The sequence below is a fragment of the Strix uralensis genome, chromosome 24 (genome assembly GCF_047716275.1).
Source record: "Strix uralensis isolate ZFMK-TIS-50842 chromosome 24, bStrUra1, whole genome shotgun sequence".
NCBI lineage: Eukaryota > Metazoa > Chordata > Aves > Strigiformes > Strigidae > Strix > Strix uralensis.
Genome location: NC_133995.1, coordinates 4,725,958 through 4,837,207, shown reverse-complemented (window position 1 = coordinate 4,837,207; position 111,250 = coordinate 4,725,958). Strand labels below are relative to the sequence as shown.

The 111,250-nt window shown below is 48.4% G+C and overlaps 4 protein-coding genes and 2 long non-coding RNA genes across 17 annotated transcripts; 3 read left to right on the top strand and 3 right to left on the bottom strand.

Moving 5' to 3' along the window:
- Positions 1-5,139: 5,139 nt before the first annotated feature.
- MAPK14 (mitogen-activated protein kinase 14) lies at positions 5,140-31,767 on the top strand. 2 transcript variants are annotated; one of them, XM_074893518.1, is made up of 12 exons: positions 5,140-5,786; positions 12,893-13,022; positions 16,524-16,582; positions 16,955-17,066; positions 17,602-17,631; positions 18,097-18,144; positions 18,598-18,712; positions 19,751-19,822; positions 27,686-27,765; positions 28,311-28,389; positions 28,698-28,871; positions 29,339-31,767. In XM_074893518.1, exons 1-12 carry the CDS (start codon positions 5,671-5,673, stop codon positions 29,404-29,406), a joined length of 1,083 nt encoding a protein of 360 aa, XP_074749619.1. In that variant the 5' UTR covers positions 5,140-5,670; the 3' UTR covers positions 29,407-31,767. The 2 variants fall into 2 exon arrangements, with proteins under 2 accessions (XP_074749619.1, XP_074749620.1); XM_074893519.1 differs by lacking the exon at positions 27,686-27,765 and adding an exon at positions 25,490-25,569 and having other exon boundaries at positions 5,489-5,786.
- A 2,468-nt stretch (positions 31,768-34,235) lies between these two features.
- On the top strand, positions 34,236-45,785 carry MAPK13 (mitogen-activated protein kinase 13). 2 transcript variants are annotated; one of them, XM_074893516.1, is made up of 12 exons: positions 34,236-34,354; positions 37,801-37,930; positions 38,310-38,368; positions 39,433-39,541; positions 40,581-40,610; positions 41,039-41,086; positions 42,017-42,131; positions 42,478-42,549; positions 43,039-43,118; positions 43,599-43,677; positions 44,966-45,142; positions 45,485-45,785. In XM_074893516.1, exons 1-12 carry the CDS (start codon positions 34,236-34,238, stop codon positions 45,562-45,564), a joined length of 1,098 nt encoding a protein of 365 aa, XP_074749617.1. In that variant the 3' UTR covers positions 45,565-45,785. The 2 variants fall into 2 exon arrangements, with proteins under 2 accessions (XP_074749617.1, XP_074749618.1); XM_074893517.1 differs by having other exon boundaries at positions 34,268-36,024.
- On the bottom strand, positions 40,135-42,159 carry LOC141954220 (uncharacterized). Its single transcript, XR_012632128.1, has 2 exons — positions 41,247-42,159; positions 40,135-40,644 (listed from the first exon to the last, which is right to left on the bottom strand). It is a non-coding gene; the product is annotated as an uncharacterized LOC141954220 (long non-coding RNA).
- LOC141954217 (uncharacterized) lies at positions 43,659-55,449 on the bottom strand. 2 transcript variants are annotated; one of them, XR_012632126.1, is made up of 3 exons: positions 49,181-55,226; positions 44,650-45,105; positions 43,659-44,465 (listed from the first exon to the last, which is right to left on the bottom strand). It is a non-coding gene; the product is annotated as an uncharacterized LOC141954217 (long non-coding RNA). The 2 variants fall into 2 exon arrangements; XR_012632125.1 differs by lacking the exon at positions 43,659-44,465 and adding an exon at positions 55,347-55,449 and having other exon boundaries at positions 45,034-45,105; positions 49,181-54,504.
- BRPF3 (bromodomain and PHD finger containing 3) lies at positions 55,286-84,039 on the top strand. Of its 7 annotated transcripts, XM_074893485.1 has the most exons (14): positions 57,293-57,415; positions 57,934-58,332; positions 60,892-62,294; positions 63,429-63,585; positions 65,056-65,187; positions 67,204-67,332; positions 67,708-68,020; positions 69,154-69,420; positions 70,102-70,605; positions 72,929-73,022; positions 75,370-75,467; positions 78,122-78,219; positions 80,303-80,457; positions 83,142-84,039. In XM_074893485.1, exons 3-14 carry the CDS (start codon positions 60,910-60,912, stop codon positions 83,323-83,325), a joined length of 3,516 nt encoding a protein of 1,171 aa, XP_074749586.1. In that variant the 5' UTR covers positions 57,293-57,415; positions 57,934-58,332; positions 60,892-60,909; the 3' UTR covers positions 83,326-84,039. The 7 variants fall into 7 exon arrangements, with proteins under 7 accessions (XP_074749584.1, XP_074749590.1, XP_074749588.1 ...); XM_074893483.1 differs by lacking the exons at positions 57,293-57,415; positions 57,934-58,332 and adding an exon at positions 55,286-55,472; XM_074893487.1 differs by lacking the exons at positions 57,293-57,415; positions 57,934-58,332 and adding an exon at positions 55,364-55,637 and having other exon boundaries at positions 65,059-65,187.
- Positions 84,040-89,194: 5,155 nt separating this feature from the next.
- Positions 89,195-108,669, bottom strand: TBC1D22B (TBC1 domain family member 22B). Of its 3 annotated transcripts, none has more exons than XM_074893502.1 (13): positions 108,448-108,669; positions 103,837-103,893; positions 102,589-102,902; positions 101,510-101,689; positions 100,956-101,026; positions 100,393-100,521; positions 99,870-99,935; positions 98,847-98,961; positions 91,377-91,483; positions 90,969-91,044; positions 90,520-90,647; positions 90,181-90,276; positions 89,195-89,715 (listed from the first exon to the last, which is right to left on the bottom strand). In XM_074893502.1, exons 1-13 carry the CDS (start codon positions 108,501-108,503, stop codon positions 89,587-89,589), a joined length of 1,524 nt encoding a protein of 507 aa, XP_074749603.1. In that variant the 5' UTR covers positions 108,504-108,669; the 3' UTR covers positions 89,195-89,586. The 3 variants fall into 3 exon arrangements, with proteins under 3 accessions (XP_074749603.1, XP_074749605.1, XP_074749604.1); XM_074893504.1 differs by lacking the exon at positions 108,448-108,669 and adding an exon at positions 103,989-108,209; XM_074893503.1 differs by lacking the exons at positions 103,837-103,893; positions 108,448-108,669 and adding an exon at positions 103,252-103,753.
- Positions 108,670-111,250: the final 2,581 nt, after the last annotated feature.

Below are 111,250 nucleotides of genomic sequence, written 5' to 3'. Positions count from 1 at the left end.
ATAGACAAACCTATCCCACTTCCCGCAAAACAGTCAAATGTTTCCTGTATTACGTTATTTAATAAGGGGACGCAAGCAGGACTTGACCTACATGATTTATTTTGCGTGTATGTTTTTGAATCAGAATTTCCAGTAGGTAAACTCTGACTAACCCCACGGCCCTGTGCTCCTTCTTCCCCTTTTTAATCCCCTGGCAAAGTTGGTGATTTTCTACTTACAAACCAAATGTAAGTGCTGTAGTGTCTACCCGAGGCTTCTGGCAGCCCTGAACAGTGGCTGTGGGAACTGACCCCAGTTAACATCACAGAGCTGAGTCCCCTTCCATCATTTTATTGTCCCAGGTGATTACACACTGGGCTGTCAAGTGGAAAAAAATGGGGAAGAGAGAAAACATGAGATAGGGAAGTGGAAAAGAAACAGAGAAAAGAGTATGAGGAATCAAGGCAGAGATGGTTCTTAAATGGTGAGCTGGGGGAGGAAATAAAGAGATATTCTTATTAAGCATCAAGTGCAATAATAAAGTTTCCAATAATATTAGCTATGACTTTACAGCAAAATTCTCCCTTTGATCTCTGGGCAAGAGTTATTTTATTGCACCAGGTGTTTCTGGGTGGACAGACTGTTAACTCTAGATCACATGTCATAATTACACACAATTCAACCCTTTCCATCAAGTAATTTTGTTTTGCTGACTCCAGAACTTCATCCAATCCCCTTCTTACATTTTATTTTCTTTTAATATATAAAAAGACAGCGCTGGAACAGAGGCTATTGCACAATCTAAAGGATCTCACTATTACAGAAATTAATCTTGATGACAGGTCTTCATGGTGAATGAAAACTAGAAAACACAATAGCAACTCAAATAGCAAATATGGCTCCACTTGCCTTCACTTATCACCAGGAAATTACTTTAGAGCAGCGTAAGTTAGACATGACCTATAGTTTTAGGCTGCAGTCCCACACATAGCTGAGCTGATGTAAGACGTAGTTATACAGAAAGAGAGAGGTCTGGCTCCCCTCCTTTCCTTTCCCTGTGTGGTCCTGTCCCTTCTGGCAGCAGCAAGCTGTTAGATTAGCTCACCACACCTTGTGGAACCTCACCCATAGCTAGACTTGAGTCTCAAGTCCTGCCATGGTCTCAAAACAAGAGTTTAAGTTTCAGTAGACATTCAGTATACATGCTGAAACAAAGCCCAGATAAATTATGAATCAGAGATTTTGTATTTACTTTTTTAGGAGACCTTTGTAGAGTAGACACGGCCATGACCATTGACAGTCCACTCCAGATCCAAAAAGAGATTCAGAAAGAAAACTGAGATATTCATAAGTCAAACAAAACTAAAAGGGGAGCTGATGAACTGGCTTCCTATTTTTTATTATATTTGCCTTGCTGGAAGGACACCAGAAGTCATCCTACTGCCAAAAAAGACTGCCTTCTGGTATGCCTGCAGGGCTCCTCTGGCAGGAGACATGCTTCTACTCTTAGTATAAGGCCCAAAAGATAATTCTGGCACATGGGAAAATGAGGCTGTGGAAGCATTAATGCCTTATCACTACCCTAGCCTCACCCATTCTCCTCAAAGAACGTCGGAACATAGCTCCAAAATAATGCCAAGGCAGTTTGGTCACACCATTGTGCAACTTCCCACGTCCTCAGCTAAGAGGGAACAGAAAAAGGCTCTTGAAATTTAAGAAATAAAAGTAGCAAAAGGCACAAATCAGAAAAAAGCAAATGAAAGCCTGTGTCTGACAGCTGGGCTGAGGGAGGCTCTGAAGGGAACTACAACTATTGACAGTTTCTCGTTACAGGGCATATATCCCTCACACGCTCATAGTCCTGAAGTGAACAGACACTTCTGCAGATTGCAAACAGCAACTTTGATAGTGCAGTGCTGAACTGACCTTGCACGCTTCAGGTGAGTTGTTGTAACTGGGTGTTCTGCTTTGGTTACCAATCAGTGCAGATCAGCATTTTAATTACCAGCTGTGGAAGAGTTAGCACTTTTTTTTTTACACGGGCTTGAAGAGTCTCCTTAGTTTCTTTACACCTGATAAATTCCTGGCATAGAACTCACCTGTATTGTAGCTGTCTGTTCTCTTGGTGGATCTGTGGTTCTCCACCCAAGGTGGAGGACAGTTTTCTTTCAAAATATGCCTGGAAGTGCTCCTCAGTCTGCATTTTTCTTTGGACCTTGTAAGCTGCTGGTTGCCTGTAATTCCAACAGTATCATCGTGGAGCACCATATTTTCCTTTTGACTACAGTCAGTCAAAAACAAAGGAACAGCAAATGCTGGAGACCACGATGAACACTCTCTTTCTCACTGGAAGAAACAAACACGGTCACAGAAGTATCTACTAAAACCAAAACAAAACATATGATACGTGATCAGTCCATCCCAACATCACTCCTGTGAAGCCAGTAGTTACACTGGGGATAAGCAAGGCTCTGGAGAATGAAATCCATAGAAGACATGCTGCTCTTAGATCAAACAAATCAACTACCAAATCAGTTGCAGGAACACTGGGTCCTTCTGGAACTTGCCTTGTTCCTACTCTGTAGGAAAGACCAGCCTGGATCCCCTCCATTTTGTGATCCCAAAAGCAGGCTGGTGTTCAGGGAACTAAATACAGTCCTTCTCCATAAACCTGCCACAGCTGAGGAAACAGTTTGAATTCTCCTTGTTTCCAATCCTGGAGGAAAAAGGCTTAGTTTGAATCATGCAGAGAGGAGCTACATCGGAGGCTGTACAAATGCCACAACTTGCTGTATAAAATTGGTATCTGATACCATTCAGGTTTTCAAATCCCCAAAATGTCTGACTCTGGTTCCTCAGAATTTTAATATCAGGAAGGAGATCTGAATTCAATCACTATCACTCAGAGTAAGTGAGATATGAGTTCTCAAAGTAAATACTAAGTAAAGGTCCAGTGGAAGAGCAGATCTAAGGCAAAGTTCTCATACTGACAGCTGAGGCAAAAAAAAAAAAAATATCAAATCCAGAGCTACCAAGTGAAAGTACATGTAAGAAGGGTGGTGACATGTAGTAAGATTTTTTTTTTTGCTATGGGCAGAACAAAGAAAAGAGGAACTATAAAAAAGTTGCAAATGAGCAGTGGAGAACCTAATCAGAATGCAATTTAAGTTTAAAATACCAAAACCTGCAAAAAATTAATTGGGATTAAGTTTTCTCCTCATATTTCATTTCCTGAACCATCACGATCAGTTTGTGCCAGTCTAGTGTTTTGCATCACTGAGATCTGCTACTTCTGATACAGCATCAGGGACTCCAGCACAGTATTTACTGTCTTGTGAGACATTACCTACCAACACGCACACGCATCCCAGTCATTCTAAACCAGAGAGAGCTAGTAGCAGGCAAGTCTCAAACACACTCCATCCCTAGGGCACAGTTTCTCCCTTTTTTTAAGGAGGAGATAAATCAAGGTCTTCCACAGATGACCTTCAGAGCCATTTTGGTCATTAGCTTTTCACACCCAGTACAAGCTTTTGAAGCCTTAGCTGTTTCTAACACCTGTGAGCACCATCACCTCTTTTCAAGGCAAGGTGACACAACAAGCAAAACTAACAAGCAGCTAGAGTTTGCAAATTAAAGGCATTCAAAACCCCAGCACATCAAGTAGTTACTTTTTAGATGCAAGCAATGGTAACTTTCAGCTGTTCCCTCCTCTTATTTGGACTTCAATGACTCACAGCCACAGAGGACAGGGTCCTACTCAAATCTTACTCTGTGTAGAGAAAGAGAAGGGTTTTGACATGGGAAGCCAGATGTTTTAAAAGCAGGCTTCCATATCCCATTCAGAACATGTCTGTCTTGCACAGTACTGCTAACAAGACTTATCTTCCTCAAGCTTGAGATCAAAACCTAAGCGGCCTTGAACACAAATCCCTAACGCTATTTACTTGCTGTGACATTCTGTACTTACTACCTGGTGAAGACACTGTGAGCTCCACTCCAAAATGTGCTCAACCTGCAGCACTTAATGACTTCACTGAGTCTTAGGCATGCACTTGAAAGCAAGCACATACGTATCCTTGATACTGCAAGGCCTGTTACGGTATTGAGAAATAGTTTATTCTCCAAACACACACAGAAGGACCAGGACACTGGGAAATCTGGGCTTCGCTCTCACCATCGCTCCTGGCTTGAAGCCATTTAGGGAACAGACTGTCCTTAGGAAGTTTACAAGAGCAGTTAATACTGGCTTGTAAGGCTTCAGAAGCTTTGGTTACCCCCAGATACACCGTGTCAGGCTGTTACTGGTGACCCTGGGCCTGCAGAAGTGCTGCCTCAGGCAAGTTTTTTCATCTATTTTCCTTTTCACAGAACCATCTGGGTTGGAAAAGCCCTTGAAGCTCCTCCAGCCCAACCATGAACCTCACCCTGACCGTTCCCAACTCCACCAGATCCCTCAGCGCTGGGTCAACCCGACTCTTCAACCCCTCCAGGGATGGGGACTCCCCCCCTGCCCTGGGCAGCCCATTCCAACGCCCAACAACCCCTTCTGCAAAGAAATCCTTCCTAAGAGCCAGTCTGACCCTGCCCTGGCGCAGCTTGAGGCCATTCCCTCTTGTCCTGGCGCTGGTTCCTTGGCTCAAGAGACTCATCCCCCCTCTCTGCACCCTCCTTTCAGGGAGTTGCAGAGGGCCATGAGGTCTCCCCTCAGCCTCCTCTTCTCCAGACTAAACCCCCCCAGTTCCCTCAGCCGCTCCCCATCAGACCTGTGCTCCAGACCCTGCACCAGCTCCGTTGCCTTCTTTGGACACACTTTCTTTTTTACTTTAAGCACACCCTAAGGGGGACCGCGCAGGAAAACCAAGCAGGACTCATGAAAAGGCGAAAGAAGGGCAACAATTCCCCAATTTCAGCTGCTTTAGCCCGCAGGTGGTTTGGAGCGGGACCCTCCAGCCCTGAGGCGCCCCCGAGGCTCCGCCCCGTCCCCGCGGGGCCGCTCTCGCGAGAGGCCGCCGAGCTGGTTCCATATTGGGTCATCTCAGCCCTCGGCGCCTCAACTCTCGCGAGAGCGGCCGCGAGGAGCCATTGGGCTCCGCCAGGGCGGAGGTGGGGGGGTGTGTGAGGGAGGGGGGGGGCGGCCATTGCCCCGGCCCAGCCCGGGCTGTGCCGCTCGGAGCGGGGCGGGGGCAGCGGCTGTGGCGCCGTCCTACCTGCGCCGGGAGTGTGTCCCCACACGGCCGCCCCGCCCGCCAGCCCCTCCGCCGCCGGTGGGACCGTCCCCGCCGCGCCTCGCTTCACCTCCCCTCACCTCTCACGGGGGTTTATCCCGCGATCCGCGGGAGGGAAGGTGGGGGGGGAAAGGCAGTGACAGGGGCCCCGGCGCCCACCGCGCCCGCCCCCTGAGCTGAGGTGAAGGCGGGGCGGGGGGAGCGCAATCGGCCGCGCGGGGCGGGGCGGCGGCGGCCAACGGTCGGCGGCGTGAGGGGACGGCGGTGGGGAGGGCGTTGCTGTTGCAGGGCCGCCCCCGCCCGCGGGAGAAGCGAGGCGGGGAGGGGAGAGGAGAGAAGAGGAGGAAGGAAGAAGCAGCCGCTGCTGGAGGAGGAGGAGGTGGTGGTGCTGCTGCAGCAGCAGCAGCCGCGGGTAGAGCCTCCCCCTCCCGCCGGGCCGGGCGGGGCGGGCTCCGGGGCCGAGATGTCTCAGGAGCGGCCCAAGTTTTACCGGCAGGAGCTGAACAAGACCGTGTGGGAGGTGCCCGAGCGCTACCAGAACCTCTCCCCGGTCGGCTCCGGGGCCTACGGCTCCGTCTGGTGAGTGCGGGGAGGGGACCGGGACCGGGGGGGGGGGGTTGTCCCTCCACCATGGCCCCTGCCCGGGCTTTGCGCCTGGAAACCTGCCCCGGCTTGTCGGGCCCGGGGGGAGAGGAGAGCGGGGCTTGCTTGTCCTCCGGGGGTTCCTCTCCCGCAGCTTTTCACCGGTCTCCTGCAATAAACACTTTTTCCTCCTCCCGGTTGAAGAGCGGTACCGCCGGGAAGCCGCAGTCTTGTCTTTGGAATGCGTCGGGGATTGCACCACATGGCAGGTGGCACTAAAACATTTTTGCAAGGGAAGATAATCATGTCCCAACCCCCCCCACCCCCCCGAATGAGCTCATATAGACATATTTCACTGTGCCTTCTTGCAGTTAGTAGGTGGGGGGTGGAGAGGGATGGAGGCTGGCAAGTCCCCCGTAGCTGGCTTTGCAGAGCTGAGGGCCTGGCAGCTCTTGCCCCGGCTTCTTTCTGGACCTGAAGGATAGCTTATATTTGAGAGAGAGAGATTTAAGAGATAGATATTTGAAGCAATTATATTTTTAGCTGGAATTGTTGATAGGCAGGGAGGGCAGAGGGAAGGCTGTGAGGGCTGTTTTTGCATCCCTGACTTGTAACAGTGGGTTTGCAAGTGTCGGTATTTTCTTGGCAATACTAGATCAACACAGGAAAGCTTGTTTTATTGCTGTAGAATGTCAGAATTACTGCAGTATGCGCTGCCTGGGAGAGTAAAGCCTTGGTATGAGACCTGCAGAAATACAGAGAGCTTGAAGATAAGAGTTTAGTTTTTAATGCTTAATAGGAACAAAACGTATGACAGGTTACACGTGCAAAATACAGTACTTCCTTAATTTGTAGTTTCTCTGCTGAAGGATGGTGGATCATTAAACATAAATTAACTGGGTTGCATGCATTGGTTAATCTTAAAGACAAGGTTGTATTTGAATCGGTTTGATGTCTAGACTTTAGCAGCCATATAGTAAAGCCGCATAAAAGCGTTCACAGATTACTGTGTCCTTTTTATTAGGAAATGTCTTCCACATGAACATTCTGGGTTTTGATTTCTGTTCTTTGGCTCTGTCAAAGTGTGAGCAGAATTTTCAAATATGGGTGCATAATGATTACACATCTGCTCTGCTGCTGTATTTGAGCAGGCATGCATATTTTTTCATTAACACAATATGCAAATTTATACCATGAATATCATGTTATATCATAAGGAAGGATGCATGCTGCACTCATAAAGAAAAGATGTTTTGCATGTGCTGCAGTTTTAAAGAAATAAAGTTTTCAGCTGTTCTTAACCTACTGTTACAAAATTGTTGGTAAGTTCAGCTTAACTAGCATGCATTTCTTAAAACTGCTGCGCCTTAAGTATGCAAATGCTTATATTTAATAAAAGGCAAGGGCTGGTCAATTCTAGCAGTGAGATTAACCAGTGTGCTTGCTGAGTTTTTTTAAAATAGACGGGTATAGTTCTGGCCTTGCTGCTGTAGCTGATAAATACCCCTGCAAGTGCCACAGAGTTACATAACTCCCCAAATGTAATAGGAAATGAATTTGCTCGGTGCCTTGTCCATTGTATTTTTAAGGTTGACTCTACACCATCTAGCCCATTCCTCTTCTGTTTTCCTCCTCCCCACACTCTCCATTGTGCATGTAATGCTTCCAAAGTTTGTTTTCACAACCGATAACTAAAGAGTTTGCATCATGAATTTCCTGTTTTGCTGTGTCAAAACTTTCGAAGATTGTGCAACTGTGTTCAGACCAGATGAAACAATTTTGTATTGGAAGCAATTTCAGACATGTGGCACATGAGTCTTAGTGCAGTCCATGTTAATAGTTTTCTGTATGTTCTTCTAAAAGTATGTTTCAGAAAAGATACAGTTCAGAAACACTAGTGGTGTGGAAAGTATGTCAGAATTTTTTTAAAAACAAAACAACAAACAAATCCCCTTGCACATACATGTAATTTTATTAAGCTGCAAATGGTGATGCATAGTACTCAGAATGTTCCTGCAATGACTTGTTCCGCTCTGTCCCTTTAGAGATTTTTTTCTCCTCAGTAAAAAGTTACCAGGTTTCTTTAGAGACTTTGAATTTGGTGTACGTCTGTGTTGGGATAGTAAATTGTGGGGCTGTAACCACCCTTAAACTGAATGGTTAAATATACTTCTGTGTGTGTCTACTGCAATATTTTATTAGAATGTAATAAAATACTCTTTTATTTAGTTGTCAACATGAGGCATTTAAAAATGAGCAATTTCTGGAAATTGGGGGGAAAATTAATAAAGCAGCCAGCAGATGAATCATTTAGGCTATGGAGCTGTCTGCTGTAGGCTGCTTTAAACGTCTAATGTGAGTATGACTCGGAACACCCTAATGCAAGAACCTGACTTTATGTTGTAGTCAGCGGATGGAGAGAGAGAGGCTTTTTCTGCAGGCAGCTTAAGGCACCCGAGGCACGTGCTTAAAGTTAGAGCAAGTAGTCCAGTGTTTTCTGAAGTGTTGTGTGCAGTGTTGGGTGAATGACGTTCAAATGGCCAACTCGGGTCTTTTTCAGGATCCGTTTTTCAAAAACTGGAAGATACAAGTAAGGATTCAGTTCCAGAACTTTGAGAAACATCGATCCGTACCCTCGGATTGTTCATTACCGAGTCATGTAACAATTGCTGTGACATCTGCTGTGTGAAATGCTATTCCATTTATCCTTGCAACTCTTTTGTATGTTCACACAACACAGTCTTTTGCATGACAAGGATTTTGTAACCAGGTCCACACTAAAACACGTGTGGGTTCCTGAAGTATCAGTCCGTAATACTTCATGTGAGGAGGAGAGGGGCCTGGATAATGCAGCATCTTGCAGTGGGAAGTTGCTGAATGGAGATGGGATCGATCGGTGACTCACAGTTTAGCTGGAGGATTGCTTCATTTCTTGTGTGTGCTGAAGGGAAATTTCAGCAAACAGCATTAGTTCAGCCAGCTCTAAGCTAAGCAAAGAGGTGTTTAGACGATCTTTGCCATCATTTTCTAAAATGCTGTGAAGGCTGACTCTGTATACTCTTGGGAGTTTATTATTGTATTTTTTGCAGCAGTTCTGTGTGTGCTGTATTAATACTTTGTAAAAGAAGGGCTTTGGTTTAACTGCTTTGCAGGCTATCTGCATTGCCTTATTTAATTTGGAAAGGAATTGAACAGCCAAGACTTACTCTTCCTCGGAATATTGCATAAGAATTTTTTTCTTTTTTTTTTTTGTGGATGGTCAGGTTATATAGCTCTTCCAGAACCTTTGATTTCTTCCCATTTCGACCCAGAGTTGTATCACCAATGACTGACTGAATTTCCTGAGTATTATGAAGATACTGAGATAATTCTCCTCTTTTTTAAACTAACAGAGAAACACTATGGATTTAAGAAATTTTAAAACATTAGGCTCCAGAGGAAATGAAGTAACAACTCTAAATATCACCTTTGTAGTTACAATTCCTCCGTGGATTTTTTTGTTACCAATGTGTGTCTTCAGGCTTACTAATCCCTTATCAAAGCGTGCAAGTGCCTCCAAAGTATGTGTGCACTTGGAGGGACAGGTGCCTGTTCCCCATAAGGTGTGGTAGATACACGAGGAGTGATATGAAGAGAACTATAAAGCTGAGTGGGATGAAGCAGCCGTACAGGTAGGATTAGCAGAACACGTGTGAGGAAGGGGCATCGAGTAGGAGGTGGGCACACACAGAAAAGCCATGAGCAGAGCTCTGAAAGCAAAGGCGAGTAGTTTGAAGTTCATGGGAACTTTGTGTATTAAGAAATGAAATTAGTGTGAGCACATCTGTCCTGTAGGGAGATTTTTATTGCAGCTTTCTTAGAAGCAGAATCCAACATAGCAGAGAAGTAAGATTTACAACTTCTTATAGTGTGTTGGGAGGGTAAGTGAAACACATGTACAGACTGAACTCAGAAGTGACGGGTGTTAATGATAAACTCTCGGGTACTAAGAACTGTGTTTTTTCTGTCTATAACTAGGGATGCATAAATTAACTCCAGAGGTACCACCAAAGAGATGCAGCTAGCTTGGATATTTGCATAGGCGCTAGCGATGAGCAGCATACTATTTAGCAGAATAGTCTTTGCACAAAAATTAGCGTTCTGATGATATAGTTTTTAAATAAATTGCACTCCTGAGTAATTTTGTATGTACTTCAGTTCCTCAGACTACTTCAAATCTTACTTCTAAGAAGATATGAGTTGAATTGGTGGATAGGTTCCCTAAAACAGTTGTTTTATTCTAGCTCTTACGTTCTGGATTCAGTTCAGATTAACTCAGGATTGTAGTTTTAGCTCACTTAGGGCGAGGTGGCTGCAGTTCATGTGCCATAGCATGATACTATGTAAGAGGTTAAAAAACGTGGAAGCTGTGAGAAATTCTGAATTTGTGCTGATCTTGTTTTAAAAGGGATTTAAAAGTGTGGATCATGCAATTTTTTCCTAGTTAGGCTTTTTTAGATGAAATATGATCAGTGTAATGCAGCTGTTTTAAGTCTGTGATGCAAGCCAGCTTAGTGTTCTTTAAAACGTGCTCCAGCATGACAGCTGGTCTGTGCTCTCTGTGCTGTGCTCTGAAAACCATTAGGCAGTTATCTATTGGCAGAAATTACTCAGCATGCCTTTATCGGTAGGGAAATAGTCTTTAGGCCTCAGATATGACCGAACTTAGAAGTCTTCTGACTTCAAAAGTAACTTGATTGCAAATGTGCAGTAATAGAAAATTTTCTTTCCTGGGCTTGTGCACCATTGTGCTGGTTAAACGGTTTCTCAGTGCTGCTGATTGCAGTTCTCCTTGGAGGTTGTACATCTCCTGCAGCAGAAAGGTAACTTGATACAACCCCAGAAATGTAATTAAAAAGATGGTGAAATTGAATTTCCTTTGGACTCTGAAATAGCTTATGGTGGCTCTGAAATCTCTAAAGAGAATCTCGTGGAAATCAAGAGAGAAGCCTGGCTGGGTAGCTGTGAAGATGATTAATATGCAGGGGATCCCCTTCTTCTCAGGATGAAAGCGATACTGGTATATGCTGCCTTTTGTACCCAAAATATTTGAAAGCCGGTAAAGATTCATGATTAATTCACAACAGCAGGTGTTGAATTATGATGACTAATCTTACTTTTGCTCTAAGTCCTAGAAAACACCTTGAGTATCATTAAAATATTGTCATATAATTACAGTCTGAATTACGTATGTTTGTATATCGCAAAATGGTGTACACGAACCTTAAAAAAAATTGAATTCTATGTTCCATGAAGCGTTGCAGCTTAAATATTGATACTCCAGTGGTGTGTGAAAACTTGGTAATTTGAAATCAAGATTAAAAATGAATGCTTCATGGCTTGTCTGCCCAGGCTGAGTGAGGTGTAAAGGGCAACTCATGTGTGGAAGTGGTTGATAACAGGCATGCTTTGAGGCAGTGTGGTATAGCTTGAGGATTTCAACTGTGGCAGTTTGCTCCAGTGATCTTCTGTCCAGCTGCGGTTTTGTATCTTTTCCAGAGAGCTCTGTCCACGGTGTTTTTGCAGGGGCCCCTTTGTAGAAAAGGAGATACTCCTCTTCCATGGGGCACAGTGGGTCTTTCCATCCTCTTGCAGGACCTGGATGAGGATCACTGACTGTAGAAACAAGCTTGTATTTTGTTTTCTATTTCTCATAAACCTCATATAGCATTTTCCTTGAAAACTGAGCAACTTTGAGATAAGGAGTCTTTTTTTTGCAAGTTAATTCCAGTTAGTTGTTTTAAAAATAAATGACAACTACATTTATTTTGGAGAGCTTCTTTGGCAGGGGTGGGGGATGAGTCTAGGACTACTTTTATGAACTTTGTTAAGCTACTTCACACTTTACATTTATAAATGTATAGTCTTCCTTTTCACTTGATGTTTGTCAAGAGCTAGTGCATACTCACTTTTAAATGGAATCAGGAGCCCTGATTCAAAGTGCAGCAGGAAAATTAAAAAATACTGGCCTCTGACTTTCTCCATTCCATCTTTCCCCCTTGTTTGTTATCTTGAATCAAGTGTAACCTTGATTTCACATCCTCTCTTTCTCCTCCTCCTTCCTTTTTGACAAACCAGAGCTGTTTTAGATAAGAACATCAAAGAAGAGAAGGAAGAGGAGTAATTCAGTTCACAGCTAAATACCTATATTTCTTTAGTTCCTCACATATAAACCCTAAGCTCCAGAAGATTTTATGCAGTGTATCAGAAATTTAAAATAGTTCTTCATGTGTTAAACTTTTGGTTGTTTCAAAAGTGTCAGGTTTTGCTGCTTAATATTATAAATAGGCTTTGATAGGGCTTACTTCAAAAGACGATTTTAGAGTACAAAATATCAACTATATATATATATATGAAGTTACCAAATAGGATGGAGTTAGTCTTCATGGGTTCTAAGAAGAAACATCATTTATATGTACAGGTTTTATGTATAAGTTTCTGTTAAAGGGACACGTTTAAGTAATGAACAGCTAAATATCACTTATTCACATGCATTTTTTGTATAACAGGATTAGATGTGATTTACCAAAGAGGTTTGATTTTGGCTTCAGTTGTGATTAAGAACCTTCATAGTTGATTTTATTGGGCATAGGCCTTGGATTTTTGTAGCGACTGAAACCATAAAAGATAGTATCTTGAGCACAGTGTTTTGTAATGAAGTGTGATATATGAAAATATGTTTAGGAATACAGATAATATTTACGAGTACTCTACCTCTCTCCAGACTTTTATTGCCATATTTGTGTTTAAGAGCGCAATTTTTTTTAGACAGAAGAATCATACGTATTTCTTTGTTTCTCCAAAATTTCTCTTTACTGTGTGAACAAGACTCATCTTTTAAACATTTTCTGTAGAAACCAACAGTTGTGTACCTGTGTGGGGATTTTGGGTGGGGGTGCAGGTTGTGGACCAGGATACCTAGAAGTTATTTTCATTGCAGAAATGGAGAAATGACGTTGACTGTGACTCGGTGTCCAGGTAGCAGCTATCTGGAGTTGCTAAGTGTGGATTTGAAGGTGTTGGTAAATAATTAATTTTGATAATATGATTGCTTTTTATTGTAGTTCTGCGTTTGACACAAAAACTGGGTTGCGTGTGGCCGTAAAGAAGCTGTCCCGACCATTTCAGTCTATCATCCATGCCAAAAGGACTTACCGAGAGCTGCGGCTACTTAAGCACATGAAACATGAAAACGTAAGTTGAAGGAGATGGTATCAAAAGTTGGTCTGAAGTTGGACTATGCCTGGAGGGTCCCTCATGATTGCATTTAAGGATCTTGTTGCATATGCTCTTTTCTGATACTAAATAAAAGCTTGCAGTAGTACAAGGGATTATATTTGTAGAAAAGCAGACAAATAAAAAAACCCCACATAGCCAACTCTGTATTAAAAAATCTTAATATTTCCTAGAGTAATCTGGAAATTACTGCTTAGCAGGTTCATATTGGTTTAAGGATTTAGGACACAGGTGGTGTCACTTACATCCTCCTGCTCGCTTGCTGTAGTAAGCTGTACCTTTTGTTAAGAATTTATTTTAAAAAAGAAACTCTCAAAGTTTGTGTTCAGTGTCTTCTGGAGGGTTTTTCATGTTTGATTGTTTTGGCTGGCCTGTGTCAGAAGGGCGTAGAGTAGATGTTCGCTAGATTCCTGTAGGTAAAATAGGGAGGGGAAAAAAGGGGGTGGTGAGGGGGTGGAAATCAGATGGCTTTTCATACAAGCCATCCACTTAAATCATCAACAGGGAATCAGAATAGGATGTGACAAATGTGATGTTGAACTATTTTTTTGCTGTAACCTCCATTTGGTATAGAAAATGGTTGGTTGACCAGTTCTGTGTGTTTGTGGCATTAACACACCAATATAACTTATTTTGCATGCTGTTTGGAGCAAATATTACATGAAGTGGAGCAAAAAGCCTTGTAACCTGTAGAGCTGTCAGAAGGTCAAGAGGAAGGGCAGGCTCTTGATTTCTTCTGTCCAAGCAAACTCCAACTTAGCAGAAGAGAAGTAGTGTTCTGGAAATGAGCTGAGCAAACCCAGGACCCTTGCTTAGCACAAAAAGCCAAACAAGCCTTATTTTGTTGGAGGTTCTCCATGGATGGTCTGTGCAGAACTTCTTCTGTTGTGGCAGTGGTGGTTGTGTATTGTGGCTTCTGACCACCACAGTCAGCAGCTGGTATCCCCTAAATCTTCTTGACATTTTTAGTGTGGCCAACTTAATTGGAACTTTTGATGCATGTATGTGCTATTGTCTATAGTTCTTCCTCAGCGCCTCTGTACGATACTGCTGTCTCAACAGTAGAGGTTGAATTTGATCCTGCTCAATGTCCATCCCCTGGAGTTTTTTCTGACCTTTTCTCATAGCTGAGATGTTCTCCAAACAGGGAAGCTTTGAATATCTGTTCAAAAAGAAAAATAAAATCAGCATATCGATCCATTTTGTCTAGTAGGGTTAAACAATGAAGGTTAGATTGCGACTGGTGCTACAACAGTTCTGTGTCTGGCATTCATTAATATTTCTGGATTATACTGGAAAGAGCGTATGTAGCTTTAAGAGTAAGGGATAAAAGGATGTTAAGTTGTTTATATATAGAAATATTTATTATCAGTTCATCATACCGTTATCTATCTGTGGGAAGTTTATCTAGGTTGTGGTTTAAAAATCCTGCAGATGCAGAAATGTTCAGAGCTGGTTCAGGCAGGCTTATTAGTGCTAGCATCTGGGTTATTCAGATCTCAGTTCGGAATTAAAGCACTGGGTTTTATGTGGCATAGAAGACACCAGCAAATCTAGAAGGTATGGTGGTTTTAGGGGCTTGAGCATAGGATGGTTTTCTACATCCTGTATCTAATCTGGCTCATGATGCCCTTGAGCAAATAAATGGACCTGCAGAGCATGAGTGTGTCTGCGTTATATTTTCAAGTTCCAGGAGGCCTTGTTAGCTTGCATAAAGCATAACACTGAGCAGATGGGAGAGCAAATGGGTTTGTTGTCATATGAAGAAATTAATAAGTTCTGTGACATCCTAAAATGCTGGGAGGGGAAAGCAAAAGGTTAGGAGTTGGATTCTGCATCTACTGGTGTTCACACTTAGAAGTGAGTCAGTGACGCGCTGCAGAATAACTGTATTTAAGTGTTTGTGAAGCTCGATGAAAGATAAGGGTAGTTTGATGCTGTGCTTTACAGTGTACCGAGACAGAAGTGATAAATGAAGGAAAATCTGAAGTCTAGATAGCAAAGTCAGCTTTTGTCTTTCCATGCTAAACTGGGTGGATAATGTTGATTTTTTTTTTTCTGTAAAAACTGGTACGAAAGAATCCACTGGAGAAAGAAACTGTAAGCACGAGAACTATTGTACAGGATGGATGTGAATGTTACAGTTTGAAGATGCCTGTCTAGAAATGGAATTGCTGTGATGTAAATCGAGAGAGGCAGGGAAGTGTTTTTTCTCTTCAATTTCCTCAATAAAATCTAATCTATAATGTATAATATAGATTAGACAGAGGCTTTTATTTCCTACCCACTTGCTCTCTTTTCCAAAACCATAGTCAAGGTTCCCCAAAGATTTTCTTTAATTCTCTGCTTAAAAGTGACTCGACTGATTCTGACATCCTTGACAAGGGTAAACAATGGGATAAAAAGGATGGTGCCGAAGGGAACACGGGAATCCAACTCTTGGTTTCGTACGCACGCTTGAACCATTACTGAAGTTGCTGAAATGTGTGTGATGCTTCTGTACCCGAGACAAGTGACATACTGACTTGAAAAGGGAAGAGGAGTTTTCTGAAGGTGGATGAAGAGAACCTGTCTGTTTATCTCATGTTTTCATAAAATATTATTTGCTGTTAAGGGAAGGAAGATGAAGGTTGAAAGCATGTTTCAGTGAAAAATGGAATAAACTTTATTGAACAGATGGATTTAATTTTTTTATAATGCTGTAGATGACCTAGAAGGTAATTATGGGATAATAAGGTATAGTTCTTTTCCACAAAGTAACACATGCATGTCCTTTTACTCTCTACTGAGAGAACAGTTTAGCTGTAAAATGAAAGGTGGAGTAGCTGCACTTTGGGCAGAAAATACAAGTGACAGTGTGAAGCCGTCAGCTGTGTGTGAAAATTGGGTCCTCATTGCACTGCACTGTTTTGCTGACTTATTTTCTAGTGTAGTCATTATTATTCATAGCTTGCCTTACAGATCCTTGAATTTTTCTAGCCATTACTCAGTACAAGTGAAACAAATATAGTCTCCCAATTCTGATTTTAGTTTGTAGTCAACAGTATAACTGAGAATCGAGCAGGAAGCAGTTTTGTCTGTGGTTGGTTTTTTTTGTTTGTTTTTCTCATCCGTTTATTTCCTGAACAAACTTTAGTTGGTTTTTGAAATAAGGTATTCTAAACCAGGGTTTACACCTGCCTTTCGTCATGGCTCCTGTTTGATGCTTTAAGTGGTTGGCTGGTGGGAAAAGACAGCTGTGTATTTTTAACCTTAATTTTTTTTTTTACACAAGTATTGAACGTTTGTTTCTGATCTTGTATGAATACTAATTTGTCTACATCTGAATCATTCATGTAGTTGGAAATGAAACATCTACTGGAATGAGTGGTTTCTATTCCACAAAGGATCTTAGTAACTGTATCATATTATACTACGAAGGTATTTCACAGCTTTTTCACTTTACTGTTTTCTTTCTAGGTGATTGGCTTGTTGGATGTGTTCACCCCTGCCAAGTCACTAGAAGAATTCAATGATGTGTAGGTAACTTCTCTGAAGACTGCAACAGAACATCTTTGGTATCTTCCTTGCATCTCCCAGATTATTATAGAAATATTTGCCACCTTAATTTGTCTGCCATCATTCTCAAACAATTCTGAATTCCAACACAAAAGATACTAGGACACCCTAAACTATTGGACCCATCAAACTTGTTCACTTGTGTTTTATTGACCGGTGCTGTAGGAACCAGTGTAGTAATCTGTTATGTTATTTAAAATGTTGTGGACTAGGTTTCATTCAGCAACACGCTTTGGACAGTCAGCCCTGCTACTGGAGCTTCATAGGGCATTTTTATCCTAATGCTGTGGAAGGGATTGCTTCACAGCCGATGTGTTTCCTTTTGTTCGTAGGTACTTGGTGACACACCTCATGGGAGCAGATCTGAACAACATTGTGAAATGCCAGAAACTCACCGATGACCATGTGCAGTTCCTCATATACCAGATTCTTCGGGGACTGAAGGTACTTGCACCCGTCCTACCTGAATGTTGGTAGCTCATCCATGGGAGGTGGAACTTGTTGATGAATGTCATATCCTCAGAGATTCGTATGAGGACATAGGGAAGTTACAGAAGCCCCACTAACGTACCGTAGGATAACCTATTAGTATTGTTCTTTCACTTCATACCTCTTTGGAGCTCTGTATTAGTAAAGTTAGGTATCATTTAAGAAGATATTTTTATACATTCCTATGGGCAGAGTATGGAAAATGATGAACGGTGCTGTCCTCTAATCTGCTCCGGCCAGGAATCTTCCACTTCTTCAGTTCTACTTGCCTGTGTTGTTCCACTCGCGGTGGCGGTGCTCCTGGGTGTTCCTGAGGAGAGACAGAGTGAAACACCTGCCAGCTTGGAACACACAGACACACACTCGGTTCCTTCTGCAGACAAGCTGTAGCATTTGAATTGTGTGGGATGGGGTAGGGCAGTATTGTCTAGTGAAGAAATGAGGAGGAGGCTACTTGACAAATTTTATAACAGTCCATCTTGCTTTACAGTACATCCATTCAGCTGACATAATACACAGGGTGAGTATTTATCCTAAGATTGCTTCCTGTACTGAACCAATGTCTTTAAAAAAATGTAGTACAGAATCTTGCAATGTAGCACCTATAGAAACAAGAAGAAATTTTCTGAGAATTATTTTGATTAGGCAGTCAAAAAGTTAAACATGGGAAGTGGTTGTCGAGATCCTTAGTTTCTGTTCCTGCCTTTGGCTTGTATCTGTGTGAAAGAGGCTCTCTATTTGTTAAATATATGTCTACAGCACTGGTGTTGCAATAAGCCTTTATGCATTTTTACTTACATGTGACACCTCTGAGGACCACAGAAGAGATAGCTGACTCTGGGATTAAATAATTTTTCTGAGTATGGAGAGTTGGTGTTTACAGCCAGTTAGAATCTATTTTCTTCTGCGTTTACATTTTTTTATCTGCTTTAGACTTGTGAAACAACATATATAGCACTGTTAATGCTGATGTTTAATTTTTTAGGATTTAAAACCTAGTAACCTAGCTGTAAATGAAGACTGCGAGCTGAAGGTAATGTAAGCCCAAGGTCTGATTGCTTTGACTGCGATTTGAGTGAACGCCTTATGGATGTCCCTTGGAATTGAAGGGACAAGATAATTCCTTATGGAAATAATTTTGTGGTCCAAAGTAATAATGTCCTTCCCAGCTGTAAAGGGTTGTAAGGACGTTTTTTCTGTATCTGTTCCTGTGTTTTTAATGGATCATCACGAAGGGGAAGAGTTAACAGCTTTCGTTTGAGTTCAGTTGTTTTAGAGACAAGATATCCAGACGTAATTCTGATTGAGTCTTAACGCTGTTCTAGGCCTAGTGTCTTTTAACAGGTTGTGAAATTTAGTTTCATAATCTGCTTTCGCAGTTGCACCACCTCTCCTCCACCCATTCCAATAACTGCCTAGTTATTTGCTCTAACTAGTTTGCATTGTTCCACTGCAGTAGTTGGTGGATGTCTGTTCTGTTCTGTAGATCCTGGATTTTGGCTTGGCCCGACACACGGACGATGAGATGACCGGGTATGTGGCTACCCGGTGGTACAGGGCTCCTGAGATCATGCTGAACTGGATGCATTACAACCAGACAGGTGATGCATTTCACTAACACAAAGCTTTTCAGTTCCTGAGTTGTGGGGAAGAAGGAGTTGTTCTTTGTACGTGCTCCTTTCCATTTGATCACATAAGTTGGCAGTCGGGGTGATTACGCTTCAGTAAGGGTGATTAAAAGAAGACAGGTATAGAATTAGTATTTGAGCCGCAGTCAACCAGATGTGAGTTAAGAATCGTGATGGGATTCACAAGACTTCTTTAAACTTAAATCTGAAATTGCAATCAGTGAAGTATTGTCAGCACTTATCCCTTTTCCTAGCACGGTGATTTTTAAAGTAAGTGAATGGAATGTATCTGGATGAGGAGAAGGTGTGTTTCCAGGAAGCTGCTGGGAATATGCTGAAAAATATCTGGAGTTATGGTGTGAAGAAATGCTAAAAAGTATATAAATCTCCCTTCCTTTCCTCTCTTCTTAGCCAATTCTTCACAGTTACATCTTCCTCACAGTTTCCAGTATCTTCTCAGCAACACACCGTGCTTCCCTACAGTACTTCCAGATCAGGCACAGAGCGGAAAAGCAAATGCTGAGAATAGTTGTGCAGGAGAACATGTGGGTCAAAGAAGATAATGTGCTACTCTGATTTCATACTTCACTACTTTTTCTTCTTTTCTCTTTTCCTCTTACATGTATATAGACTTGTCTTGTATCTGTAGTGTAATAGTTGGTGGTTGTTTGGGTAGAATTTATGTGAAGGCCATATGCAAATTAATTCCTCAGAGTTGTTTTGAATAGGTTTCTTCCTCTTCGATTGCGTAGATTCCTCCCCAGCTCTTTGGAGTTCAATGCACGTTATGTTCTGGAAAGGAAATTTGTCTGATCTAGTATTCTGTTACTCGGACAAGTCTTAGATGACGTAGTTCCTGAAGAGTATCAGTTAGCTTGCAATGTCTCTCAGATTGTTTCAACGCTGTAAGACTGCTTAAGGATTAAGTTGTTTGTACTTTTGTTGGATAGGGTGATTCTACTGAGACTGTATTTTTCTGCATTACGTTGTTTTTTATTTTATTTTGTTCAGTTGATATTTGGTCAGTGGGATGCATTATGGCTGAACTGTTGACTGGAAGAACGTTGTTTCCTGGTACAGACCGTATCCTTTAAAAGTAATATATTTTTTGAAATGGAAGTTAGAGATCCTTACTTTGACATACTTCACAAGAAAAGGAGTTCTGGGTTTGGTTGTGGGGTTTTTTGTTTGTTTTTAAGTTAATGGCTTCTTTTACTCACAGTACAATGAGGTGAGTTCTTGGTTTTGCTGCACATGAAACAATCACAGTGTGCAAGATGGCAAATCTATTCCTCTTTATTGTCTGTTGGCATCGCTAGAATTACTCACGTGTTGTTTGTTTCTGGGAGTTACTTTCCTTTAAGTTTATTTAAATTCATTGCTCTTTGAGTTTGTAGAAATAACTGCATGGAGTAGGCTGTCTGCTAAGAATCCTCTCACGCTGCAGGTTTCTAGCAAATGTGAAGCATCCTTCTGGCCTCTGTTCTGTATCCTGGGGGTATGCTGTGAAAGCAGCAGGTTTGCAGATTCTTCAGTGCCAAGGATCTCGTTCCAAATTGCTCTGAAATGTTTAGGTTCCGCTTCCATGCTTGAGTGTAAACAGATTGTGAGCCTTCTTCCACTGTATGCTTGTATTGATGTCAAAAATCAAGCCTGAATAACTTCTTTTCAAACTGATTTTTTTTTTTTTCCCCTGCACCAAAGTGGCCTGGGTAGGACACTTTGGCAAATTTATGAGAGAGCACTATCTTTTTCCCCAGGAAATTAGAACTGAGACTTGATGCAAATTGTTATACTTACAGCTTTTGCGTGTTCACCCATGCAACACATAGGAGTAATTTACTACTGGCAAGATTTTTCATTGCCTAGAAATTGGACTTTATTTGCCAGAGAAAATTACATTGCCCACCTTTTACCAAAGTTTATTCTTTCATCACTAGTTTGTTTATTTTAATAACTTCTATTAATTTATTAGTATTTATAGCTATTAATTCAAATTTGTTAGCATTTGATGAAAAGAAAACTACTGTTGGAAGTGCTGGCCTTCTGTGTACTATGTTCCTTCTGGAAAGCATCTAGATTCCAAAACTCTTTGGCAGAAGGGAAAGCTTTTTCATTCCAGTTTTGACAGAGTTTCATTTCCCTTTTCAATGTGCTTTAACTTTACTCTTCTTTTCCTCTTTTTCTGCCTAACTCCATCTCATAATCTCTCTCTGAATTTGTTGAACTTGCTGTACTCTACTGTTTAGTCATCTCTGCTGTATTCTTCTGTTGTCAGAGACAGAAGCAGAACTAACACAAAAGCGGTTTAGAAGCTAGAAAAAAGTTGCCATATTTCTCTCCATTCATTGAGCACATATAATTTGGTTTGGGCAGATTTTTTTTGTTTTTTTTCAAGAATTGTTGATTCAAAGCAAAAGTCTTTAACCTGTTGCCGATATTTGACCCTAGTAACAGTGACACTTTAGATTTTAAAAATCTTGGTGCTTGAAAATAAAATATTTGCTCACAGGATTTGCAATACATAAGAAATGCTTCACGATGTGTCCTTTATGAATTGAACAAAACAGTTCTCTTCCAAGCCCGAGAAGTTTTTTCTCCAACTGTGTTCTTAGCTGTGAATTATAACCAATAATAGCTGCAATGCAAAATAAAGTTTGTTTTTAGGATCTAAATTGTTTGTCATATTAAGGTATTTTATTAATATACATCTCCCAGCAGATGCTTGTGACTCTTTACCTTAAATGCTCAATTTCTTTTGCAAATGGTAGTAATGCTTTTGAATTAAACACGTTTTCTCTTCCCAGTTGGTTAGATTTTAAGAAACATAAGGTCAAATCCTTTCCCATTGTAGATAAAACTTTGTAGTACTGTAGTTGTTACAGTTTGTGTGTGTGGTTCCCCACTTTAACATATATGCTGTTTGATCATGAGGTTAGAACTCTAAGGGGAGCGGGGTCTGTGGTTGTGGATCTTGTTTGTGCACATAACACGTGACCAAGGATCTCGAAGGGCACCAAGCTGTCTGCTTTCACTCTGGTTTTGCTGACGTCTAAAGACAGCAAGCAGAAGTAAGATAATGATGGGTTCTAGCTTCTCCCTGTCTCAGAAGGCTCTTTGAGATCTTTATATATGCATGAGAGAAAGTTTTAGGAATTTTCCAGGTGTAGATCCTCTTGGGTACTTCTGGGCTCTTAATTTCTTTGTACCCACAGATTTGCTGAGGCCCGTGTTCCTCCCGCAGTGTCACAATGCAATTGCTGATTTACTGACTTTGCAATTAATGTGCTTAATTCAAGATACATTGACCATGCTTCTAGTAGCCAAGGATAGATTATGTCCAAATCCACTGCAGTTCTAAGGAATTCCCTTTGCAGTTGGAGGCAATGTGACTATGTACTCTGTGTGTACTGGAAGCTGGAAACTGCTTCTGTTTGACAACTGAAAATTTGACATTCTTGCTTTTTGGCCTCAGGATGTTAATTTTCTCAACTGCATAGCTTCACATTTCCAAAATTAAATAGATAGTGGCAGAATAGGTAATGACATCTCAGGAATATCATCCTCCTGCTCAGGTGGTTCTCTTATTTGAAATATTGGTTCCTTTCACCAAGGTTTAACAGAAATGGTGTGATGTTATTTACAGTCTATCAGATATTTCTTTATACGGCCCAGAGTCACAGATATTACTTGTAAGGGGCTTCAGTACAGGCAAGCTGTACAGTTAATTTAATCTGGTAAGTAATAAAGTGGTGTTCTGAGTTGATGATCTTCAATGCTGTCTATGATGATGATGCCACTGATAAACTAATGCTGAATTTAGTTTTAAGTTCTGAAGGACCTAATCTGGCTGTCATTGACTTAAAGCAAGAATTGGAGATACTCTTAGAAAAAAACTGCTGAGATTAATAGGGGCTTAGCTCTGCAGGATTGTTACAGTATTCCTAATTTAAAACTGAGTGTAAGCGAATTGAATTGTTCCTATTGTAATCTATGTGTGGAAATATTTGAGTGAAAGATGGATTTCTGATATTGGTAAAATCTCTGCCAGGAGGTGGAGAAGGGGAGCAGGACTGTGGAAAGACTAGTCAGGGATGAAAAAAATTGAGGTAATGAAAATCAGAGTCCTTCAGGCTTTTAATGTGAGGCATAGCTAGAGGTTTTCCTTTTGTTATTATCGTATCTGTCTTATGTCAAGATCAGTTTCTTTTAAACATGTATATTCCTAATTTTTTTTTTACAGCTTTTGTAATGTGAATGATTCATACAAATAAGTAGAAAAGTTGACTTTTAAGTTTGACAATTTGATTTGCATAAAATTATATAAAGTACAAATAGGAATAGCTTGACTGTTTTGTACTAGTTTAGCCAATTTTCTATATGTTTTAAGTTGACTGTATTCCCTTTAAACTCTGAAGAGTATTTTTATTACTATTTTTATTCAGTAGTGTGAGACTTCCATGGTAACTAACCAGTCTGAGATTACATATTCTTCTGATACATCTTGTTCTTGCTTGTGGTGGCAGCTAAAACAACTTCTGAACTTTGCTTTGCCTGGATGAGCTCTTACAATCTTGCGATGCCGGCTGCTGATGGTGATGGCAGGTTGCTTTCTGAACTTTAGAACCACCGAGACTCATGAGTCGTTGGGGGTACCTTGGTGATGGCATTTGGGGTTTGCATGCTGCGCTTTCCTTCTCCATGCACATGTGTTGTTTTTTTTTTTTTTTTTTTTTGCTTTGTATTTACTAAGTCTTTTTCCTGTCTTTAACTGCTTATGGCTCATTTCTCTGGGACGTGGTAGGCCCTGTAGTTAAATGAATGCTGCAGTTCAGCGGGTTATAGATGGCAGGCCTAAAACTAGAAGCAGGGGTTGGGTTTTGGCGTGCCTGTGGCAGGGCCAGTTACACATTCTGTGTTTTCTCTTGTGTATCTGAGAAGTCACTGAAGTGTATTACACGAGTATCATCCAATAGCAGTTTTCCCTGGGAAAAGAGCTGACAGCAAACTGGGCAGCAATATTGTTGGCACACCTGGTGCACATGATTTTAAATGCCTTTAAAAGAATTTAACTATTCCAGCTGAGGTATGGCATGTGACTTCTGAGGCATGTTAGCAGTCTGAAATTTGCCCAACTGTTTCTTGCACAAGAATGAGTGGAAGATGTAAGGGCTGTTTTAAATAGCACTGAAGAAGAGCCAATTTAAATGAGCTAATTGTGGTTAGTATAGCACCCTCTGCTAATTCTCCTACACCAGTGGATATACTGATTTCATTTTAAGCATTAACAATTAAGAGCTGGCAATTCAGCAGCTAAACTAAATCCAACTAGATGCATTGGATTTACTTTTAGGTTTGCAGTGTTTAAGTGGGTGGGAGTTGGCCAAGCAACTTGAGAAGTGAGAAATTAGTTCAGCTGTTCTGACAAAGTACTATTTCCAGGACTTTTAATTCATTTCACATGTAAAACTTTGTCTAAAGTTTGCATCAAAAGTTAACAGTTTTAGCAAAGTATTGGTGATTTCCTTCATACACAGTCTGCCAGTATTACAGGAACTCTGAGGCTTTTTTAAAAAAACTGGAGGCAGTTTTTTAAGTTTTTGTAGTACTCTAATTAAAAGATATTCTAACAAGGAATTGTAATTGTATCTTAAAACATCAGGAGGGCAGTGATCCCAGAAATTGTCTAGTAAGTAGACTACTTTTATTGAAAGGAAAATGTGTAACTAGTTTGATATAATTTTAAGGGCAAATATAAACATTACAAACACAGTCTGAAATGACGAGTAGGTTTTGAAGGGCAGCGTGGAGGATAATTCAGAAGGGAGATTATTCTTTTAATGGTTTTAAAAAGACGCCTTGTGTCTCCTGACTGTCTTGAGTTTTAGACATAAGACTGTAGGTTTAGTGGATTTTTTCCCTCAAGTGTATGTTTTGTCACTTAAGCCAAATATTTAATTTTTCTGCCGTGTTAAAGAGGACAGCTCGGGTTGGTACGTGGCCTGGTGGAAGCTCTGTTGTGGATAAAGCATCCTTTGCATCTGCAGTGTTACATCTCGAGAGCTTTCCACGTAGAGATTTTTAACCCTGAGCCCACGTTCTGTTTCTCTCTGCTGCTCCGGGGGGTCCTGCCCTGCTGGTCCCGGGGAGCTGGGGGGCGAGTACCCGCTGCCAGCTGCAGCACCCCCGCTGCTCCGGGCCTGGGAAAGGTGCACCCCGTGTTCAGGTGGAGGGATGCTGTAGGTTGTGAGCAGGGGCCAGTCATTTTCTTAAATTTTAAGTTTTAGGAGTGGCTGAATTGCCTTGGAAGGTGTTCACAAAAGGCCTTGACTTTTTTTAATATTGGAGCCTACACTTTTCAGCCTTCTGCTTTACTTCATCCGTCACTAACACAACCTAATCCTCCTGACTGCTTCTACTCTGGTGCGGGGCCTGAGAGGGTGAAGTGAGCATGTAAACTGATCCTCCGCCCGTGGGGCCAGAGCTCTGACTTCTGCTGCAGTAGTTAAGGGTGCGGTGACTGATTCAATGCATGTGGTGTATTTGTAGACAAGTTGTTCGATCTGATGCAGACAGAGCTGTGTTATACGGGGGTATTCAATTGTAAATGAGAGGAATGAATACAGTTTGCTTAAAATAGCTTTTCAGTGGAGGCCTTGGCAGGTGTTAACTTTCAACATTAATAGGCTGATATGTTGCGCTTTTTCATTTTGATTTGTCCCAGCATTTTCCTTTATGGTCCATCATTAGATATTGATCAGTTGAAGCTCATTTTGAGACTCGTTGGAACCCCAGGGCCTGAGCTTTTGAAGAAAATCTCCTCAGAGTCTGTGAGTTTACACTTTGATTGTAATATCTGCCCTTTCGGAAGTCCCAAGTTTGTGTGTTGCCCTCCTGTAGTCTATCTGTAGTATGTGTTGGGATTTATTTTCTTTTATTTTTTCTTCCTTTGTCATTCTTCGCTCTTGGATGGCTTTGAGTTCTCATGCTATGTGTATCTGATCTTTATTCCTCTTACCTCTGCCTGTGGTATGATTTCTTCCTTCCATATTCTCATTTTACTGCTTCGTGACTTTTCTTTCAGTTTGTGGGTTTATACTTCGTGATACATTGTATGATCAGATGCTGCTGGGGAAGTATTTTTCACAGCTAAGAGTTTGAGGCTCATCTCAATTATTATTTCTCCAGATTGCCTACCCAGGGATCTTTCTTAACAGGAGCAAGTGTGTTATCCTCTAAACACACCCAGTCCCTTCTGTAGCACGATTAATTTCTGAAATACTACTGCCACCATCTTTGTTCTCGTAGCATAAAATCCAAACTGCCTTTTAGGTGCTTTTCTGTGGCAGCTGTTTCCAGGGCACACAGTATATAGTCCGCTGAGAATATAACTCATTGTGGTGTGTGTTTAAAGGGTATTGCTGTATGGGGCCCTTCTGTCAACCTAGTCCACAAAGCTTTCTGCAGTCTGTTTTAAAGGGTGATCTCCATTTTCAACCATAATGCCATTTCTGTTTTGTTCTAATCTTGAATTGAGAACTTCTGCAAAGACAGTTATTAAATGGCATTTAGTTTTACCTGTTTCTGAAGGTGAAGCGTGGAAAAGTTAGAGCAAGAGATGCTGTAACAGGACGGGTTAACCAGTTCATGCATAGTGGGCAGTGAGCTTGCGTAGAGGTAACTAGCAGCATACTTGAGCAAGTCACTCTGCTGTTTCTGATACGTCATCGAGGATCAGGGCGGTGGAGAGCGATGACAAGATTATTTTGTACTGCAGCTTGTGTTCTTTTTCATGTAACAGTGACGAAAAATGCAAAATGTGAGGTTAGCCTTGAATTACACTTGATGAAAGTAGACTTGCGGTGCAAGTTGGGATCAGTGGGTCAGCTTGCTGAAGACAACACCAGTTTAAAAAACCCTGGGATGTTCTGCCCTTGGAAAGGTTAGAACTGGATACCACAGGTTGCTTTGGGTGCCCGGTGAGCTGACCTTAAGGGTAGTCTGGTATTTGAAGTACAGGGATTAGCGAGAGAGAGAAGCTTAAAGGGTGACTAGGTTAAGCAAAAGATTAGTTTGCATACATAAGGTTGGAGCGAGGTTTTTTTTTTTTAACATTGCACAGAGAAAACAATAATTGCTCTTAGCCAGGTCCAGATCAAGAGTCTAAAAAAAAAATGCAGTAAAGTACTGGTTTTACTAATTTTTTTCCCACTGTATGGGGATAGCAAAACTATTAAGTGGTTGAGGGTCTTTAGTGTGTCACTGTAACGAATTCTGGTTTTCTGCTGCATTACTTCACTTGCTCTTACTTTCTCTGTCTGTTCACTGGCATCAGCTAACTCTGTCTTATGCAATGCTAATGTTTTGCTAATTTTGCATTTATTGCCTTCTGTCACCTCGCCCACATCTCAAAGTGCATTCAAAGCTGTTTAGAAGGAGGTGTCAGTTGTGAGCCGATTTCACTTTGCACCACAAGGAACTTAAGTACTTTCTATGCGGCAAGAAAAAAAGCTGGTAACCAGTGCAGGGGATACAATTTTTGTTTCTGTTTTAATTTTTGTTCATTTTTCTGAGGCTGCATGTAGCTGCAGCAGCCTAGGAAAATTTTTGAGGAGTAGCTTCAGCCAAAGGAAATGTCTACTTTTGTGGCTTAAAACTGTTGGGAAACATGAACGCAACCGTGTTGTAGTGTGGTGCTACTCGTGGCAGACAGAAATACTTTCTGTACTGACGCTGTTACCAACTGATCAGTAACTCTCCATCGTTTTAAGTGTTCACTAGTGCAATTGCTAAACTTTTCACAAGTATTGGAAAAAATTAGCGGACCCTGCCTGTATGGCTTTTGCCTTGTGGTTTGCAGAAGAGATGCTTTGTATGCAGCTGTTTTTTTCTGTTTAAAATGGTTTTTGCACTGTTTTTAACAAAGCCCTTGACTAGGCACTTAAGATATTAACCAGCTTCAGCAGATCATGCGTCTGACGGGAACACCCCCTGCATATCTCATTAACAGGATGCCCAGCCACGAGGTGAGCCCTGAGCAGATGAGGGGGGTTCGCAGGGCAGGTCTTCACTGCAGTGTTTGCTGCTTCTCAAAGTGATACACTCGCATGTGGCATGGGGTGGGCAACTAACGACCTGCTCTTCAGCAACGTTTTTGTACTAAATAAAGACTTGAGATTTGGACAGTGTGTACCGAAACACTGATTTTTTTTTTTTTAATTATTTTTTTTTATTTTTTTTTGAGACTTGGGAGAGCCTGGATGTGAGTTGGTTTTGCACTGTGAGCCGCGTTGTGCGGCTTCACCAGCAGCCACCGCGCGGCACGCCCAGGCACCTCTCTGCTCTGCAGTCTTGCATGAACCCCCAGTAATGTCAGCTCTTCCTCCACTGTCTTGAGTGGCCTCTAGCTGGGAAGGGATAATGCTGATGGGCTTAATAAGTATCAGAATAAGTAAAGAGAAAGCAAAGCAAGGAGACAAACCGTAATAACTGGTGCTTCAGGGTGACTGAAATGTACTTTGTTTTGGTGGCTGGCTTGTGTTGTACTTCAACAGAGCATTTATTTCCACAGGCAAGAAACTACATTCAGTCTTTGTCTTACATGCCGAAAATGAACTTTGAAAATGTGTTTATTGGTGCCAATCCGCTAGGTAAGGCTTGCTTTTTAAATGCTGTGCTCTTCCTGAAGCTGAAGCTAGTGTGTCCTGGGACACCCAGGAGCTTCCCCCGGTTTTGTTTTGACTGCAGAAGTAGTTCAGAACAGAGCTACGCACCGTTTTCAAAGTTTACAAAGTATGTGTAGGCTGAGGGTGTAAGAGGAGAGGAATTGTGGGTGAGGGGTGGGTCCTGAGAAACTACAGATTCCTCGTATATGTTGGGCTTTTATGAGCTTACGTTTCAGAGTACAGTGTCACACACTCACTGTGTAAAACCCTTTTCTATTTTGATGCGATTGCAGCTGTGGACTTGCTAGAGAAGATGTTGGTACTGGATACAGACAAGCGAATCACTGCGGCAGAAGCGCTGGCTCACGCCTACTTTGCTCAGTATCACGACCCAGACGATGAACCAGTGGCAGATCCCTACGACCAGTCTTTTGAAAGCAGAGAACTTGAGATTGAAGAATGGAAAAGTGAGTTTTGGGGATGGGAGAGAGCACCAAGCTGCTTCCCTCGCGGTCCCTTCCACAGCTGCTGTGCAGCTGAGCCACGGGACTTGGAGGCACAAAAGAAACTGAGAAAAACGTGGGCGCCCTGTTCCCTCCGAGGTCCTTATGCTGAGTGAACCCGTAACGTGCTGTGCGCATATCAGCATCGTCCCTGGGAACTAATTCTTACTATGAGTGTACAAACATGCAGGCGACGTAGTTGCTCGTGCCTTTATGTTTCCAAACTTACACCTCCTCAACACTCAGGAAGTATCTTCTATTGTGTGTGTTAGTCTGTGAGAATGGTGTAACCATTCTTTTCTTTTTCTTCTTAATTAAACCATGTTTTTCACTTAAAATAGCGTTAGAACCTTTAAGACTGTTGCGGGTTTTCTTGCGTGAGGGATGTTTTTAGTACTGCCTATTGAGTTTCTGTCCTGCTTTTCCACCAGGCCTGACTTATGATGAAGTAATCAGCTTTGTGCCGCCGCCGCTTGACCAAGAGGAGATGGAGTCCTGAGAAGCTGCTCTCTTCTGTTTGTCCCACTTCACTGTGAGGGGAAGGCCTTTTCATAGGGACTCTCCGATTATCGTTCAAGTGCCTCGTCACAACAATATTCTCCTTGGTGGAGGGGTTTTGTGTGTGTTGAATTGGGGAGGGGGGGGCGGGCGGGGGGAAGAAAGCTGAGTCTATGTAAACATGCTGCATGCTCTCTTGTATTCTGTGTACAGCCTGGGGCAAGCTCGGAGGACCTGTTCTGACTCTCTCCAGTCCTTCCAGAGTAGCAGTGCTCAACCAGTTCGCACTGCTGGGGCAAGGTGGGGAAGCTGACCTTTACAGTTGGGTTACAATCATTGCCGTTTATCAATTCTTCTACAATTAAGTAACCTCAGAAGAATGGAAGTTGGTTTATAGGCTTAGAGAGTCCTCTGTTCTCTTCAAGACTGAAGGTGGGGTTGAGGGATGTCCTTGTTCAATGCCAGATGGCTCATTTACGTCCAGATCTTCCTGGTACAGCGGAACATCCAGGCCTTCTAATGTCTGATTCTTGGAACGTGAAAAGGTTTCGTTTGAAATTGTAAATATGTTTGTGCCTTAAATGAATGGGGAGAGAGGGGAAAGGAAGTCTGGAGTGGAAATCTCCGACCCACTGTTTTTTCAGGGGTGAAGGCTCCCGGATAGCCAGGCATGAACTCGATGTAATCAGGAAATAACTTTCTGAGGCAACAGCCTCTACCCCTGCATTGGGTATTCCTGTACTTCTCCCTTTTCCCCTCCTCTCGTTCTGAGGCTTCCCAGCGTTAGCTCCCAGGAGACAGAGGCTGGAGAAGATTCTTGCTAGCCACACGTTTGTGTATGTTGTTCCTTAAAAGGTGGGGTGTTTTTGCATGTCGTAGCTGTATGTGCATGTAGAGCTGCTTGATTTGTGTCGTTACTTTTCTGGGGATGGCACTGGGGCAGTTAAATCGTCAGTGAACTGTTTTTACCGAGTACCTCAGCCAGTGCCGTGAAATCACAGCATCCTTCCTCTTGTGCTGCAGCTCCTTGTGAAATACCTGCCCTTCTGGAGGCTTTGACGAGGACAGGATAAAATATACGGCATAGAAACGTGCACCTTTTTCTTTGTGTTCTGATCTTCTGGTTTCGGAGAAGGAGAGCTCGGGACGGAGGGTTTCTTGTGAGATCAAATGTAAAAAATGTTCTTTAAAGAAACAACTATGGCATCTTGTGCCAGAACTTAAGTTATTTCCTGAAAAGATTTTTTTTAGAAGTATTGGAATCCAAAGCAAAGAAATAAGCATGCATAAAACCACAATCTCCCTTTCACTGTCTATATCTATAAATATAAATATTTATATATATATAAAACTAACATTTAGTAGAGGTTTTTTTACCCTCTCAGATAAGAGCTGCTTGGCTGTTTTTTAGCAGGTTGATCTCTGCCTGAGGAAACATGAAAAGGGAGTATGTTTGAACGCAAACACGGTTCAAATATTTTGTATTTTACAGGACTCTGCGTGAGTGAAATACCCAGAGTTCGAGACTGGCAGGAGGGAGGTTTCTCAGCATGTTTGTGTGCTAGAGCTGTGCCTGGGGAGCTCAGGAGCCCGGTTGTAGGATTTGTGGAGGAGAAGTCTTTAGACGTTTATTTGTTGCAGGCATCCTGTGTGGACAACGTACCTGTGTATGTGAGGAGAAAGGCTTTTGCAGTATTTTGTGTTCTTGTTACCTACGGGATGGAGAGGAACCGTTTGTAGTGTTTTTACCCTGTGTTTGAAGAGGCAGCACAAAGGGATGGGACACGGATGACAAAGCCATTGATTCTTCCTAGGCTACTTTCCAGTGATCTCTTCAGGTCAAACACTTAACAAAGGTCTGGGGTGAGATGAAGAGAGCAGCTATTTCATGCTCTGGGATAAAACTCTCCTCAGCCCAACAAATTCAAGAAAGAAAACCTCCCTTTTCTGCTGGACCAGCAGTCCAGGTATTCAGATGAAAATGTAGATATACTATGTAAACCTACAGCAAGATTATTTTTATCAGCCATTTTATGTGTAGATGCTACAGTGTGATTTCATGCGGAAATATTGCTAAAGATTTTTAAAAATATAGACGTCGTGTGTGCGTGGGTGTGTGTGTCTGTGCGTGAGTGGGAATGTTTCATTCGGAGTCTGTAGGGACGGGAGCCCGCGTGGCCCCGTGCTCCCTGCCCGCCCCCGGCGTGGGGCTGCTCAGCTGCCCGCAGGCTGAGCCCGAGGACGCGCTTCGGAGAAGAGATCGGCTATTTTGTTTCTATCCATGAATTTTGCTGTAATTGGTTATGCCAGATAAGATGTCACAATACCACTGGTTAAAAATAAAACCTATTTTTCAGATTTACTGCGCTGATGGTACTTCTAAACCTTTTGCACTAAAGGGTTGCCTTTAGCACGGTGTGAATTTCTCTGTCGTGTCCTGCCTGGGGCGGGGGCCGAGGCCACACACTGTCTGTCTGACTGTCTGTCTGCTGACACTGCGCTTGTGTCCCTATTTGTCCCAAGTGGATTCTTTGCTACCAAACTAGCCTAGAGTCTGACCCCGAGCACTGCACACAGAAAAAAATACTTTATTTTTCTGTTTAGTGTAGGGAAGTGCTTAGTCAACGCAATAGACCAGCGTTTCGCTGCTTGCCCGGACCTGGGACCCTTCCCAGTAGTACCGGTTTGTGTGTGTTTGCTATTTAAAAGTGATTTTTTTTTTTTTTTCCCCCTCTTCAGCTGCCATCTAGTTGGTGGTGGAAGGGTGTTTGTGGGAGCAGGAGCATCGTGGCTCCCCATAGTGGAGATTTTCCAATGTCTGTTGTGTGTCAGTGCCGTTCACTCGGAGCAGTGATTGACCAGAGCCGTGTTCTGTGCGAGTTCCCAGGCCTGGATAACCCAGGGTGGGTGCGTTGGTCCAGGCCAGGGAGCTGCTCCCCGTCAGAGCTACTCATGGGAGTAAGGACAGAGGAGAGCGTGGGGGTGCTCTCGGCTGTAGGGAAGCTGCCCTCCTGCTTGTTTTCACCTTCTGCTTGCCTGGGTGCAGACTGAGAGCAGAGGGGAGAAAAGCCTAAACAGGACCTGTCATTTAGTGTTTTCTGGGAGGGGAAAAAAAAAAAATGCCTAAAACTCAAGGTACACAATTGCAGAATGAGCTGGGTTACAATATATCCTGGTTAGCAAAAAACCAAAAAGCCCAAAACTAAACTCAGTGAGAATTGAGCTGGGGAAAAGAATAAACTACACCGACAAAATCCAATTACTCAAGGTTTCCTATTCGATTTGAATCGGTCACTTGAATTAATTCATCTTTCTACAGCCAAGACATGCCTTAGATATTAGAACTCCCTAATTGTGCACTGATTACCTGCGTGTGCACGCGTAGTTGAGCAAGAGTTGTGCTCATGAAATAACAAATGAGTTACACGTTTGCTTATGTACCAGGAGTTTTTGCTGTAACACCTCTTGCTCACAGGTGTATTTATAGAACCAAGCCGATTGTCAGTTTATTTCCTGACTCTGCTCCTGCTGTAGCCAGGGCTTATTTACACACGTGTGTGTGTGCAAGGTTAAAAAATCTGCCATAACACCTTGTCCCTCGTTTGTGTTTTATAAAAGAGCAGACCTGTTCTTTGAAGAACACGGGCTGAGGCTAATGAGTGTTGCAGCAGCTGCCTGTAAGCAGGTAAAACGAATCTTTCCTAAACCCCTGATGGTGCTTTTTCTGTAAGTCCCGTTTATCAGGGGGCTCTGACCCGCTGCGCAGGCGTGCGCAGAGCAGGGGCTCCCACGCGGGTGATGTGTGTGGAAGGAGCGGAGGCTGTGGGCAGGTTGAGGGCTGGCGGGGTCCAGCACGGTGTAGGCAGCTGGGCTGGCTCAGTAAGGCGCGGCTTAGTCACTTCCTTTGGGAAGTCTGTAGGATGCACCAGCCTCCGGTGTGGGAGCCCCACCTGAGCCTCGTGGAGTTGGAGCAAAATGTCGAGGTGTTCTCTGCTTACCGGGACCAGACCTTCCCGCGGGCTGGGTTTGCTGCTCTGGCCTGTCACGGGGGGCGCGGCAGTGACCTTGGCCTCTGCGCTGGCCAGGAAGACCCGAGAAGGGGTTAGACCCGCTGTGGGAGATGAAACCAGACCCAGCAAAGCCTGGGGCACCAACACTTCTCGGAATGGTCCCATCTCATGGCGGTTCCTGAACCTCCTCGCTGCAGTCACCTGGCCGAAGGTGGAGAACCTCAGCCCGCTCTGGCCGCGTCCCTGCTCTGCCGGGAGACCAGGCTTGGGAGAAAACCGCCATCGCTTCGTGCTCCTCTGCGGCTGTAACGCCCTGCTGTCCTTCGTCACGAGCCTGGAGCCGTCCTCCATCAGCTGGAACAAAGAATGTCCCCGCGTGTCTGACGAGGCGCTGTGGCTTGTCCCCCAGATTCCCCGGCTCGACAAGTCCTTACTCACCCGCTTGTTCAGGGCTTTCATGAGACCCCCCCCTGCCAGCCCCACGAGGACATTTCTGGGCCGGTGGCCCGGTGGGAGAGCGCGAGCCGGGGCTGAGGCGTTGCCTGCCGCGGGGCTGCCTGCCCGGCTGCCGGCACAGAGGCACCTGTACAAGATCAAGGCGTGTCGGGAAATCTGATGCCTCACCTCCGCCGATGTGGAGGCGGAGGGAGGAGGGCCCAAAGACATGTCCCTTCACGCTCGCAACAGCTGAAAACGGAGAAGGAAACTCGCTAGAGCCTTTTTTTACCAGCGCAGGAGGCCTCGCTGTCCTGCTCTCACCCCGGAAGCCCTCCCGTACTCCAGTACTCTGGGGGGGTGGCAGTCCCGCACCCGCCAGGCGATGAACATCGCAAGGAGAAGAGGCTTCTACAGACAGGAGGTGAACAAAACCCTCTGGGAGCTGCCCAGGAGATACACGTCCCTCCACCCCGTGGGGTCGGGAGCCTACGGCTCGGTGTGGTGAGTGGGGTCCTGCCTGCAGCGCGGGCAGCAGCGCGCGGCGAGCTGGGGGCGCTTAAAGTACCGCGCCGGGGGGGAAATGAGGAGGCGCTTGTCAGCACCCCTCCATTAGGAAGGACGTTTGCACGTGTGATGGAGGCAGTTTGCCTCCCGCTCCGGCGCGGGCAGCGGGTTGGGGACTCAGTTGCTTGGTGAAACAGAGATGGCTTCTCCTGTGGTCGCCCTGGGTGGGCAGAGGGGAGCGTTTCCCACCCAAGCTCGGGTGGGTACTGGAGCGGGGGTGGCTGCAGCGTGTCCCCTGCAGCGTGTCCACGCTGCTTTAGTCCAAGGCGGCTCATCTGGGGCTGCCTGCAGAAAGGAGCTGGGCAATACGACCCCCGCCTTGATACTGCTTCCAGCTTGAAATCGTAAAATAGATAGAAGTGATTGTAAACTGGGATCAGTGACACACTGGGATGGGACTTCCTTCCTGGTGGATGATAATCCTCAAGCTCCAGGAGAGCGGCCTGAGCTGCTGTTGATTAATCAGTTGGGCAAAGGTGCCCGCAGCGAGAGCGAGCAGAAGTCAGATCTTGCTTTGTTTACGTTGGCAAACCAGAGGAGATGGGTGACTTTTTGAAAGGTTAAATATGAAGCAGCCCATTGATAGGATCTGAAGGCAGCCCTTGTTTCATAACACGCTGAGCTAAAAAAAAAAAAAAAAAAAAAAAAAAGGTGTGTCCCCTTTTGTAGGTGTTGGGCAAAGTCTCTCTGGCGCTGTCACGGCTCCAGTCCTGAAACCCTGGGGCCCAGGTTCTGTCCTTGACCCCTGGCTGCCTGTTTACAAAGGCTGCCTCTCCCCATGTTGCTGTCCAGGTGCAATTAAGCTTCTGAGATGCTTAAATGAGTCCTGCAAAGTCAGGCAAGAGTAAACTTGACTTTTTCTTATATTGCTACAGTGTTTTCTGGTTTTTGTCATAAAAGAAAGCAGGAAGATTAAAAGAAAATAAAGGCAGGACAAAAAAGGGAAGAGGGAAATCCTTATAAAGTTTCCTTGCCCACCAGAAAAAACCCAAACAACAATAAGATGAATCTTTTACTGATCCCTGTGATCTTGGCTGCTCTGGAGGTGTCGGGGAGGGAGGGGTGTTAAAACAGCCCCCGGGTCCGGGAGGGTGGTGGTATCGCGGGGGCAGTGCCCAGCGGGAGGGTTTGGTGCCGATTCCTGTACAAAGCAGAGGGGGAAGCGTTAGGATTTGCTGTCCTCTGCTGGGAATTGCTGGGAAGCTTTTCTATGGCAGCATCATGCGGAGCTGCTGACTTTTACACCTCCTTGAGCAGCTGAGAAACTAACTCAGGAAAACCAGCAAAGACGTGTTTCTTCCCTCATTAATTCTGCTGAAATCTGTAGTGATTTGGCTTCCAGCTGGAGGTAATTGTGGAAAAAGAGTCTCCTGCCCCCTCCAGTGCTGGTCTTGCCGCGGAGGCAGGGACACAGCTCTGCCTGCCCGGTGTTGTTAAACCTGTGCTGGGCAATCCCGACCCCATCAGCTGGATTAACTCTCCGTCGTGGCTTGCAGCGGGGTGAAAGCGGCGCTGCCTGCGCTGGCCCGGCTCAACCTCCATCACCCAACTCTGCTGGGCTGGGTGGTGGGGTGAGACGCTCCGTCGGCCAGCGGCTGGGAAGGCAGGTAAGAACGTGCACCCTCAGGTGAGGAAATCTGCCTTGAATTCTGCAGCTGTTTGATTATCTGGTCCGAGTCCCTTCCTCTAACTTCCCTGGCTCCTTGGGTTTGCGCTGTGCTGTCCCCTCTGCCGACACCTGCTGAATTCCTGAACTGAGACAACCCTTCACTGTCCTCCTAAGACATCCTGTGGCATCTCCAGCGCTGAAGCTGCCTCGTGTAGCTGTTCCTGTGCTTCCTTTGCTTTTCCCAGCTGAATGCATTGATGAAATCACCGTCATACCGAAGCTCCCAAAGGATTTATTTTTGCTCTCATCATGCACAACTTGGAGCACCTTGGAAGGGACCTTAGTGGCCAAGAGCAGGGAGATTGCCTGATGGTATCGGGGAGGTTGAGCAGAGCTGCTGATAGCCCAGACTGCCGGCGGACACACCACGACTGATTGCTTGTGGCTGACAGTCAGAGAAAACTCTGCGAGAGACTTCCAAGATTTGCAGTAAGGAACTGACAACCCCTCCTCAGCGCTGAACCAAAGGGACGGCCACACAGAGCGGGGTACTCCCACCGCAATCAGCCCTAAACCCAGGAAAATGCACCATTTCATTGCATCTCCCATCTATAGATATCCCTTCATCCCATAGATGAAGTTTTGCCTCTGAGCGAGGGCCCTGGAGGTCACGGTAGCTTTATGGTACCTGCCCTTCCCTGTCTTGGGTCCTCTAAGAGCCTTGAGGAAGGAGCAGAGCCTGGCGATCAGGGACTGTGGTGGGGTGAATCACGAGTCCCTTCAGAGAAGGAAGCCGGGGAAACGCGTCTGTGCAAGGCTGGAGGTGGTGATTTATAGCCCTTCCGTCTCCCCAGGAGATGAGATAAGGATTTACAAAGCGGTGGGAACTGCTCTGGAAACCCACAGCGTGATTTGGAAGAGAAACCCCTTTTTTCATCTGTTTGCCTCTTGGAGGGGTCAAGGAGGGGCTGATGTACCACCGAGAGTCCCGAATTGCAGCGCTTTCTGGCTGAGGACCTCCCTCCACGCTTCTCGTCTGGTGAAATCCGGGGGCACCTTTGCAACCCGATCAAAGAGCCTCCAGAAGCAGAGAAAGTGTCGCAGGATCGCCCTGTCCAGCCACAAACAGCAGACGTGGCCAGAGGGAATAACAGGTCCCGTCCCCAGCAGTGGCTGTTGTACCATGTCTTCATTAGCTTTATAACAGACTCATTTTCAGCCAGACCTGCTTTTACACAGAAACATTCATATAGTGTCAAAGATCCCGAATGCAGGAGAATTAACTCAGCGACCTGTATTTTCAGCGCGTGACATCCACTGTCTTTGCCCCAGAATACAGCGAAGGCGGCTGATGTACCTTAAAAGACAACAACCTCCAAGCAGATGATTGTTTTATTCCCTTATCTCCATGTGTTAGGGAAGGAGAAGGCAGAGGTAGAACTAATCCTGACCTTGAACTGTTTGTGTTTCCCTCTTCCCACAGCTCTGTTAGCTCCAGCTCGTTCCTGCAGGTTAAAGGGAACAAAGTTAATTGTATAAAGTCACTAACAGTTTGCTCGGTGTCCCCCCAAAGAGCACGGGCTGTGGTCTGCCCAAAGCCATACAGGTGACATCCGTGTGCACAGAGCTCCGCTGGGTTTCTCAAGGGGCCTTTCTTTGCTGTTCCTCTGTGAGCTCCAGAATTAGCTCTTCTCTGGGAGAAGACCTTTGGTATTGCAAAATTTGTTAAACCATACTGCCCATGTCAGAACTGGTTTTTATTTGTCCGCTACAGTTCAGCCGTAGACAAGAAGACAGGGGAGCAAGTGGCTATCAAGAAGCTCTGCCGCCCGTTCCAGTCGGAGATCTTTGCCAAGAGAGCGTACAGAGAGCTCATGCTGTTGAAGCACATGCAACACGAGAATGTAAGTACTCATTTCTCTCCATTCTTGCTGAAATGAGGCGGGTTTTCTTGCCACCTGGGAGCAAGTCCTTTCTGGTGGCATCACCTTTATTTTAATTGAGAGGTCCCAGGATTTGGCACGTGCAGGTAGTTTCGGGGTTTAACTGCTACCTGTCTGCTGCGCCCAGTTGGCACCAGGCTGGAGCAGATGTGTAATGGGTGCTCCCGTGTGTTAGTAAGAGGAAAAGCAGCTGCCCAGCATAGCGAGGAGTCCTCGGATTCCTCAGATGGAGTTCTCGGTGCTCACCCGCGTGTGTGTGCCGGTGGAGAGCTGCTACCCCAGTGCCACGTGTGCAGCAAACGCTTCCCACGTTTAAATGTGGACTTCTCTTCTCTGTCAGGTCATTGGGCTGCTTGATGTCTTCACCTCCGCCCCCTCCTACCAGGGATTCCAGGACTTGTAAGTTTGGAGTTTGCGTTCGCTGTGTCTAGACTCAGCCATTGCCCAAGACAGCGGTGACTTAGCAGCAGGGTGGGAGATGGGGTTGAGGTGCAGTCCGAGACACTGAGTTGAAAAGGGGCCAGACTAAAGCCAGACACCCCCAGACAACAAGGAGAATCTAAAGCACAAGTCAGTTCTCATGGCTTAAACCACCCAGAAGGCACAAACAGACCCCCGGCCGTGCTCCCAGCTGGGAGAACAGTGTGTAGAGGCCAATGTATGTAACGAACAGGCAGCCTGAGCCGCGCTAACGCGCTGCCTGCGCCGCTGCTGAGCTAAGAGGCTGCCCTCGGAATGGGAGAGGTATTGTTCATCGGGCCCTGGGGTAACTAAATCGAGAATTTTAAAGATCTGGTTTTCATCTTGATTCTGGCTGTTCTTTTTTTTCCCCTCGGTGTTGATGGGCAGGTTGGACGAGTTGTTTTCTTTTCCTCGTCCTCGAGCAGCTCGCGCCTGGGTTGGGGTTTTCAGCTGATGGCTGGGTATTTAGCAGCCTGCAGGAAAAGTGTCTGGAGGTTCTCAGACCAGTTCCTGCTGGAAGATCGTCAACTAATTAGCAGTCTCAGCAGGCAGGCCAAAGGCTGAAGGAAGCTAGATGTTGTCTTCCGAGGCAGGGCTGGAGAACATGACAAAGATAAATTTGGGAGCCAACGCAGCAGTTTTGCAAGACTCTTTAAGGCTGCGCAAGATGTTGCAGCTCCCAGATGGTGTAAGGCTGTCCGGAACTGAACATCACTTGAGGTCTAAAGTAAACTAATTCAGGATCATTAAAGTTTGGAAGATCCTTGCTCTTACTTGACGTCAGATATCCAATTTAAGGGGAGGAGAAAGAGCAATTTTCAGAGCAGGCTGAAATCCCAGCACCACTGCAGGCTGTGCTAGTTAGCCAGGAACACTGTCACAACAACTCGTCTTAGTTACAGTAAGTTACACAGCCAGAAAACCAACTGAGTGATTACAAGGCTAGCCTGGTTCCCTATGTTTTTCTTCTAGACTCAGGGCCTTGTCTTACTGCCTTTTAGCTACCTGGTGATGCCATACATGCGGACAGATTTACAAAAGATCATGGGACATGAATTCAGTGATGAAAAGATCCAGTACCTGGTCTACCAAATGCTGAAAGGGCTGAAGGTAGGTGGGTCTGGAGGAGTTTAGTGACTCTCTGTGTCTCCTCTACACGTCACCTCTGAGTTGACCATAACTAAACCCCCTTCCCACACTGTACAGGAAGATTTGGAGGGGTTATGGCATCCCCTGAGAGCAGATATTTGCTGTTGAACTACTCTTGATCCAGCACACATCAGTAAAATGACTGCTTGTTCACATCAGTCCATCAGGTATCGAAGCAATCGGCAGTCATAGACCTTGCGATGGTTTTTCCGTGACAGCAGTTGCGTCGTTCTTTGACTTGCTAAAACCTTTAGCAAAACTGTGTAGAAAGTAAGAGGCCGGCAGCAATGGGAGCTGCTTCTGAATTCTGAACAGAGGCTCTCGGGGGAGAAGACAGAGGAAATGAGTTTCTATTCACTGGAATAAGGAAGGACTATGCTGCTGTAACTGGCTTTGAGAGAGCAGAAAGCCATCACTGCAAACCCCAGGATGTGGAGACAATGCTTTAATGCTGCCCCCTGAAACGTTCTTCACCTGGAGTCAGAGCAGTGGCTCTAACAGGCATTAACGAGTTCACCTTAATAACACCTTTCCCCAGATCACTGCTATCTTGAGGAGGGAAGAACACACAGAAGGTGTAACTCTTGTGATAAAAGCCATGTGGTCAGTTTTTGCTACTTTTTGTTTTAATGATGAGATTTTTTTTTTTTTTTCACGTGGTTTAACATCCAAAATAACGAAGTTTTCATGTCGTCTAATGACCCTGTTCCCACCTGTAACCCTGATGCCCTTGTTTGATAGTTTGAAGTAAGGAACTCTTGCTCCACGCCCCCTCCTCTGCTCTACGCCTCTTCTTTAGGCTGGCAATATCATTGCAAATACGGGCAGAAATTCAGGGCAGAGATTTCTTTTCAAGCTGCTGCCCTGGGGGCTGGGGCCCTGCAGCAGGCTGCAGAGTTGTGTTCTCAGCAAGTTCTTGTTTGTAGCTCTTGTTTCTCTGCTGGAGAACAGAAAGTCTTGTCTGCTGGTGCTCACATTGTGGCTTCTCTTTTTATTGCAGTATATTCATTCCGCCGGTATCATCCACAGGGTAAGTTTGTGTGTGTTCTTATTGATTTTTTTGCCTGTTTAGGAGAAACACAGCTTGGTCGTAAAGTTAATAAATTCCCAAACACAGTCTAACTAATAGCCTCATCTGCTCTAAGGTCTCTCTGGCGTCCTCCCTCTTTTCCCTCCTACACCCTATATGTGTTTGGATTTGCTCATTTGTGCAATATTTTGAGGAAATGCTGTATTTTCTGATGAGCTGAGAAACATTTTATGATGCTTTTCGAATTGTTTCAGAAAAAATAGTAATCTAAAGCTGTAGAGTGTAGCAGGCATGGTGTCTTTGCCATATCAATACTGGGCTTGGGATGTTATGGGATCCCATCAAAGGCAAGAAGAGGTTTGGCTGAGGCTTGTGTTGATGCGTTACGAACCAAAACATCCTTATTATTCTGCTCTTGTCTGTTGTAGGACCTGAAGCCAGGCAACCTGGCTGTGAACGAGGACTGTCAGCTAAAGGTAGGTGGAAAAGCACCACTTTGTAGCATGTAGCATATCAGATCGTGGAGGAACTGCTCTGCCAGCAGGAATTTGGCACCGTCATGTTTCCTCTTGCCTCCCGAGACTCGGTTCGAGGCGTTTCATTACTCGGCGGTTGCAGGCGGTGGGAAATACTCACCTGCTGATGTAACTTGCTGAATCAGGGCCCAAGACTTGGAATGAACATCCTGTCGCCGTAATTCCTGCGGGACGGCAGTTCGTAATGACTTCCTAAATAAATTCAGTACTGCTGAGCAATACTTGCGTTGGGTGGATGATCCCCGAAGGATAACTGGATTCGACCACAGTTACCCTTTGGTTCTCGTTGACGTGATGGTTGTGATTTCAGACGGAGTTATTTTCAGTATTGCTCTGAAGGGTTTGCTTGCAGCTCGCCGGTGCGGTGCTCCAGCACGCGTTTTCTGTAGGGTGTATTACAGGGAATGGCTCTGTTTCCTCTAGAGGCTGGGTCAAGCTATTTTCATCTCCAGAATTGAGGGAGAGGCTGTGCCCTGTCAGCTGCAGGGTGTTTTTATAGGAAAGGGTGAGTCGTGGTGGCCTGGGCACATGCCTTCACTGCCAGGTTATGGAACTCAATTAAATAAAGCTCATGGAGTTGAAACTTAAGCCTCAAGAGAGGAAGTGACCTTCCAGGTGCACACAGCACCCATCCTTTCGGCAGGGTCTTCACACAACTGGTTTTGCAGCTGGGTTGCAATTTACAGAGGAATTAAGACAAACCTGTTAGTTCTTTGAACTGTCCTGTGGGTGGCTGTGGTGTAGTTGGAGCTTTGTTATTATCTGATTGAATCTGCTTCGTTTCCTTTTAGAAGTAGATTCTCACTTGCCTGTAGGATTTCTCTTTTCTTTCCTGCCCTTCCTTCTCTCTCTCCCTTTGGTGAACTGCAGATCTTGGATTTTGGCTTGGCCAGACACGCAGATGCTGAAATGACTGGCTACGTGGTTACGCGCTGGTACAGAGCCCCAGAAGTCATTCTGAACTGGATGCATTACAACCAGACAGGTGAGCGGCCTCGCCTCAGCCCCGTGACGAGCCCGGGGATCCCGCTGTCACACCTGGGTCACAGCTCACGTAATCCCCCAGATGTTTTTCTTCTTTATCATCAGTGTCCCCTGGAGCAGAGCAAGTCCCAAAGCTGTTGCACAACTCCCAAAGCTAATGCCTGCGGGAAGTGATGGAAGCAGAGATTTTAGCAGCATAGAAAGAACAGGGGAGGGTGGAAAATGGGAGTGAAATTTAAATCAGCACCCCTTCTGCAAGCAACAGTCCCAGCAATTATTGCTGCCTTCTCACTGTCCTTTTTGGTTTTCCCTTTTTTTTTTTTTTCCTCCTTTTTCTCTCTGAACAGTGGATATCTGGTCTATTGGCTGCATCATGGCAGAAATGCTGACGGGGAAAACGCTGTTTAAAGGAAAAGACTGTATCCTTTCTTGGTGTGTGTGTCTGTGAAAGGGTTTTTATGAATGAGGCTACTGAGAAAAATAGGTGTCAGTCTGGTTTACCAGGAGATAATCGCAGGGACCAGTCTTTTTGGTGAGGAAAACAGGACAGGGCCAAGCCACCCTTAGAAATACACCTCTGTGCTGGCCCCGTGTGCTCTGCATCAGCAGTCTCTCCTTGCGTGGCCAAAGCTCCATCCCCAAACCTTAGTGTATCCCCCACGGGCCCTGGTAGAGTTGTGCCAGCAAAATTATCTGTTGATGAAAATGGCATCCCAGGAAAAAAGCCCTGGAGCTCTTTTTGCTAGTCCGATGAGTCTCTGCTTGCGCAGCTCTGTTGGGTTTGTATCGTAACCTACTCGTAGCTCCCACGGGTCCTCGGGCTCTCTGGCACCCAGCCCGCAGGCTGAGCTGTTGGGGGGTGTCCAGGGCTCGCTCCTAGACGGGTGATCTTTAACGCAGCCTGCCAGACCTAGATCAACTGACTCAGATCCTGAAAGTAACGGGGCATCCGGGGGAAGACTTCGTGGAGAAGCTGGAGGACAAAGCGGTAAGAAAGTTCCCTGTGAATTCAGGTCTCGCTGGCGGAGGTGCGGAGGGGAGAGGTTAACTCGGTGTGTCCTTGAGGTGGGAAGGGTGCTGCTTCTACAGCAGCAGGGAGGAGGAGCGACAGCAGTCTTTGCCCCTTGGCAAGGAAGATGTTTCTCTTTGCTGGTGGCACATCTGATGGATTTGGCGTTGCGTTGGGAACTGGTGTGGGTTGCAGGGACTCCCAGATGAGGTGCCTGGTGCCCCAGCAAACCACCAGCCTCTGCTGTTCTCCAGTTTGGCCCTTAAAGCAGGAATATTTCTGCATCTCAATTGGTAAAAATAGTTCCTTGCAAACTGGTCACTGAAATGTGACATCTGGGTTGATTTGCGGGTGCATTCGTTTGCCTTTCCTCATCTGAGCCGTGAGACCCAAGGGCTGTATTTCACAGCCCCTCACACTTGTCCGCATGCAGTAAATGCACTTCCCTTTCCATTTCAGGCTAAAAGCTACATCAAGTCCCTTCCTAAAATCCCCAAGAAGGATTTGTCTGTGCTTTTCCCCAAAGCCAATCCTCAGGGTAAGTCACCTCCAGAATTTCTCATGAGTTTTCACAGCTGGAAAGGAGGCAGGCTGACTGCCATAGCTCCAATCTTATTTCTCCTCTTTCTCATAATTTCTTGCTTCTTTTTCCCTTGCAAATTGTGCCCCTGCCCCTCTTCAGGGCAAATATGTATGAATTAAAAGCAAAATGATTCTTTATTGGCATTACAGTGGCAATGTTCTGCTGTTCTTGGCCATGTACTTTTCTTTTTTTTTTTTTTTTTTAATTTTAAAGTGACACAGCCTGCAATATACATCATTTAAGAAAGAGATAAAGTTCTGACTCGTCAGAAGAGAGCGGGCGCTGGATATAACAGGATGTCTAGGCTGTGGGGTACAAATTATGGGATTAGGACATTGCATGTATCAGCTCCACTTGGTATGAGAGTTGGGATGAATTTTGGCTGATACTGGCTTCCAGAAGTTGTTGCTTTTAGCCAAGCAGGTGATATTATGATCAACAGTATTTAGATAAACAAACCAGCTCTTCTCTGTTCATGGTTATTTCCCAGCCCCACATCTGAGGCTCCATAGGTTTTGATAAAGTGCTGAGAACCTCGCAGTCCACACCAGTAGTTTGGGTTTTTTGGGGTTTTTTTGGGATTTTTTTAGAGTACAGCTTAGATACTGTTTGTTGAACACCTGGATCCACTGATACTTAACAGGCAGATGAGATGTGCAATTTTCAGGGTAAAAATTGATCTCTTAAAGGAGCTCTTTTCCCAAGTAGATTAGAGGTGAGAGCAAGCAAAACTCTTCTAAAGGCTGAAAGGAAGAAAGCATTAAGATGTTAGAACCAAGGGGGAATGGGGCCAACAGACTAGTTAGTATCTGAGTTTCCTGCCTTCCTGTTTACCAGGGATGTATAGATTTCTGTATAGGTTACTTATGTTAAGATTACTTTGAGTTGTCTTCGAGTTGAAAGCAAATGATTAAAACCAAAAAATACCTTGGAGTTACTGGCTTTTTATATTCTTGTGGCTCCATCTGTGCAGCAAGGCTTATTCAAGATGAATTGGTTATTTCTGCACAACTTACACCTCCAGTTCTGTCAGTAAGAGCTCCCTGAGGCTGTTGTTGGGTGGACTTTGCATCCCCCCTGCTGGGAGCCTCACTCTACCTTGGCCAGGTTGAGGAATCTCTTTCGTTTTCAGGTCTGGAGATGTAGTCCTGGAAACACAGGTCCCATCCCTTGCAGGGTTTGTCCACAGGATTCCTGTTCTCCATCACACTTTGCTTAGCCCTGTTCCTGTCTTCTCCTACAGCAGTGGACCTGCTTGACAAGATGTTGCAGCTCGACGTGGAAAAGCGCCTTACAGCGACGGAGGCGTTGGCTCACCCCTATTTCGACCAGTTCCGAGACATCGAGGAGGAGACAGAAGCACAACAGTCCTACGATGATTCTCTGGAACACGAAAAGCTTTCGATAGATGAGTGGAGAAGTAAGAAGTTTATCATCTTTGAAGTTCCTGTCTAGCACGGGACTTTCCTACCTCTCTCTTTCCTGTGTGCGTGCTGAGTAAGGCTGCGATTGCCTGCTGGGCCCTTGATGATAGCGCACATCTCCCTTGCCTTGCTCTTGCTTTTATTCGTTTAGCAAAGATCCCTCCAGCTCCTCAGGCACTTTTTTTTTTTGCCTCTCTGCTCTGTCTGTCTCTTCCAGCTTGTACCTGCCCTAACCTCTCCACTGAGTTACCTCCTCTCTGCACATTCACAACATTCAGACTCTAATCTGTGTCCTCACAAATCACACATTCATGGTTATTTTTGTTCTGTTTTTCAAGAGCATATTTACAAGGAGATCTTGTCCTTCAGTCCCATTGCACGGAAGGACTCAAAGAAGCGAACTGGGATGTCGTTATAGCGGCTGGTGCAGCTTTGGCTGGGATTCACTTCTCCTGGGTGACGATTCGGACTGACCCCTCGCTGGTGGCCGTCGATTGGCCTGTGGGACTTCTGTGTGTCAGCACGAGGGTGACACTGTGCTGTGGGCACTGGACTTCGTTCTGCTAAAGGGGGAAGCACCCCAAACAGTTTTCAATGCAAAAGATAAATATATTCTCATTGGAACTTCAAGTGGGAGAATTTTACCTGGTGTTTCTCTTCCCCCCCCCCCCCCCCCCATATTCATCCACTTGAGAGAGCTTTCATTGCTCCCTTCTCATTAGTCTTTCCAAGCACAGGTCTTAGTACATTGATATATATAAGGTAAACTTTTCTGGGAAGCAAGTTCCAAGCAAAATAACCAGAAACAGTGAAATTCAGCATAACGAGACTTTATCCAATCTAACTCTGAGCGTATCCCCTTTCCCTGCACAGTCAAAACAGCCTCCAGCACAGCGAGGTTGCTGGGACGGGGGAATCCAGTTGATCGTGGCATCAGTCTGTGTTCAGAGCAGCTCCAAACTCTTGCTTATACACACAACTCCCTACTGGGGTGCTTCCCCCTCCAGACAGCCACTGCCTCCTCTGCTTTTTGCTCTGCTTATTTCGTTCCCTGGGGTTTGATCAGCGCTGTCTCCTCCTTATTGCTAGCTGCAAACACATCCTGGGAATTCACGGCCACTTCCCACGGGCATCCCAAGGAGCTGGGTTATAATCTAACAGTCCTGCTGCCGTTCCTTTCTGCTCAGCCTGGTTTGCCCAACGGTTCTCTCTTCACCACGCTTATCTCCTGCTGAGCACCCTCTCCCTGGAGTCACCCTGCCTGCTCCAGGCTGCCTTTATCTCTCGGCAGGGCTGGTGTTTCCTTACACAGCCCAGCGATGTGACCCCTTATATTCTCATTCCTTCTGCCCCGCGGGATCAGTTAAACCAGGGATCCTCTGCTTCTGTTCTCTTTAATGGCTGCTGGTTCCTCAATATGAAGAGATGTTTAAAGTGATCATTTGGAAGATAGTCAATTGTCAGTCCTAAGGCTCAGCTCTCAAAGTAACTTAAAAAAGTTCATATATTGGGGGGGGGGGGGGGGGGAGCAGGAAACTATGTTGCATGAACAATCTAGTGTTAGCAGAAAGGAACACAATAATTCAACTCAGTGAGCACAGAAAATAAGTTCAGACATCTTAGTTTCTTGGTATCAGATTAGCTCCTTCCGTTGGCATCATTATAAATTACATCTAAGATAATCTTATTAGATAGAATATCTCACAAAAACCACTACAGGCTAGAAAACATCCTTGTAAGAGCTTCACAAATTCCTTTTACTGTACTTCCATTGAGGTTTTGCATTTCTTATTTGTCTGTGCAAATTTTAACTCATTCACTTATTTGGTGAGTAATTCTTGATAGCTACAAGAAATGGCCTTCTCTGAGATGCTCAGAGTCCCCGTGCGTGACGGGGTGGGACTGTGCAGTGCTGCTGGCACGCAGCTGGGGAGAGCACATGGCCCCAGCCAGCTGCATCCAGCCCTGCTCTGACAGTTTCTTCAGTGGGTACGGAGTTTTATATGAGATGAAAACCACCACAATAATCTCTTTTTTTTTGCTCCTGGATGTGGACAAAAAAAATGTAGGATGATGTCAGAAATCCTGACAACTTGCCTGGATTTAATTGCTTTGGAAAGGTGTTCAGGTAGCATCAAGATAAGAGGAGTGTGATACATAAACAGAGGGAGGTTGTTTTGTGAACGCAGACCAACCAGAGTCATCTGGATCCTCCCTCCAGGGAAAGTTTGTTCCATTTTTTGGTTCTACAGTATGTTAAGTCATTCAAATTTAACAGTATGTTTTGATCTTTGAAGTAATTTGCTGTACTGGAGGTATACTGGTATGGTTTTTGATGTGTATGCAGCAGTATGTCCCAAGCCACCACTCGAGTACATAGGTGTTTCCTACAAATGTTATTACCATTAGAACAGAGAAGAGATGAAGAATAATTACAAGAACAAAATAAGCAAATGGGATCGGAAAGTGACTGCAGTGTCACTACAACTGTGTCTGCAGGTTCTGGCCTTGGTGAGTTTGGGTCTCATGTGAGCATCTGAACGCTTCAGAAACCAAGTGGAATTTATCCCCAGGGTGGGATACGACCGGATAGCAAATGTGGAAGAGCAGGATTGTGGGTCTGATACTTTTGTTATGTAAATTCTGGCTCCCGTGACAGCCCTCTCCTAATGCATCCCGATGATCCTGTAGACAATACCTCTCATCAGACCTTTTAGAGTACAGCCCAGGTGTACTTGTGTGGCTTATTCTAAAGCAACATAACTGCTGGGTCTTGACCTGAGGTGGTGTCATGATCCTTTGTCACTTGTGAGACCAGGAGATCGGACAGTAGATTTTGGAGAATTTTTCCCTTCCTTCCCTATGCTTGGAAGTTCTCATTGTTCATATGCTAAACAGTTAATTGCCCAAGTTTCCGAAGTACAATGGGGTCTTTGGGGGCTATTTATCCCCCCTCTGCAGTGCTACACAATAGGTTGGTTTTTTTTTTTCCTCTGACAGGCCTTTATTCCTCGAAATATGAATGAGTATGCTTCACTCCCACAAAAAAATCTTTAAATATATATTAGGATGCCCCCCAACCTGTCATATATTCCCTTAAACACCACTTTGGTTAATAATCACAGTTCTGGAAATGCTAATTGCTAACCCAAAATTTATAGAGGTACTTAAAAAAAAAGAGACATAATTTCCTGCTGAGCAGGATTCAAGTGCACAGCCATCTGTAAAGAGTGATTCTCTAATCAGGCATCTACCTGCAACTTCGCTGATGGATGGAAATTGTTAGTTTTCTTGAATGGACTCTGATAAACCTCTGGATAGGTTACATGTCCCCACATATTAATGTTAGTGCAGAGAAAAGCCTGAACAGTAATGGAGCTAAGATTCCTTCAGGTTCAGTGCCTTCCGTGGCCTGACACGGTCTGCCCAGGAGCTCAGACTCGGATGGTCCCTTTTGCAGAGGTGTTCTGGGAAGCTATCAAGCATAAGGCTCACCAGCAGTAATACAGGTTTGTCAGATGTAGAATGATGTAAAATGAATATAGAGCTGGTTTGGACCTACAATTTTTCCCTACGATTGCAGGTGCTATCACGAGAGCTGCTTGGGTGCAGAAGTGCTGAACACAGCAATTCTGCTGCCGTCGAGCTCTTAACACCTCTTGTCAACGTATTCTGCCTGCAGCTGAAGCAAAAACTACAAATATCTTCAAATTACTGCAGTAGCATCTCAAATCCTTCCCTATATGTGGTGGCGATGCACAGACCCACCCTGCAATCCAGAAGTGTGACTGTGGCTCGTGCAAGCGTAGCTGAACTAGCTTTAAGCTACTGAGCTCAGTATTAATAGCACCATCTGTAAGCAGCGAGGAGCTCAGCCCAAGTTAGTCTGAATATTTACTCAAGATCTTCAGAAGGTTTTTCAGCCTGTGCTGAATCTGGTGTATCTGCAGATCCCTGGCAGTCACTAGATGGTTCAACGCTAGGCAGGTACAACTGTTAGCTGTGATAACACCTTCGCACTGCACCGTAAATACCTTCTCAGTTGGCATCTTCTCCCCTATTACAGTTGGTTGGGTTCAGCCGGTCATTCCAAAGTCCATCCCAGGGATGTGTGCCAAGAGACAAGTGTCTCTTCTGTGTGAGAGCTCAGAGCATGCCGTCCCCAGGGCTATAGAAAAATATTTGTTGAGAAGGTATATGAACTCTCCACCCCTTCTGTAGCTGCTGAGTCATTTTGGTTTGGTTTAGCCAGGATGTATGCTTTCAGTACTCCCTAATTTTCTTCTTTGCCTTGTGATATGTGGTTTTGCTGTACAGACCTCAAAATAAGGGAAAACTGCAACATTACCAGAATTTTCTGAGCTCTCATCTCCACTGGGACCCAGACACGGTGACGTCGTGTTTCTTGGCTGTCTCTCTGTTGCAGCTCAGGCCGTGTAGTGCTCGGGATGACCCTCCAGCGACGGTAGCTTTTTGATACGCCGGTGTTGATGTTATCCTGCTGCAGCTGCACAGATGCTCCACGCTGATGTGATGTGTTTTCTCTCGGCTCCTATCTCTCTGAGCCATGTGCCAGCCCTTTGCCTCACTCTGCACAGAACCGTTGTGATGTTCCCTCAAGTCCCTTGAAATTCAGTGTTGTTGTTACGAAGCACTCCGAAGAGCTGGGCTGGAGGACGTGCAGTGGTGTCCTGCTGACTCTGTCTTGAAGAACCCCAGCTTGATGGGAGCAAGGGACCATCCTTTCTTCTTCCTAAGTGTGAGACAACCTGCATTCCCCTTGAACAGTGGGAGAAATTCCAGCTGCATCGGTCAAACAGCAGTTGAAATATTGTCCTTTTGAACCTGGCATCTGACTCGGCTGCCCTGTCCGCGGTGTAACAGAGTTAACAGAGCTCTCTGCAGCTGCCATAAATATCTTGGAGAGCTGCAGATGTTTAGAGCTGCCTGTGCCCTGGTAAAATGAGATTTGGTGGTCAGCAGCGGAGGGTCATCATCCAGGTGAGTGTGTGCGAACACACAGGGAGGTGTCTGAGGACTGTGGGTGAGGCAGGCTGGCCGTCTGACTACACGTAGCTGTGGATGTAGAGAGGCAGAGCAGAGTCTTAAAAGCTTCATCTTGTAGAGAAAAATTGAGTAGATCTATGGAGACTTCTGGAGTATAGAGCTTTCTTTCAGAAAATCATCTGTTAAGGTGAAGAACCCTTTCAGACAGAACTCAGAAACCACTTTAACTGGGAATTTAGTGTGTGATTTCTTAATCATCATGCCCCTCTTCAAAAGGGGATAGGCAGACCTGAAGAGGATTGGAGTTTGCTGGCTCTCTCTAATGATGGCTGAGGGAGAAAACATCTTCATGATAATGTACTGAGTAGTTGAAAAGGAGCCTCCATAGTTTACAAGAATAACCCAAGATGCCCTTTGGGGGAATTGTCTGTGTGACCAGAGGATGAGCACAGAAGAGGCACTGAGGACTTCAAATACAAACAGGTGTGAGAAGAGCAAGTGTGAACACAACTGAGTGGGATATGTAGATTTTTCTGTCAGGGAGCCAAAATATTAGTCCCTCGTTTCAGGGACAGCACGTAAAGTCTCTTCGGTATCAGTCTTTCTGCTGAATATACTCCCAGAAAATATTGTGTGTTTCAGGGACTGGGTTTCTCTCTGGAGAGCTCACACTGAATGCTCTGAAATTGCGAGAGCAATCTCAACAGCTGGTGTGTGGGCTTCACGCTGTGGTTTCATTCACTCACCCACCAACCCCGTACAGTGACAGCACACTGTCCAAGAGCCAAACACTATTTCTTCTGCAACTCCCAATATCCCGACAAATGCGGGGAGCTGGTGCTCTGCAAGCCCAGGAACCCTGGAGGTGTGTGCATGTGTTTGGTTTTTGTGGTATGTACCAGCCAGGAACTCAAAATAGCAGGAAATGTAGCAGGTTGATAGTGGAAAGACAGTGTCTGTTTGTGAAGATCAACCGTCCCAGTGCTCGTACGGCATCTGAGGACACGTTTCAATGAAGAGGAATGAGCTACTTGAAAAGGAAAAAAAAGTCATATTCACATTTCATGAAAGGAGTTTGAAAAACACCTGCTCGACAGAGCCAGTGACTCAGGCCAAGCTTTAAAATACTTCAAAACCAGCACAAGAAACAGGGTGTGTGTGACCCTGACAGACACTGTTAGTCAAAGAAATTATCTTTCCCCGAGGCACAGGTGTGCCTGTTAGATGAGCCACACTGACACATAATTGATGTACATTCCTTTCTTCACGTTTTTTCCCCTTGCGTAGTTTACATACTTAAAAACACAAAACTGAGTGATAAAAGTGAACATCCAAAATTCCATAAATTAGGCCAGCCAGAAATATGTTTGCTGTTTATATTAAGGATGTATGATAAAAATTTATATAGACAGAATTTTTGTGCCTGTCTCACATAACACACAGATGTTTATCTTGGAATACTATTTACTTGTTATTCCTACATTTATTTCTGAGTTTATTAGCTAAGCATTTTTTTTTTATTTGGAAAGTGAAGTATTCATCGTAAACAATCTTTCTGTGTAAGCTTTTTTTGACAGCTACTTAGGTCTGTGAAGTTGCAACTTTACAGGATGTATTTATTAGGTACTTCCAGATGTAGTGGGACAGGAAAAGCAGATGAAGCAATGATTTCTTGTTTTATTTTTTTCTTTCTTAAGAGCCACCACAGAATTGTCAGGATTGAGAGACACAATATTTGCCATGTTTTGGACACCACCTAGAAACCTTTCACTGCAGAGCTTTGAAAATATCTACAGCCTCTTAGAAAACCATATGCTATAGGAAAAGGGAAGTCTGTTTTCATGTTTAACCTTTTCACATTCTAGGTAGCAGACTAAACAAATAAATTTCAGGTTTTCAGTATGTGATAAAGGGGGAGAAGAAAAACACAGAAGACTCTAAACACATCTGAGAACTCTAGTGAGATACTGTACAGAGGATGGTAATACCTTTTCATATTTCCATGCCTTGCTCTTGCCTGAGCAACCAGGGAAAGCGTTCCTAATCCTCTGCAGTTTCCCGTATCATGGGTCAGCGGAGCGTTGGCTGGTAACATGATTATGGCTCTTTTTCTTTTCCCAACTAAGACAAACAAGACACGAAAGAGAAAGATTGAATGAAGACCAAAATAGCCAGTACTAATTCATTTTTCCCCCAAATGCATGAACACTCGCTGCACTAATTGCAGTTACGTTCAAGGCCGTCAGCATTACTACACTGTGAAAATGTCAGAGTTTCCAGGTGAATGTGGTTTATGGGGTGTTTTGCCTGATTTCTCTCTACAAGGCCATTTTCTGAGCACATGGGTTTATACAGCTTTTAATGCGATGTTCAGCCGGTGCTGCTTCACAACTGATTCAGTCAGCACTTTGGCTGATTGATAACTCCTTTTTGTTGGATTGCACTCTATTAAATAATACTGAAAGGTTAGTGTATATCTTCAGCCCTCATTGATTTTCTGTTAAATGAAAGTGAGTTAACTCCTTTTAGCCAAGTTTGATTGGAAAAATAAAAATTCTTCCACCAGCAACCATAATTTCAGATCTGTCGTCAGAACCCTTCACCTGAATAAAGGTTTCAAAACTATGATTTGCATTTTAAGATTAAAAAATGAACAGCACTGAGGAGATAGCGCTGGGTGCTTGTGTCATCTCTCCAGAGTTAGTGAGACTGAACAGGGTTATATATACCCCGCACAAAACTGGGGTCTAAGTGCAGCTGAGCACTTGCAAATCCAGCTGAAATAAACAGCAGCTGAGGCTAATCACTAAGAGATATCAGGCTTTTAACCTTTAACAGGTTCTTTTTAGGAATTGCATTCATTTCAGTAATTCTGAAGAAAATGGCCACAGCACAAGCAGCTGAAGCAGAGATACAAACATTGCTCATTTTTGAGGCTTAATGAATCAACAAAAAAAGGTCAGTTCTCAATTCCAAATGATAGTTTTCTCCCCTTTTAAGTATGTTTTATATACTTGAGTAAAGATGAAGAAAATTATAATACAATTGAAGCTCTGAGCTGTCTTGGGTGCTGCTTTCATTTCAAGCAACATTGCTGGTTTTGAACTTGCACCCTTTAAAAACTGGGAGAGCGAGGAAATTGAATTAAGTTGTGCCTCTGGGATTTGAGATAAGTTCAGAATGTTTTTTCAAGTAACTCATTAGTTCCACAGCTCTATTATAAAACTAAATGATGGGTAACTTGTTTTCATGTTGTGACACATGGCCCCCGATCTTCAGAGATGTCTGTACATCGCTTTGTGCAGGAGTCATCCTACTGAACTTAATAGGGCTATTCACATGCTTGACATTAAGCATGTATGCAAATCTTTGCAAGACTGGAACCTAACGTGATTATAATAAGCCAATTCCAGTGCGAATCTACGAGTACAAAGTTTCAAAACTGAGGTCAAAATGAAAGCGTTTGCAAAAGTTTGTTGTATTTAAAAAAAAAAAAAGCCAAAAGTACTGGGAAAAAAATGCAAGTAAAACCTGCTGTTAAAATCAATTAAGTTCTCGCATAAAGGAAAATGGGATAGTGAAGTTGTTCATCAGTTATTGAAATGATTTTATTTACTTTTTAACTGTCTTCCCAACACCTATAGATTTTTTAAAATTTTTTTTTATCCTTCATGTATAGGACCATGCTGCTGCATAGCTGTTCTTCAGGGGTTAGGCAAGATGCTACATAAATCAGTGAAAGTATTTGGACTTTATTTCTTAATATTTGATAGGTCATTTCTCATGCAAGACAAGAACAGAATATATTATTATTTGAGTTCTGATATGTTAACAGTAGATTCTTTAAAAAGTATACACAGAAGGGAGTACTTGGAGGTTGACATCTAAGACTGTTCAGCATTAAGTAACATGTTTTCCCATGCTTTTAAGGCTTCAACAAGCTCTGGTCCAACCAGAGTACTTTGCCAAACAGACTTGTCATAGACTGTTTGGCTGCTCTCGGATTCCACGATTAACATACGTCAAGAGACAAAAGATCTATAGTTGGACTGTAAATGAGGGAAAATAGCATTCATTTTTTCCCTTGAAAACAGTTCGGTTAATTCTATAAATTCAGATGGTAATATTATGCAATACTCTGCACGATCTGAGTGGGAGGTGGAGCGTACATATGCAAGTATGTGGTACGCTCTATAAAAAATAAGTGTAGGAGCCTGTGCAGTTCCTATCTCACCACTTATCTCAGTTGCAAATGTAACTTCCTTGTTCATTCCTCAGTCCCTCTCTCGCAGTCCTTCCACCCCGTTACACCTCTGCACCTTAGGAGGCCCTCCGGACCTGAAGTATCAGACTAGAAAATAAATACAAGCTCTTATTATTCCCATCGTTTGTTTGATGCTGCTTGTTTGGGGTAACGGTGGCAGGGACACGGCTACAGGCTCTCTGGGGGTGCAGCCTGGTCAGACTCTGGCATCTGGTGATGCTGCTGCACGTTTTGGGGGACCCTCCTGAAAAAAAAGCGGGTGCTGGCTGAAAGCACCCCAAGGAGCCTGGGGCAAAAATCCAAGCTGCTCATCTCCAGCGGCCTGGGTGCTCCCGGGGGCAAGGCACCGGCCTAGGAAAGGACCCCCACGGCTGTACCCGAGCCCCGAGGCAAACCTCAACCCCATAGCGGGGGGGGGCGGAACTGTCCCCCTCCGACCTCCCCGAGCCAAAGCGGGGGCCGGGAGGCCGCAGCTCCGCGACACTCGCCCCTCTCCACCTCGCCCGGCCTGGGGCAGGGGGTGGCGGGCGGTAGCGGTCCCCCCACAGCCCTGAGGCCAGCGCGGAGGGACATCCCCTCCCGTCCCCTCGCAGCCCCCGGGGGCCTCCCGCTCCGCGCGGCCCGGGGGTGGGAAGGGACCGGGGAGGGGCGGGCGGTCCCTGCCCGCGGGGGGGAGCGAAGCGCGGCAGCCCCCTCCCCCGCCTGCCCGCTGGCTGCCGCCTTTTCTCGCCGCTCGGCCGGGCTGCGCTGCCGCCGCCACCGCCGCCTCCATCTTGTGCGTGTGTCCCCTGCTCCCCCCCCCCCCCCCCCCCCCCTTCGCCTCCACATAGCACCGGGAGCGGCGGGGGCGCTGGAGCGAGCGGGGCCCCGGGGAAGGGGGGGGGGGGGGGGCGGGGGGGAGGTGAGGGTGGTGGGGGGCGAAGCGGCACCGGGGCCGGAGCGGCAGCGGCGGGAGCAGCGGCGGCAGCGGCATGAGGAGGCGGCGCTGAGGAGGCGGCGGTAGCCGGAGCGGACGGAGCCGACATCTTGTGCCCTCCCCTCCCGCCGCCGGCTGGGTGAGCCCGTCCGCCCCAGGGGGGAGGGGAGGGGGAGGCGGAAAGAGGCTTTAAAAAAAAAAAAAAAAGGGAAAAAAAAAAAGGAAAACAAAAAAAAAAATCCCCAAAAAGGAGGCGGCAGCAACGGTGAAGACCGCCGCGGCGGCGGCGCGCTGAGGCGGCCAGGTAAAGCGCTGCGCGGGAGGCCGCGACACCCTTCCCTCAGGGGGTCTCTCCTCCCTCACACACCCCCGCGCCGGGGTCGCGGGAAGGTGACCGGGCGGGCGGGAAGGAGCCGGGGGAGGCCGCTGCGCTGCAGCCTGCGGGGCCCCCCCCGCCCCCGCTCGGTCCCCGCGCGGCGGGAACGGCCCGCGGCCCCTCGCTGGGGGGGGCGCGGCGGCGGAGAGCGCCCGGGGAGGGGGAGCGGGCAGCGCCGTGTCAGCCGGGCCCCCCCCTTGTCGCCATCTTGCCCCCCCCTTTTCGCGGCGCCCGTGGGGGCCCCGCCCACCTTCTCCCACGCTATTGGCCCAGGCGGGGCCGAGCGCGCCCCCCCTTAGACCCGCAGCGCCTTGATTTGCTATTGGTGGGGGCGCTGGGATGGGCGGCGGCGACAGCCAATAGCGCTCTGGCGCTGCCTGCGCTCTCCCTCGCTCTCCCCCGCCCTGGTCCCTCTCTCTTTGGGACTTTTTTCGCTCCCCGGGGGGCGGTGGGTCCTCCTGGGCTGGGCTCCCTGCTGAGGCCCGACGTAGCTCATCGCACTCACCCGCCGCGCCTTCTCCTCCCCCGGCAGCGGCTTTATTTTTGTCCGGGTCCCTGCTGTGTTTTGACCCAGATCGCTGAGTGCTGCCGGGGCTCCCTGCGGGGATCCTGTGGCCCTGGCTGCACAGGGGAGGTCCTGAGGAGCTCCCGGCCGGCACCTGACACAGCTCATGGCATGTCATGGTTCCCTCTGAGCGTTGCTGAGGCCAGACACAACTCATGGCGCGTCACAGTTCCTTCAGAAGGCTGCTGAGGCCGGATGCAGCTCATGGCATGTCACAGTTCCCTCAGAGCGCTGCTGCTGAAGCCAGACACAGCTCATGGCACACACCATCTGTTGCCGATGCATCCGACTTCACCTTAAACTTCATCCGCAGCCTGACGTGTCTCGCACCCTCCCTGTTCCAGCGGGAGCTCCCCTCCTGCAGCCCGGTGCATCTGCCGTCAGCACGACTTGGTTCCAGAAGTATCAGGGCATGTGCCAGGGCAGGCAGCTCTCTGCAACGTCCGCTGAGCACTGACACACTTCATTGAAGGTGTCACCACGGGCATGAGGAGCATAAACCTTCAGCAGACACGTGGGGTGAATATGGGCCCGTGGAAAGCACAGACGTGCTGGGAACGTGGAGGGACATCAGCGAGGGTGGCAGGAGCTTTTCCTGGGATTTTCGGTTGGCAAAAGAAAGGTGGGAGGGGGCTGTGAGTGTTCCAGGCTGTGCCTTTCCTCTGGCATCCTTTGCATTTATTTTACGGACGCGTTTCTTAAATAGCTCAGTAGGTGTCTATTCCCCACTGCCCAGGAAGGGGTTTTAAATCCCAGAAAACAGCAACAGGTGCCTGCCCGGAGCTGCATGGCTGCCAGTGTGGGATGGCAACGAGGGGGAGTGTCTCCAGATCTCGTGTTTGACTTGGTGCCATGGGGAGAGGTAGTCTCTGGTAACACCAGAACCCACACTTTTTTTGGGGCCGTATGAGCTGTAGCCACTGCCAGTAATCACAGTGCACCAGAGTGGAACGAGAGCCACGTTGTTCCCATCTGCTGCTGCCTGCTGAGGTGCAGGTGGCCTTCTCCTCACTCCAGATCACCGAAGGTCTTGATCTTCGAGGGACTTAGCTCTTCACTGGGATCCCCAAGCCATGCTGGAAAGGGGCAGGAAACTCCCCCAGCAGCACTGCCTCGAGCTCCAGCCTTGTGTCCTCTGCAGGTTAGCAAAGAAACTTGGTGCTGGAAAGAAAATCCTTGTTTTTTTGGCGTGGGAAGGCTGGAAAGAAGGACAGCAGTGGGAAGAAGGGGTGGGAAGGAGACTGAGGTCTTGTGTGGTGCAAGAGGGTGCCTCTGACCCTTCGAAATGGGCAGTGCAGTGTTGCGTGGGTATAAATCACGGCAGCATTTAGCCCTTCCTTTAGAGCACCCCTTGGGCTGGATTTTCCAGGCTGTGTTTATAATAGGGGCCTGTATTGTGATGTTGTTTGATACATGGATCTCTCCAGTTTTTTTTCAGTGGAACTTTTGACCCCTTTGTAGTAAATGTAAGTCTCCTGATGACAGGCTTGTGTTTTTAGTCTCCTTTTGTAGCCCCCCCATGCATCTCTGGCCCACAGGTGTGAAAGCTGCTGCTCAGGAGATTTGAACTGCTCCCGAGTGAACTCGGGGTAGAAAGAAGTTCATCCCCAGTGGTTCTGTGTGTTATAGCCACACTGTTTCCTCACTTGTGCTCTCTAGGAACCTCACCCCCTGCTCCTAGCGCAATACCCAGCGGAAATGGATGATGGGAGGTTTTTGGAAAGCCTTGAGCACGCTGTGGCGACAGCGAGAGGACGACTGTTTGAACTTTCTGCTTTCACATCAACAACCTTTGTCCATGGTGGGACAGAAACAGCATGGGCTGAAATAGCATTTAACCCTGCTGAAGTCAAGTCTGTTTAGCATTTCACTGTGCACGGGTGCTGTTTGCAGAGTGATTTTTTTTATCCATGGCTGAGGGGTGTTTTCCAGTGTGCCAAGAAGATCAAAGTGTTCCTAGATTGCTGCTTAGAAGTTTCTGTTGTTGCAGACAAGGACACAGTGTTCAGCTCAGCGTGTCTGAGTTCATTTCTGTGCTGCTTTCAAGGTATTTTGGAGGTGGGTAGCTGTGTCTTTCCTAAGATCCAGGTACTTGTCTTATCCCAGGCACTCAGCTCTGGCTGGCAGCAATTTCCATGCTGTTTTAGGTGCTTCTGCATAGTGCTAGGTAATTGTGTTTTACAAACGGGTTGGTTTATGACATTTGGTTGCTGTGGTGCAAAGCCCGCTTTGGGTAATTTCTCTAGACAATATATTGATTGGTTCACTAAAGCTATGGGAATGCCATACCCTTGTTTTTTGCCATCAACAGGTAAAATAACCCTTCCTTGAGGTGCTTGTTTTGCTGAAATTTGCTTGTCCCTCAGCACTCCCAGCAGACAGCTAACACCTCGTTTTTCCTGAACACAATATTAATTATGAGTGTGGTCAGCTCATGCTAATTACTTTATCCTCCAATATCTTTTTGTTCATATATCTTTTTCCCTCCAGTATCTTCTTTGCTCATACCCACCTGAATTGTAAGAGAGCTGTTTGTCAGCAGGATTTTCTGTTGATTTCATTTGATGATCAAGTTGCCTTTATACCTTCATTTTAAAATTCTTTTTTCCTGCTGATTGAAACTGTTGGAGCTTGGCTGGGACAAGTGCAGTTGGATCTCTGCAGTCTGCTAATCAAGTGGCTGATTAGAGTTTTGAAGCAAAGGTCCTGAACTTCGTGGTGGTAGAACTTGTCATCTGGAATTAAATTGTGCCTACAGGCTCTATCATCATGGGTGTGTGTACTGAAGCTGGCACCTGCAGCTTATTTCTGTGGATGCAAAGGAGAGTTTGAAAACTTTTCCCAAAGCCTGTTTGTTTCTTAGGACACGTGTTGTATCATGGCTTAGTCTCATGGTTCACAGAGCCAGTACTTTCAAGAGAAATGTGTCGCTCCTGGAATTAGTTACATCTTTCTGGAATAAGCTCTGGACTTCTTGTAGGTCCTGGTCCTGCCAGGTGCTGCTTGCTCTGACTGACACGATTGAGGGTTTGTGGAGCTATGTCCTTCACAGAGCAGAAATAATGCAACGGCTAAGTACAAATTATGGGTTTCTGTACACAGAAAGGGTCTGAAAGCGTGGATTGCTCTAAATAAGGGTGAGGTGCTGGTTCAGGCTTCTGTGTAGCAACAGATAAGCTCTGGGCAGGCTTATCTTCTCAGGGAGATTTTACATTTGCTTTTCTTTGTTTCCTTTCTGTCTTGTTTCAGCCTCAGCCCATTTCTTCCCATAACTCATGTTCCCATCCCGGACACTGCCCTTCTTGCTTGCATTACTCACTTGGCTTCCTCTTTGCTGCCTCCCTCCTTCGCCCTCAGATTGCCGGGCTCCTGACGCTGCGTCTCCATCCTCCCCCAGATCATCTCGCTGGCTCCAGGCTTCTGCTCCAGCTCCCCCTTGATGGGCACCTCCTTAACGTCAAGAGCCAGCTCAAATGATTAGCTGGGTTACTGATTAGCAGTTTGCGAGGGCAGAGCTGGCTTGGGCTTCTCATTAAGGCTCTCGACAAATACCGTTGCACAGTTCCTGGTGAGGTCTAGAAGCTGTCTTGCGGCTTCCCTGCTCATACCGCCATGGACCTGCCATGAGCAGAACTGGCTCAGGTGCCTGACCATGGATAGTGGCTCCAGAGGGGTTAACGCTGAGCCAGAGCTAGTAAGTCCATCTGGATCCATGCTGCTTGTTCCCTTGCTCATTCCCCTTCGCTTCCTCATGGATCCCACCGAAGAGCAGAAGGGATGCACATCTGGCACGTTGCTCAGTTCATCCTCTGGTTCTGTTTGGGCTTTTGTGACCCATTTTGCATATTGGGAAGGACACAGTCCATTCGGTGCACCCTGTCTGCAGAGGGGTGTAAGGAACAGCTATGCCTGGGAGAGAAAGGAAAGCAAAGCTGAAGGGTGATTTTTCATTACGGGACTTTTTGCATCTGCAGTGTGGGAATGAAGAAGTGGTGGTGGCAGCCCTGAGGTGGGAAACTTGGAATAGGTCCCTCCTGGGCTGAGGGAGCACTGCTAGTTTTCTCATATGGAGCTCAGTGACAAAAAAAAAATGGGAACTGCTTTCACAGGACAGGAACAGTGCTTTCCTTTCCACCTGGAAACCATCCAGTGCATTTTCTGTGCTACTGGGGGTATAAAAGAAAAGCCACAGGCAAAAGAACAGGGAAGAACTTCTTGGCTTGTGTGAACTTAGTATGTGAACGGTGCAAGCAGATATGATAAGTACCATTGGAATTTTGGGGGATCTGAATGGTTTGCTGAGCTGAATGCACAGCAGAGCGTTTGGATGCTATGCTGTAAAATTAATTTAAGCATTTCTCATCTGGTGGTTTGGGGCTATATACATCTCCTGACATGCAAATAGAGAAGGTTGGAGGGTGCTGCGCATTGCAAGAAATGGTTGATGTATCCATTATCTGCTTGTGTCTGAGAAGGTGTGAAGACTCAGCAGGCCTGAAATTGCTGAGTCTGTAGTAGAAATGTTGCTCTATTGCAACGCTGAGTGAGTTTTTGAATCTGTGCTGCTCCTTGCTTGTCTCCGTGGCTGACCCTGTCCTCTGTTCTGTTTTGTTCCAGGGTCTCTGGACCGCAGCGATGAGGAAGCCTCGGAGGAGGTCCCGGCAGACCTTGGAGGGGAGGCGTTCTCCCTCACCCTACAGCCTCAAGTGCTCACCGACTCGGGAGACACTGACGTACGCTCAGGCCCAGCGGATCGTGGAGGTGGACATCGATGGGCGGCTTCATCGCATCAGCATCTACGATCCCTTAAAAATCATCACGGAGGACGAGCTGACTGCCCAGGACATCACAGAGTGCAACAGCAACAAGGAAAACAGCGAGCAGCCCCTTTTCCCTTCCAAATCTAAGAAAACACCTTCCAAAGGCAAGAAGAAGGAGTCCTGCTCCAAACATGCACCAGGGACGTCTTTACACTTGCCCCAGCCCAACTTCCGTGTGGTGGACTCCTTGTGCCAGCCAGATGCCCCTCCTCTCCCCGCTGCCTACTACCGGTACATTGAAAAGCCTCCTGAGGACCTCGATGTAGAGGTGGAGTATGACATGGACGAGGAGGATCTGGCGTGGCTGGAAATGGTCAACGAGAAGAGAAGGGACGATGGTTATGGGACAGTTTCTGCTGACACTTTTGAGCTGCTGGTGGATCGGTTGGAAAAGGAGTCGTACCTCGAGAGCCGGAACAACGGGGCTCAGCAGTCTCTCATCGATGAGGATGCCTTCTGCTGTGTCTGCATGGACGATGAGTGTCACAACAGCAACGTCATCCTGTTCTGTGATATCTGCAATCTGGCCGTGCACCAGGAGTGTTACGGCGTGCCCTATATCCCCGAGGGGCAGTGGCTTTGCCGCTGCTGCTTACAGTCCCCTTCTCGCCCTGTGGATTGTGTCCTTTGCCCGAACAAAGGTGGAGCCTTCAAGCAGACCAGTGATGGCCGCTGGGCCCACGTGGTTTGTGCCATCTGGATTCCAGAGGTCTGCTTTGCAAACACTGTGTTCCTGGAGCCCATCGAAGGGATAAATAACATCCCCCCGGCGCGGTGGAAGCTCACGTGCTATATCTGCAAGCAGAAGGGCATGGGAGCTGCTATCCAATGCCACAAGGTGAACTGTTACACAGCCTTTCATGTCACCTGTGCCCAGCGGGCTGGTCTCTTCATGAAGATTGAACCCATGAGGGAGACCAGCATCAACGGCACCACATTCACCGTGCGCAAGACTGCCTATTGTGAGAGTCATTCCCCGCCTGGGACGGTGAAAAAAGGGTCTCCAGCTGCAAGCGGTGAGGGGCAGGAGGACACTGTGAAGGAGGAGGGAGAGGAGGAAGCTAATTCTGGTCCTCCCAAAGGGTCTCTGAAAAAGAACCGAGTGAAATTGAAGCAGAAGATCAAAAAGGAGCCTGGTGACGTGACCAAGGGACGTTCGTCTGTGCCCATGGTGACAGTCGCACAAATCCCCTCTTACAGGTGAGTGTTGCAGGTTTAGGGAAGGAGCTGGACAGGGTCTGTTTTGAGGGCTTAGTCCCTCTGGTTTTTGACCTTGGAAACACTGAATCTTCAGTCAAGACCTAGCAATAACTGTGTTCAAAGAGTGCAACAGCAAACACCCATCGAGCGTCTAAATTCACAGAGACAGCTGTGAAGGTGTTTTTAAAATACTTCAGGCATTACAGGTTGGCAGGCAGATAGGGGTCATCCCACTATTAAATTTTTTTTTTTAATCTCCTCATTTCATAGTTTCTTAATTCCTCCTTTTATTACAGAGCATGTCAAACCTGTCAGTGTTGCCAGCAGCTTTGAATTTGTGTTATTTTTTTTCTCCCAGCTCTCTCTCATACAGAACTAGGTAGTGCTGAATTTTTGTTCGGTGCCTTAGGAACTGTGGTGATGTGTTGCTGGTATTTTAACAGATAAGGTTTGGAAAACTGCTGATAAGGCACTGCGTATAATCTAACGAAAGGTTTGGAAAGGTTAAAATCGGTGATATATTATTCTTGGACTGCTGTCAAGTTAGTTTCCCAGACTCCAGCTTAATAATATCAGACTTAAACAGCCCCCAGGAAAGTTCTAGACACTGAAAGTAGCTTTGAAGTTAAGGCTTGGGGCCGAATTGCTGATTGTGTACTTTGTGTTGTGGCAAGTGCTTGGTGAGAACCTCCAGCCAAGCTGCTGCTAATGTAGGGTTATACTGTGAAGAGTAGGCACACTTATCTTCACGGTGTGGAGATAGACTGGTTCTTAGGAAGGATTTCTTTCCAGAAGGGGTTGTTGGGTGTTGGAATGGGCTGCCCAGGGCAGGGGTGGAGTCCCCATCCCTGGAGGGGTTGAAGAGTCGGGTTGACCCAGTGCTGAGGGATCTGGTGGAGTTGGGAACAGTCAGGGTGAGGTTCATGGTTGGTCTGGAGGAGCTTCATGGGCTTTTCCAACCTGGATGATTGTGGGATTCTGTGATCCCAGATTGTACCAGTCACACACGTAGTTCAGAGTGTGGATTGACACAGCACCGCAGAGCTTCGTCGGGAAACCTGGTGGTGTCACCAGGGTCCACAGTGTCCCGATTGCTTTACAGTTGCCTCCATGACACCTCTTTGCTTCCTTTAGGCTGAACAAAATCTGCAGCGGCCTCTCCCTCCAGAGGAAGAACCAGTTCATGCAGAGGCTCCACAACTACTGGCTGCTGAAGCGGCAGGCGAGGAACGGGGTGCCCCTGATCCGACGCCTGCACTCACACCTCCAGTCACAGAGGAATGCGGAACAGGTACCGGTGCCCAGCTGAACCCCCGTGGGAGGAGGAGAGCTGGCGTTCCCCGGGGAGTTGTGCTTGATGGCTGAGAAGGGGAGTGAGGGTGTAAGGATCAGAGGGTGACCTGATTTAAGTTTCTTTTGGTCTCCTCTTGGTATGCCTGAAGAGCTGAGTTAGCGTATCAGTGGGATATCCATCGTGCCTCTAGGATTGGTGTTGATGAGCCAGCAGGTAAGAGTTTTTCCTCTGAGTCAGGAAACCCAGGATTGTGCAAGGGTATGATGGGCCCTTGGTGGACTGATCTCTTAGATGAATCATAAAACCACATTCCTCATGAGTCATTAAAGATCCCCTCCTCAAGAAAATGGGTGTTAGCTCCAAAGTCCTGGCCAAATTCCAGTTTGGGTCATTCTTCCTGCAGCTTCAATTTCCAACCCTCCCAGGCATATTCATATGGAAGTTTAGACACAGTCATCAGCTCTGGACTTCTTTGCTTCCTCCTCTGAGCTGGCGTCCAGAGTCACTCGATCTCGATGCTATTAAACAGCACTGTGTTTGGCACGAGAAGTAGTTGGTGAAGTGGTGAGGCAGCTGAACTCTACCCTCTAACATAGCCTATCAGTAGGTATTGTGCACGTTCTGCACGTGTATTTTCACTGTAGTTGGAGGAATTTATAGGCTTTTGCTTTGCATGAAGACTGCTCTGGGTGATTAATAATAAAAATATTTCCCACTCATCGGTCTGGAGCTTGGGGAAGTACAGTGTTTCCTTGGTGTATTAAATTGGCAATTCACCATAAGTAAGTTCTCAAAACCAAATGTCCTATAAATTTAAACTATCAAGATCTTGTGAAGCAATTGTCCTCTCTTGGCAATCATGTGAAAGTGTATGCACTTCAGCTATATCCTCAAAACCATTAAAAAAGCTACAGATTTAGGAGAGGAGGGATGATTGCATTGCAAAGCCACTGAACTGTGTCTTGGAAGGTGTGAGCTCATCTCCCAGCGTTGGCTGTTCCTTTGTGTTTTGGCGAATCTCTTTCCATGGCTCTATTTCTTATTGGTTACAAAGAGGATAATAATAGGTCTTTTCTCCCATGCTTTTGCTCGCCTTGCCTTTATACTGTAAATGCTTTGGGCTGCCTCTTCAATGCAAAGCAGCCAACAGAAAAATTTCCAGCCTGTATAATAAACTTGGATATAAAAGCAGGGAGGGTGTCAATGAGCGTGCACTGAAGCGTGTTCCCAGAGTGTAGCTACAGCATGATTTAGGCCTAACTTCCCAGATAACGTAAAATCCAGAAAGGCTGCTGTTGTGTTTGTTTGACAGCTAAATGCTGTCAGAAGGAGGGGACAGAGTCCAAACAACAGACAAATAGACAAGAGGAAGACTATGAGAGCAATCCACGGGGGACACCTAGAAAGAGGAGGAAGTGCAGGAAGCCAGTCGTGTTTTTGATCTCACCCCACTGCTCTGTCTTCCAGAAGGAGCAGGATGAGAAGACCAGTGCAGTGAAGGAAGAGCTGAAGTACTGGCAAAAGCTGCGGCATGACTTGGAGCGGGCACGGCTGCTCATCGAGCTGATCCGTAAGAGGGAAAAACTCAAACGGGAGCAGGTAGGTAGTTGGTTGTCGAGTTGCTGCACTTAGCTCCGGTCCCGTGCACACGCTCGGTGCTGCAGGAGGCAGAGGAGGAACACGACAGTTTTTCTTGAGCCTTTTCCTCTCTTCACGGAGTCTGACTGTTGGATGTGCGGAGCAGCCGTCTCTCTCTGTGTCAGTCACAGGCTCACACTGCTCGGCCTCTGCCCTCAGATCAGAACTGGGCTGCAGAGTGCTGGGAAAATGTGTTTTCATAACTAATAGTGGATTTGATTCCTGACCTACAGCACCCCTTCTATTTCTGGGTATGGACCAGGTGTTTTGCAGAGTAGAAGTTAGATCTCCTTTAATAATTATTTCAGGAGTTTGGTGACACCTACTCCAGAGAGAGGCCTAAATCACAATTCTGCTTTTCATTTCTAAAGCTAAAAATGCTTGTGTTTTGCCCTCTAAGTACATTGTTTAGAAGAAATTTTAAGATGGAGAACATTTATTAAATTTTCCAATTTCCTCTTCGATCTGTGTGCAGTTCTCCAAAGTTGCGTCAGTTAAGGTTGCTTCCCATCCTTGCCAGCTTTGCCTGTTGAGGGTCTTTGTCTTTGTGTTTGTCTTTGCTTGCCATACCTGGTTGGTTGCTGCAGCCACAACTGTGCTCTCTGGCATGAGTTATCTTCAAGGCCAGCATCATGAAAGACTGACCCTGCGCACGGTGAGCCTGGATGTGTGGCCTCAGGCATTGCCTGGGTGCTCTCATGCTGTCTGCAGGGAGCCAGCCAGAGGGAACCCAGCATCTTCTGTCATCTGTGAGCTTTTTTCCATGACCAGAAACTGTTCACAGCTTTTCTGGAGTCCTTTTGATGCCAGCACTGGTTCATTTGCTGTGTTGTCCTTGATTTACAGCAGTGGCTCAGTCCTGCTTGCTGTGTGGACATATTTTAAGTAGGAGGATCAAAAAAAAAAAAATCACTCTTGGGCTTTGTTTGCTTTTGATATCTTGATATATCCCTATCACAGTTGGCTAAATCCATAAAAGCTTGTTGAAACTATGGTGTTTGTATAAAAGAATAAGATATCACAGAAAAGTGTATCTAGTTTAGGAGCTCTACCCCAGCCCAGCTTGTAGGTGAGCAGAGAAGGATGCTCCAGAGTCCTGAGTCTTTGTTTGGGTTCTTTCCTGTTTTGGGGGAAGGTCCGTCTTCGTCCATTCTCTTACTGATGCTGTCTTCTTGCTTAGCACATCAAATACAGTTTACTTTGTGTAAACGCTTACTTTCCTTTGCTACTGAAGGAGTTGATTTAATGACATAATGAGGGATTAGAAGATCAAAGAAATTAAAATGTTAAAGGAGAAATAAATACTTCTATCCTGTTCCTTTGAATAGAGTTTCAGTGTAGGAGATCAAACCGGTGCTACAACTTGTTTGCTTGTCATCAGACTTCATAAAGGATGTAAGAAACTGTATTAGGAATTTGCAGACATCTAACCACTGTTGTTGTTTGTCTTCTGCCTTGAAGTGTGAGAGCTTATATCTTAAACTCTGTTTATTCTCTCTAGTCTAATTATGGATGCTGTCGTTCATGTAAACGCCTACATACTTTTAACTTTTGTATAATGTTGCTAATTGGCTTAATAATATCTTGAAGCAGGGAGTTCTACAGGATAATTTACCAGGCATGAAAAGCTTCTTCCTGTTTTCATTTTTAGTTGTATTATCTTTTCATTTTCTGGGGTTTCCTCTCGTTTTGGCCTTATGAGGTTGGATGAACAGGAGTTCCCCATACAAAAGGATTGGACTGTGCAGTTAGACTCTGCAAAGTGCTGTCTGCTAATGCACATCCTGCACGTGGAGAGGACAAGGTCTTTGCCAGAAATTCTTCAGCAATGAGTCTGCCATGCTAGTGGTATGATGACCTGAGGTTTCCACCACTGCGTAGAGCTGGGGTGATGATTCAGGAGAAACCAGAGGGAGACACCACTCAAACATATCCTGTCCTTGATAACTGGGCTCGTGGTTGTTTTCCCGTTCCCAGGTCAAGGTTCAGCAGGCTGCCATGGAGCTACAGCTGACCCCTTTCAATGTACTTCTGCGCACAACACTGGACCTGCTGCAGGAGAAGGACGCTGCCCAGATCTTCGCAGAGCCGGTCAACCTGAACGAGGCAAGTCTCTTTCCTAGAGGTGTCTCACGGGTTGTAGATGAGGTATGGCTGGGCAGAAGCTCATGTGCTGTCATAACCCTGGAAGCACAAACCACCTTGTCCCAAGCTGCTGGTGGACTAAATATCTCAGAGGGGACTCGCAATGTGGGTGTCCTTCCGGGCCAAAAAAGGGTATTGTTTTCTGGAAGCTTCAGCACGTCTCAGACAAGTAATGTTTTGCAGAGCCAGGATGTGTCTGCCTTGACTGGGTGGCACAGAAATGAACTGCTGGCGCTGCCCCTTGCCGGTGGAAAGGGCATTAAGAGTGCTTGTGATGGATGCGCTCTAGTTGGCTAGTAAATGGTTTTTGTAATTGTACAGGTTTTATATGTTTAGGTTCCAGATTACCTGGAATTCATTTCCAACCCAATGGATTTTTCCACCATGAGGCGGAAGCTGGAGTCCCACCTGTACCGAACATTGGATGAGTTTGAGGAAGACTTTAACCTTATAGTTACCAACTGCATGAGGTATAATGCTAAAGACACGATTTTCCACCGAGCAGCTGTCCGGCTCAGAGACCTCGGAGGAGCGATATTGCGTCATGCGCGGCGGCAGGCTGAAAACATCGGCTTTGACACTGATGTGGGGATTCACCTGCCTGAGTCACCCAAAACCGAGGACTTTTACCGCTTTTCTTGGGAAGATGGTGAGTGTTTATAGTGTTTATTAACCTTTTTATTTTTTTTTCCCAGGCAGATCATAACTGTATTCTTCGTTCTGAGCATGTCACTCAGCCTGCATGGAGGTCATAGCCATCATTCAGCATACAAGAATTTTCTTATCCATCTGTTTACCTAAGCATATATCTAACTTCTTCAGAGCCACAAAGAGCAGCATTTCAGCTGAGCCAGGCACTCTGAGCTAGGTGCAGCTTAGCTCCAGCTCTCCTAGTGCATATCTGTCTCAGAAGACCCTTGTAGCTGCCCATGCTGTTTGATTTGTGCCACAGCTGTGGTACAAACTTGGTATTTTAAAGAACAGTGTAAAGGTGGATCTAGGATTTTTTGCACTGAGGAAAGCTCACACATTTCATTGTACTTGCAAAGATGTAGAGCAACTGCGTTAGATGGAGCACAGAGGGCTGGGTGGGGGTGATGTGGGGTTAAGCTGCTGGCACCCAAGCAGTCCTTCTAGCTGAGACTTTCCATTCGCAGCGGGACCACATCCATTCCCACACCCGTCTTGAGATGCAGCTCCAAAGCATTGGTTGAATAACTTGGCTAAACTTAGTACAGAATACTGCTGCCTTCCAGCACACAGAGCTTGCAGTCTGCCATCCAATTCCTAAACATTGCAGCCCTCTTGGATGCAGACAGACAGTTTTGTTGTGAAATTTGTGTTGGTGTATGATAGCACGTCTCAGCTGTCTGCCCTGCTCCTGCGGATGCCAGCCCTTCAGCAGAACCAGAGGAATGACAAACATGTTATGTTTTGGCCAGTTCTGTTTGTGGTCTTGATTTTGTCATTTAATCTGGCAATGAAGTAGGTTTCTACCAAGGATCTGGACTGTGAGCTGTCTTGTGTGGGGTGCAGACACATGTCCTTTCACTCTTGCCCCTGGGACAGTAACGGGAACTGGAGGGTGGTGCAAGTTAAATCAGCTGCTTTTTACCCAAAGAAAGGAAGTCTGAGCTCCAAGGTTAACAACTGCTAAATCGCCAAACTAAAGGAATTGGTTCATGAATAGCATCAAAGGGAATGAGGCATGGCAGTGGTCCCAAACGCTTCTTGAGAAAGCCTTACTCCTTCCCTTCACTGTTACAATCTCTTTCGATGCAGTGGATAACATCCTCCTCCCGGAGAACCGGGCTCACCTCTCCTTGGAGGCCCAGCTGAAGGAGCTGCTGGAGAAGCTGGACATGGTGAGCACCATGCGGTCCAGCGGCGCCCGCACGCGACGCATCCGGCTTCTGAGACGGGAGATCAACTCCATTCGGCAGAAGTTGGCCCAGCAGCAGAACAAGACCATGCCCAACGGGGAGCCTGTGCCACGGGAAGAGGGGCTGGATAAAACATCAAGGGAAGGGGACGAGGAAGGGGAGAAAGGTGAGAGGTTACAGCAAGGATTTTAGCTCCAGCTCTCTAGTGCATGTCAACATGAGGCTGCACCTCAATTACTGGATTCAGTTTTGGGCCCCTCACTCCAAAAAGGCCATTGAATGACTCGAGCGTGTCCAGAAAAGGGCAGCAAAGCTGGTGCAGGGTCTGGAGCACAGGTCTGATGGGGAGCGGCTGAGGGAACTGGGGGGGTTTAGTCTGGAGAAGAGGAGGCTGAGGGGAGACCTCCTGGCCCTCTGCAACTGCCTGAAAGGAGGGTGCAGAGAGGGGGGATGAGTCTCTTGAGCCAAGGACCCAGCGCCAGGACAAGAGGGAATGGCCTCAAGCTGCGCCAGGGCAGGGTCAGACTGGCTCTTAGGAAGGATTTCTTTGCAGAAGGGGTTGCTGGGCATTGGAATGGGCTGCCCAGGGCAGGGGGGGAGTCCCCATCCCTGGAGGGGTTGAAGAGTCGGGTTGACCCAGCGCTGAGGGATCTGGTGGAGTTGAGAACGGTCGGTTAATGGTTGGACTGGAGGAGCTTCAAGCTTTTTTCCAGCCTGGATGATTCTGTGAACAGTCAAGACCTGCTGTTTCTCCTGTCTGTGGCCCTAGTGCAAGATGGGAATGGCTGTTGGTAGTTTTGGGAATAACTCTTTCTAAACTGTTCAAGCAGATTCTTTATTCCTTTAGCAGATGATGCCAAGCCGCCGCACCCTCCAACCCTGGAGCCCACAGGACCCGCACCCTCCCTCTCAGAGCTGGACTCTCTGCAGGACCCTCCAACGCTCAAACCCATCAGTGAAAGCAAGTCCTTGAATCAGCTGCAGAAGAGGGTGATGTCGGACAGGGAGCTCTTTGACAAGAAGGCTCTGCAGCGGGAGAGCCAAGCCTTCCAGCGCCTGCTCAGCGACAACGGCCTGAACGGACTGGCCTTGCCGCCTGCAGACACCCCCACCAGCCCCCCCTTCAGCGGCGTGGGCCGACGGACATCTGTCCTTTTTAAAAAAGCTAAGAACGGGGTGAAGCTGCAAAGAGGCCTGGACTGCTCCCTGGAGAACGGGGAGGACCATGGGCAGAGCGGGCAGCTTTCGCCCTCCCGCCCGGAGGGGGAGCGACAAGCTCGGAAGCGGCTGCAGAGCAGGACCTGCAGTGAGAGCGATGGAGAGAAGTCGCCCAGGCAGGCAGCACAGCGAGGTAATTCCTTGGGATTTCTCTTCCTTCTGTACCCTTGGAAACTGTGAGATGGGGCTGAGGGAGTGGGAATCCTGGGGCTGAGTAAAGATGTCTGCTTCCAAACTACTCACCTGAAACTCACTTTATGCTTGGGGGAAACATAGTCCCCATAACCAGATGTGCCTGAGGAAAGCTTCATTTCTTCCACATATTTCTAAAATAGGGCAGACAAGGTGTATCTGTAATGAGCTGCACCTCCCTTCTCCACCAACTATACACGGAATTTGTGGTAACTTAGTTCAGCTCTAGACACCTCCATTTTAGACATTTAAAGGTACCGAGATGAAGCCCAGGTGGGGTCACAAGTAATTCTTCTCTTTGCCAGTCCACTGGCTGCTGTAAGAGAGAGTTTGCCATTTTTTGTAGGGCCAGCCAATGTGCCTGGCTGCTTGCAAAGCTGTTGAATGGGCTGGCTGGAAACTCCAGGCTCTCCAGTCAGGGCTGAGGAGTGTTGGCATTCCTGCCCTTGTGGAAGGGTTTGTGTTGGTTCAGCCGCTCTTAGGAGTGAGAGTTTCCTGCTGCAGAAATGGTGCATTTGGTTGGAAATGTGCAGTGAACCAATAACACAGCACCCATGTAAGGTGAGATGTTAAACATTGCTTTTAAATCAGATGCACCCTCAGTTCTGGAGTTTAAATAAAATCAGTGGGAATACTGAGCAGGCTCCTTTCCAGATTAGATCTGCAAATGAGAATAAGCAGCTGAGATGAAATTTGGAAAGACACAAGGTGAAAAGGAACATACGAATGACAGCAATGTGATTTCTTTTAAAGTCTTTGTTAACAGCCATTGTGGGATAGTTCCCATCTGTAAGGCTTAACTTAGCCCACACCTCAAATATTGTCTTAAAATTATTTTGGCTGTCAGAAGGTGGCTAGCAAATTGAGAGTGGGATGAAAGCGATTGAATGTGGGGATTGACTTACCAGGACAGGTTAAAGGAAACATAAATGGCTCCTCCAAAGAGTTGAGGGACTCACCATCATCATCTGCCAGTAATTAAAGCAGAGAGGAGTGGCTCAGGGTGGATACAGGTCAGAATGAGAGGCTGAAATTAAAAAAGGGAAAATAAAGGCAGGGTGCTGGAAAATCACTGATAACTAGGCAGTGACGTTTTTCCTCTGCTGAAGCAGCACTGCTGGCTTTTTCCTATGAGTTGCATTCAGCTCCTTCTGCTGTTTCAAACACAATTGATTTCTCCTAACGGGAGGGAGTGTCTAGTGTGCCGAGTCCGTGTTACCACAGGAGCAGGTCAGCGTGATCGGGATTGTCGGAACAAGGTGTTTTGCAGAAGTGCACGTTTTGTGGCCATTCCATAGTTACAGCTGGAAAAACGATAGTGGCCTTGGCATGAATTTGCCCTTCGTATGGCTGACAGGCTTTTGATGAGCCCACGGGGCCTTGGGGTGGTGGGTCCCTGGATGGGGGAAGGCAATGGTCGTCTGCCTTCTTGCGCCTGCTCTGGGCTTGGGGGTGCTCTCCGGGGTCATTCCCTGTCCACCCCTGCCTGTCCCCGCTCAGGTGGTCCCAGCTCTCTTCCTGCATATCCCTCCGGTGCACAGAGCAGGAAACCTGGCAGTGAAGAGAAGATTTCCAGCACTGTCAGCATCCAGGGCAAAGAAGTGAAATATTCCACTTATGGCTACAGTGACATTTGTACTGGCCGGAGAGGAAGGTGGTGGGGAGCCTTCTTCTACCCAGGAGGAATTCACTTCCTCAGTGCCTGCTCTGTCCACTGGAAAATCTTATTTCCAGAAATTGAAGCAACAAATTTTTCCTAGAGCAGTTTTCTCTCAGCAAGGAACCTGTAACCCAATAAGCTATGGTTTTATATGCCTGCTCCTGTGGGCAGGGACCAGCCCGGCAGCCAGGCCCGGGGCGAGGCAGGGCGAAGTCTGTGGCAATCAGCATGAAACCTCCATGTCTTTTCCAAACGACACTTGAAGCCAGATGAGCAAGTGGTTCATTTCCTGGCCTCTGGCCTTGCCCAGTGAGCAAGATGCTGTGTGGAGCTTTCCTATACCATCCCTGGGCACTTCTACAGCGCTTGCTTCTTCAGAGAGAGCCTGATTTTTCATGTGTCGGGGGTAGAAATACCTTTTATTAGTCACCTTTTGGCTGCAGCTGAGGCTGGGGAAGTCGGTGCCGAGTTTCCCTCTCTAGTTGAAGTACTCAGTATCTTGGTGGCTGTGAGTCATGGGACAGTGACCCTACCTGAGCCTTGGTGGCATCTCTGTGCCTTGCTGCTGCTTTTTTGGGCTGATTCCCATTTGTCTCCTCGGCAGGAGTGACTAACGGCTTTGCAAAGCACGCAGAGAGCGGCTCTGACTCCGAGTGCAGCTCTGGCCTGGGTGGTGGACTGGTGTTTGAAGCCTGCAGGTAAGTGCCCTGTGCAGAACTTCCCCAGAACACCTTCTGTGTCTGGATTAATCTGCCTGGTTTTATTGTTTGACTTCTTTGTTTCAAACCCAGCCCAAACTTACTTATTGTATGTGTGGACCCTAAAAGACAAAAAGCTTCTGAGGTTCCATCCCATCCTCTTAAGCTATAGGTCACAAAAACAGTGCTTGATTTTTTCGAGTAAATGGGTCTATGTTACACTTCTGTTCCTCAGTGCATACACCTCTTCTCTGCTGGTGAATACCCTCTCGCAGTTCTTGAGAGCCAAAGCTAGAAAAACCTTGAACTCGAATATCCAGCACTGCAGGTGAAGCTGAACTTCTACCACCTACTGAATTGCTGCTTTCTTCCTCTCAGAGGTTTAAAAGCAGAACTGGGCACTTCAAACAGGACTGAACAGACTTAAAGCAAACATCTGTCATCTTTTGGTCAGATGCCATATACGTACATGGGTACTATGTCTTTTTTCTGGTCTTATCTACCTGTCCAGCCCCTCTAACACTGACTCAGGTAATTTCACAGCCCTTTCACCGCACGGTAAAACCTCTGTTATGCCAGAATCATGTTTGTGAGTGGCAGGCTGAGGACATTTGACCTTGATGGGTAAGATCATCCAGGACAGGCAGAAGCAAGACTTGTAGTTGATATTCTTAGTAATATTTTCAGTGCCTTGAACATGTCATTGCCCTCTGCTTGTCTTTGATGACCCTGAGGGTGATGACCCATCACTAGAGAAACGTGTTCAGACATTTTATGCTTCCTTCCAGTGCATGTGCTCAGTCAGTCCTCAAGCTTGCAAAGTCAGTTGGGCACTTAAAATTGTCAAGCTCCCCGTGCACACCCGTTCTCAGGACTGAGGCTACAGTTTAAAACTAAAAGCTGTGTAACAAATTATTCTGCAGCAGGGTTGAATCCCAGGAGCATTTTTCAAATGAAAACTTCTCTCTGCTATGCAGAGTGATCCTAAATGTTAGCTGTTGAAAGAGGTGTATAATTTTGCAGCTGTAACTAAGGTTTGATTAGTGTTTCAATTATAAATCTGTTTGCAGAGGCTTTCATGCTGATGACAAGGGGCAAGGCCCTGGGTTCGGGGGAGCAATTTTGGTGTGAGGGCTTTTCCCTGTGGCAGAGTCATCCCACCTCAACAGTCAGGTTCTGGGCAGCCCGAGGGAAGCACGTGGTGCCCCATTAAATTATCTCTCTTAGCCCATGCTGAGCCCCTTGAGGCATAGGACTTGCAGCTCTTCTCTGAGACGGGACACCCACCCACTTCTTCATCTCTCCCCTCTTCTCTGGGCTCTGCGCCCAGATCTTCAGCTCAGTCATTACCTCTTCTGCAAGCTGGATACTACCATGACCCCCGTTCAGATCTCACAAGAAGCTGCTGCAATAAACTATTGTAAAGTGAGGAGCTGCATCAAAGGGAACAAAAAGGAGAGAACTGGATTCGTGCGTAGTTGTAGTGTCATTTAAATGAGGGCCCTTGAGTCAAGCAGAAATCCTTCATGGGGTGAGGATGCCCTCAGAACAGGACCAGGAGCCAGAAACTCACCTTCAAACCATTATCTTGGCCTTATGGCTGCACTGTATTTGCCTCCATTTCCTCATCTGTAAGTGAGGGAGACAAATCTGGATTCACAGGGGAGCGTGGGGTCCTGTTAGTTGATGTTTTTATAGTACATTGAAGGTGAAAAGTGCAAGGTAAGTGCTTATTACAATAATCACAAGCAATTGACATAGCAAAAATTACATTAGAGCTATGTGACACCCACAAAACAAGGAATTTAAACCAAGCTGATGTCTCATGGATAACTTGTGCAATTATTCTATTTAGGAACAGCTCTGCTTTTTCTCCATGCTTTCTTTTTGAGTATCAAATTCACTCAGAATGGGAGGTTTATTGAAAAATGGTAAATTAAAGAAAAAAATTACAATAACTGAAAAAATATGATTGCTTGAGGTGGGGATAGTGCATTTTCTGAAATGTTTGTAGCTGTGAGGTAAAAGGATGTTCAGGACATGGGCTGATAGAGTCCAATTGCCTGTGTGCTCTCCAGCATGAAGTCTTTGCTGTGTTTCTTCCTCACGTTCATAGCTTGGTTTCTGTTAGGCCCCTTTCATTGCTTGTGGCAAAGTTGGGGTGATGTCCGGTGTACTTGCACCAGAAGAGATGTTTTGATGAAATTCTGCTCAAGTATTCAGTGTTCTTTTCATGTCAGGGGTGCACCAGTAGAGTAATTTTGCAGTATTTTAAACAGAGCTGAGGAATCCATTTACTCGCCTTTGTTTTCAGCCTAACACCTGCTTTTCCATATCATTCTAACAGTGGTTTGATGCCTCCCAAGCGAAGTCGAGGGAAGCCAGCTCTTTCTCGGGTGCCCTTCTTGGAAGGTGTGAACGGAGACTCCGAGTACAGCAGCTCAGGTGAGAACGGCCGCAGCACACAACCTGCTCCAGCCCCAGCGCGCCGCAGGGCTGATGCCGTCTGAACCAGGGGCAGCAGGTCTCGGTGCCTGCCAGGAACCCATCCTGCACGGACCATCCAGGTTGTATCATCAGGCTGCTGACCTGCCCCACCTTCTTACCTGCTTTGTTAGAAATTCTGGGGAGGAGTGGCTGGAAAGCTGCCAGTCAGAGAGGGACCTGGGGGGGTTGATGGATAGCCGGCTGAACAGGAGCCAGCAGTGTGCCCAGGTGGCCAAAAAGGCCAATGGCATCCTGGCTTGTATCAGCAATAGGTGGCCAGCAGGGGCAGGGAAGGGATCTTACCCCTGTGCTCGGCACTGGTGAGGCCGCCCCTCGATGAGTGGGTTCAGTTTTGGGCCCCTCACTCCAAAAAGGCCATTGAATGACTCGAGCGTGTCCAGAGAAGGGCAACGGAGCTGGTGCAGGGTCTAGAGCACAGGTCTGATGGGGAGCGGCTGAGGGAACTGGGGGGGTTTAGTCTGGAGAAGAGGAGGCTGAGGGGAGACCTCCTGGCCCTCTGCAACTCCCTGAAAGGAGGGTGCAGAGAGGGGGGAGGAGTCTCTTGAGCCAAGGACCCAGCGCCAGGACAAGAGGGAATGGCCTCAAGCTGCGCCAGGGCAGGGTCAGACTGGCTCTTAGGAAGGATTTCTTTGCAGAAGGGGTTGTTGGGCGTTGGAATGGGCTGCCCAGGGCAGGGGGGGAGTCCCCATCCCTGGAGGGGTTGAAGAGTCGGGTTGACCCAGTGCTGAGGGATCTGGTGGAGTTGGGAACGGTCAGGGTGAGGTTCATGGTTGAACTGGAGGAGCTTCAAGGGCTTTTCCAACCTGGATGATTCTGGGATTCTGTGAAATTCAGGTTATCGCATAAAAGGGTTTTCCTGCTTTCACTTTTGCTGGTTGCCTGTGCCCTGCACTCTCCTCAGATGGGTATGGTCTGTAGGTCTGGTGTGTGCGATGTGCCTGGCACTGTCTTCTCCTGTTTTGGGACTAGTTCTCTTTAATGACGCTGCAATAAAAGCAGTAAATCATAATTACAAGAGGGGTCTCTGTGGACATGGCTTCGTAGCTGTTCCCTCTTGTACTGCTACCATTGCTTTCGAGGTCTTTTAACAAAGTTGTCTTTGTCAGAACCCCCAGGGCGCTACACCAATCTTCCAGCACTCACATGACCAGATTCTTGTCTTTCTTATGGTGCGTCAGCCATGGAGTTATTGCAGGTTTATGCTGAAATCAGAATTCAGCTTTCACTCCCTGGTATGCCTATGCCCTTCTGCACAGCTCCCATCTCCCTGGGAACCGTTGTTACCCTGCACCCCGTGCGCTCAGCAGTCTGCTTTGCAGATAAGCTTACAGAGAGCGAGGCTGGTACCGGGGGGAATTAGAATCGGTGGGACAATTCTGGGTTTTAGAACATCATTTCATTAATGGAAGAATACATCTGGAATGCAGTAGTGGAGAAGCACATCAGATCCGTCTTGGCAAGGTGCTCATTTGGGTTGTACTCAGCGTTTTCTAGATTCAGTCTGACTTCTGGGAAAGCCAGTGTTTGACCATTCCCCCCCAGAGCAAGCACTACTTGCTGTAAAATTCACATTAATGAAGATTACTCCTTTTCCAGGATCAGAAGCTGGCAGATTACTTATTCATGTCTTGAATGGATCTTTTGCAATACTTCTGACTTAAGTTTGAAAAAAATGATGGCTAATAGACTTCTGCAACTAGAACCAGGCATTTCCTGCAGAGATCAAATAGCCCCAAACTATATGGCATCAGAATAGTCTAGCTATTTGTATTTAGGAGGAATAAAAAGGAGCTCTCTGAACAGTGGTCCAAATTAATCCCAGATACAGCTTCATCAGTTCCATTGAGGATGGATTTGGCTTGGTGGAGTCTAATGGACCAAATTCATCTCTTGTATACCCATGTGATTTCAGTGATATAGCAGCTGTTCAGAACTGAATTTGATTAATATTTCCATATTGAAGAGTTCATCTGAAGCTACATGTGTGCATAGACTTACACCCGTGATTTAGGAGACTCTGGCTTTATCTTGATGCAGAACATGACTGTACTGACAGAGCATAAAGAAGGCTGGATGTTCACCGTGGCCAGGCTGGATCTCACTGCACCTTAAATTTTATCACAGTCTTACTGCAGACGAGATGTGTGTCTTATCGCCTCACCTTTTATCACTTATACCCAATGCATATAGGTACAAATCATAAGTGGCTTTCCATTTTGCTCTAGATCTCCGTTAAGAGAAATGGTTTGGATTCATGCATATGTACACGTAGTAATGATTAAATGTATGCTCTTCTGTGACAAATAGCTGAACAATAGGTTTGTTATAAAAAGACAAAGATCTGGTTTGTTATAAAAAAAGAGGTGAAATTCCAGCTTTCTGCTTGCTGCAGAAGCAAATAGGTTGAAAAATAAAACCAGCAATACTGTTAGTATGTTTTAAGTACAACAGCAGTTCATCTGTTTTAGCTGATTGCTACTGAGAGAATGCAGGCCGTCACGGCTGGGTGAGATGACAGTGTGGTTTCTTGGGTTATCATAACCCCCTGGCTAGTAATCGCCCTCCTAAGCCATGTCTCCTCTGTCCCTTAGGCAGGACTCTCCTGATGTCCTTTGAGAGTCAGGCTGAGCTGGAGCCCTTGGAGCTTGTGTGGGCCAAGTGCCGTGGCTATCCCTCCTACCCCGCCTTGGTAAGTGCCTCTTGCTCTCTGGCAGCCTGTACCCGCAGTGAGGTAGCCCAGAACACCCTGCTAGCGTGCAGCGTAACCAGGCAGAAAAGGAAAACTGCCCAAAATCATGCAACGTGCGCTTTTTCTTTTTTTCTTTCCTCTTTGCACAGTTAATTTCCCCTGTGCTCGTTGTTTCAGAGCATGGCAGAGGATTCATAAAACATTGGTCTCTCAGTGCCAGGGATAGGAGGAGATCTTTCCTCTCCTCTCCTGTTCACTCTGCAGCTATGGGGAAAGTAATCAGAATTATTGGCGTGAGAAGACCTAAATTTTATAAAGGCAGACACCGGGTTCCACGGGTGTCCAACTGCCCACATATTTTCCTATATAGTGAGTACAACTCCATATGTAGGTGCCCAACTGGCCTTGTGATGTGTATATCCTCTTGCAACAACCGTATGTTTATTGCATATGGTATGCAAATATGAGACTATCCGCATGTGTTTTCACCTAGTCCTTGGAATGATATTTCCTAAATATTTCTCTGGTTTTGGATACTTGACTATTAACATGAAATCCATAAACCTGGCTTCAGTGAGCACCATATTCAGTTCCAAGGCAAGACACGACACGCAGCTGTTGCTAGGAAGTGCCAGCACCACTGCAGGCTTTTAAGCACTTGTTAAGTTATCAGTAGAGATTGCTGAAGTAAGTATATATGTAAGAACACGAGATGGGATGACTGTGTTTTGTTGTTTCTGCTACTTTTAAATATATCCCTTGAGACGTGGCTCTTCCTGCCATCTCTGCTCCATGTAATTTCTGCGTGGCTGCAGCCATCCCCTTAAGTACCTTTATGGTTGGGATCGCTGAGACAGCCAGCGCCTGTGACTGCTGAGAAATCGTAGGGGGTGAAAGCAAGTGTAGTCATCGTGGAAATTATACAGGTCTCTACATCCAAACTGTGAAACCGGGCGTAAGCTGACGCAGCGTGTATGCCTGGCCGTGGCTGAGCACACGGATGCCATCAAAAAGGGCAGGTTCTGCTAAAAGAGGGACCCTCATCCAGAGAAGGGAACAGCTATGGATCTGCTCGCCATGTTGGCCAGCCAAAGCATTTTTAGATCTTTGTGTGGCTACAGCCAAAGTTAAACTGTGCTTTAGCACAGCTTTTAAACACTGAGATTGCCCCCAAAAAAGGCAATTCTTTGGTAGCAGTCTGTTGCAGTTGTAAAGTGTCTTAATAAATTCCTACAGCTGGCCAGTGTCAAAGCCAAGCTGCTTTTTCAAGCCCTTAGGAGACAAAGTGCTGAGAGATCTGGTGGAGCTGAGAACGGTCAGTGTGGGGTTAATGGTTGGACTGGAGGATCTTCAAGGGCTTTTCCAACCTGGATGATTCTTGATTCTGTGAAATCAGGAGGCAAAGAAGAGTAGACCAAGTATTGCATCCCCCCTTTGCTGTTTTGTTCTCCTGTGATCACATAGCACAGAAGTTGGACGCTGACATTTCTGCTTTATATGGGGAGAATCGATGCATCTGTTGTTACTTCTCCCCAGAATGACTGTAGTCTGCGTTCCCCTTGCCTGACAAAGCTGGCGCTGCTTGTCGACTCTCTCAAACTCTTGGGCTGGATTCTGATCTGATAGCAGTGTAGATCTGAGCAATGCTGCTGAAGTCAAATGAATTGCACCAGAGCAGAGCTGTTGTAAAATCACATTTTGCCTGCTGAGTACAGCAGTGGTGTTACATTTATTGTATGAATTTGGAGTGAGGGAGAGAAATCCTTTGCTGAACACAACAATTCTGAGTTTGTACTAAATTATCAATTAGTGTAAATGCACCTACGTCCACACAGAACCACATACTTACATCCTTTCCCTTTTTTAAGATCAGGTGCTTGGCTTTTGGTCAGGCTGGCTTCCCTTCCACAGGGGAAGCCTTGAGCACAGGAAAGTTCTTGAGACAAACAAGCAGTTTTGCTTATCCATCCTAAGTAGATTTTAATTGTCTAGCTTGGATAGACTGAAAGAACAGAAAAAAAAATGCATTTTCTACAGTACTTGAAGGGTTTTGTGCTTAAATATCCTTTCCCTGTGTCACTAGATAATCGATCCCAAGATGCCACGTGAGGGTTTGCTCCACAATGGAGTCCCCATCCCGGTCCCACCCATGGATGTGTTGAAGTTGGGGGAGCAGAGGCAGACGGAGGCAGGAGAAAAGCTCTTCCTCGTCCTTTTCTTTGACAACAAGAGAACCTGGTGAGTGTGTGCAGACAGGCGGGGGCCTGTCATGAGTGCTGTGGCAGAGAGGGAAGATTTAACATGGTCTTTGGTATGTGGGAGCGTACAAGGATTATGATGATGATGATGTTCCATGTAAATTGGAGAATTTAAACATGCAGCAGTCAAGAAGAGTCTAAATAAGGAAGCCAGCCTGCTTTTCCTGGCCCAAGAGCACAACATCTGCCTGCTCCACTTCCATGGTGCCCAGCATCCTTCACCCAGGAGTCACATCACCACAAAAATACTGAGGCACATGAAGAGCCAATTTAATAGTCAAAATCTGCAGCAAATTAGAGCGTTTGACTTTAAAACACCAGCAGACTGAGCAGCCAGTTCTGCTGCTGCGCAAAAGATTTGCCAAAAATCTCCAGGGTAACATTTTCAAAATGCTGAGTTTATTCCATATTTAGACTTGCCTGATTTTTCGGAGATGCTGAGTACCTGCAGTTTTCAAATCAAGGGATTTGTTTAAGATAGAAAACGTAGGTGTAAGCACCTGGTTCAGGGCAAGTGAAATATCTCAAGGCCTTTTATTGTTCTGTCTCAGACAGGCTGAATCTGCTGATTTTAGTATCGGTGGCTGACCATGCTCACATGGTAACAATAACCCAGCCAGATATAATAAACCACAAAGCAGCGAAGTGCCTTAAAATAAACAATAAGGCTTTGAAATCTGGGTATGAACACCAGGAAACTTGTAAAATTGGAGAATTATGCTGGAAGAGGTAAGTCCCCGCAATGAGGCAGGCAGCTGCACGCTGAACCCACTGGATTATTTAACCAGAAAATGCTACGTGGGAACATGAACCAAGCAAATAAATTGTCACACAGGAGACAATACCTGTGTGCAGCTGGGATCACAGATCCAGAGGAGAAAGAGGATGCTGGGCCGTTGGGGTGCACATGGGAATGGAGGAGAGAATGGGCTTGCTTCTGCTGCTGCTGTCTCTATAAAGTAAGGTACTAAGTTTAAAAAGGAGCCTTGTGTTACTTCGAGGGCACTTCTCCTCCTCGGTCTCCTGGGGAAGGTCTTTGCTGGCGTCCCTGGGAGAGCAGGGAACCACGAGATCTGGGAAGGGCAAGGGGCTGGAGGAAGGAGGTGAATGTTGCCCGGAGGCTGCGTCGCAGCTGGAAGGAAGATGCATCACGGGGAGAGAGCAGAGCCAAGCACGCAGCGGGGTAAAGCAGCAAGGGGGAGGGTTTCTCCTTGCATTTTGGGGCTGCTGCAGTGTTTTATGCAGTCTAAAGAGATGGAGGCAAGGTGCAAGACAGGCAGAGGAAAAGCATGTGCTGTCTTCTTGGAAATCTGAGGCTGGGATCACGTTCGCATCACTTGATGAGTATTTGTGTCCTCTGGAGAAAAGAGGTGCCGAGGGACGCACCCCTGAGGCTTTGTGTTAGTACACTGCATTGTTTCACTGGCCCTGATGACCAGAACCACTCGATACAGGGCATGTTCTTCAAAGAGGCACTGATGCTTTTTAGCGGAAGAGCGATGGCAGTGCCGTGCTTCCTGTTGCTGTAATCATCCATTTTGAAAAATTAAATCCAAACTTGTAATTGAAGCTACCTTCCCAATAAAAATCAGCATTTCCTTGGCTTTGCCCTGCTTTTGTTGGAGACAAGCTCTGGTGGATGTTGTGTGTCTTAAGTGGCCACTTAGAGCCTTGTTTGCAGTTTGTCTGGAGTTAAGGCATCTCAGGAAGGTCCTAAAAACCTCTTATAGTGACAAATCCAAATTCTGCTGACTTCAAGGATGCTGCGGAAAGACTGAAACTGGTCCCTTATCTTTGCGGTGAAGTTAAGCTGAGCTGCCCTGGGTTGCCCATGTTGGCTGGCTGGGAGATGCATTGAACTGTGCTGGCAGTGCCTGAGGCTGGACTCCCAGGGGCTGGACTTTGCCAGGAAAGATGGATGGCATGTTTCTGAGTGTGCTGGTTAACCCGGGCTAATGACTGCACAGTAAAAGCTTACTGTAGACAAGGCATTTGCAATTCAAGTCATCAGTTGGTTGGGGTCAACCTGGGTTTGGGACACGTCTACTGGAAGTTGCCTATTTCTGGGTGATAATCAGATAGTTGTACCCACCCAAACCCTGATGCTTACAGCCTCTTGGAACAAGGCAGAGCTTTCTCGGGGATAAAAACTTACTTTTCACCATGCGGTGGCTGCTCTGTGGAACAGAGGAATTTCCAAGGTTCCCCTGGAGCTCCAAGGAGCATTGAAAACCTTGAGTAAGGACTCCGAGGAGAGAGAAGACTGTGCTCGTGCAGGAAGGCTTCTTGGCTACAGGTGGTTCTTCCATGTCCAACGCAAGCATTTAAACATTTGTAGCATCGTTGTGGGGTGTTAATTATAAGCAAAAAGATCACACGTAGCTGCTCCTGAGGAGGAGATGACAACTGGTGACTGAGATACGTGGGGAATGCCTGAGGAGCTGGAGTACCTGGCTGCATCTTGGAAACTTTTGGGACAAACTCCTTGTCCTGTAGCAGCCGTGCAGTGGGTACGAGAGCCAGGCACGTCCGAGCAGTCACCTCCTCCAGATTGCTCAGGCGTAGCGTTGCAAAGGCAAGAGGCCTCCAGGTGTTTGCTCTTCTTTCCCCATTTCCCCACTTGATTCCCTCGGTGATGGGGCTTTGCCCTCTCCTTTGTTGCAGGCAGTGGCTTCCACGTGACAAAGTCTATCCCCTCGGCGTGGACGACACAGTGGACAAGTTAAAAATGATGGAAGGACGAAAAACCAGCATCCGCAAGTCTGTGCAGGTGGCGTACGACCGAGCCATGATTCACATGAGCCGCGTGCGGGGAGATCATCCCTTCGTTACTTCCAATTATCTGTAAGGGGTCGGGGTGGCTGGTCCTCCTTTTCCTCCAGACCCCGCGCTCGCTGCGTCGGCAGAGCGGACCGTCCCGTGCGCTGACTGGCCGGGGGATGCCGTTCCCAGCAGCTGTCAGTGCTCCTCGAAGTACCCTGAAATGTGCCAAAAAAAAGCCTGTCCAGCTTCTTTCTGAATGTGTCTCGCTGAAGAGCTGGCAGGAGATGAAGTGTATAGTCTACAGGGCCGGGAGTAAGGGAGTTAGGGAAAGCTGCCAGGTGACGGGAGCCAAGGTGAGGCGATGCAGCGAGCAGAGCGCAGCGCTCGGATGTTCGGACCTCACGCACCCTCCCTCGCCCCCGCCTCCCCCCTGCCACCGGGGTTTTTAAATCCTCAGCCAGCCCCGAGAAATTCCTGGGAACCCACCACCACTGTCACCGAAGCAGGATCCTTTACGGAAATCCCAACTGGACTTTCTTGTGCCAAATTTACCCTAACCGTCATTGGCCTTTTCATTTTTTAAAATGACATTGATTGTCCCATCACATTTAAAAAAAAAAAAAAAAAAAAATCGTAGCTGGGAGTTCGCGTTACGATTTTCCTGCCTACGTACGTAGTGTTCTCATGTTGGATTCCTCATTGCATTTAGAAAAGCTTGAGATATTTTGGTAACCTTCCCCTCTGCTGCACACTTACATGCACAGATGCACAGAGCTTTAAATATGAAAAGCAAATTACCTGATTTTTTTTTTGTGTGTGTGTGTGTGTATGTCCTAGAAATTTATTTGGTAGTTTCACATTTAAATTCTGATTTCTGTGACTGTGCTTGTTCCAGTAACATTTCATATCATGGTTTAGTACAGTGCTGAGTGTAAGCAAAGAGAACTTCCTTTTTTTAAGAAGCAAAACTAATTTTGGAGGTGTCTAATGAGCTGGAGCAGCTTTGCAGGCACTGAGGTTGATCAGGGTTGGAGGGAGATACATCTTTTGTGTTGGTTTATGCACATTTGGTGTAAGGCTCCTCTTCCTTTCTTCCCTTTTTTCTGTCTCTCTAACGTTTTCCTCTGGCTCGGTTTGGGTTGAAACCAAGCGCTAACTAGAGCACACGACCATTTTGCCTTTTCGCCTTCTCCCGCACACGCGTGTCCTTTCCCTGGCGTGTGGGGCTCCAGCGTTGTCATCCATGAAAACCCAAGTAAACCCAGCTCTGCAGACAATCCCTGTTTTTTGGGGTTTGCATTGCAAAAACGGGGGCAACTGATGTTTGGAAACTTGATGACAAAACCTTTTCTATTAGCCAAGGACTTTATGATTTCTCTGATCTCTTCTGTTGTGGATCCCTTTTTGCTTTCCCATTTTAAGAACCAAAGGTGCAGAGCAAGATTGTAGATTGAGAATATCATCATTTCGCTTTTTAACTCAATATTTTTTTATTATTTTAACTTTTTCATATTGAAGAGAATGTGGGGTCAAAATAATAATAAATAATAATTAATAATAATAATGAATAGTGGGGAGTAATCACTGCCATTTCTACTTGGTCTACTTTTTTAAAATACCACTTCTTATACATTGGGACATGGAACCACACTTTAAGGAAGATTCCTGTAACATATAGAGATGGGGCATAGGATTTTGTAATAATAATAATATTAATAATAATAATAATGCCTATGGAGTGTGGCTAGGGAAGGATTGTTGTGTATATAGTTGTAAAATATTGTTCTAAATTATTTAGACCTATTGTCACCATTCTTGAAGTCCTCAGTTGTGTTGCTGGGTCTTTTATATGCACACAGTGTAATTTATTTAAAGGAACATACACTTTTCCAGGTGGTAGCTCAGCTGTGGACTTGTGACCTGTGTATATGTTTTAAGATCTTGGGATTTGGGGGGTTTTTTTGGGTTTTGTTTTGTTTGTTTTTTTAAATGACATTTTAGAATTTGAATTGGCTAATATCCTGCTGTTGCTACGGGACCTAAACGTTACTGTCAGTCTGCTGTAAAGCACAGATCGCTCTATTTATTGTAGAAAGTGAGTTTATTTGCTTTCTAGAATTGTTTATATCAGATGGTATAAGAGAGGTAATAAGAAAATCTATGCTTGTAAAGAAAAAAAAATGCTAATTTTACCTACTATAATCTGACTGTCTGAGACTATATTTTCTCTCTGAGAAATAAATGTTCTAATGTATAAAAAAAAAAAAAAAAAAAAGACTCCGTCCTTGCTAGTGTTGTCCTGAGGTGCAGGACTTACCGTGATGGTTTTTATTCATCCCAGTTGTCCCAGATGCAGGCATAAAGTGGTTGCAAAGAGCAGTGGTAGGGAAGGGACACGTGGAGGTTTCTTGTGCTTGCCCTGAACATCTCCCAGAGGTGAGTTTGTTCCCAGGGTGGTGGGTAACAGATCTGGGTGCTGCAGGATGGGATCCCACCCGGCGCCGTGCATTGGCCGGGGGATGGCTGAGAGCCCCAGAGGGATGGGAATTGGGAATCTGGGCCTTGAATCCCGACTCCTGGCGATGCTGATGGCCCTTGGTGGGCCTGGGGGCTCCTGCAGTGCTGGCCCATGGGCATGGGACTTGCCCGCAGATGGGGACGGGAGCCGGCAGGGCCACACTCTGCAGCCGGGCCGGTCCCTGGCTCCTGGCTGGGGAGGGTTTTGCACCTGAGCAGGTGCATTGTCTCTCCTCCCTAAGATGCCTTTTCCCTCCCTGTGCAGGTTCGGGGTGCACCACCAGGACCCCTTCGCTGCCCGGCCCCTCTCCGCAGCCCCTGGGTTTTGCTGGAGGCTGCTGCTCTCCGAGGGTGCCGGTATCATCCCCGCCACGGGCACGAGGCCCTTCTGGGGCCAGAGGCACAGACCCACCGCCGTGATGCAAAACCTGCAGGAGCCAGGGGACACTTCTCCTTTACTTTCTCCCATCCCATTGCCTCAGCACCCCAAATTCTGCAGGGGACAGATGCAGTTGAGGCCTCAGCCTGGCTCTCGCCTCCCTGCCCAGCCTTGCCAGCACTTCCTCTGCCTCCCAGCTGGATCCAGGAAAAGCCCCAGTTCCTGATAATCTCCAGCAGCCACCGCGCTGTCACAGTCCCTGACCCACTTCTCCAACTGATTTCGAAATACCGAGTAATTACATTTCTGTTTTCCCCATAATAGGTTTGTCCTTTCAGATGCTTCTGCCTTTGGCAGAGCTGGGTTTGTCCTGCCTGGATCCGTCCCTGGTTGCAGCATCTGCGGGAGCTGCTGAGATCCCTCCAGAGCTGGTGCGACAGCATCTCCCGGGGCTGCTGCTGGCAGCACCTTTGCCTGAAACCAGTAATTAATTTGCAGTTCTGCAAGCAAAACTTTCTAGTGGAGTTTAATTTCCCCTTCATTATATGGTGCATAATGTGAAAGTGTGACGACACACTTGCTTGGTGTCGTCTGCTTCAGGTGCAGCCACCAGCCTTGCCCCATCCGTTTCTCCATGTTTCTTTTCAAGTCGCAAAGAAAGAAGAAACAAGATGAATGAAAACAAGAAGATCCCGTGGCTCAGCGCGCTGGCAGGGCAAGGACACGGCTCTCTATCCGCTGTTGGGATGATGCTGAAGGCCACCAGATTTTGATCAAGGGGAGGAGAACTCAACTGCTGCAACATTCAGGATCCGCAGATGAGTGGGGAGGGCGAGGCGGGGCAGGGGGGGAGTCAGAGCTGGAAACTGGGACCCCAGTGGCTTCTTCCTCCTCCTCTTCATCAGTGTGGTGGCTCTGGGGGACCCTGCCCAGGCAAAGGGAGCCCATGGGGTGAACGGGAGCCTGGTGACCCCTCCAGCCACCCTCCCCACACCTCAACTCCCCTGCGAGCCCCCCGGCACTTGCCCCATGACTGTCCCCATGGCGGGACGAGCCCGGGCAGGGAGCGGGGTTTGCTTGGTGCCACCATGCAATGGCTGTTCTCTCCCCCCTCCAGAGCCCAGGAGAGGTGTCAGGGGCCCAGATGGGCGCTGGGGACACGGGGGTGACAGGACACAAACCCTGGATGGGGACACGGGCTGCGCAGCCACGGTGGGACCCAGGGGAAGGAGCTGGAGAGCCAGAGCTTGGCAATCAATTGTAACAAAGCCTGGGCAACAAACGCAGGTGATTAGACTCATCCAGAAGTAATTATATTTGTTCCACTTGATTGAACTCTAAAAGTAATGAACAGGGGATAGAAAGTGACTGGGGGGTTAAAGGTTTGTCCTCCCATAAGCTGCTCTGACCCAGCAAACTCAGACACCACCACTGAAAATACAGAGGAGAACCTTCCCATTTTACAGGTGGAGAAACTGAGGCACAAGGGGTGGGGGTGTGGGGGTGTGGGGGTGTGTCGGTGACATGCCCGAAGGCCCTCACGAGGCCAAACAAGGACTCACCACCCCCAACCCTACTGCACACACTTGCCACACCACACAGTTCCGTTACTGGTTTTGTTGCTTTTTTTCCTTTTTTTTTTTTTTTTAATTCATGTTAAACTAAGGCCCACCAGGTCTGTCTCTTGGAGAAAACAACGAAAGGCACACACAGAAATAAAGTAAAAATCCAAATGCCTGAGAAAAACAATTCCAGGTGAGGAAAGCGATTTCTTGAGACACTGTTTGGAGTTTTATTGGCAACAAGGCTCTGCCTTTCACATGCTTGGCCCCGGCCCCGCTGTCTTTTCCCACCGGGAACAGCAACAGAAAGCAGAGGGACGAGGAACCTCCACACCCTGCCGAGACCCCCTGCATCGCCCCGCGGGAGCGCCGGGAGAGCCCCGGGGGGACCTGGAGCCATCTGTCCCGCCCCCGGCCCTCCCACATCCAGCCCTTGGCACCCCCGTGGACGGCGCCTGCCCACGGGAATTCAACAGCCCGTTAAAACATTCACCATTGGTTTGATTTAAAAGCAGGCGGCGACGAGGCCAGCACGGTCCGGAAGGATGCGTCCGCAGGGCCGGGGGGCGCCGGGGGCAGCCAGTGCTGGATCCGGGGTCGTTCCTCCCCGGAGAGTCCCGCAGCGCTCGGAGGGGCACGTGCCAGCAGCCGACGAGCCCCGATACCCTGTTTTTCCTTGACACAGCTCTCCCCTGCTTCCTGCTGGGAGCTCCCATCGCCTTGCCAAACCCAAATCCTCTTTGAAGGAGAAGCCTTGAGATATGTATTTCTATCACACCTCTTCCTGGCAGATCCAACACTGCAAAAACACCCTGGGGCAGAAATACTCGTGGCTCTGAAATGGTCCCCTGGAGGGGTCCAAAGCCCAACGCCGCAGCACCCAGGCGACCTTCCCAGGCGCGGAGAGGATGGGGGGAACAAGGGGTGCACGTTATAAATATAAAATCATTATCTGCTACAAACAGAAGACTTATATTGTACATCTTTGACCCATATACACAAGAACACAATATACACAGAACGCCTCGGAGGAGCGGGGGCTTTGCAAGGGGGTTTTTGGGAGATGCTGCTCCCCTACCAGCCCCCCCGCGCCTCCCCCCCGCGCCGGAGGGGGCTGTACCGACAGCACATCAGTCACCAAAAGTCCCGTCAAGCTGGCGCGCATCCTTCAAACCGCGTGTGGATGGAGTGGTTGTTCCCCCACCGCCGTGCCCGTCCCGCTGCCCGGGGGGGAGAGGGAGGCGAAGAGGATGGAGAGAAGGAGAGAGAGGGCAGGCACCAGGGGCTCTCTCGTGAACCCACAAAGCGCTCGGGGGCTCCGGACCCTCGGAGCGAAGCTCAGCCCTGAGAGAAACTTCTTGCCCTGCTGCCCTCGGTGCGGGGGGGGAGGATTTTCCGGCCAGGCGGGTCTCTGATAAGGCATTTTCATCTGGGAGTTGGAGCGAACGGTGTCGGAGAGAGAAGGGAGCAGATGGGGCAGCGCACGTGGCGGCAGGTTAACACGAGGCAGCAAAGCCAAGGTGGTCCCAGCCGGAGAAGCCCAGGGCAGGGGGCGGAGTGGCAGGAGAGCTTCGTCCTCGGCTCAGTTTCTCTGTAGAACTGTCCCCCATGTCCTCCCCGAGCCCCCTCAAGCCTCTCGCCCCGGCTCGAGCCACCAGCCCGGCGTGAAATACTGATGGTGGTTGGAGTGGCACATCCAGGCGCAGGGAGTGGCAGACAGGCACGCGTTAAAGAGTTAAGACAAGAGTCGATGTGAGCTTTGTACAGCGAGGAGCAGCTCCCGGCCGGAGTGTCCGAGGACTTGGGATGACAAAAATGCCACAGTGATCAGATCGGGCCAGGACGAGGGGGTGGGCACGGGGGAGAGGAGGGAGTCTCGCCCTGGCACCTATCGGCGGTAATGATTGGGGGCATCTGCAAACATGTACTTGAGTCTGTAGGCTTCTGCGAGCAGGAGTCCAATTTCTTCGTTGCCCCAGTGTATCGTGGGCAGGTTTTGTAACAACATCAGAAGGCCCTGAAAGAGGGGAAGGTGCTCAGATTGGTACAGATCCAGAGCAGGCTCGGGGCCGGCGTGACCAGAGGCAGCAGCACTCAGGAACTTTCGCTCACTCGCAGGTCTGAGGGGCTCGGAGACGGCATTAAGATGTGCTCGTGTCTAGTCTGAATCACTGAAACACCTCAGATGCCCCCAAACCCCTTGAGATACAAGGTGCTACCACGGCACTACAGCTGGACACCCAAAGGCAAACAGAAGGGATTTACCATGATCGAAGCTGGAGCCCAGGGAAGAGCTGCCCAACAGCTTGGTTCTGTCCTGAGCGCTCCGGCTCAGGAGTTACTTTCAGGCAAAGATCCTGAGAGGGGATGATCTCGGAGCCAGCTCTGAGGTGATGGTTGACTGTGTCCACGCTGAGCTCCCAACCAGAGCAATTCCCTCCCCTCTACCCCCAGGGAATTACCCCCAGCCTCAAAGACTTACCTGGAAGTCTTCCTCATCTAGGATCTCCTTCCGCCACTTGATCAAGAAGGCGGCGCAGACGTACAGGTGGAAATGTGAGAATCCTTCCGGCTCCGACTGCGGACAGCAAAACTCTGGGTCAGCTCCTGCAGCTCGGCTGGATCACGGCCTCCCCGGACACTGACGTTCTACTGGGCCACCCACCTCCCAGCTGGCTATAAATGTCCCGGGGTCACGCTGCTTTGCTTCCCTCATCTCCCCAGCTGCACGGTGCTGCCAGAAAACCCCCGTCCCCCCGTGTACAGGGAATCAGCCCTGCAGTGACCAGCCAAGCAGGGACGGCAGCGGGAGCCCACGTACCTGGTAGGTGTCCCAGAGGCGGATGGTGCAGCGAAGCGGCAGCTCCCTCATAAGCAGATTGTTCATCCAGCGAAAGGCAAACTGCAGGTATTCGACCTCGTACTTCCTAAAGTGATTATGTACCTGCTCTGAAACAGCACATTTCACTTACACACCTGGGGACCACAGTGCCCCAGCGCCCGCACGCGGTCACTGCCCCCAACACACCGGCTTTCACGCGCTTTCAGGCTGAGTCCTTGTTCTCCCAAATGCCTCCGCTCCTCACCCTGTGCTACCTGGCCAGAAAAACCCTGTCCCCAGCAGGTTTCTGGCTGACCCTACCCTGGCCTGCTTCCTTACGTGTTGTAGGCAAGTGTCTACCCCTCCCCTGAGAGCACTACTTGCAAAGGAGGCCTCCTGCTGTTGCGACAAAAGAGCCTCCAACCTGCTCAGATCCCTCTGTCTCCTACCATCGATCCGGCTGACCAGCTCCTCCAGCGCTTTGACTTTCTTCTGGATCCCTGGCTGTGCAAAAGTGTAGTTATCCTGTGGGGAGAGGCCACGAGTCAGCAGCAGCAGCACTAACAACAGCTAGAAATGACCAAAACCAGATGCCCAGCTCCACAGGGAGATCACCGTGAGCCAAGGAGCCACAGCTCTTCAGCACCAGGATCATCTGCCTGCTGTGAAGTCTCAAGCCCGGACAGCACCCGTTGAACAGCCACAGCATCTTATTTCCCAGGATTTTACCTACAGATTTAGCTCAGGGAAGCAGCAAAATCTCCCTAATGCTAGGACATGCAGAGTGCTCACCCAAACACAGAGAGATGACTGCTACCCCAGCAAGGGACAGAAACCTCGTGGCCCCAGAGGCTCACCTGTATCCCGTCCAGCAGCTTGCTCATGCACCAGAAGCTATCGGCTTCGATGCTCCGTAAAACATCCTGCGACAGGTTCGTCACATCAAAGTTCTCCACGTCCTCCTCTGCAGAACAGAGAGGGAAGAGCATCAGGAGGATGGGGGACACCAGGAGGCTCAAGGGACACACCGAGGGGCTTTATCAAGCCAAGGCAGAGCAAGAGGCACTACAGGGCTCCCTGAGTGATGTGAGCATCCTGCCTAGCACAGAGTGCAGCACCCAGGCAAAGGGCTGAAGGACCCCAAAAGACTTGGTGGCCATGATCCAAACCCAGCCCAGCTCCCCAGGGAGCCGTGGGAGGGATCCTACGGCACCGTCACTGCTGTTGTCCCTCAGGGGCGAGGGCTGTGCATGGACAAAGCTCCCGGCATATGGAACCTCTCTTGCTGGAGCGCGTCCCACCCTGGGTGACAGCAGGTCTCCGCCAGCTGGCAGCACCACAGGGACAACTGGGAGAGGTGAATCCCTCGCTGCAGCCAGAAACCAGGTGAGGAAACGCTGCCCTTGGCCTGGGGCAGCACAAGGGAGGTCACTTCCCCCTCCCAGTCAGATTCATCAGCATCATCCCAGGACCGAAGAACAACAGAGGCACCCAAAAAGTGGCTGCCAACTCTTGAGGACCCATGAGAAATAACTGCCAAAGCCTCAGAAACCCTTACAGTAGAGCAGGACTCTCAGGCACGATTGCAAGGACTCAAAAGTGTGCAAACATCTTCCTGGAGAGCAAAAAGGCTCCGAGTTAAATCCAGCACAGAGCCTGACAGCATGGCCACGCGACAGAGGGACCGCTCAGCTCCACAGAGCTTCTCCTCCTCCTCGAGCCCAGCTGACAGGAGAGCTCCAGCAAACAGCAGCCCCATGCACAGAAGAGCCTTGCTGTGGGGGAAGCCGAGATCTGTGCAAGCTTGTTTTTCAAACCCGGTGAAGTGGGGGTCTGAGAACACAAGGGTTAGTGGCAGCTCTGTCCCCAGAGGGTACTCACAGAATCATCCAGGTTGGAAAAGCCCTTGAAGCTCCTCCAGTCCAACCATGAACCTCACCCTGACCGTTCCCAACTCCACCAGATCCCTCAGCACTGGGTCAACCCGACTCTTCAACCCCTCCAGGGATGGGGACTCCCCCCCTGCCCTGGGCAGCCCATTCCAACGCCCAACAACCCCTTCTGCAAAGAAATCCTTCCTAAGAGCCAGTCTGACCCTGCCCTGGCGCAGCTTGAGGCCATTCCCTCTTGTCCTGGCGCTGGGTCCTTGGCTCAAGAGACTCATCCCCCCTCTCTGCACCCTCCTTTCAGGGAGTTGCAGAGGGCCATGAGGTCTCCCCTCAGCCTCCTCTTCTCCAGACTAAACCCCCTCAGTTCCCTCACCTGCTCCTCATAAGACATGTGCTCCAGATTGTACTCAGAGTGCAAAAGGCTGCCCTTGCTTTTAAATAAACCCCCAGGAAGGGCAAGGGAGAGATCAGATGCCTCGAGGGTGGGACAGTGGTGATGCTGGCTGAGTTTGGAGCAGAGATCACCTGCTCCAGGCCAGGCTCACCTTAACCTGGAGGCTGTAGAGGGCAACAGGCACGGGAAGGCAGTGGAAGCTAGGGAGGAGACAGACAGGGGACACAGCTCTGGCCCTCCTGGCTCCACTGACCCAGCACCTCCCTCCCTTTCCTCCTCAGGAGGAGAGCACGCATCACACTGCTGTCATGCTGCTAAATCCGATCAACCGATGCCAGAGGTAAACTGGCCCATTTCCAAACCCAGAGGCTTGGAAATCCTAACAAGCATCTTTGATCTTCCTTGGAAAAGAGCAAGAGAGGGACAGGACGGGGCTCAGGGCTGGAGGCAGCCGCCCCCTTGGCTCGGATACGCCGCAGGGCAGCTGTCGCAGGCTGCCGTGCTGTGAAAACCAGCGCTCACAGATCCTGCCCGCAAAAGTGTGGAGCCAGCTGCTCCCACCTCTGGGGCAGAGCTCAGCTCTGGAGCAAACTGTCACCAGGAGCTTTAGGGACAAGCGAGGGCTTAACCCTGCATTAATCTGGTAATCTTGTACTGCAGAAAGAGCAGCAATTTTCCAGCTGCAAGTCATCATCCAAAACTATCACTCTTCTGCTGGCTTCTCTACAGCCACTCTCAGCTGTTCCAGGTAATGAGAAAGGCAGACAAAAATCTGTTTAATACCCATTTTCTTCCTAGATAATAGAGAAGAGGATGGGTAGGTGAAGGAGCAGGTCAGGGCCACATGTGTACAGGCAGGACTGGTGGGAGAGGCAGGCTCGGCCACGTAGCAATGAGCCTCGTGCAGAAAACCTCCCCGTGCAGCTCCAGGCATGAGGACTGAGATGTAGAAAGGGATGTGGTGACCTGCCCAGTTGATGGGGAACACCCTGCTGCTTGCACCAGTACGGGGACAAGAGAAACAACCCTGTCCACACCCCTGTGTCAAAGCAAAACAGCGGTAGCAGATCCCCAGCACGAGCCAACTCACACCGCAAGAAGTTTTGAAAAAAAAAAAAAAAAACCCCAGGTCTCTGGAGCGTGTGGCTCAGCACAAAAATCTGCTCAGCGGCATCATTAAAGAGACGCCGTGGAAAGGAGGGAGATACTCAACATATGGCTCTGACAGGGACTGAGAAGGAGCCAGCGGCACGGTGACAGCCGCCCGCGGCTGGGCTGGAGGCAGCCGGGACATCGCCAGCAGTGCCACAAGGTGCCCAAGGGCAGCTGGCATTTGGGGAAAGCAAAGTTCCTGTGAGTGACACTTTGACAGGGCTCAGGGCAGACCTGGGAGAAGGGACATCACAGTGAACCTGTCTGAAATGCCAGGCAGCACAAAGCTTGGAGCAGAGGAGCCAGAGCTCCAGCCTCCCACAGCCCTGCTTTCTGTAAGGGAGCTTTAACACTCCCCATATTCTGGCAGCTGGGGCTTTACGCAGGACTAGAGGCCTGGAGAACAGTTAAACCCAGGCTCAGCTCACAGCTCTGCACAGCAATGGGCAAGGCTGCACCACGTGCAGTGAGCGACAGGTCCAGGGCAAAACCTGGAGTTCAGAGCAAGCCGGGTCAGTGGCAGCGTGACGAGGAACACCCAGGCACAAGGCTCCCCCCTCCCCTTCATCCGAGCTCCACTTCTGCTCCTGCTTACAAGGAAACAGAGTCCTAATTTAACCAGGGTTAGGATTTAATAACAGAGCCAGTTAGGAGTGAGCAAGATCAATACTTTCCATGGTACTGCTCCCCTCTACAGCCTTGGTGAAACACCAAACAGGTCCCAAAGCTGGAACAATCCCTTATGCCAGGCCTTGAATGAGGGATGGAAGTGGTGTCATACGCTGGGATGGGCAGAGAGCGCGGAGACAGGGTGCAGGATCCAGCACTGACACTACCTGGGGATCCTGAGCTCATTTCTGAGCTCTGTCCCTGCCATTTTAAATGCAAACACAAGCCATGAGAGCTGGGAGCGACTCGGGAGGGCTGCAGGACCTGAGCTGGGAGGCAGTTTCAGCAGGACTGACAGCTCAGCATCCCTGTGCTTGCTGGGACCTCTCTGGTCACCTGGAAAAGGGGGCAGGTGGCTTCCCCCGGCAGGTGCCGAGGTGTCACCCCCACTCCAATTCCTCGGACGCCAGACTGCCTCTCTCCACCCTCGCCACTTAGCTCTGCCTCCCCAGAGGTGCTGGCAGCCTGCGCTCATCCCACCCGGAGGGCAGCAACCGCAGGCTGAGCTGCTCCTGCAGCCTCAACACCTCGAGCTCTTCCTCACAGCAGCACCAGCTGAAAACAAGCAGCGCTCAGCAATGTGTGACAAAGCCGTCCATCAGCTGGGAAGAGGAACAGCTCCAGCTACGGAGCTGGCAGTGGCCCAAGTGCCCGTGCTTGCTGCCAAGTAGCCGAGGCAGCCATGTTGGTGTGGGAGGCAGGTAGAGCATCACAGGAGAAGGTGAGGCAGCTTGCCACGCTGGGGGAAAGGGGAAAACACAGCAGTTAAATCTATCCCATCCGCCAAAGGCTCGCAGAAGTCTGGAAGAAGCACGAGTTTTGCATCCAGACTGGGTGCAAGTACAAGAAAAGCAACTGGTCCCAGCTGGCACTGGAAAAGCGGGCAGGGGAGTTCAGAGATGGGGACTGGAAGCTCTGGGGAAGAGCTGCTTCTCCCTGCTTCAGCCTAGGTGGTATTTTCTGAAGCTGGTCAAAGGGGCACACACACTGGATGCAAGGCATTGCTCAGAAAGCAATTTTTTGCTTTTTTGATATTGCCATATCAACAGGACCCTGTCGGGCTAGGGAGAGGCAGGTTAATAATGGGGTCATCCAGTTCCCAAAGCATCCCAGGGCAGCTAGAAGAAATAGTTTCCTGCAAAATGTTTTTCACTCACTGGTCTGTTTACCTCCTTCAGGAGGCAGTGAGGCATACACCCTTCCTCCTCACACCTTCCACGGTGACGATGGAAAGGAATCAAGACAAAAGACACAGCGGTGTGGCCAGCCAAACTGCTCTAACTACTACCTCCAGCAAGCTGTGCTTAATCCCTCTGCACACAAGGGCCTGGGAGTTTCCTGGGTTACTGCTGACTGATGGTTCATTGCTTGTGTCAACTTCAATGAAAGGAAGCTGCCAAACTGTTCCCTGAATGTGCCTGATAAGCTACAGACCATCCCCTACCCAAACCACCCACCTTTTCCCCATGGACACGTTCTAGCCTTTGGTGGGAAGCCAGACAAGCCCTCTGAGGGATGTTTTAGGCCTTGGTCTAGTAACTGATATATAATGGAGACACTGTCAACCAGACACATTAATCAGCTGATGAGCACCAAGGAGAGATTTTAATTGATCTGTAGAAAAGTTGATCTGTGGTCTGCAAATGCAATGGCTGCCCAAAGCATGGGATGATGGGTTAGAAGTCTACAACGAACTTAGAGATGGGGACCAGCCCGTTATTGGAGGTGAGATTGTTTTATGACATCCACTAGACTGAACAGAAGACCAGAGTGTCAGCCCAGCTTTATGCTGAACAGCTAACTGAAGTCAACAGCTTGTGAACTCCCACCTCCGCCTGTCAGCTCTGAATCACACACACACAGACACCCCCCACAGCGCCTGGAGAGCTGCAATGGTCCTGCTGAGTCAGCTGCGGGAGACAGCCCTTCCAATGCTCTGACACAAACATCCCGGGGAAGACGGTGGGCAGCTGAGCAGAGGAGCCAGCTGGCAGCACGGTGGGTCCCTTCTAGCATCTTGCAGTCAACAAAACACCCGCTCAGAAAGGAGAGGAGGGGCAGCAAACCCAAGAGGTTTGAGGATGGAGCCAGTGCTGGTGCCAACTCCCCAGAGCCAGCTTTCATGGAAAGGCGAGGGAAACTTTTCCAGGCCAGATGTACACACACCTCTGAGTGTGGAAGTTCCCTCAGATGACACAGAGGTGTACGAGCCCTCAGGGGCTCTGTGGGCAGGAGCTGCCTGAGCCACACAGATCGTGCCCTTTCCCAAGGGGGATACAGCTTGGAGAATACCAGCAGCGTTTCCTCTGAACAAGAGATCCCCCATAGAAAGGTGAGTTGTCCCTTGGCACATGCTGCACAAGGATTATCAAACTGTGCAAGGCCTCTTTTGGCTCTCCTGCTGCAAGGACTCAGGTACAGCACAGACTTGGCTGATCCAGGGATCCTGAGCATTAATGATCTAACACAGAGAGCCTCCAGACCCTGCCCAGCACCAGCTCTTCAGGGGCCTCTTCAGTCAAAGGCAGCTGTAGAGAAGAGCTGATGCTCCAAACCAGTGACTTCAATCCTGTTGCAAAAGGGGTTATGCAACACTGAGCACTGGCAGTTCTTTCCCACATACATTCAAGGCAATTACTGATCTTGTCCTTAAACTCTGACTGCTACATAGCCAGACGAGGGAGCAGGTAGCCACTGAGACAGCTCGGGACCTCAAGACTGGCTTTGAATCCCAGGCTCTGGGGACAGAAGGGGGATCCATGATGTTGCTTGGCCAAATTCAACTCAGCACATCTCACGCAGAGGGTTTTTTCCCTCCAACACAAGTTTCAGAGATAGCTGGAAACAGGAAGGCCACGTTCAGAGAGAAAGTTTCAGTCAGGGGTGAAAAGAGCCCTGGAAGATGGTGAGAAGCACGACCCCAGCAAGAGAGGGACACGTCCGATGCAGCATGAACTCTGCAGTCACATGCAGAGAGACATGAGCCCCAACACTCAACATGGTGCAGGACTGCAAGAAGCCACACCAGGTACCCACAGGCAGCTCCAATGCTTCAGACCAGCTCCCTCCTTGCATGGAGAACTCACCACACACAGCTCCGCTTCTAACCCAATAAATTGATCCTGAGCAACCAGCCTCTGCCAGGACCAAGCGTCACCAATGCCACTCAAGGAATAAGGCACAGGAGAAGCCACTCAAAGGGAACCTGCTCAGACCTAACCCAAGAGGCTCCTGACCTCCCAGGAAAGGGAATTCCCTCCAGCTGGTAGTAGAGCCACATTTTATGCCTTCTCCTTCAAGCTGTGAGGAGCAACAGCACTTCCGAGGGATCAATCCTGACCACACCAGCTACCAGAGTGGAAACCGAGGTGGCTTTCCTCTTCTCAACACCCTCAGCAGAGGAAGGTCAGTACTAGCTTCCAAAGCCTCAGTTTGGAAGCCTGCTGCTGACTTCAACAAGCTTTGGATCAGACCTTAAAAATATTTGTTCAACAGAACTTCTCTGTCACTAATACAGTCTTATAAATTCCTTTTTCCTTCTATCTACAGTGAAAACCAAGAGCCCCTGGGATTACAGCATCCCAGCATTAACAGCAACCCCAAAACACAGCTAGAGCTGGAGAAAGAATAAAAATGCTATGGGTGGAAATTACTTGATCTCTGACTAAAAGCAACTGGCTGACAAGAAAGCCAAAAGCAGCAGGGAGAAGTCAATTTGCTTTCTGAAACTCTCAGCTTGAGAAACACACCTGTATTAGCAGCACGGGACAGGAATCTTTATTTAAATAGTTTATTTTACATTCTCAGCAGGGTCTCTTTATACTTCACTCATTCCTTCTAGAGCAAGAACTAGCTCCAAGCGCAAGCTTTGAGAGCAAGACCCTCCCCTCCCCCAACTCTGTATATCAGAGCTTTGCCTAAACTCCCTCAGCGCCTAAAAGACCCCATTCTCCTCCAAACTGCGAGGATGTTAAATACATTCAAATGCAAATCCACCCTTAGCACTTCAACTTCCGCGGAGCTCAGCAAGGTTATGAAACCGAACTCAATTCAACCAGGCAGCACAGATACAGTAAGAGGTCAAGATGCATCAGCCTGGAGCTGAAGAACACACACATCATCCCCTCCAGCAAGGCAAACTTGTCTGATGCCAGCGCTTCACACCATTTCAAACACCGTGGTCAAGAGGCAGCACCGTGCTTCAAACAGCAAAAGTCACTTACCAACATACTCAGAGAGGAACACAACAAAGAACGGAGTGACCAGGTCATTGATTCCCTGCACATAGCCGCTGGCTGGGTGTCGAATGGCCCAGATAAACAGGATTCTTTCAAAGATCTAGGGAAGAATGAGGGAAAGCAGGTACCTGCATTAGCCGTGCACAAAGGAAAGGCAGAAAAGCATAACTACTAAGCTCAGGGAGCGGAGATCATGCGCTGACAGGCTTTTCTGCAGCAATATGGGTAAGATAAGAAGCATGCAAGTCCTAGGAGAGACTCTGGTATGATCCACAGATCCCACACACAGGCCAGCCCACACTTCACCGAACAAAGCAGCCCAGGCTCCTCAAAGCCTCTGTCTGAAGACGTGCACATCCAACTTTTCAAGATCCAGGTGGCTTAAGACCCTTCCACCCATAGGCCAAGGCTGCCCATTAGTAGAGCAGCACACTTTGCTGAGTGTCACACGAAAAGCCAAGGCTGTTATCTGTTATCAGCACAGTTCTCCCGGCAAAACATCACGGGTTGGGATAGTTCCCAATAAAGCAGCCTCCCCCCAACAACCAGTGTGTTATTTCCAGGCTGCCCCAGCCCCAGGACACCGTGCTCTGATATATACACACACGCTGAGCTCGTTTCTAAAGAGGACAGATGCTCACACCTCCTGGCCACCTCTCAAACCTCTCCCTGCCCGTGTCTCTCACATCCTGCTTCGCACAAAAGAGGGTTCGTAGCAAAACACAACTGATCTCCTCTGGTTCAAACACCTTGAATTTGTCTCAAAACAAAAGCTTCAGGTCTTTTACCAATCTTGGCTACATCTCGCCACAAAAGAGCTGATCTCATCACTCCTGAGCTCCAAGTCTGATTTCAGAAACATGGGACAAAGTTTCAGCAGGTATTCGCATCAGGAGCTGACAGCCAGGGAAGTTTCCCTGCAAAACCAACTCACTCGTGGCAGTGCTGGTCTAACCCCACACACACCCCACGGCAAATGTGGGGCAGAAGCTTCGCTCCCCCTCTTACCTCCTGGACGAGCGGCTGCTGGAAGAGGGGGATGAGTGGGTTGGTCCTTGGAATGTCAATGTGGATCTGGAAGAGAGGGTGGGTTACACACACCAGCCGTGCTTTCCAGGGGCACAGTAACTCCTCACAGGCTAACAGAGGGGAATCCACCCCTCAGTGTCCCCCCAGGCAAGAGCTGCACTTGCTGACAAGCTCAGTGAGGGCTGCAGGTGATGGCTGCACTGAGAAAAATCATCTACAGTTTAATCTCCAGTCTCCTCTGCTCAGGCGTGGGCAGGTGCCCTGAGCTGGGAAAGAGCTGGGGGTCTGAATTCTAGTTATTAGGTCGATTTAGGGAAGGCCTAAACTACTACCTGTAAGAAGACAGACAGAAACAGTGTCCTGTCCCCAAGGAGAAGACTCCTGATAGCTACAGCTAGAAGAAGTCCTCGCATGACCTCAACTGCATGGACAAGCAGCAGCCAGAGAGAGGAAAGGGACATAACCAAGGCAGAAAGCCAGGCAACAGGCAGAGGGCTCGTACCTGTCGGTAGGTGTCTTGATGGTGCTCCTCGTTCCGGGAATCGTAATACTGCTGGATGAAGCCGAAATATTCCTCCCGCTTGCGCTGCAAGGTCAGCTTTCGCCGCTCCATGTTTGCGGGGAGATAACCCTGTGGCAGGAAAAGCTGTGTCAGGGCAGACCCTTTCTCCTCACCACAAACCACCCCCTGAAATCCTGCCGGTCAGCTGTGCACCTGGAAGCATCAGGCACAGACTCAGGAGCTGGGGAAAGAGCTTTCATGGGATTTGGCTTCCCCAGCCCCTGATGCCTTTACTGATCTTGGAGCAGCCCAACTTCATGGGATTCAGTTTCCCAACATAGAGGGAACCACACGTTCCCAGCACCAGTCTGGGCTTTGTGCTCAAAGAGGATGTAGCAATTACACTCCCCAGTTAAAAAAAAAACCCTACAGCTCACCCGTAGGCTGGGCACAGATACAAAAAGAGCAAACCTGGTTATGGGACACAACGAAGGTCTAGGAGCGCGTGTCCCTGGCTCGGCACATTCCCCCCAGAATCCTGCGTCACAGCTCCGAGTACTCACTGAGAGGAGACGCCACGTCACGGGCCGGACCTCTCTGGGCACACCGGGCCAGCTGCATTTCCTCAGTTCATCTGCAAACGGACAGTGGTGGCAATGGATTAGATCCTAGGCACGTCCAGGCACCACTACACCTAGAAGGAGAGGAAAGCCCAGTCTGCTCCTGCAGGCTCCGGAGACACTTGAGCCTCCAGGAAGGCTCCACATTAGCAATGACGGGGGATGTGGGTCTGCAGCAAGGGGAGTAGAGATGTTTTCAGCTCAGTCTGGGCACAGGACTGGTGGCTGGAGGGGCTCCAGTCCTCCAGAGCCTCAGTTCTCATGCGGAGCCCAACAGCCCCCAGCAATCACAACCATTATTTGCGAGATGGAGAAAGACTGGGAACGGACAGGCAGCTGGTGGAGGACATAACCATCTGCCAACAGAGCAGTTTGTTTAACTATCCCGCTTGGAGCAACTGCAGGTAGTCAATTTATCCACGCCAGAGCAGACCTGACTGCAACCTGAAGCAGGCAGCAGGCCCCCTCTGCAGACACCCCCGTGTTGCCACACTCACCCAGGTCCGTGTTGTGGCTGGAAAGGAGCTGCCGAAACTTCTCCAGGCGGGTTTTCTCCCTCACCGTCATGGGGGGAGCACCCGAAGCGTTTTGGTCAGAGATTCGGGCGACGAGCGGAATGACGGGCCGAAGGGGAAGGGACTGCTGCTTCTGAAGGGCGGTCCGCACACAGGCCTCCTCTGCAAGGAGCAGATGCTGCGGTGAGGTGGGGACAGAGTCTGCACCTCTCCAACCCCACCTCGCTCTTCTGGCCACTGTCAGAGACCTGCCGCTGCAGATTCCACCCCTCTCTTCCCCAGTCCCAGCAAACAGCACTGCTGGCCCACTCTGATGGACCAGCTGGTTCACAGGCATCTGTTGTGGCTCTTCCATCATTTCCCCCCCCATTTCTCCCTCCCTTCCTTCCTCCTGCATCAAACACCTGGCTGCCAGGGGATCAGAATTCCCTCTTCCCATGGGAAGCCATGGGCAGAAGGACACAGGAGATGAGGCAGAAAGAGCTGCGGGAATCCCACAAGAACCAACCTTCAGATCTGTTCTGCTCACGGCTGATCTAAAGAGTGATCAAGCTAATTGCTAGCGCAGAGAGGAGGCGATGGGCTGCCAATGCCACCTGCTGGCAGCAGGGACCTGCTGGGTGACTTTCACAGCACAGGCAGATGGCTGCCTGCGACGAGCAGGGGCTGATGCTGCCCAGTTCTCTGCCCAAACTGTCCCGACCTGGGGTCAACGGGACCTCATCCAGACCTTTACTAAGAGCAGCACACTGGGCCACAAAGGAAGCAGACAGTGAACAACCCTAAGCAAGAGCTTAACAGATCTGCAGAATCCCTTAGCACCCAGAACATGGGATCCTCTGGGCCTGTATGCAGGACACCGAGCAGCAGAGGAGACTGAAGCATTAAGGCCAGGCCTCCAAAAATGGCTCCCTGGGGTACAGGATACTACAAGGAGGCGAAAGCCTCTGTTGAGCTTGTAGGCTCTTGCCCATAACACACGAGTAGCAGCAAGGGGCTGAGTTCAGCAGACAGTCAGGGGAGCACCAGAGCATGAGGCTGCTCCTGAGGATGGCTCTTACCAGCTGTCCTGGAGAGCTGGGCCTCGCTGCTGGACTTGATGACCTTGCAGTTGGTGGGCACATCGCTGAGAGTGGACTGGGCCCGCTCGGGTTTCGCCCGCAGCTTGCTGTGGTTCTCCAGAACCTGGGCTGCCGTGGCCTTGGCCACTTTAGAGTTCAGAGTTTGCAAAGAAGAAGAGGAGGAAGAGAAGTCCTCATCTTCATCATCACCGATGTCCCAGGCATCACTGGTGTTGCGGGCAAACTCATGAAAGCTGGAGGCCTTCTTGCTTTTCATAGGCAGCGCATTGGCCTTGGAGCGGTCCTTGATGAAGCTGAGAGCCAGAGAGAAACAGTATCAGAGCCATGATGTCAGACCACTCCATTTTCTTTCCTTCCCTACGTCCTCACTCCAACCAGCCAGTCCCTTCTTCCAGTTTCCCCATTCCTCCTCCCAAACCCACAGAATGTGTTAAGTCTCTCCAGGCTGCCCGCTGGCGGGAGGCAGAGCCCGAGCTGGTACGATGGCAGGGCACGGAGGCCACAGTGCCAGCACACAGCTGGAGAGGTGCCAGGCTTCCCAGCTCAGAAGGGCAAAGGGGAGAGACGTACGTCTCCTCCAGCTCTGCCTCCCCCCACCCTAGAGAAAACTGGTAGATTAACATCCAAAAAAAGTCTTGCAACCTGGGGAGAGGCATGTCAGGAGTTAGAGCCAGTCTGCACTCATGGGTACTCCTGATACAGCGGCGATGGCTCCCAGCAGACAGGCCAGCCTGGTTCTTTTCTCAGGCACAGGAGGAGCCTTTGCATTTACCCTTTAGCTACAGAAGTCAAAGTCCACCACCTGAAGCGTCACAGAAAAGGGGGAACCTTCACCATTACACAGCACGAGATAGAGACAAGGAGGCAGTTCAGATCAGCTCTGCCTTTTCCTGATGGGAAGGGTGCTGTGGTTCTCCAGCCTTGCAGATTTACCTCCCCTTCCTTTAATTCTTCCATCTCCGAAGGGGAGCAGAGGGCTCAGACACCACTGCTAAAAAATACGCCTGTCTCCTTTGATGTGGCTGGTACAATATGGATTTCTGGCCATAAAGGACACCAGCAGATAAGCTTTCCCTGCAAGCTTTTGCAGAGCTCAAGGCAGCACCACACGCCACTGCTGCCCTTCTCCGCTGGAACATCACAGTGCCAGAAGATGCTGGAGACCTCCACCTACTGCAGGACTGAGCAAAGCCTCGTGGCCTGCGTCTCCAGAAGATAAACACTTACTTTTTGGTGAGCCGCGGATCCAGTGGAGGATGCTGTGCTCCATAGACAGGTTGAATGCTGCAGAAAAGGGAAAGAAAAAAGACGACAATGCAAAAAGCCACAGAGCACCCATGAATAATCTCCTCAGCCTAGTCTGGGGTTGCACTTCTTGCCTGTTGTTGGGAGCTGAATACAGACCAAAAGCAGCTTCAATAATCTTCTGTCTTCAAAGCCTTAGATCCAAAGTGCCACATTCAGCTGAAGATTTGTTCTTTGCAGCAGCAAAGAGAAGCCTTGTTTAAACTCTTAGGCTCTCTCCAGCCTGAGCTGGGATTTGAGATCTGCTCCTTTCTGCACCACCAATTCACTCTGAGTGACCACATGTTTCAGTCCCCCTGCCTTACACACTGATGTTCATTTTCTTTTCCATCAAGGGGATTTCCAGGTTTGGGAATTCACATTTCCGAGCCCTGCGGGACAGGGAAGGACTCCAACCAGTGACACCGGGGCTCTTCTACAACACACCTGAGGGACTGAACCCCACGCTGGCTCTCAGGCTTGCAGCCAATGCTACGGTACATGGTTTGACTCAGGTCCAAATCCCAGCTTAATCAACTACTTCCTATGTGGCCTGAAATGAGTCACGTCTCTGTCCCTCAGCTCCCCTCCCCATGGAAAGGCACCCATGGGACAGGGAGCCTGAGGGCTGCAGGCACTACCTGGGGAGCAACATCTCAGAGAAGAGCTCCTAGATGCGTGTTCATCACTGGTTGTAGAGTCTCTGGATGCAAGACAGGAATCCTGAGGTATTACCTCCATTGGGGTAACTATTCACAGCCACCCCACCCTGAAAAACCATCTCTGGAAAACAATTCCTTCTCATCCCCTGGTACACAGCACGGTCCTGCATCCCACAGCGGAGACAAGGGCCCATTCAGAGCTGGCACACAAGGGACAGGCCCCTCTTGGTCAACAGAGCTGGCCTGGTTTCCAGGAGCTGCAGATGGTGCCCAGCAGTAAAACGAGCAGAGCCCAGCCATGTAGGAGGGGGACGGCAGCCTGGTGCAGCTGGAAACCGTGCTGGGAACCAGTTGATGCAGGGGAGGCGGCAGCAACAGGCACAGCTGGCAGGGAGAGATGCAGAGATCCAGGGCAGAGGCTGGAAACAACACAGCACAGAGAGATCCTGGTGGCAAAGCCTGGCGAGGGGTGGGCTTGCTGCCGCAGCAGCCGTCCCTTGTGGCTGGAAGCGCTGAAAAGGCTCACTGTGTTTACCCACCAGCGATCAAGCCTAGGAAAGAGTTTGCTGACTAATTAGCATCTAGGAGTCAGGACAGCTATTAAGCAGAGGCACCCCCGTGGGTGGGCATAGCAAGCAGATTATCAGGAGTAAGAAAAACAACCCCTTCAGATCTGCACTGCTTCCCAGTGACTCATGGCAGCTCCTTGCAGCAGAGGAGCCGGCAGAGCCTCTCCGATACCCAGCACCAAGCTCGCGCCGTCTCGTGACACCAGTCACAATGCTGCTCCTCTCTGCGCGGGGGTCCCTGCGCTGCTGAGGGGTGACTGCTTTGATTCACGTGTGAAGGCCTGAACTTCACAAGCCAAACGAACAATGTGCGTTCGAGATAGGGGAGGGGATGTGGCAGCCAGCTCTGGGTGAGGAAACCCCTTCCTGGGGCTCTGAAGCAATCGGCCGATGCCTTCACTGGCTAACGGCTGATACAACCTCCCAAGCAGCTCTTTTTAAAGAATTTGAACTCAGGCTCCCCCAACAAAGCATCCTGAGCTGATCTAAGTGCGCAGCCCATCAGGCTGTGCTCCCACACAAGCAGCTCCAGATGACAGTCTCATTTCCAGCAGGCTACAGAGGCAGGGCTGAACTCCACCATCCTGCATCGCTGAGCCTGAACCGCTGTATGAAGCAGGTTCCCCCTGTGTTTGTCCCATCTTTGTGGATTCTCTGCCCTATCCACCTGTGCAGAAGGTGTAACAGGCTGGACAGGAAGTTTGCAAATATTCCAAGGTGTGCAACAGGTGACTTTTAAGATACACGAGCACTTGCACAACTGCCAGACAGCAAGTTTCTGCCATAGTATCTGTAGTACCCTCGACGTCTGATCCCGCTCCTTTAGCTCACGTCCTTGTACCCAACTCCCAGCACATCCTACAGCTCCACACAAAGGTGCATTACCACATCCTACCTTTACAGCTGAGAAAATTGCGTGATACCACCAAGTGATGCTCAGTAACTTTATTTACCCACGCTTGTCTGGTTTTCCCTGACGCAGCTTGGCTAGATGAATCTGCCATCTCTGAGCTTAACTCCCTGTCTGAAGCTGTCTTTGCCCGACTTTTGCACGGACAGAAAGCTCAGGGCAGGCACTACCTCTCAGCAAACACACCACTGGGTCAGGAGCCAAGACCTAGGCTGACTCTGTGCTCCCAAACCGACTGGATGAGTCCCCAGTCCCGTCTCAGTTTAAGCTTTTTAAGACAGGCATTTTTTGTTACCTGTATGTTCAGTGTCTGGTACAATGGCTGTGGTATCTGTGTTACAATGCTCACGAGGAGATCATCACAGGGTGTAGGTTATTGACACTGCACATCCATGAAACCTCAGTGCCACTTTGGACACCGAACATATTTATTCCTAGCAGATTCTGTTTCTCCCCTTTTAAAACAGCATTTAAATACCCCCCACTGAAGCCTGGCTGCCCATCTCCCTAAAGAACAGGAAATAAACAACCCATTGCACAGAGGATAAGACACTAGACCAACCTGTCAATGCATCCCCAGAAAAATACTGGACTCAGAATTCCCAATGCAAAAAACACAGGGCAGTATTGGAAACGTGAAACAACATTTACTAGTTCTGCCACCTTAAATCTGCAGGAAAAAAGCACCACCTAAAAGCTAATACAACTAATGGACCAACTACATAAAGTGTCATGGAAAAGGAAGCTAAGACAGTCTCCAAATCTTTACAAAGCCTCCCTCTGTCAGCTTGTCAGGGCAAAGAAAGGAGAGAGCCAAGAATCTGTATGGGAATATCTCTCAAAGCTCAGCAAAAAAGAAGAAAGGGAGCTTCACGTCTAGCGACCGTGGATGCAGCACGTCCCACCTCCACCTTCCGTGGTTGTGTTGCCCAAGACCTGTCGATAGCCATCCCTGGAAAGGATGGGCACGCAGGGGATTTCGAGGTGGTAGCAAGCCTCCTGGACAGCAGCCAGTTAGGAGCAGGGGAGAACTTTGCCAAAAACTTGACGTTGGAGTGTATTGTCTAGGCAGGAACCGGCTGCCTCCCAGACCGGTTCACCTGGTTTGAGCTTTCCAAGCCAAAGCCTGAAGTCATCCACTGCAGAAGAGAGATGCTGTCTAAGACCACCAGCTGGGAGCAGGGCCGTGACCTCCACGGGAGGGACAGGAGCAAATTGGGAGACAAAATGACCCAGGGAGAGCACAACATTTGCTTCCCCCATGAGCAGAAGAGGAGGAACACGTAGCGCTCGTTGCTTTCCCTTTGCTTGCCACAGGCCTGGATTGTCCCACCAACCTGAGGGAGCCGGCGCAGCGACAAAGAACCGAGTGAAAGCACATTAGAAAGAGAGATTTAACTGGCCCAGCAGGATTTACAGCCAACTAAGCATTTCAGACTGCATCCGCACACCAGGAGGGGAAGGGCAGGGTTCAGATAAGGCAAATGAGAGCAACAGCAACTGTGAGGAGCACCAGACAGGAACAGCACTTGTGAAAGCCTCCCCAGAGAGGTGAGTGCCCTGTCCCCACGGGAGCCTTGCTCCAGAAGCCTCGTAGGGAGCATCTCCTTCATCACCACCAGCCTCTTCTTCCTAAACACCACTTGAATCAGACATTTCACTTGTTTCTCCCATCCCCGGCTGAGTGCGGATGCCTTGACAGGAACAGGGACATCATAGCCAGAGAGAGGTGTACACAGAGGCGCCCCACAGTCCCTCGTATCAAGCAGAGGTGGACCAGGAGTGACACCCCGCAGAGAGGATAACAGAGGGGGCACACGCGTTGGCAGGGGCACCTGTTTGGGACAGAGTTGCTGCCGCCCAAGGCGACATCTCTAAGGGCTTCAGGAAGGGATGAGCTTTCTTCAGTATCTGTGGAAAGGAGGGTAGTACAGCCCTGGCTCTGAGGCCACCCCAGGGGGGCCTTCGAGGCCCTGACCCCCTCCACCCTGCTTCCCACAGGGGTCCCCCCCAGGGCCTGCCCTGCCCTACAGATGAGGGGGCGATCCTGGCACTACCCTTGTCTTATACAAGAGCATTTCCTCCAGCAGAATTCCCCTGCCCCATAGCCCCGGGTGCCCTTGGCATCCCCCTTATTACAGAGGGGAACCCCAGGGCCCCCGGCCAGCTCCCCCGGCCCACAGCCGGGGGAGGGTGCTCCTGCACCTTGCAGGGGGTACCCCAGGCGCCCCAGCCCCACAGCCAGGGAGGGTGCTCCTGACAGCCCCTTCCCGAGGCAGAGGGGCTGCTCCAGCTCCACTACCCAACGCCCCCCAGCTGGGGAGGGGAGCTGCGGCCCTTGCACCCCTTCCCCGGAGGAGGGGGGGGGGGGGGGGGGTAGGGCCGGGCCGGGCCGGGCCGGGCCCGCGCTCACCTGCCCGGCAGCTTGGCGCTCCGCTTCCAGAACTGCCTGCCGCTCTCGGCCGCCATGGCGGAAAGGAGGGGCGGGCCCGGCCGGCCGGCCAGCCAGCGAGCGAGCGAGCCCACCGGCCGGCCGGCCCCGCAGCGCAGCGGCGGAACGCGGAGGAAGGTGGTGGCCCCCGCAGGCCGCCTCACCGCCACCCGCCCGCAGCCCCCGGCGGCGCCATCTTGGATCCGGGCGCAGAGAGCGCCGCCATTGGCCGTTGTCGAGCAAGGCGCTGTGGATCGGCCAATGGCGAGCGGGCGGAGGGAGTGACGTCACGAAAAGAGGAGGGGTCTGCGGGGCTGGAGGTGGGGCTGCGTGAGGCGGGAGAGACCATCTGAGGGGGGGGAGGAGGGAATAACCCATCCCGCCTCGGCGGGGGGAGCAGCCCGCATGGAGCGGGGCCGACAGCGGGGCTGAGGCGGCGGTGCCTGCCTGGGCCGGGGGGACCCTGAGGAGGGGAGGCCCGGTCCGGTTAAACCGCCCTGCGGAAGGGGAGAGACCGCTCACGGTGCGGGGTGGGGAGACACGCCCAGCAAGCACCTGGGCGAAACCATCGGGAGAGGGCGGGAGGAAGCGGGTTAAACCACCCGCAGGGCCACAGGAGGGAGCGGGCGGACAGAGCCGGGCGCGGGGCAGGGAGGGGGGGACAGCACTGAGGGGAGACGGGACCCAGATGGGTCCCTCTGGCACCCCGGGGTGGCTTCACTGGCACCCGCAGCTGTCATGGTCCCCTCAAGGATTCAAAGCCATTTGGGGCCATTTCCAGCCCCCAGCCAGGCCCCGGTGCCAAAATGTCCCCTCATAACGACAACGAGGGGGAGGGAGGAGCCGCCATTATGGGGCAAGCCATGAGGCACAAGCAGTCACCTCCGGAGTAAATGGGGATAAACTGGGAAAAAAACCCCGCAGATGTCAGAAAACCCCACAAACTTCCCAAGTGACATGGGACTGGGACCCTGCCAGCCCGCAGGGCACTGCCATCCATCTCGTGCCCTGAGGAGAAACCTCACCACAGGGGTGGCCAGCAGCCACTGGGCCTTAATGGCGCCGAGTGTGGGCAGAGAGGGACAGGGTCTGCTGTCACCAGAGTCCCCGGGCTGTGGGGACATGGGGACGTCCTGCTCCTGAGGGAAACGTGCAATGGCCCTGCTGAATTAGCAGCCTCCTCACACGGTCAGGCCGCCGGCATGGCCTTGCCCCACATGAGTCAGTTCCTCACGAGATGCCTCAGCTTCCCCTGTTTGCAAAGGGCAGGGCAGTGGCAGGAGGGGACCTGGCTGTCCCTCAGGGTGTCTCAGGTGTTGGGGGTCATCGGAAAAGGGATAATTATCACCCCCAGCTCAGCCTCCTGGCCAGGGTGGCTCTCGCCATCCCCTCAGGGTCAGGTCCCGGCTTGGTAGGATCATGGCTCCTGCCAAGCATTCAGGGAGAGGCTTGGAGAGCCTTTCTGGAAACAGGAGGATCGGAAGCACTCAAAAAAGGGATGAAAAATTAAAAAGCAGGTGCATTTCTGCAAAACCAGCCTGTTTTGGGCGGACAGGGCTGCCAGCAGAGGGCGGCACAGGCTCGTCACTGGCGCCTCACCACAGGGCCTGGTCTGGCACCTGGGTGCTTTGCCCTGACCCAACCTGTTCCTGCTCCTTCCCTCGCCATCAGCTGCTCTCGGGGTACAGGGAGATATTTCAGGGGCAGAGTGAGCCCAAGACCGTGGCAACGAGCCCAGGATCTCTGACAGCTTTCGATTTTGAATGAGAATGAAAACTGAGAGAGAAGAGTCAGTTCCTTTTCCCATCTCAAAGCTGAAGTGGAGAAGAGAAACTTAAGAACTGACAAACAATAGAGCATTTCGAGGTACCCAGCTGCAGGGAGATCACTGCCCTCCTGGTCAGGGGGTGCAGTGTTGGACTAGCAAAGTTTCCAGAAAGGTGCTGGTTCATCCTGGGTGGAAACGCTGTTCCTTCCACCAGAGTTAAAAACCTGTGGGCTGCAAGGTGTGACAAACAGGGTTATTGCAAATCACTTCATCCCGTAACACAGCTGCAAACTTTGAGAGATAGAAACCATCCTGCATCAGAGCAGGAGCCCCCAGTGTCAGCGGGAGGCTGAGCACGCCAGAGAGTCTGTCCGTCTGTCCTGGAGTCATGGCCAGTCACACTCCATCTTCTCGTGCTTCATTTATTGACTTTATCAAAGACCTTGTTTGGAAACACCCTGCTAGAGCAGCAGGAGAGTGACCCCTCCACCCTGGCAAGGGAAGGGGGCTCATTGTCTCCACTCTGCCCTCATCCTGCTCCTCTCCCCAAAAGGAGAGAAAACCCACCCAGAGGATGGGGGAAAAAGACTGAAATCCAAGTCCTCGGCATCCTCAGCTGTGCTTTGATTGGCATCAGGTCTCAGCTGGTGATGGCAGGAACCAACCTGGGCCAAACTGAGCCAAATTTATGTGTTTTGGGGGGGAATCTACATGCACCCATATGCACACAGGGATGCTGCAGCGAGTGTTTTACTACGAGTAGTAGCCTGGCACCGAGATCACGGCTGGTGTGGCACACCCGTGCCGCGTGGGTGGCAGCACGGGGGTGGTTTCCGTTGGGGTCGGTGCTGATGCCTTACGAGGCCACACGCGTGTGCCGGGGGGCCCAGCCCCGTCTGCCCGTTTCGGGGAGCTGAGGGAAGATGAAGACTTTTGGCAGGGGTTGACCTGAAATGACATTTTGCCGCTTCTGTTTTTCTCACAGCTTTTGCAGCGGGGCGAGATCTCCTCCGTCCC

Excerpts from the sequence above, each read along its gene's own strand:
- MAPK14 (XM_074893518.1), top strand. The coding sequence starts at position 5,671 with ATGTCTCAGGAGCGGCCCAAGTTTTACCGGCAGGAGCTGAACAAGACC. Across the intron at positions 18,713-19,750 it reads GATGCATTACAACCAGACAG|TTGATATTTGGTCAGTGGGA; the intron begins GTGATGCATTTC and ends TATTTTGTTCAG. Across the intron at positions 28,872-29,338 it reads TGAGATTGAAGAATGGAAAA|GCCTGACTTATGATGAAGTA; the intron begins GTGAGTTTTGGG and ends CTTTTCCACCAG.
- MAPK13 (XM_074893516.1), top strand. The coding sequence starts at position 34,236 with ATGAACATCGCAAGGAGAAGAGGCTTCTACAGACAGGAGGTGAACAAA. Across the intron at positions 42,132-42,477 it reads GATGCATTACAACCAGACAG|TGGATATCTGGTCTATTGGC; the intron begins GTGAGCGGCCTC and ends CTCTCTGAACAG. Across the intron at positions 43,119-43,598 it reads AGAAGCTGGAGGACAAAGCG|GCTAAAAGCTACATCAAGTC; the intron begins GTAAGAAAGTTC and ends TTTCCATTTCAG.
- BRPF3 (XM_074893483.1), top strand. The coding sequence starts at position 60,910 with ATGAGGAAGCCTCGGAGGAGGTCCCGGCAGACCTTGGAGGGGAGGCGT. Across the intron at positions 63,586-65,055 it reads CACAGAGGAATGCGGAACAG|AAGGAGCAGGATGAGAAGAC; the intron begins GTACCGGTGCCC and ends TCTGTCTTCCAG. Across the intron at positions 68,021-69,153 it reads CCGCTTTTCTTGGGAAGATG|TGGATAACATCCTCCTCCCG; the intron begins GTGAGTGTTTAT and ends CTTTCGATGCAG.
- TBC1D22B (XM_074893502.1), bottom strand. The coding sequence starts at position 108,503 with ATGGCGGCCGAGAGCGGCAGGCAGTTCTGGAAGCGGAGCGCCAAGCTG. Across the intron at positions 99,936-100,392 it reads ATCAAGACACCTACCGACAG|ATCCACATTGACATTCCAAG; the intron begins GTACGAGCCCTC and ends CCTCTCTTCCAG. Across the intron at positions 98,962-99,869 it reads AGCAGCCGCTCGTCCAGGAG|ATCTTTGAAAGAATCCTGTT; the intron begins GTAAGAGGGGGA and ends ATTCTTCCCTAG.